General features: G+C 38.5%; 3 protein-coding genes across 13 annotated transcripts; all 3 read right to left on the bottom strand.

Annotated features, from left to right (window-relative positions):
* Positions 1 to 390: 390 nt before the first annotated feature.
* LOC109414162 (voltage-dependent T-type calcium channel subunit alpha-1G) lies at positions 391 to 75,561 on the bottom strand. 11 transcript variants are annotated; one of them, XM_062858409.1, is made up of 26 exons: positions 75,356 to 75,561; positions 75,057 to 75,288; positions 68,202 to 68,373; positions 67,441 to 67,500; positions 57,731 to 57,852; positions 57,509 to 57,663; positions 57,351 to 57,443; positions 57,024 to 57,265; positions 56,234 to 56,591; positions 41,685 to 41,724; positions 41,548 to 41,618; positions 40,777 to 41,480; positions 40,516 to 40,719; positions 34,215 to 34,380; positions 19,801 to 19,956; positions 19,548 to 19,733; positions 19,352 to 19,486; positions 18,842 to 19,295; positions 18,235 to 18,784; positions 17,980 to 18,172; positions 7,001 to 7,150; positions 6,776 to 6,937; positions 6,498 to 6,716; positions 6,243 to 6,435; positions 5,654 to 6,117; positions 391 to 5,493 (listed from the first exon to the last, which is right to left on the bottom strand). In XM_062858409.1, the coding sequence occupies exons 1-26, from the start codon at positions 75,446 to 75,448 to the stop codon at positions 4,141 to 4,143; spliced, it is 6,927 nt and encodes a 2,308-aa protein (XP_062714393.1). In that variant the 5' UTR covers positions 75,449 to 75,561; the 3' UTR covers positions 391 to 4,140. The 11 variants fall into 11 exon arrangements, with proteins under 11 accessions (XP_062714393.1, XP_029707886.2, XP_062714385.1 ...); XM_029852026.2 differs by having other exon boundaries at positions 18,842 to 19,292; XM_062858401.1 differs by having other exon boundaries at positions 41,548 to 41,724.
* On the bottom strand, positions 75,418 to 91,572 carry LOC134291103 (uncharacterized). Its single transcript, XM_062858411.1, has 2 exons — positions 91,374 to 91,572; positions 75,418 to 76,074 (listed from the first exon to the last, which is right to left on the bottom strand). Exon 2 carries the CDS (start codon positions 76,018 to 76,020, stop codon positions 75,559 to 75,561), a length of 462 nt encoding a protein of 153 aa, XP_062714395.1. The 5' UTR covers positions 76,021 to 76,074; positions 91,374 to 91,572; the 3' UTR covers positions 75,418 to 75,558.
* Positions 91,573 to 98,279: 6,707 nt separating this feature from the next.
* On the bottom strand, positions 98,280 to 99,225 carry LOC134290117 (uncharacterized). Its single transcript, XM_062857154.1, has one exon. The coding sequence runs from the start codon at positions 99,012 to 99,014 to the stop codon at positions 98,280 to 98,282; it is 735 nt and encodes a 244-aa protein (XP_062713138.1). The 5' UTR covers positions 99,015 to 99,225.
* Positions 99,226 to 105,687: the final 6,462 nt, after the last annotated feature.

Genomic DNA, 105,687 nt, shown 5'->3' with positions numbered 1-105,687 from the left:
TGTAATGTTTTCCAATGAGTTCATCAGAAATTCCCACGGAAACTTCACATTTTTCCGTAAATTCTACTAGGGATTCCTCCAGAAGTTTCACAAAGAGTTGTGTAAGAAAGTTGTGTATGAGTTCTGCAGGATCCCTGTAAAATATCCTGCATGGATTTCCTTAGAAAAGCCTTCAGAGATTTACCCTATTTTTTCGGGAAAAAAAATCGAAAATTTTTTCCATGGATTCTTGAAAAAATTCTTTCAGCGTCTCCTTCGGAAACTCCACGTAGATGTACTTTAAAAAATCATCCAGGATTACTTTAGAATGTTCTTCCGAAATTTCTCCCAAGAACTTCTCAAGAAATTCTTGCACGGATAGCTTCCCAAAATTTTGCATGGATTTCTTAAAAAAAAAAAACAATTTAAGAATTCCATCCAAGAAATCTTGCATAAATTGTTTCAGAAATTCATCTACGACTTTTTTTCATAGAGATTTCTCCATAATTTTTTCAAAGCATTTATGTAGAAACCCTTCCATGAACTTTCTCAAACATACTTCATGGATTATTTTTAGATAATGATTCACGGATACATTGCGAACCAGAAATGCAGAAGCCCTTCAAATTTTCCTCAGAATATTTTTTAAAGAGTTTTCTCCAAAAATACTTTAGAACAGGGGTTTTCAGACCTTTTGGCTCGTGGTTCACTTTTTTGAAATTTTTCTCTACGGCGGTGCACCTGGTCATTAAGGTCAAAGAATACAATTTTAAATTTGTTAAACAAGCTGTCCTTAAAATATTCTTTCCCACACAGATGTGATCATAATCATAACATAAGTGTAACATAAAGCTTCATAGCACTGACTTGCATTTTGTTTTAATTAGTTTTCGGAGCTTCGCTCGTAAAATGTATTCTTGCTGGGGATATTTCTGGAAATTTTCGAGTATGATCTTGTGCACACCCATAGTGAATTTCTTGCAGCATTTCTGATATATTTTAAGAGGATTTCTAACGAGAACCTGGACAAACTCTTGCATCAATTTGTGTATGTTTACTTTTGTTATATTTGAAACACGTTCTACTAATACTATTTCTGGATTTCTGAAGAAATCGATGCAAAATTTAATATATTTTAATCCAGGTTTTCTGGCCAACTCATGAGATAGGAAGAAGATTTCATTGAAATCATTAACAATTTTTTAATATTTCTGAAAAAATATTCACGAAATCATTGATTGATCCCTGATGCGTAGACTCTGCAAAACCACAAGTTGGATTTCTTTCGACATTTAAGCAAAATGTTTGAAAGTACATTCCTTGTAGAATGTTTCGTTCTATGGACATCCATATAAAATTCTTGAGAAAAATCTTATGATGTTGCCATTTTCGAATGCCTGATAGGAATCTTGCCGGATTCCTTCTTAAGTCCTTTTTTTTTGTGAAGTTATCTATCGCAAGTGATGTGAAGGTAGAACTTTTAAACTGTCGCGGTGCACTTGTTAGAACTTCTCGGTGTACCAAGTGTACCGCGGTGCACGATTTGAAAACCCCTGCTATACAAGCAACTTCTCTTCCAGAAATTGCTCCAAAAGTCTTAGAAAATCCTTCAAGCATTCCTTCAGAAATTTCCTACAAATTCTTTCAGAGATTCTTGTAAGGATTCTTACGGAAAGGCTGGAAGACATTCTTGCAGAAATTCACACATAGATTTCATCAGAATGTATTTTCTTAGAAATTCCTTTAAGCGTACCTCTTAAAATTTCTCTATGGTTTCCTCCAGGAATTCATTAAAAAATGTTTAGGATTTCTATTATGGGATTTCTACAGGATATTTTTCCAAAAATATCTCAAGTGGTTTTGTTCACCGGGGGTTTCCAGGTGTTTCTTCAGGTATTTCTCCTGGAGTTTCTTCAGAATATCCATCTGTGGATTCTTAAAATCTTCCTGTTTTTTTCAGAAATTCAAGCAGGAATTTATTTAGAATTATCTTTAGATTTTTTTTCAATTCCTTCAGCTGAAATTTTTTCAGCGTTACTTTTAGGATCATCTTTAGACACTTCTTCAATATGCCTAGAATTACTTCAGAAATTTCAGCAGGGATTCAAACGTTGTTCCATGAAATACCGCAGAAGTTGTTCCAGCAGTTTCTTCAGGAATTGCTCAAGCGGCTCTTCAGAGATTCCTCCAGGAATTCATCCATGGGGATGTACCAGTGAAGGGGCGCTGCCATTGGGGGTACTTTGACTAATTAGCTCTGATTTTACCATGACAGCACTGGAAATAATCTTCTCAGTAACCTTCCGAAGCATTACAATGACCTTTTTATAGAATTTGCTACAAATTTTGGGATTCAACCAGCTAAGTGCACGCCAAGGTAGTATACCATCTACCAAAAATATCTAGAATATATTACAGTTCTTGGTGAGGAAGTTTGTTGAACGCTTTGAGGAAAAGTCTGGCGAATGGGCAGTTTGCTTGCATCCGCCAAAATGTTATAACTGCTAAGGCTGTAAAAATATCGCAAGAGAATCACCCCATTCCCATGTACTTCGCTCATCGTGATCATGGACAAAGCGAGAGATTTTTATAAAAAAACAAACGAAGTCATAAAGAGAAGTATGAGCTTAAACTAGATATATAAAACTAAGAATGTCATGAGTGAACCACAAAACAATTTATTGCTATGAAGTGCTCCGCGTGTCAAAGGGCTGAAAACCCCTGTATTATAAGTCATTATAACACAAACTGCAAATTTTAAACTGATTTGGTATTGAAAATTTGACCATTAAAAATGTAGGTACATAAAATCGAGGGTCCACTAAATCGAGGTACACCTGTACTTATTTGTAGATAACTTTACCAAATGAATACACAACGTTTCGTACTTTTCAATCTCCTTGACTTCCTTGGATTTAGAGTATCTTCGTACCTGATAGCACATGATATACTAAGACGAAAAATGTAATTGGTAATGCAAGCTCGTAGCTAATAACTGTGAAAATGCTCATAAATAGAACACTTAACTGAGAAGCAGGATCTGTGAAACGTTACGCTAAGAAGAAGAAAAAGAAGTACACTGCAGAAAAACACAGGCAATCAAATTACTTATGATTACTGTGTTCGACTGAAAACATCCATAATGAAGAAATAATAATGAAAATATCAAGCATAACTGCCCAGTGCTAATAATGCTGGTTAAGGGCCAAACGTGCACTAGATTGAAGACGTGAGTAAACAAAACAAGAAAAAAAAAAAACGATACGAGCGCCGCAAGTGATCAAATGGTTATCAACTAGGAGAAAAAAAGAGAAGCGAATACGAGCATGCAGACAGTTACAATATGGCTAAAAAAAGAAACAGTTATCTATGACAAGAACTCAGGAGATCTAAAACAAGCGGGCATTACTATGGGCCAGCAACAAGTACAATGCGTTCGGTGTACCCAAACATGCAGAGATAACAATTGGTGTATCATGTCGGATGGACTTGAGCTGATTGAATGGTGGAAGCAGTACTACCGCGAACACGAGAAACTTGAACGATTCTGCAACTTTGAAGTAAGCAAAAGCCTGTTAAAATGTTGAAATGATTCAAGATCGAAGCATGCTTCGTGAGTGATATTTACGACTCTACTCTATTTGGGATAACGCCATTTGGCATAACTCCGCCCATTTGAAAAGAGGCACAACATCAGAGTAGGCAAATGGAGTTACAGCAAATGGGGTATCTAGAGTGCTATTCACTTTTCTGACAAAGTTAGAAACCAATAGTGCAGAACGATGAATTTGATGCGGTACGTTAGAATAAAGTAGTCTCTGTCCCATTCTGTGTATACATATATGTAGTTTTTCATTGACTCGCCCTATGAATTAAAACAGTCAATCCTGAAACAAGACAGTTACCATATTCTCTCGAACTAATTTTTCGAAACCAGTAGAAGTTTGTTGGGGGAAAACTTCTGTGTTTCCTTTTCCAATGGAACACATGTCGTTTTCCATTATAATTACGCTATACTTTACACTGTAATATCACCAAAATACAACTTCTGTGGTGCTTTAATGGTGTCTATCTACCTCTCTAAACCTAGTATCCTAAACACCCTAAATGCTCTTAACTCACAACATTCCCAATCGGGTCGACCGTTTCCAACCCGTCCAATTACAACTTTCGTCTCTCGGAAATAATCCTCAGAATCTCACAGGATTCGGACTTCCGTACCGCATCGTACCCTTCGTCTTGCACCTTCAACAGATCGTACGAGTGGTCTCCACTCGTACCGGGTGCATTCGAAACCGAGGGCAGCAGTAGCGAGCTCTCGTTCGTTTCGTTATCTTCGTCCAGGGCTACCTGTTTGAACAGTTGCTTCGTACTCCCGGATCGACTTTTGGGTTGCAGTTTCGGCACGGACAGGAAGGAAGATTTGCCCCCACCTAGGTTGTTGAGGGCATTAGAGGGAGCTGTGGAGAAATTAGAAGAACTGCTGTTGGGAGCGATTGTAACATTATCGTGCTTGGCGTCCTGATCAAGACTTAATTGACGGTAGTCAGGTTTGTTGCTTTTGGCTAATGATTTGTTGGACGAAATGTTTGCCGAACAGGACTCTTTCGAGGGTTGTTCGGATTGATTGTCCTTCCATTTGTTGGCAGACTTTGTTGAACTGGTCTTATCGGGTTTTCCCGATTCTTCAACCGTTTTGTGCGGTTTGCTGAATTCGTCCAGTGAAGCTCGCTTGTCTTCGTTATTTTTACTGAAGAAGGATTTGTTGATGTGGATTTTCTTGTTGGTATTTTTTGTACTGGAGCTTTCGTTAACCGAATTGAAAGACTCGTCTTCTTCATTGGGGATGTCGTTTTCAGCAGTTTCGTCATACGAATTGCTGTTTGTATAAGAATGTGGTACATTGAGATTTTGATTAATATACTGAATGGTTTGCCGTCGATGAATATTCAATTTTTTCTCCGCTACTGGAGTGCTATAAGTAAAGTTAGATGGCAAAGAAGACACTTTAGTGAGAGGCCGTTTTTGCAATTGCTTTTGGTCGTCATTAAGTTGCATACATAATGCTTGTTCCTCCTCAAATTCTTGTTCACGTTCGAATTCCCTTTCCAGCTCTGTTTCAATATCTAACTCATCTTCCATCTGTTTGTGACTTTCTTCAAGATGCTTCATAAGAACTGCAACCACCACGTTAACCAATACAAACTGAGCCATCAGTACAAATATAACGAAAAATATCGGTGCTATGATAGTGCTAACACAACAATTCTTAACACAATCGGCCGCATCATCACAGTCGTCCCGAAGGGTGTCCTTCATGATGCCATTCCAGTTGTCACCAGTTGCCACTCGGAACAGCGTAAGAAAGGCCATACCGAAGTTGGCAAAGTGGGCATGCTCGCCCAATCCCTGGCATGGTACCTCCTCGGAGCATTCCAGCCTACCGAACAGCTCGACGCCCAAGGCCGCAAATATGAAGAACAGCAGGAAGAACAATAGTCCTAGATTACCGACCTGAAACAAGACAAAAGGATTATAAAATTCAATAAATATCTTTATTGTGGAACTAAGAACGCCACACAGTAGGCCTGATCGCTTCAATGCTTGTAGTACATCTCCAATGTACTGCAAGCATTAACAATGCTAAGAAAAAAAAACGAATACTTTGAAGTACCTGTGGTAACGCCTGCATCACCGTATCCAGCAGGGCTCTTATGCCTTTGGCCATTTTGAGCAGTTTCAGAACACGGGCTATCCGGAGCACCCGCATGACCCGTATGATGGTCGGATTGATCGGGATGATATTGGTCTCGAGCTCCTCCAGTACGATGCCCACTATCGACAGAATCACAATGGCCACATCCAGCTGGTTCCATTTGTCCTTCATGTAGATTTTCAAGCCCAGCGCAACCAGCTTCATGATGGCCTCCAGGATGAACACAGCCGTGAAGAAGTAGTTGAAGATTTTCAGCGCATACTCCAACGCCCGTGGCATCATGTAGTACTCCATGGCCATCGTCACAACGTTCAACCCTATGACGGCGGCAATGGCCAGGTCGAAGTACTTGGATGTTACCACGTTGTGGACGAACATCCGCAGCGGTGAATAGTTGGTGTAGTACGGTGGTTCGTGCATTCCTGTGGAAGAGGTTTAAAGATATTAGGCTTGAAATCGAGGCGAGACTTTCATGATGTCCAGTCAATTTGTTTGCTTTGCCTGAAGAGCGAGTAAAATAGTTATACTGGAATCATCTAATACATACGTCGCCGTTTCTTCTCCATTTGCAACGCCCGCTTAGCAGCACGCCGAATTTTCTCCTCCTTCTCTTGTTCTTCGCGGCAGCGATGGAAATTTTCGACCACAACTCCCACGAACATGTTTAGCACAAAGAATCCCACCAGAAGGATAAATGCTATGAAGTACAGCAAGCGCCACTCGTTGTAGTTTACAACCGGCTGAAAATATATTGATATTGATTGTGGTCCAAGAATGGTGAAGTCCACGGTCCCTGTATTACCTGTTGATCAACACCGACGGCATCCAGTCCGGTGTACATGATGTTCACCCACCCATCCCTCGAGGATAGCACAAACAGCGACATCAACGCTTTGCCCAGGTCGTCAAAGTTGTACTTGCGGTTGACCCAAACGTTACCCTCGATTGACAGACATTCGGTTTTGTTCTTGACGCCCTTGATGTTCTCGCCTTCGCAGTAGTAGAACGTTCCCTTAAATAGCTGGAAAATCGTGTAAGTTGGATCATCACATAGAATTTAGTAATTCAAAGATATATTACCTGAACTCCTAAGATTCCAAAGATGATGAAGAATGTGCAGCAAATGAGAACAATGTTTCCGATTGGTCTCAAGGACGACAGCAGCGTTTGAACGACCAATTTAAGTCCTGGTGCTCTGTTGATGACCCTCAAAGGTCTTAGCGATCGTAACAGCCGAAATACCTAGTTTTATTACGTGAAATATAGTGAATTTGCTTGTTTGTTAAACATATTCTACAATATTACCCTCAATATTCCGAAAATCCGCGGACTCGACTCACTGATCAAGGACATCAGCAGGTCGATGATAGATATGATTACCAACGAGCCGTCCATAATGTTCCACCCGGAAGTGAAATAAGCATCTCGACCGTAGAACATCCCGGTTGCGACAACCTGAAAATGATCAGTTATTCTATAAGTTAAGCCTTCAAAATTATCTTAAACACTCGATCGTAAGAATGCGTTGAAACAAGTCAATCACAAAATTAGTAAAACAAGGTCCGCAGATTCATTCCATTATTTTTAGCGATTTCATTGTTTTTCGTGACCGAAAAGATGTCCTGGAAAATTTCCAGGAGAAACTCCAAAAAGGTTTCAAGAGGGAACTCCTAGAAGATTCTCACAAGGAGCTCCCGGAGGATTCTCAAAAATAGCTCCTGGAAGATCCTTTCATAAGGAACTTCTGCAAAAATCTCTAAAGGAATTCCTAGAGGATTTCCAGAAAGAACTCTATGATGGTTTCGAGATGAACATTCCGAAGGATCTATTGAAGGATTTTCAGCGGCAACTCCTGGAAGCGTTTCAGAGAGAACACCAAGAAAGAACTCCTGCAGCATTCCCAGAAGGAACTGGAGATACTCCTGGACGAATTTCAGAAGGAATCCTTGTTAGATAGTCAGAAGGAACTCTTTGAAGAAAAGGATAAAGTTCAATTTGAAAGGTTTGTTCCGAGCTGTTGAGAGAACGTAATTTGACGGGTGCTTGTTAACCGTTAACCCAACCGTTGAATTGCATTTGCTTCCCAATAACTCGTAAACTAATCGTTTTAATGGAACTTGTTTCGCCTCAGTAGAAAGGTATACTTTATTTGCATATCAGAAAACACCAAAAGAATTGAAAAGGAATCATTGCGAAAGTAGAAGCAAATGTTCGACATATGTGCGAGAGATCGTGGCAGACTGTGCGCGCGAGCGGCTGCGTTTTCGAAACTGTCACGCGTTTTCTTTGCTCCGAAACGACCTTGAGAACGACTTGAGAAACGTCCTTCCGTAAATTTTCGACTCGAGAGTAGATACTGGATTTCATATTATTTGGTTACATGAACAAAGTATATTGTTTCGGTTGCAGAAAATGAAAAGGAATCAATTTTGGAAACTGGAAATTCTTAAATCAGGTTCAGATGGAGGCTAAGATGCTGAGGGTGACGGGTTCGATTCCCGGTCGGTCCAGGATCTTTTCGTAAAGGAAATTTCGTTGACTTCCTTGGGCATAGAGTATCTTCGTGCCTGCCACACGATATACGCATGCAAAATGGTCATTGGCAGGGGAAGCTCTCAGTTAATAACTGTGGAAGTGCTCATAGAACACTAAGCTGAGAAGCAGGCTTTGTCCCAATGAGGACGTTACGCCAAGAAGAGAGAGATGGAGGCTAAGAACTATTCGTACTTGTCAAAGAAGACAGGAGAACGCGAGGGATCTCCCGGATGACACAGTTGCTGTTAGAACGGAGATTAAGAAACTCAACGAGCACATGGCCAGGACCACCCACCGATTAGTAGAGAACTAACTCGACAAAGCTAAATATAAACGGACGGCTAAAGATACGTAGGACGCTTTGTAGAATGCATTCTGGAGTGTTAGTGTTAGTGATTGTTCAGTCTGTACAACCTCTGGTTGAAGACGGTGTAGTGTCTTTTAAAAAGTGGGCAGAATGCCCCGATTTTCGTTCCGCAGGAGGCAAGGAGCACGAGATCAGTTGTCCATCTACGATACTCTGAAGTCAAGGCCTGACTTTAGTCAGGTCGTCAAGGTTTCTACTACACCCGTTGACTCTACAATCATTGTTCACATTTTCAAGTGTTGGCGCCAGAAAAAAAGCGATGAATATAATAGAAAGTAGTCTGTGATGACTAATTCGATCACCAATGTTCTGTAAGAACAATCTACCAAGAATTATGAAGACTGATAAAAAAAGGCAACAGGTGAACTGATTTCCACCTGGGGATAAACGGGGTAATGGATAACGAGAGGTATTTTAACTTAAAGGTACTGGAACTCCAGAAAGTATCTCCATAAAAATACCAGAATGATTCCTAGAGAGAGCTCCTTGAAGTTTCCCAAAAGGAACTCCTGAAGAATGTAGTTAAGAAATCCTTTAAGCACAGATATATAAAAGAAACTCCATGAGGACTCCCAGTTGGTACTTCTGAAAGATTTTCAGGGAAATATTTTGAAGAATTTCTCCAGGATTTTTTAAATGTTTTTTCAGTGCTTCCTATAGAAATTTAGTCAGATTCCTCCGAAAATTCCTTCTAGAAATTTACAAAGAAACTTTTGACGGAGTCCCCCAAGAAATTCCAGGAAGGTCCCCAGAAGCAACTCAACAAGGGACTCCCGGAGAATTTCTAGAAGAAAATTCTGGATGATTTCAAGAAAAAGCTCCTGTAGGATTCCTAGAAAATAAGTCCCACCTAGAAGGAAGATTCCCATGATGAACTCCAGAAGAAACATCTGGAGAGATCCCAAAACGAAATCCTGGAGGATTACTATAAAAAACTTCTGGAGGATTTCTAGAAAGAACTCCTAGAATTTCCAAGAAGGAACCGAAAAATTCCAACAAGAAACTCCTGAACGATTTTCAGAAGGAATTCCTGAAGGATTCCCAGAAGGAACTCATAAAAGATTTCCTAGAGAAATTCCAAGAAAGCTTCTAGATGATTTTTTTTTTAAGAAATCTTAAAAGGATCTTCTGGAGGATTTTCAGTAGCAACTCCTGGAAGATTTCCAGAAGAAACTCCTGGAGGATTCGCAGAAAGATCTCTTCACGGATTTCCTGAAGGAATTCTTGGAACAATTCCAGCAGGTATATTATTCTAGTGGAAATCTACCTGTAGCCTTTGGAGGAACCCTAATTCTTAATGAATTCCTGCATGAATAAAAAAAAACTGATGGAGAAATCCCAGAAGAAGCTCGTGGCGAAATTCCTTGACGAATTTCAGAAAGACTTTATGGAATAATGCCTGAATTTTTTTTTTAAAGAATGCCGAAAGAAACTCCTATTGCAATCACAGAAAATCTATTGCAGGAATCCCAGTAAAAGCCTCTGGTGGAACTCCAAAAGAGATCTCAGAAAAAAAATCTTGAAAAAAATTCTTGGTCGCCGTCCACAAACTACGTAATGTTCTATTGAGAGGAGGGAGTACGGTCGAGCGTTACGGCTCATACAAAAAATAGGGTTTTCATGCAAAAAAGCGTTACGTAGGGGAAAGAAGGCAGGGGTCAAAAAATGCCGTTGCGTTATAAATGGATGCAGCCTTGTTGGAATTTTTGAAAAAACTCAGACAGCACTAGTGGAGAAATTTCAGAAGTTAGTTTAAGCCTTCCAAATAAACGAAGAAGTAAAAAAACAGAAGGAACACCTGGGTTAATCTCAGAAGAAACTCGTGGAAGCGTTCCAAGAGGATCTCTTGAAATTATTGAGGTACTCAATTCCTGGTGGAACTCCTGAAGGAATCTCCGTAAAAACTCTCGGAGGTAACCCAAATGAAAAATCTGGAGGATTCCTAAAAAGAACTCATAGAAGTTTTCCAAAAGAAACTTCTGAAGAATTCCAGTAGGAAATATTAAAGCATTCCCGAAAAGAACTCCGGAAGATTTCCAGCAGGAACTTCTGAAAGATTTGCACAATCCTGGTAGATTCCCAGAAAGAACTTCTGGAGGATGATCAGGGATTCCAAAAAGAAACTCTCGGAAGAATTCTGGTAGGAAATCCTGAAGTAATTTCAACTACCATTCTAACGGTAATCTAGCAAATGCTCTCGGAGGAATCAAGAACGAACCTAAAGATGAATTCCGAGGTAATTCTTGGAGGATCCACTAAAAAAAACTCCTGCTTGGAATCCCAGAGGAAACTCTTGCAGGAATTCCAGAAGAAATTCCTGGAGGTAATCTAAAAGAATCTATTGAAAAAAAAAATCTTGGACGACCTTTAGAAGAATTTTCTGTATTAATACCTCAAGGAACTCTTTGAATACTTACAAAAGGAACTTCTGATGAAATTCCAGATTTTTTTAAGAGTTCCAGGAAGAACTACTGGGGGGAATCCAAAAGGAATCCTTGAGACATCTGAGAATCTTAATCTCTTGGATAAACTCTAGAATAAATTCCTTATGAAATTTTAATTCCTGGTGGAACTCCTAAGAGAATCCCCGTATAAACTTTAAGGAGAACTTGTACCGACTTTTCAAACCCTCTAAGCAGAATACCCTCTTCGAATGAGTGTAATCAGTTTCGTACCTTTTAATTCCGCCCTAATTGCTTATCCTTTGGCAGATACGCGTATTTCGACTACCACTTGTAATCTTCCTCAGTGTCAAAGGATAAACAATTAGGGCGGAATTAAAAGGTACGAAACTGATTACACTCATTCGTTGAAGGAGAATTTCAGAAAGAACATCTGGATGTATCTCACAAAGGAAGGCTACGATGGTGTTCCCAGGGGATTTCAGCTGGATTATTTTTGTTGGATTGTACACGTTGAAATATGATTTCAATCCAAAACCATTCGTGTGATAGACCGTTGCTGTAGACACGAAAGGCCCTCAAAGAGACAAGTTTGGCCAAATTTTATAATTTTATTTTATTAAAAAGGCTTCAAACAATTTCCACCCTAGCTAGACCTAAGACAACTTCAATTTGATACGAAATCGTACATTTATGTCTAACAGTGTGTGGTGGCGAAGAATGAAGCACGAGCTTGCTGCACTCTACGGCGAACCTAGCATCCGGAAGATGACAAAAGCTTGAAAGATACGATGGGCGAGGCATGTTGTGAGGATGCCGGTCAACAACCCTGCAAAGCTGGTGTTTGCAAGGGATCCGGATGGTAAAAAAAAAAACTGCTGGCCGATTTCTAGAAGCAACTCCAAGAGGGTTCCTAGTTGGAACTTCAGAAGAATTTTTAGAAAGATCTTTGGAAGGATTTGCAAAAGTAACTCCTGGATGATCTGGAAGATTTCCAGAAGGATTCCTGTTATATTTTCAGAAACAAAGGTTCCAAAAACTCTTGGTAGAATCGTTGCTGGAAATCCTGAAATAATTCCAAAGATAATTCTGGCGATAATCTAGAATTTTCGGAAGAATCCAAGATCGAAGTCATGGATGAATTCTAGAAACAATTCTTGCAGAAATTTCCTAAAGAACTCCTGGGATCCATGGAATCCCAGAAGAAACTTCTGGAGGAATCCCAGAAGGAGATCCTGCAGACATTCTTGGGTGACTTTTAACAGAATTTCTTGAAATAATGCCTTAAGGAACTTTTTGAAGACTCTCAGAAGGAACTCCTGATGGAATTTCAGATTTTTTCTTGGAATACTCCCAGGAAGAACTTCTGAAGGGATTCCTTTTGGAGGAATCATAGAATCTGGATCTCTTGAATAAACTCTAGAAAGAATTCCTTAAGCATTTTCAATTCCTGGTGGAACTCTTAAGCGAATACCCATAGAAACTCAAATAGGAATTTCAGAAATTCCTGAAGAAATTTTAAACGGAACCCCCAAACAACCATTCCAGAAACTCCAAAAGGAAGCCGCGAAGTTTCCCTGGAGGGATGTCAGAAGAAACTCGTGACGGAATTCCTGGTGGAAAGGAACTCGTTTGGATGAACCTTAGGAGGAATCTAGAAAGAACTTTTAGTGGAAATAATTATAGATTTCATAGAATGATCCGACAAGATTACCAAGATTTTTTTGAAGGAACTCTAATGGAATCAAAAAAAAAAAATTCTGGATATGTAAATCTTGGAAGAAATTTGTGATTTAAATTCGGTGGAACTCCTGAGGGAATAACAGTAAAAACGTCTTAAGAAATCACAAAAAAAAACAACGTATTCTCAGAGATGACAATGACGTAAAAGACTATCTAGCGGTAACCTATAAACTTTCTTGGAAGAATCCGTGAAGGTACTTAAAGTATCTTTCGAGAGATTACATAGGGGTCATTCCATATGAAGTGACCGAGAAAATGTGAAAACTTGCAATCGACCATCACGGATTTGAACCAAATTTGGCTGAAACATTTGTTTAGATGGAAAAAGAAAAAATCCAAATTTTGGTGCCGATCGGATCACCCCTCGGCCCGTGGCAGCACCCCTCGTTTTGGCCGATATGAAAATTATCCTCTCCTTATATTATTTTTATCATTGAAACGATTGCATATACACATTTTCGACCTTTGGCTTTTTTAAAGGAAATCGTTCTAGGAATCCAGAAAAAATATTATTTTTTTGATACAGTGGTGCCAGATATCATAATTTTCAATTTTAAAACTAAAAATCGATTTGTCTCAAAATAAACATATTTTGATTTAAAAAAATTTGATTCCATCGTGTTTATCAGACGTTTTTCGATCGAAAAAGCTTAACTCCCCAAGGTAATTTGCGTCGTTCCTGAGATATGTATAGCGTTTTAAAGAAAAAATATTAATTTTTTTCCATATAAAGTTCATATAAAATCAGGTGCAGTTTGTAAATTTCGCAAAAAAAAAACATTGTTTGATGCCATATAAAGACGCTTTGTGTTGATTTGAACAATATCAAGTATAATAAGGATTAAAAAAATGTGACAGTGTTGCCAGTTCATCAATTATGAGTCTATCGTAATGGACTAGCATAACCTGTAGAACTAAAAAAATGTATCTATTGAGATCATGAATTCTAAACAAATTTCATATATTTTAACATTATCTGAACGAAAGTGCTGCCAAATATGTAATATTTATTGTAGAAATCTTAATTTTACTAGAACTTTAGAATGAAATCTAATTAACCAGCCAAAAGTATTTTTTTTATTCAGTTTTAGTACATTTGGCAACATCGACGTAAAATATATTCAAGAAAACATTTGATGAGTGTATTTATAAGCAGCAGTGCTGAAAATGTCATTTCGATATAACTACATTCAATGACCCACAGCTAATTTCAGAAGGTGAACCTAAAAATATGGAATATGATAAAATATGAAGTATGATATCCTATGGAATAAAATAATATTAGATACTACGTATCGTCGCGCAACTGGTAGCTCAGACTTCAGTATTTTCATTTTATATTCGAAGGTTCAACTCCTTATAAAAATCCCTGTAAAAATATCTTTGGATTGATTTTTACGGCAGTGTTGCCAAGTATGCTATGATTTCGCGGAAACGCAAACAATAGGTGCGGGGATGCTTAGCATTGCGTTTATTCTTACTGTGAATGCATCACCCCTATGAGGGGATCGCAGAATAATAGATCAAGTCCTTTATTGTCCCGGACAGAGACGAGAAGAACAGTGTTGAGTGTTGTGTTGTCTATTGATGTGATTGCATATGGTATGAGTTTTTGTTTGTTCTTCGTGGCGAAGAATGAACTAAAATTTCTAAGTGAAATGGATTAGTGGCGTTTGCTCCCTAGAGAGGTTATAACTACTTTTCTTAGGCTTATTTTGCATGGAAAAGTGATCGGTTGTACGCGCAGGTTAATTCCGATAAATCAAATCGATTGTTCGATCAATTATAGGTGACTCCCAGATCTACAATGTATCGTATCATATTAAGGATCGGTATATTCGCCTCACTCCATTCATATTCACTCCTCTTTGCTGAATCGAATCGAGAAAGATGCAGCAAACGGATTGTCGTGATCAAGCACGCAACCCCATCACCAGTGGGTAGCCATGCGCAAGTTGCTTGACATGGATATTCGTTGCCGTTCGTCGCAGTTTTGATCGCAAGCGAATGAATGAATTGCGAATGGTGAAGAATGCTGGTGAGTGATCGAAGTGGCTGCTGTCGTCGCTGACAAGCAAACACACAAACTAAAGCGACAATCGTTCGTTGCGATTAACCATGGAGTAGCAATCATGAATTGTGTTGCCATCTATGCTCATACTCATGCAGTGTTGCCAAATGTGCTCGATATGTATAAAAAAACAGAAATCATTTATTTTTATTTGATGTTATCTATTTACGAAAGCTTTCGTGTACAGGGTGTTCAATAAGTTCGGATACACCATATAACTTCAATTAATTTCATATCTGTAATTCAGATTTTCAAAGTAAATGTATTTATTGAAAGGTCATATAACACTGATCAAATATAGCATATGGTTTTGAATAAAGTTTTTTCTACTTTTTTTTTATAAGCCTTAGATGTATCTAAAGTTTGTTAGCTCCGGCACGCTGGAATAATTTTCGATAAGTTGCTTAAGCTACAGAAGTCTAAAACGTTGACTTTTGAGTTTATATCTCACTATACTATATTAAAATAACTAAATTAATAGACAAAACCTTTACACTGCTATTTCAGTGATGATATGGTGATAAATTTGCAAGTTTAGTCAAAATGTGCTTAAATCTATGAAAATGGCATAAAAACATTATATAAAGCCAATTTTGGTTCAAATTTGCCACAATAGGGATATAATCAAGTTTTGGAAAAGATAACTATGGATTAAACTAAGATATAACGCAGCCTTGCTTTTTGACAAAACAAAAATCATTAAACCAGGTACAGCGGCAATTTTAGAAATTTTAAAGATCAAAATAAAATGAGACCGTATTTCACCCAATCTGAATCTTATAGATTATTTCGTATGGCCATAGTTGCTACCACTAATGCTGAGGACAACAACCTAATTTGATTCAACTTAACGCCATTACTCAATAAAAGCTAGACGAAATACCAATGACAGACGTGCGTGCCGGCCAAAAGGAACTTGAGACACATTTGCAATTATTACAAAAGGATAAAGGACAGTTTATTTCAAAACATATACTGTATTTGATCAGTATTATGTGAGCTTTCAATTAATACATTTACTTTGCAAAACTGAATTACAGATGGGAAATAAATTCAATTTAACTGTGTATCCGAACTTATTGAACACCGTGTAAATTAGATGTTTACAATAAAAATGACATGTGTGGTAACACTTCCATCTACAACATCGTTGAAATGAATAAAATGACAATTGAAATGAATTTCACAATATTTTAACAATTTATCCTCATCTTCTCCAATAAACCATTTTTTTATTGCTAACTATCAAACTAACAATAACTGTCAATTATCATGGAATTTTGTCAGATAGGACCATAAACAAGAAAACACAGACAAACAGACGTAACATTGGCGAAATTTCCATCGACCACGGTTTTAACGATTTTTTTAAACCTTTATAGTTGTAGCTTTCACAACCAGAGGTGCGCGCATCGTTTTTCTAAGCGTTTGACGTTTCACACTAGTGCCTTCTGTTGACGATATTGCATAATGCAGTGTATCGTGAAACATTTCCACCAGGTGATGGTAGTGTGAACTAGGCGATGGATTTTCACGAAAATTATTCTAGGTGTTACGTCTGTTTGTCTAAGAAAAGGTCAACAACAGGGTCGTTAGAGAAGATGTGTATTGTTTTTATCTTGCTCACACATCTTGCAAAACACACATGGTGCGATTTTTCAGAATAACCTGTACATTGTCAAACACTTGAAGGTTAGATTTCATGGTATAATAAAAAAAGGTAAACTGGCAACACTGTCACATTTTTATAATCCATATTATTCTTGATATTGTTCTAATCAACACAAAACGTCTTTATGTGGCATCGAACAATTTTTTTTTTGCGAAATTTATAAACTGCACCTGATTTTATATGATACTTTATATGGAAAAAAATGAATATTTTTTCTTAAAAACGCTATATCTCAGGAACGACGCAAATTACCTTGGGGAGTTAAGCTTTTTCGATCGAAAAACGTCTGATAAACACGATGGAATCAAAAATTTTTTAAATCAAAATATACGTATTTTGAGAAAAATCGATTTTTAGTTTTAAAATTGAAAAATATGATATCTGGCAACACTGTATCAAAAAAATAATATTTTTTCTCGATTCCCTGAACGATTTTCTTTAAAAAAGCCAAAGGTCGAACATGTGTATATGCAATCGCTTCAATGATAAAAATAAAAGAAAGAGAGGATAATTTTCATATCGGCCTAAACGAGGGGTGCTACCACGGGCCGAGGGGTGATCCGATCGGCAACAAAATTTGGATTTTTTCTTTTTCCATCTAAACAAATGTTTCAGCCAGAGTTTAAAATTTTCATTTTCAATGAGTGAAATTCAACGTGAATTTTGAAAATTCTTAACTGAGGGATCAAAATAAAATTCATTTTGGTGAATGAATTTTTTCACCTATTCATTCATTTTACTGTCACTGACCATTTTCACTGAGAAATAAAACTGGACCGTAACTCCAGATTATACTTCCAATCACCTCAAAACTTGTGTATAGTAGTTAATTAGAATATTGATTATGTTCTCTATTGGTTCATTAAGTCGGATTTCGCGCCTGTTAACAGAAATTGGACATTCTACGACGTGCGAAAAAATATTCGTGACAGAGAATTGAATGAAAAAAGAGAGACATTCAGCTGACAATGAATGTGGCCAAACACGAATGAAAAAATGAGAATGTCAATCTTCACTTTTAATCTTCGATTTTTTTTACTCTCTGGTTTCAGCCAAATTTGGTTCAAATCTGTGATGGTCGATTGCAAGCGGTCGGTCACTTGGCGCGGAATGACCCATAGATGAATTCCATGAGATTATGACTACGTAAAGGAATCCCTAAAGAAGCTCTTTGAGGAATCCTTACAAACATGAATTCTTCGAGATAGCCAAACGGAATCCTACGCATGTTACTAGGGTAGCCAACCACTTGGGCAGCGGCCGGTATTTTGGGCACTCTTCGCTATAACTCAGTCAGTTATACACGGCTAGATACTATCTACGCTAGATACGTATCTCATCGCGTTCCAAAAATTGTGCCAATTGGTTCAGATTTGGCTGAGTTATAGCAGAAACGTGCCCAAAATAGGACCCCTGCCGAGATGGTTCCACTTCCCTATGTAGTAATAGTAGTTTTATTGTAAACAGCTTTTGTGTATATGCAATATAACTTACCTTGATAAACATTTCAACCGCAAACACCACTGTGAAAACATAGTTTGCTGTCGCCAGGAAGTACCTTTCGGTGCACGTGGGCGGGATATTGGGTCTCTCCATGGCCAGTGTTATACAATTTAGCGCTATAAACAGCAATATCACATTGTCGAACCATTTCTGATTGACGAACCAACTGCAAACGTGACGGAATCTGGAAAAATGCGTTGTCCGTTGTGAAAGCTCTGCATTTGAATGAAGTAGAATCGAAAATACCTGTTATCCTCCGGAAACACATACAACGTGTACATATCACGTTCCTCGACAAAGTTCTTGGGAGTCACATAGCGGAAGAACTGCTTCAGGCGGCCTTTGGATTTCTTCTTCATGCGCGCGTTCAGTGCATCCGGCAGAACGTCTGCATCAAGTACGGACGTCACCGAAGCGTTGTTCAGCTTGTTCTTCGTAAGCTCTTCCTGAATCTTTCGCAATTCCAAGTTGTGTACGCTCATCCTGGAATGTTTGTGGTAGGGATGCTCTATGGACGACATCCGCCGAACGTTGTTCGGAGATTTGATGTCGCTCAACCGGAGTGAACTCTTCCTATCGATGTAGTATTTGTTCTTGTCGTTGTAGATGTACTTGTACGACGGCGCACTAATGTTGCTGGCAATGCTTCCTGGGCCGCTGTCGATCTTGATGGACGACGATCGCCGCACGGAACTTCGCCTAGACGAGTTCCGTCTATCTCTTTGGGTATCGTTTTGTATTCTGTTGCTCTTCTGAGACAGTGGATCAATTTTGCGTGCATCCAATGGTGTGACTCCTGGAAAAATTGGATTATGTGTTGAACAATTTCTTCGACTATCTACTATAACCATACCTCCACTGCGTGAAACGCATTTACCGTTGTTGAGGACTTCACCTTCTCTCGGGGCATCCTTCCTGTACTTGAGACTCGGCTTTCGCGACGTTTCCGTCTTACGGGATCCCTCACTGGACTGCTGCATCCGGTCACCCGGCGGCTTACCTTCACCCTGCGGACCCGATCCCTTGTCGGATTTCTTTCGCATCTCACTACTCAGCACTGGCATCCCCTCGAAGTACGATCGATCGTCCAAGGCTTTCAGTGATCCAAGTATTGGCGGTGGCCGGAGCAGCGTCGAACTGGAGCTTTTCTCCAACTGTTCGAAGTCTAGGTTTTCCCAATCCTTGAAACTGGCGCCACCTTCCAGCGTTGCGTTCGGGGAGTCTTGGGGTGTTGCGGCGGTAGTCGTTATGATTGGAGGATCCGTAACTTGGATGTTGTACAGCTTCAAGGGCTCGCATTTCCTCTGCTTGAAAAGGAAATTCATTTGAATGGAAATAAAAGTGATCGAATATCTTGAATTACCTTTCGACTGGAATACATGTCTATGGAATTGATTGCATCTTTCTCTGAGTTGAGCTTCGGAATTGACAGGTTTATATCATCATACCCTGGTTGTAGAAGTCTTTGCTTTTGGATGTTGCATTTGATGTCTCTTATCTGAAATAATTTACACCGATTACAAAGCTATCCCAATCAAACCGACCTGATCAGAACCAACCTTCCGTAGCTCCTCAGCGCTGAACCACTTTCCCTTGGACTCATTATAGCTATCGCTGGTGGTCGACTCCGAAAAGCTCTTGGGATCATCGTATATTTCGCTACCTTGCTCTTGTGCGGCCAAGGACTCGGCATTCAGTTTGGCCTTCACCAGTTCCCGTTGCTCCCGCTCTCTTCGCTCGTTTCGCTAGGATGTTACATAAAATGTTAAAAATCAAAGCATCCTTCACCCACACGACAGTTCTATCAGTTACCTCTGAGCTAAACCCTTCAACCAAAATAGCAACCAACAAATTGAACAACACATAATTCCCGAAGGTCATCAGTGTGACAAAGTACAGGGCGGCCCAGTGGCTGGTTTTCTCCATTCCGTTGAACAGGACCACGTTCCAGTCCTCTTGGGTAAGGATCTGCATTCGATGAGATTGAGATTGAGATTTGTGCAACACAGTTATGGGACATCGTGATATGGGTTGGACACACAAGTTTGGTGTGTGTGGTCCGGAAAGGTTACAAACGTACTACTGCATGCAAATTACCGATTTGAAAATGCACATTGATCCTGAACGAAATACATCACAGTTGAAGGAAAATAATATAAATAGGTATTAAGTAGTGGTAGATAGGGTATATTTATGCATAAGACAGCAATCATTACAAGAGTCACAAGTATACAACACTGATTGTGTAATGGGTATGAAGCATTCTAAACTTGGTGTTATGATTACACGTAACCAGAAAAAAAACTATTAAGTTCAACAATTGAAATAAAACGTATTCATGGAAAGGTACAAATTACTCCCCCAAATATCTAAGGGTACCCTAACATTCAACTCTAATAAATAATTTCGATTAGGAATAAATACGAAAGATTTAAAGTAAAAACATGTCATTTGTTAACCTAACGTCGCACAAAGCTATGTTCTGAAAAATCTAGCATTTTCTATCGTATTCAGTTTGGCGAAATACAAAACATTGAACATCGAGTCTTGTACAGAAAACCCTCAAAAGTTGAGGAAGCTCCACAAAACAACACTAAGATCCATGATGGATTTGGATTGATCTTCGGTTGTCTCAAGGATTACGAGAAAAGTCTCTACCATGCATTTCGCCTAGAAGCAACCATGAATTCAAATTGTATTTGTTCAGGATCTTCTCAGTATTTCATGGAGGATAAGGGAGGGAAACAACCCAGAATCTAGCTTTTAGAAACGGTTCTGGGAATAATATATGAATATTCTTGTTAAAAATCCCCAACACAGCAAATCTAACAATAGAATCGATAATGAACCATGAGCATCTGAAACTGTCTGAATCATGAGTTCGCAAGAATTCTTTAACCCTCCTTTTGCAATATGAGATCATTTTGACACAAACCATACGCAACGACAGCGAGCTGTTCCTAACGTGATGCAATTGAAAATAATCTTGTCAGTAGTTTTTAAATAAGAATTTGTATCTTTTTACATATAAACTTTGTAGTTCAACTCTACATATACAACTCATGTATAATCATATATTCACAGCCATCGCTAGAACAGAAACGGGTTGAAACAACCATTTCCCTTTCTTCCAACTTTCACAGCACAGTGGCAATTTATCATATAATGCCTACGGGTTATGCAGCGCTGCTTCTCCTTCAGAGACACAATCTATCATCCAAATATATCCCCTATCCATGGATCGCAACACCGACCCAATACGACTCCCAGACCTCACATCCTACCCTATCAATAATAAATATCCCATCCACGCTGGTTGTGGAGACGCAGAGTGCTCTCGGTCTCTAGTAGCAACAAGCGTTACACTCTAACATACCTTTACCTTCCCAACTGACTGTAAGGACTTGGCCGGTGCTGGTATTGATCCAAATGTATGAGCTGCTTAAATTTTACTTTGAGAATAAGTGGAATTAATTCAGTTGAATCTTAGTGCAATCCATACCAATTCAGATCAATCACAGAGGTGAAGCAACCGACATGTACAACCAGTCTAAGCTAAGCTAAGTAAAAGATAATTTTCCAAATTGTTTTGAAATCGTTACCAGTAAGAAAACGATGCAGGACGAACAGCCTTTGTACTTGCAGTGAGCTCAGTATCATGACCATATCCGTTTCTGAAAATAATAATATACCTGCAAACTTTTCCTACCAACCTAATTATATCAGGTTCTTCATACAATTGATCTCCTTTATATAGATACTAGCTGTACCCGGCAAACTTTGTCTTGCCTACTGCGTTTTTTGACGTTTCAAATTTCTAGCCAAGACCCAAGTCCCCGGTCAAAATGTATGGAAATCAATTTTCAAAAACTCAAATTTCCCATGTTTTTTACCTCATAAACCTTCCTTGGGTGAAAACTGACAGAACAAAACTAAGACGATCAAAATCGGACCTTCCGTTCGCAAGTTATGCGCGGTCCAACGTATGCCACTGCATTTTTATATATATAGATATAATATAGCATATTTAGGTATAATTTGGTTATAAATACAACACAAGAATTAATCGAATAGGGCTCACAGATAGCAATCGTTGTAGCTGTGGTGCAGGCTATCAAGATTTTTTTATCTGTATTAACGAGATTTTTAGCCCTAGGCTAGTTCATCTCGGGACCCACGCTTTACTTCCCTTCCGAAGGAAGAAATCACATTTTGCGAGTTTGTCTGGAGTGGGATTCGATCCCAGGTCCTTAGCGTGATAGTCAAGTGTTCTAACCATCACACCAAGCCCGCTCCGCAGCTATCACGATATCAACCATGTTGTGTGGGAATGGCCCGAATACGGTATTGCCAGATCCGATTTATGTGCATCCCTCAGAGCCCGAGGGAAACCAGAAAAGAAAGACATTAGGGATGTATTCCAAAATCAATTCGGCTCCGTTATGCCTGATGGCGCATGCGCCTTAAATAAACGATTAAGTAAAAAAACACAAGAATTAATTCTGTATTTTGACACATGCTCTACTTCATGATTCAGACCACCAAGAATGTCCGAGTGTTCAACAAAGTTGTACAGACAGCTTCTTATTCTTTATGGTTCGACGTCTCCACTGGGACTTGGCCTGCCTCGCTTCAACTTAGTGTTCTTTGAGCACTTCCACAGTTATTAATTGAAAGGCTTTCTTGGCCTGCCATTGCATGAATTTAAATATTGTGAGGCAAGTACAATGATACATTATGCCCAGGGAGTCGAGAAAATTTTCCCAACCGGAACGGGAATCGAACCCGCCGTCTCCGGATCGGCGATCCATAGCCTTAACCACTAGGCTAACTGGAAAACTCTAATAGATAGCTAATGGCTCTCAAATAGTGAATAGTACGCATTTTCACCACTATTTGGCGCTAGCTTGTATTTACATGAGAGCATTTATCCCGAGCACCTACTTATAATGTATCAGCCATTCCATAGAAAAACAATATAGTGCATCTCCGATTGTCGTGAAACTTAGTGGGCTTGTAGTTATTCGGAAATAATCAGACCCGTATTTTTTATTTCGTCGTTAGGGTGACCACTTTTCATATAGGGTGGTCCAAAAAATCAAGGTTTTTCAAAACTAAAAATTTTCAAAAAATCGTAATTTTTTAACCATTTGACCGATTTTAAGGTTGAAGGATTCGTCATTGACATAATCGTCATCATTGAAAATTCCAAAGCAGTTTTCTCGTTCAAAACAGAAGCTTTCGAAGATAAAACGTATTCACTGTTTTGTGGGTAGAGAATGGAGTTCGATGAAAACTTTTTCACTGCAAAAATTTCAGTTTTGAAAGAGAAAACTGCTTTCGAACTTTCAATGATGACGATTATGTCAATGACGAATCCTTCAACCTTAAACTTTTTTTGTTTGTTTGAAAGCTATTGAATTGTAGTTTTCAGGAAAAATATGTTAAAGGGGCTAAAATGTAAAGAGTACTATAAAATATGCAAATATATTAGTTTTTTTCACGTTTTCATGGTCTCGGGACCAGAGAGGTACCCTGGTTTTATATTTTTATCAGAAAATTCAGGGAGTTTGGCATAACATATCAAAAATTGTATGTTGTTTTGTTTTTGAGATATGATTTTTTGAATATAGAGAGTCATATATTTTATACTAGCTACTCTAAAATTGCTTGGAATTGCAAATTCTCATAAAACTATGCATAGTATTGCTTTTTAAAGTGATTCCTGGTGGTTTTGGTATCCATAATATTATAAGGAATCAAAATATAATCAAATTTGAAAAAGTGTCTTGTATGGGAAAATTTGACCTTTTATTTTCAAAAAATCATATCTCAAAAACTAAAAAACATACATCTCTGATTTTTTGATATGTTACGCCAAATTTCCTGAATTTTCTGATAAAAATGTAAAACCAGGGTACCTATTTGGTCCCAAGACCATGAAAACTTGAAAAAACTAATATATTTGCATATTTTATAGTTCTCTTTACATTTTAGCCCCTTCAACGTATTTTTCCTGAAAACTACAATTCAATAGCTTTCAAACAAAACAAAAAAAGAAGTATAAAATCGGTCAAATGGTTCAAAAGTAACAATTTTTGAATATTTTTGTTTTGAAAAACCTTGATTTTTTGGGCCACCCTATTGAAAATTGGTCACCCTAATGACGAATTAAAAAAATACGGGTCTAATTATTTCCGAAGAACTACAAACCCACCAAGTTTCACGACAATCGGAGATGCACTATATCGTTTTTCTATGGAATGGCTTGTATAATGTTAGGTATTTTTTCACGCGGTTTCTATTTACGCGGCCGGGTATCCCCCGTGTAAAAATGGACTGACTGTAAATGTTTTCAGTAAGGTTTTTCCCCAGCCAACAAAAAGTCGTATATGATGTTGAATGACATGACAAAGTGGAATTCTAGGAGGAATTTCAAAAAAAAAATGTTTGAAGGAATGAATCTTTGGAGGAATTCTCGGACAAATTCTTAGAGGAATCTTTTAAGAAATATCGGAATATTTTTGTTTGAAAATTTTCTGAAGGAATTTTTGGAAGTTTTTTTTTGGCATTGACAGAATCCTTGGATAAATTCCTGAAGAAATCTTCGTCGAAATTGTTGGTTGAAGGAGTTCACGAAAAAATCTTGACAAGTAATTCCGGAATGAATCTTTGGAGTGATTCTCGGGCAAGTTGTTGGATGCAGTTCTGCAGGAATGCTTAACCTTTTAGAGACGGAGGGGTTATATTTTACCCCTGTGCCGAAATCGAACATACCTAACTTACGTGTTCGAGACCAACGCGGTTTCGGGAGCAGTGGTTAAACTATCCGGCTCCGGAGGGTTAACAATTTTTTGACAAAATTATGAAACAACTCCAGAAGACATCCTCGAAGACATACCCCCCTTCAGCTAGACCTGTGCGCCGCCGCGCCACGCCGCCGCCGCCGACACTTTTTGCCCCACGCCGACGCCGACCGCGGTATCGGCGGCGCGCCATACGCCGATGTTCGTCACGCCGCCGATTTTCATTTTTCACGCCGGTGATCAGTGCACGACAAAATTTTGTTTACATAAAGTTGAGATAAAATACTAATTTTCTTTCGAAGATTCCTCTAAAATTCCAATCAAAGAATTCTTCAGAAGTTCCTTTAGAGATCTCTTCAGCAGTTTCCTCAAAGATGTAGTAGTTCCTTCAGAGATTCAGGGATGCCTCTAGGAGTTTCAACATGCATTTTTTTTTCTTCAGAAGACCTCTCAGGAAGATCTCGACAGAAGTACCTTCAGATTTTTTTCAGGAGGATTCACGGATGCCTCTTAGAAATACATCCGAGATTCATCCAGAAGATTCATCAGATGTTCTCATAGGAGGTCGTTCATAGATAAGTTAGAGAGTTTCTCCAGGGATTTTTTTTTCTGAAATTCCTTCAGGAATTCATTCAGGAGTTCCTTCAGGAAATAGTCCAGAAGTTTCTTCAGAGATTCCTCTAGGAGATCTCTCAGGAATTGCTCTGGAATTCCAACAATCGGTTCCTTTTGGCGTTCTGTGTTCTGCAGAAATCACTCCAAAAGTTCCATCAAGGGTACCTTCAGGAAATCCCAGGATTTCCTTCAGATATTCCTACAGAAGTTCCTTACAAGGAATGATCCAGAAGTTCCTTCGGTAACCTCTTCAGGAGTTCCTTCAGGAGTTCATTAGGAATTCCTTCAGAGGTTCCCTGAGCTATTTCTACAGGAGTTCGCTCGGTTATTCTTTCAGAAGTCCCTTCAGAGATTCTTTCAGGAGGATTCATAGATGCCTCCTGGAGATCCATCTAGAGTTCCGTTAGAAGTTCTTTAAGGAATTATAACAAACGGTCCTAGAAATTAGTATAAGAGTTCCTGCAGGGATTCCTTCTGAAGTTCATTTGACTTTGTAATGGCTTTTCCAGTCTTGACAAATTTCAAATTCAGCTATTTAATTTTGTCCGACGTTTCGGTTACATTTGGTATCTTCCTCAGGGACTCAATTATTGCCGATTTTTCGTTCATTGTTGTTCTGTCGAACAATAGTTGTCGAACGGATTGAGTTTTCTCTCACAGCAGTTAACGATTTTTGGATTCGACTGCGATAGAATTTAACTTTGAAATGGCATTTCTAGTCTTGACAAAATTCGAATACAGCTATTTTATAACGTTCTTTTAGAAATTCATACAGGAGTTCTTACACAAATAAGTCCAAGAGTTCCTTCAAAGATTCCTCTAGGAGTTTCCGGGATTCATGCAGATGTTTCTTCAGAGGTTTCTCCTGAATTTCTTCTGGGATTCCTTCAGAAGTTCAGAAATCTCTCCAGGAGTTCCTTCCGAGAGATCCAGGAGTTACTTCTGAGGAGGATCTAAGGATTCCCCTAGAAGTTTGTTCAGGGATTCCTACAGAAATCCATTCAAAAATTGGTATAAGAGTTCCTTTTCAGAATTCTTCAGGATATCCAAAAGGGTTTTGTCAAGTTCATTTAGGAATTCATCCATGATTTCTTCAAGGTATCGCTCTTGGGGTTCTTTCTGAGATTTTTCCAGGAGGACTCACGGATGCTCCAGGACTAAAGTCAGAGATTTCGTACAGGAGTTCTTTCAGGAAATCTTGTTCGAGAATTTCCTTAGGAATATAATCAGGCTTATCTCCAGGATATTATTGTGGGATCTCTTATGGAGTTTCTACAAGAATTCCTCAAGCATTTCCTTCTGGAATTCCTCCAGGAATTCTTTTGGGGACTCCTCTTGACAATCTGTCGGGGATTCCTCCTGGAAATCCTGCAGGGATCCCTCTACCCAGGAAAGATTCCCTCGGGAGATTCCGCTGAAAATCCTTCAAGAATTCCACCTGGAAATCGTTCGGAGATTGCTACCGGAATTCTTTCGGGGACTCCCCCTGGCATTCCTGCAGCGATTTCTCCTGTAATTTCTTTGGGGATTCCTCTTGGACTTCTTTCAGAGGTTCCTCATGGGATTCCTTCGAGTATTCCTCCTAAAATTCCTCCTGGAATTTATTAGGAAATTCTTCAAAGAAATCATACGGAAATTTCTCGTGGAATTATTTCGAGGATTCCTCTTGGCATTCCTACGGGGATTCTTGCTAGATTTCCTTCAGGGTTTCCTCCCAGACTTTCTTGAAGAATTCCTCCTGATTTTTTTTCAAGGATTCCTCCTGATATTCCTTCGTGGATTTTTCCTGGACTTCCTTTGGGGATTTCTCCTGGAATTCCTTCGGGAATCCCTTCGAAGATACAACTTAAACTTCCTTCTTGGAATTCTTCCGGGGATTCCTCGTACAATTTCTTCGGGGGTCTCTGCTAGAGTTCCTTCAGGAAATCTTCCTGAAATTCCTTTGGAGATCTTTTCTGGAATTCCGTCGAGGCTTCGTCCTAGACTTACTTCATGGATTCCACCAGAAATTCTTTCAGAGATTTCATTTTAATCTCTGTCGTAAATTTCTCCTGGAATTTATTTGATGATTCCTCTTAGAACTCCTTTGGATTTACTCATGAAATTCCTTCGATAATTTCTCTTAAAATTCATTCGGGATTCCTCCTGGAATTAATTTGGAAGTAAAAAGGTAATCGTGTTAAGTACTGTTTCTTTGAATTCCACTATCGAGGATTTTGGTTTGAAATCCTTTGGAGATTCTTTCTGAAGTTCTTCGGCGATTCCTCATAGAATTCCTCCAGAGATTCCTCCTAGAGTTCCTAAGGAAATTCCTCCTGTACTTTTTTCTCCTGGAGTTCCTTCAGAGATTTCTTCTAGAGTTGTTTCTGGGATTCCTCCTGTAACTCCTTCGGCGTTTCCTCTTGGAGCTTTCCCTTCCAATTTCTCCGGAGATTCCTCATGGAATTCCTCCTAGAATTTCTTCGGGGTTTCCTTCTGGAATTCCTTCGGTGAGTCCTCCTAGCATTCCTTCGGGGATTTCTCCTGTAATACAACAGGAGGAATCCCAGAGTTGAGTTCGTTCGGGAATTCCTCTGGTAATTACTTCGGTCCTATTAGATATTCCCCCGGAATTTATGCAAAGATTCCTCCTGTCGAGCCTCCTACATATATTTCGTTGGTTCGTCCTCAAAATTCTTTGGGGATTATTTCTTGAATTCTCCTTGAAATTCTCACTGAAATTATTTTAAAGGTTTTTGCTGGAATTTCTTTGGTGTCCCGTTTGAATTCCTTTGAGATACGCGCTGGTATTATTTCGTGATTTTCTCTTGGAATTGCTGCGGGAATTCCTTACAGAGTTCTTTCGGTTATTTCTTCAGGGATTCCTCCTCTTGAAACTCGTTCGAGGATTCCGCTTGGAGTTCCTTCGGAGATTCCTCCGGGAATTCCTTAAGGGGGTTCCCCCTGGAATTTCTGCAGGGATTTCTTCTGGAGTTCCGTCGGGTATACCTCCTGGACTTCGTTCGGGGATTTCTTCTGACATTCCTTCTGGAAATCCTTCGGGGATTTCTCCTAAATTTCCTTCGAGTATTCCTCCTAAAATTCCATCGTGGATTCCTCCTGGACTTTTTTCAGGGATTCCTCCTGGACTTCAATGAGGATTCCTCCTGATTTTTCCAGAGATTTCTTCTGGAATTCTTTTGTGGTTTCCTCCTAGAATTCCTTTTGGGGTTTCACTTCAAATTTCTTCAGGGTTTCCTCCTAGAATTCCTTCTACGATTCCTCTTGGAAATCTTTCGGTAATTCCTCGTAGAAATCCCTCAGGGATTTCTCCTGGAATTCCTTCCGAGAATCCTCTTAGATATTTTTCGTTGATTCCTCCTAGAAATCCTTAGGGGATTCTTTCTCGAATTCACTTTGAAATTCCCACTGGAAGACTTTCGAGGATTCTTACTGAAATTCCTGTTGGGATTTCTTTGGAGATTACTGCTGGAATTTGCTTGGAACTCGTGCTGGAATTCTTTTGGGATTTCCTTGTGCAAATTCTGCGGGAATTTCATTTGGACTTCTTTCAGGGCTGGAATTCCTACGAGCATTCCTCCTGGAACTCATTGGGGATTCCTTCTGAAATTCCTCCGGGGATTCCTGTTGGAATTCTCTTGAGGAAACCTCTAGGAATTCCTTAGGGAATTCTTCATAAGTTTTTCCAGGGATCTCTCTAAGAGAAATTCTTGAATTACAGCAGCAGTTCTTGCAAGGATTATTCCAGAAGTTTCTTCATGAATTCATCCAGGCTCCTTCTGGAATTCTTTTGGAGATTATTCCCGGAAATCTAAGGTTCTAAGAAAACAAAACGAAAACTCTAGCAAAACTATATTTTTGCCCTTAATTTGCAATGGTGTAATGCAACATGCACTAATACGGATACGGGTATAGGTCTAATTACTGACCAAAGTGACGGATCCGAACAGGAATAAAAAGGTGTTCATTCAAACGTAAGGTTATAAGTACACAGGCTCAAATATTTGACAAATGAACTGAAGAAAAAACATCTGTTTGACACTAATGAAAATTAGATCGAGTCAAACAAGTTGTTTGAGCATTGGTTTCTTTTTTGTCAAATACTTCATTCTGTGTACTGACATAATAATAATTCATGTCATCAATGGTTATGAAAAAGCAAAGATTGGACTACAAATTCTACAGCGTAAAGACAACTTCTTCGTTTCGCCATTACGGTCAAATTTTGGTCACGCCGATTCACGCCGCCGCCGCCGCCGCCGCCGAAAGCTGCCACCGGCGTGACGCCGATGACGCCGCCGCCGCCGGCCAAAAATGGCCCTCACGCCGCCGCCGAGCTAAATAAAGTCGGCGCACAGGTCTACCTTCAGCAATCCTGATGAAAACCTTAAAAATTTTTTTTGACCATAAAGAAATTTCTGAACATATTTTTAAAGCAATTTCTGAAGAAATTCTTGGAACAATTCCCTGAAAAATATTAATGGAGGAACCTTTGGATAAATTTCTTCAGCAATTTATGAAGGCACCCTACGAGAAATACCAGAAGAAGTCCTTGTAGGAATTGCTTAAAGAATAATAGAAGGAGTTACAGAACGAGTAGAGTATTTGAAGTATCTATCGAAGGCATTTGTTTAGAAGTTCCTGAAGCAGTCCTTGGAGTAATTCTCAAAAGTAGCATTGGAGAAATTCCTGACGCCAGGGTGTCCATTCAAACTCAATGTTTCAATTCCAGGATTCTTCCCGCTTTGATTTATTTATTATTTTCAAAATATTGAACCAATTTTGATTTTTTCAAATGAATTTCTCAAGGAATTTGCGATGAAATCTCTTGTCAAATTCCTTCTTCAATCTCTGGAGGAACTCTTGAAATATTTTCTAGAAGAATATCTGAAGCAATCCAAGGAAATTTCCTGAAGAAATTAAAGAAGGATTTTCTTCAGAAATTAATGTAGAATACCTGAAGAAACCGCTTGGGAAATCCCTGATAGAATTCTTGAAAAATATCTCTTTATACCTTTATTTTAGAATATTAGAATTCTTCTATATTGGAGAAAGCCCTCAATTCATTTCCGGAATGTATTTCTGAAGAAAGGAATATCTGAAGAAACAAAAGGCTAAACAGCTTCCTCGGTCAATCTAATGAGACATTTTGAAAGGAATTTCCAAAGAAATTACTTGGAAATAATACTGGTGTAATTTCTGATTGATTTCCCAATAGAATACGAAGAAAAATACAAGAGGGCATTCTGCTTAGAAGGATCGAAAAGTTGCTACAATAAATCTGCCTCAAAATTAGTCTGTCTGGTAGGTGCTTTGTTTCGCTTGCCGTTAATGCAATCATGACAAATTAAAGATTTTTCCCGGTACTTTTCGCAATTTCCCGCGTGTTTCTCGGATTTCCCCGGTGATTTCAAATTTTCGGTATTACGTGGGTTTCGGCTTCTCAGTCATGAATTTTGCGTCGACTACTTGGTTATCTTCACCTACGTTTCGACCCGGGATGGGGCCTTCTTCAGGGCTCGATATTAAGACGACAAGTTGTCGTCAAATTCCAGTCGAACTCCCCATCGTTTCAAATTCCCGGGTTTTTCCCTTTTTCCTGGATGATGGCTGGACACTCTGTGAAGGAATTCATTAAATAGTCATTAAAGGAATTCCTGAAGGCATCTTTGAAGAGTTTTCTGTGGGAATACTTGGACAAATTCTTAAACGAGTTTTTGGAGGAATTTCGAAATGAATCCTTGGAAGAATTCTTCGATTAGATACTTAGATAAATTACTGAAGGTATCCTTGGTAGGATTCTTCAAGAAATCCTTGAAGGAATTTTCAGAAAAACTGGATATTCGTTAAGGATCCTAGAAACACATTATGACATTTCCAAGTGAATCCCCGGATTGAATATCTGGAGAAATATTTCAAAGTATTGATGGAGATATACCAATTTAGAGAGATTTCTGAAAATATTACTGAAGGAAAGGTGGCAAATTAGCCTGAAGGAGACCTTGGAAGAATTCTTCAGAGAATCAGAGAAGAAATTCCTGATGGGTTCGTAGGAGGAAATTGGTAGCTATTCCTTGGAGAAATCTCAAAAGACACCTTCGGAGGAATTCTAAAGGAATCTTGAGTGATATTTCTGTCGGATTCCTTAGAAAAATCTTAGCACGAATTCCTGAAGAAATTATTCATAGAAAAATTCTTGAAGTTTTCCATGGGAAGATCCCCAAAAAGAATCAATGGGGAACTTTATAAGGCCGCGCTTCCCAAACTCTGTTTTCGTGGCGCACCAGCCTCGTTGGGCCGTGTTGGGGCCGTGTTGGACCCAACCACCAACGTGTTGGGGCGCCGTGAAAACCGAGTTTGGGAAGCGCTGTTATAAGGAATCCTTGGAGAAGTTCTGAAGTAAACCTTGGAGGAGTTCCTAGAGGAATCCTTGGAAGTTTCTATAAGAAATACTTGGATTTTTTTAACAAATCCTTGGGGACATTCCTGAGCGAGTTATAGGAAAATCCCTTCGATTTTTTTTTGAATAAATCTTTGATAAATTTAGTAGAGGAATTCGTGAAGCAAACCAGCTAATTTCCTTCAAGAGAATAACCCGGAAGAGAACGTTGTGGAACTTCTGAAGGAATTCTGGATACAATCCTTGTAGGAATTCCTGAAGTAGTGATTGGAAAAATTTCTGAGTTAATCCTTGGAGAAACTCATGGAAAATGCTCGAAAGGATTGCAGAAGAAATGTTTGGCATTGAGACCTTTCTGAAGGAATTCTTAGATAAGTTATTTTTTGGAAAAATTGCTAAAGGAATCTTTGGAGGAGCTCTAGTGAACATTAGTATAAAGTATTGTATCATAAGTCTTACTCACTTGGAAGACACTGCACCATTTTGCATGCTGAAATATTTGCTCTAATGGGCAGAGTTCAAACAGCACTTCAGCAACGCTTCAGATAACCAGGCTGCAATTAAAGTACTTGTCTCGGCGTACTCTAAATCGCAGTTAGTTATCGCTTGTCGAACTCAAATCGAAGAGCTGAATTCAGCAAAGGCTGTTCACCTTGTATTGGTACCTAGCCATTCTTCAATCGCATCGTTGGAAATGAATGGATCACTAAAATACCTAATTCAGCCGCTATGGAATGAACAGATAGCGCCACCGTAGCTTTGTGTGTTTGACATAACTCCACTGCTGTCACAATACTGTCCAATATAGTGGCGCCTTTGTTTACATGCGGCGAACGCTAGAAAAGTTTACTTCATTGATCCATTGGCTGATGAGTTAGCTCGCACAGGAGCATCACATGACTTCATTAGGCCTGCGCCAGCTACTCCGGTATCGAAGTGTGTTGGATTAAACTTCATATTAACCGTTATGTGGCCGGCAAACTTTTTGCTTTTTTCTACACCGTGTATTTTAAATGGGTGCTGGGTACCCGGGTACCCTGCCGGCCACATAAGGGTTAAATAACACCTGGGCTTGCAACTCAGCCTAACTGCGTTTCCAAGTACTGGAGATCGTAGCAGGCTGTCCGCGCGAGCGGCTGCGTTTTCAAAACGTCAGGCGTTTTCTTTGTTCCGCGTTGTTTCAAAGATGGCTGGCCGAATTGTGTTCTTTGGGGGTATCTAGATTATTTCATAATCGGGATCTCTATCCAAAGATAAGTCGAATTCCAAATTTTCATAATTTTTGGTGACCGGGAACTATTTCTAAAATGCATTAAAAGTTTGTGTGGGGATTTTTTTTTTGATCGGGGTGAACTGTCGTGATTGGCATCTTACAGAAAATCTCACAAAAAACATCCAATCAATCATGAAGTAACAGATATGAATTATACGATGCTCGTTCATGCTGAACTTCTTTAACCCTAAAAGGGATACCTGGGGTCCATTGGACCCCAGGGTCCTTTCAGAGCTCGTCTTTGATGGAACACACTCAGCGAGGTGACGAAACTGAGGCCATGAAGGTATCCCTTTTAGGGTTAATAATATTGATAAGGGTATATGATTTGTGTTTTTTTTTCTTTTTACTAAATCAACAATAGATATTTACGAATTCTGCTAATTACAATTGAGTTTTACTGTAGTCATATAGAGTTCCATAGGACATATGAAGAATCGCTATATTTTTGATTGACTAAACGAGTTTCTTCTAATATGCTAGTATACATATTTCACGATAAGCACTGTTGATGAAAAGTTTGCAAATTAAGTGAGGTTATGACAAAACTAAATCATAAATAATATAATTATTTTGAATTATAGGAAAATGAATGGCAGACGCTTGTGTAATTTAAAATAAACCGATTGTAACAAAAACCAGTGTGACTGCTTAAATTTTCGGGAACAGTAACATGTTTTTCAACATTCGGATAACATTCTAGATCGTTTTGTATGAAAGCCAGTTTGTTCAAATTTACGTTCTATTTTTCACAAATGAAAGTATTTGTTGGGCTACTAACCCAAGAATGTTAGTTAACGTTTTTAAAATATAGTTGGCAATTGAGATTCTAAAACAAAAAATTGATTAATTTCCGTCCAGGTTGTTTGAACTGTTGGAAAAAAGGTAGATAATAACACGTAACTTCAAACGTCAATCAATTTTGACTACAATTTCAAGTTCGGAATAATGCACATAGTGAATGTTCATGCAGAAGCCAGTAGGTATTGCTCAATTTTTTAGCACTTTGAAATGACATCGAATGTATTAAGAAGAGTGGGCACAACAATGACGACTTACTACACCTAAAAAGTATTGTTGCCGCAATAGAAAAAAAAACACGTGGGACGAGAGCTTGCCATTCGATACTTACTTGAAAAACCGTCACCGTGGCCCACAGAATGTTGTTGAAATGTTTGCGATCGCATTCACACAGAGGATGCTTGGAGACTATTTCGGGACAAGTGCATTCCCTCTCTTGTCCAGTTTCATCGACAAACTTACAAAACTTACCTCCAAACAAGTACATGCCAAGTATGCTATAAATTATTTTGGAATGTAGAATGCTGAATGTATTGTGTATTCGTTTCTATGTTGTGATAAAATATTGGTTTTATGGGTGTTTTTATGGCAGTGGTATTTATTGTCAGTATATTAGCATCGACTCACTTATTTTTATCAATGAATATGAAACCATTCCGTATGCGGTTAGAAACAACTATTGATCCAATATGGGTGAATTTATTAGTTTTTGATTTCTCCTTAGATTTTTTTGTACATTGGTTTGCAGATTATCAATGAGAAATAAGTTATCGGTGATGAATCACATGCAAAACAGTGACATAGAACCCAATTGATATATAATTTTGATTTATGTATGCTCTCGTACCGCTGCAATACTTTTCAACGTCCAAATGTGTGCATTGCAATAGTAAAAAAATATAGTAAAGCGAAATATCTATTCATTTTTGTCATAGTTGTGACAGGTTCAAACGTTTATGTGTTTATACGTAATATAATATATTGTTATAACAAAAGAAGCTGTTGTCTTCATATAAACACAACTAGACGAAAAGGCATGACATAAGAATATGCGTCAAGTATACCATGGCCACGTTGGTTTTGTTAAATTTATAGGGCATACAATTCTTATTTTAGACTTTATTGTGTGTATTTCCAAATATACTATATTAACAATATAGGTCACTCTTGCGATTTTTTGGCGACACCTTTTTAGTGAATGTGGCGCCACCAAGCGTCAGAAGAGGTACTACTACACACTAAGTGCATGCGCTATCCGAATGACGTTTATTCTGTCGAACTGTCATTGCATGGTGGGGATGCCCATTTCTTCTGAAATAATCGATTAAACATTAATCGATTTTTTTTTCAACTACTCAAATAAGAACAAATTTTATTCTCTCTTCTTGAACAATTTCTGGCGTATATTATCGTCGCAGCACCAAATCGAAGTCGCGACTCGTGCGAATGCGAAGTTGCAGATGAGAAGTAAATTTGAACCAATAAACGTTCATAACAGACTAAAACACAGACGACCCAAATCGAACTTTCCGTTAGCGAGTTATGAACGGTATTTTGTCCGGAAATTACACAAGAATTTCCTTTAAGAATTGCACAAGAGATCCCTTTAAGAATTGCACCCTGGATTTTTTTTTCTCCAAGATTCCTCCTGAAGCTCTTGGGGGATTCCTCCTAGAAATTATTCTGGAGTTTGTTTAGGAACTCCTCCGGAATTGCTCAGGGAAAGCGTTCCAGCGTTCCTCCAACATTTTTTTTTTAATCTGGGATTACATATCTCCATGAATAAAACGCAATCAGTGAAGTACTTTGTAGTATAATGATTTGTATAATGAGAAAGTAAATTCTCCGTTACTGCAGTTACCGTTTAACTGCAATAATGATAACAAAAAACAAGGGTTTTATGACTGCTTGTGTGATTTGATGCTGTTTGAGCAAAACTTTGGGTAACTGTGTTGTTGTATTCTCATTTAATGCAACTCCAACAACATATTTCCCCAAAGTTTCGCTCAAGCAGCATCAAAATAGGCTAAGAATCATAATACCCATTATAGATAGTAGAGTAAACTGTTACTCTACTATCTATAGAGTACTGCAAGCACCTGATCTAACCTCACTTTGTTTGACAGTTCAGCGAGCTTGTTTACAAGGTGCTAGAATTTTTAACGTCCGGCGAAATTTAAATTTATGTTTTCCGCCCCGAAAACATTATGATACGGAAATATCGATTATATTCAACTCCACTAGTACAAAACCAATCGTCTAATTACCGTTTCACTGAAATTGTATTGAAAAACAGTTTTGCCGGAACTCCGCCAGAGACTAAGTCCATGTAAACAAGCTCGGTGAACTGTCATTGCACGGCTTCGTGACGTCATCTTGCAGTATCCTATAATACCCATGAGTTTGCACCGTTTCAATGCAGAAAAGGAGAGTTTAGCATCTCACCATACAAAAAACCAACTTATTACTACAAATCTAGTATTCACTTATTTCTTCTGGGAATCTAGGAAAAAAGTACTTCTGAAAACATTCCAAATTTATAGAAGTCTCGGAAGGAATCACGAAAATAATTCCTGGAGGATTTCTGATACTTCAAAAAGGGAACTTCTGAAGGAATCCTGGAAAGATCCCTCAAAAATATTATCGCGTATAAAATCGCGTTGGAGATTTACAAAGTCACTTCGGAAATTCTACGAAATTTCAAAAGAAATTCCTTGAAAAATCCCAGAAGACTCGGTGGAAATCCTAAAAGGACGGAGTGATTTCCACAAGGAACTTTTGGAGGAATACTCGTAGAAATCCCGGTTGAAATTCCCAGATGGAGGTTTTTTAAGGAACTCTTGGATAAATCCTTAAAACAACTTCTGGTTGTTCTTGGAAAATTTTGGAAGAATTCCAGAAGAACTCCCGGAGGTATTCGTAAAAAAACTCCTTGAAGGAGCTGAGCTTCTGCAGGAATCCAAGAAAAAACTCCAAGAAACTTCTATAAGAAAATCCTATGAGGAACTTCTTGACGGATCCTAGAAGAGAATTCTTGAGGATTCCTAGAATTAATTCTTGAAGGAACATCAGAAGAAACTGCTGGAGTAATTTCAGTAGGAACTCCTGGGAGATCCTCGAAGGAACCTCTGGAGAAATTTAAGAAAAAAAAAACTTTAAATCAATCTCTGAAGGCACTCCTGGAGGAATTTTACAAAGAGCTTCTGAATGAATCTCAGAAAAAAAACTAGAAGGAAACCAAGGGGAATAACATATCCTTTTCTAATCGGAAAATCCGTATACATCCGTGCCTAACCGTTACTAACCGCTGCTAATTGAGCCGCGGGTGCAGTTAGACGCGATTAACGACGGTTAGCAACGGATAAACAACAACGGATTTTTCCGGTTAGCTACAGAAAAGATCAAACTGAGAAGGAACTTCCGTTGGAAAATCAGAAGGAATTCAGAAGGAACATCTGAAGGAATGCCTGACTAAATTTATGGAGGATTATCACTCTGCAGCAGGTGAATTTGTTAGAATATTTTTACTAACTGAAGTTCACCCACAAACCCATGACTGTATATTTAAAAATAATGAGCTTTGAAGGATTTCGCGACGATCGTGTAAATTTTCAATCTTTGACAACACAATTATCACACATTCAACAACAAAGGAAACCGATTAGTCCGGAATTAACAACCAGTATTCGAATAAACTCACAGTTCACTTCGGAAGAACAACAAAATTAATCGAAATTAAATCTGACGGGTTCTATTCTCAGGTCCGGTCCCGGAGCTCATTTTTTATAAGCACTCAAACGTTGAAATTTCGTGCATCTGTCCATTAGCTTGTGCACCCTTGGATTCAATGTCTTGCACTCTCCCACAAGAAATTTGACGTGCATTTGGTTGGTGATCTTCCGTATTTTTGTAAGCTATCCAATCCGATGTATGTATGTCAACATGGACATTAAGAAAGATGATATTAAAAGCCTTTGTTAAAGAAAAATAGTATCCACCAGCGCAAAATATAAGTTAATTTTGAGGGTGAAAATTTTAAATTTCGAAGTGAAACGATTTCGGTGGCGTTAATGAGGAAGCATTCAAATTCTTCTACAGATGTATTCGTAGATGTCATCTTATGAAATATAGCGCATTTAGTTTACCACTGGACTATCGCACGAGTTTTCATGAATGTGAAAACGTAAATTAAAGTGCGCGATTGAAACAAATTAACTCGGTGTGTTCAGAGCACTTATTCAGCATAAATCAAAGAAATAGTGCGCTGAAGATATCAACTGGATTTGATGCATTAACGTTTTAGCACTTATAAAGACTTTTATTAACGTTTTCGCACTTAAAAAGACTGAGTGCGCCGTCCAGTGGTGAACTAAATGCGCAACATTATTTTGTTTGTGTATATTGTAAATCGATTATTTATTAATCGATTTTTTGGAACAGAAAACTTTGACACCCCTAACATCTTTTTTCAGAAATGTCACCTTACACGGTAAACAAAAAATGATCAAAATACAATTATTGACTTTTTCTGACAACAGGTGGTGCTGTAATCATTCGTAAACGGCGTCTCCATGTCGTTGTATGTGAAAACACGAAGTGACCTATATTGTTAATATAGTATATTTGGTATTTCGTTAGGTTTCACATATAGGTGCAGAATCAAAAAGTTTGCTTTGTTGAATCCGTTAAATTTTACAAACTATGACGTATAAATATAAGAAATATAAAGGAATAAATCAGCCATGGGCTAAAATTCTTCATAATAAAGTAATAATAATAGTAATCGAAATAACACTACAAAATCGAGTAAAATGTGTCGATATTAATCATACAATGAACACCAAAATTGATTTCGTGACTGAATGTCATCATTTTTGATTCACTCAAACTGCATCACTAGAACCAGTGCTAAAAATGTCATTTCGACAGGTGGTTGAATCTAGATATGTCGACATTTTCAGCACTGACTATAACGCTTCATCTAATGGCTCCAAAATTGTAAACTGTAAAACCCAAGATTTTGAGAATAATGCAGAACTATAATTGCCTCAGTTTCGTTCTACAAAATTAAACAATAGCTAAGCATGGACTGCTGTTAGCTTAAAACGATACAATCACAGTAGATCAACCAATTGTCCGTTTATGGTTTAGTTTGATCGCCTGCAACAACACAATATCAATGTCAATATAGTTAAATTGCAACATAAAAATATTCTTAAGCGTGACCTACAATATCGCAATATCGGTTGAAAGACATAATGCCTTTTGACTTTTGGTCACGCATTCATTTCATTTCTGTTTGAAATATTCTGGGTAATACTAAACTTGTTTTGTCTTACGATACATTTGGCGATTACCTACGCAGAATAAACCGTCATAGTTATTTTAGAATTTCTGAATATTTTTCTTATGATGTATACACTGTATAATTAAAATTCCTTCGAACAAGTTTCTCAATGGATTCAAAATCCAATATAGTCTCGATGTAAAAATTGAGCAGACTGTAAAAAGTATGTGGGTTGGGAATAGCTTAGATTTAAGTATGTCGATTAAAGGTACCTTCGTCGATAACTTACCTTGGGAAAGATTTTTCTTAAAAACCTTCTTTTTATAGGAATTGTATAACAAATTTGTAGAGATATTAGTAAACAGTAAAAAAAGTTTTAATTTTGAGAAGCCAATTCTGCAATCATATGTCAAACGTATGCGCTCCCATTCATTTTAGTCAGATAACAGTAAAAAACGTGACAGTAACAAAGCATTTTCCATATGATAAATATAACAAACAACCGTAAATCATCGAGAAAAAAATAATCATAAAAGAGAAAACAAGCACGTGGAACTGAAGATTAAACCATCACAAAACACAAAAAAATATATGAATATGTGGATTTGAACGTCACGCATTGTACGGAACGCAACTTTGCTATGCAGGATAATGAATTGAATTTGTTATATAATTTGGAGCTACAATTTCAATCAAGGGACAACAGAAGAACAAATGCATCGAAACTAAAGGTGGTGGCATACTGTAAATGATTGGAATTTAACAAAACTGTTCAACCACGTAATTGTTTATTCGAACTGGTGCATTTCAATAAAGGAATTGTTATTATAATACAAGAGGCATGTACAATGGAAGCGAAACATATCAGGTTAAATTTGAGGAAAAGTCATTGTTATACCTGGAAAACTGTCACCAAGGCCCATAATAAGCTGTCAAAATTTTTCCTATCACACTCGACTTCACCACCACTGGCCGCGTCGTTTTGTTCGCAGAACTTGCAGCCAAATAGGTTCATTCCAAGGATACTTGGGAAATATTGATATATAGAGATGTAATGTTTGAAAGCTTGTCGTCATTGGAAACAGACACTCGTGAAAGTTAATGTGGCTTGGACGGTGGGGATCTATGTAAGCTAATGTTCTATTGGAATGTACAGAATGTGTACCAATTTGGTTGTGTTACTTTGCACTGCAATTTCAATCTAAATGTTTGTTTTTTTCTTACTTCATATTCTCGTGTTAGTTTAGTGTTTCGAAATATTATGATCCGATTTATCTGGTTTTGTTTTAGCACGGTATTTAATATTTTTAAAGGATGTTTAGAACTGTTTGTCGATATAACTTACCTGAATATGAAAATGAATAGTATAAGTAGCGAAAAGAAGATTGCAACGTTGTCCATAGTTCTCAACATCACGAACAGTTGGCGCCGAAGGTTTGGCATGAATCTCACCAATTTCAGTATACGTAGAAGCCGAAACGTTCGTAGAACACTCAGGCCAGAGCTGCCTTGGCCTTCGCCCAGATATGCCTGTCCAAGCTCGACAACACTACACAAAAGATAAAAACTTCAGTGTCTTACTTCATACATTTTTCTCTCCACGTACCTAAGTATGACAATAACTCCATCAAACACGTTAAACCCATTAGCTACATATCCAAATGGTCCCTCCGCAATCACCTTCAAAACCATTTCGACCGCGAATATGGCCGAGAAAACGATGTTACTAGTCTCAACTATGGCCGTCAATTCCTCCGGCTGATTGTGGTACTCGATTCCCATCGAAAGGGTGTTGATCAAAATCGCCAACAATATACCTTGCTGGAAATACTTGTGCTCCACCAGCTTTTTGATATACACTCTGATACAGTGTAGCACCCTTTTGACCATCCTATACGTTGCTGCCACGCATCGATAGGGCTTCGAATGTTTCTTCGGAGGCTCCTCCAATGCTACATTCTGGTACAGATCGTAGCAACAGGCGAATTCTTCATTGTTGATATTGTTGATGTTGGCCACATTCTGCGACAAATTCTTCGTCGCATTCGGCGGCGATTTCTGCGCGACGCTCTCACCGCCGTAACCTTGCACATTTGTAATTGACGAAGTTTTATTATTGCTTTGATTGGTGCGATTTCTGGTGAGGGTCGAGTAGAACGACTCCAGCGTGGTGTGCCCGGTTGGCAGCGCCGCCGAGAAGGCCACCGAAAACGCCAGAAGCTCTTGGCAAGTCATGGCGTCGGTCATGCACAGCTCTGAGTAGTCGTTGAAAACCGTTGCCATGGTTTGGATGGATTGTGGTAGGCTGACCTGGAAGAAGGAACGCTTTGCTCAGTATGCCATGGGACTGGGTACGATTTTGGACGGTTTAAAATACCTGCCAAATTCCACTATCGCTGGTTTGGGTCATTTTTTCCAAGCAATACACATTTTTATCTGTCGTGGGTGCTGGAATGGTTGGAGGCGTATGATGTATAACATATTCATTAAACATAACAGATGATCTTCTTCTACCTGAGGACGTTGGGCTGAGAGAGTTCGAAGATGATTGATTCTGAAAATAGCGTTATTCAATTGTATGTTCAATACAAGTCTAATATGCTTTTACAGTAGGGAGTACAGATCGACATCTCAGATCATGCGCCACATGATTTACGCTTTAAAGTGCACGAATTGGTTCGATCGAATGACAATTTTTCTTAAGAAAGCAAAGCCTCAATCTAATTTCAAGCATTGCACAGTAAGCATAAATTTTATATTTCAAACGACCAAGTACCCTGAAGATAAAAGATATGATTCTAAGCAACATGCTATTGGTTCGAATCTCAATAGTGTTGATCTACAGATACAAATTATAAAGTTTACATGTAATGTAAACTTCGAATCATGTAAATTTCCATAAAATCGTTTCATACTATCTTTTTAAATCTTTTCTTTTTTGAATGTGTGTCATTTTTATGTGCGATTGTTTCAGAACAAAACCATGGATTGTTATTCTGTTTTTTTACCTAATTACCTGATTGTCTTTTTGTATTCATAATCTAGAGAAAACTTCTATGTTGCTTCCAACTTTCAACGTTACGGCCTGTAGAAAAATCAATACTTTCCCTATACATTATCCATGGATTGAGTAAAAGTACCTTCTTTTTTCCCATCCATCCACACTAGCAAACGCCTATCGCGTGATGATTGTATGCAGAAGTATTCTCGGTACTTACATAGTTGCAACAATCATCACACTCTAACATTTGTTCTTCTTCCAAACTGATTGCCCAAGTCCCTAGGTTTGGCGCGTTATTCTTCAGATAAATGCATAGGCTACTAAAATTGCACACAATAGATTATCCATCCCCTCTATGAGGATTAATCAATTTATGGGAATACATCTGACAAAATTCTTGGCAAGTTTCTGGCAGAACTGCAATTAAAATGCTGAGAAAGTACTTAGCGAGAAGCTCACATTAGTTGCAAGAGCCTATTCTGTGTATCAGAAGCATTTTTACTAGTTTTAGGGGACTTATGGGGCGTTAAGTACAAACGTCTTGAAATTACGCTACAAAAGTGCATCAGAACTTCAGACGCACAAATCTCAAGAAGAAAGCTTCAAACAACAGTGTATTTCATTATTCTATTCTTGCTCACTTGTAATAAGCTTAACATAAGAAGGCACCTGATCTTCTGGTTTTGTTCACGAAGAGATTTGTGCGCTCGAAATCGTGAGTAGGTTCCAAAGTCGACCATTTTGGGATTCTAACAAGTCTGTCCTTAAGCGACGTTGCAAAACATTCAGTAGATTTAGGAAGCTTGTACCGACTTTTCGAACCCTCTAAGCAGAATACCCTCTTCGAATGAGTGTAATCAGTTTCGTACCTTAGTAACATAGGGCGGAATTAAAAGGTACGAAACTGATTACACTCATTCGAAGATTTAGGGAGGTTTTCATTGGTCTTCGGGTAGTTTTACGAACATTTTAGGGCGATTCAGGAGTTTCAGAGGATTTCAAGGATTTTCTGGGACATTGTAGCAGCTTTTAGGTATATTTCATGGAATCTCGGAGGAGTTCAGGAGTGTTTCAAGGGTTTCAGATCCGTTCCATAGGGTGTCAGAGAATTTTAGGGGGTTTCTAGGAGCGTTTGAAGGAAATAAAGGGATCTAAGAGGTTCCAGGAGTACTTGGGAAGGGTTCAGAGGGTTTCAGAGAGAGCTTCAATGGCTTTCAGGGGAGCTTCTCAAGAGGCTTTTGAGCAAATCTAAAAATTCTACTCTGAAACCCCTAAAACGTGCTTGAAACCCACGTATCTCTTAAAACCCTTTGAATCCCTTTCAAATGCCATTAATCTTAATCTTGACCCATGAAACCTCCCTGTCATTCTTTGAAGCGTCTTTGAATCTCTCTGAAACATTCCTGGAAGACCCCTGGCACGCCCCTATAACTCTTTAGAACGATCTGAAACCTTCTTGAATTCACGTGCAGACCACTTGAAACGCTTCTGATGTTGCATTAGGCAAATCTGGGGGAGACATTGATTTGTGTGAATCGATTCGAATCGGATCAGCAGAATCGATTCACCGATTTAATCGAATGCTTTGAATCGATGTTTTCCCATCGATTAGATATTATAAAATATTACAAAACTCCAAAATAATTCGTTTGTTACATTATTTGTCTAAATAAATTCAATTTCAAAATATTAAAACACTTCAAGACTCTGATTCAAAAATGAATAAAACGTTAAAGTGCATTCTGAAAAAAAAAACAAATTTAATATTTTTGAATCGAAAGAAAAATCCCCAGAGAGGTATTGCCATATTGTACTGAAATAAATTCCCGCAGACTGCTGATAGAAATTCCCCCAGAATATTTAAAGAGACTCCTCCAGAATTATGAAAGGAGTTCCTCTAGAATTATTAGAGAGATTTCTTCAGAATGCTAAAAATGATAACACCAGAATCCTGAGCGACATTATCTAGAAAAGAAAACAAGACTCTTCCGGTATCTCGGAAGGAATTCACTCTGAATTCTATTAAGGAGTTTCCTGGAATCCTGAGAGACATTACCCCATACCTATGAGACGGATTGTCTCAGAGTCCCGAAAGGAATTCTCCCAGAATCCTGTGATAGATAGTCTCAGAATCCTTAAAAAAAAACTTTCCCTTGGGATTCTCTCAAAATGTTCCAGATGCGTAAATAGGATTATCCTAGAATCGTAAGATGAATCCTCCCAAAATCATGAGAGTAATTCCAAGAGCTTTTCTTTCACGTTCTTGAGATAAATTCATCAAGAATTGTGAGAGAGATTCCCACCAAACAAAACAGATTTTCGGAATTCTAAGATGAATTCCGCAAGAAACTTAAAAGAAGTAACCCAGAATCCTAAAAAGCGTAGCTTAAAACCCTAAGAAGCGTTCCAGAATTCTGAGAAAGGTTGGCCTCAAAATACTGGGCGAGTTTGCCAAAGAAACCTAAGACTATACTCTCACAGAATTATGGAAGATAGGATTCCCCCAGAAATTTGAGAAGAATTCCTCCTGAATCCTTTTAAGTATTCTCCCCTAAAATTCTGGGTGGAATCGTTTAAAGTTCTGGGAATAAGCCTGCCATAATCCCGAAAGGTATTCTCTAAAATTCTACGAGTGATTCTTCCAGAATCCTGAGAGGGATCATAGGGGTTTTTCCAGATTCTTGAAAGAAATATATCTAGAATCCTAAGAGGGATTTTCCCGAAAATCTGATGAGGATTCTCCCTGGGAGGGATTATGAAAACTTCTAGAATGGACTTCTCAAGCATCCTGAGAATGATTCTCTGGAATTCTGAGAGATATTTCCACATAAAACAGAAAAATTACCGCAGATTCCTGAAAGACATTGCCCAGAATCTTTGAAAGGACTCCCCTAAACTCCTGAAAGGGATTGTCCCTAAACTTTGAGAGTGATTCCTCTAGAATACTATGAATTATTACACCAGTATCTCAACAGAATCTTCCTATAACCAAATCAGGAATTTTCATTGATTACTAAGAGGGATTCTCCCAGAATCCTGAAAGGGATTTCTGGGAGCAACTGCTCCAAAATACAGAAAACAGAATTCTACTGGAATTCTCGTATAATGCTGAGAAGGATTTCTTCCGAATCTTAAGAGGAATCACAAAATCTATGCGAGGGATTCTTCACAATCACAATTTCTCTAGAGAACTCTGCCCAGAATCTCGTGAGAGATTCTTCAATAATTCATAATTCTGAAAGAAAGAGCCTTAGAATTTTGAAAAATATAGCCTCCAGAATCGGGCCCATATAGCCGAGGCGGTAAACGCACGGGTATTCAGCATGACCATGCTAAGGGTGACGGGTTCGATTCCCGGTCGGTCCAGGATCTTTTCGTAAAGGAAATTTCCTTGACTTCCTTGGGCATAGAGTATCTTCGTGCCTGCCACACGATATACACATGCAAAATGGTCATTGGCAGAGGAAGCTCTCAGTTAATAACTGTGGAAGTGCTCATAGAACACTAAGCTGAGAAGCAGGCTTTGTCCCAGTGAGGACGTTACGCCAAGAAGAAAGAAGAAGAAAGCCTCCAGAATCATGAGACAAATTCCGCAAAATCTTGAGAGAAATTTTCGCAGGATCCTGGTGGCATTACCCCCGAAAGCCAAATTTTCAGAGAATCTGAAATCTGGAAGAGTACTTAGTGATCTTCCCCCAGCATCTTAAAAGGATCTTACGCACAATCCCGAGAAGGATACCACTAGAATCCAGTGTAGGATTCCCTTAAAGGGTGATACGGTCAAAATTTGGTCACACAATTTTTTTCATAACTTTAGACTGCGTACACCAAAACAGCTGATTTTTGGACCAGTAATGCTACATTATATGTAGCTTATACCATAAAATTTTCATAAAAATCGATTAAGTATTGGTTGATATATAGATAAAACCATCGACCTACCTTTTTAAAATTTTGTACAAAGGCGCTCCATAGTAAATTTTCGGAAATTTAAGGTCAGTAAAGCACAATTTTGATTATAGAGCTACCAATACTGCTCCGATTTTTATCAAAATTTTACAGTATAATACTATTATGAAAATATGTTCTTAGTAAAATTTTGAGCCATTTTGTATGAATACTTTCAAAGTTGTAGACGTTTGAATATGAAAAAAACTGACCGGGTGCCACTTAAGCAAATATGACTTTGTAATGGCTGGATCAAATTTAATGAAATTTTTACACAACATTTTGATATGCATACTTTACATACAGAAAAATTTTGATTGAAATCGGTTAAGTATCTCTGGCTCTATAAATAAAACAGTAAAAATGTGTTCTTATTTGTGCACAAAATTTTAAAATTGCAGATCTCAGGGTTCAACAATACCTCCGTAAATACTAGACCGATTTTTATGAAAATTTTATTGTAGAAGCTACATATAATGTACCATTACTGATCCAAAAACCAGCTGTTTTGGTGTACGCAGTCTGAAGTTATGAAAAAAATTGTGTGACCAAAATTTGACTTGACTTGACAGAATTTGACAAAATTTGACCACCTAAACAAATATAACTTTGTAACGGCTGGATCAAATTGAATGAAATTTTTACACAACATTTTGATATGTATACTTTACATACAGAAATTTTTTTATTGAAATTGGTTCAGTATTTCTGGCTCTATAAATTAAAGAGTAAAAGTGTGTTCTTATTTTTTAATCCTCTTTGAACAAAATTTTAAAATTGCAGTTTTCAGGATTCACAATATCTCCGCAAATACTAAACCGATTTTGATGAAAGTTTTATGGTATAAGCTACATATAATGTACTATTACTGGTCCAAAAATCAGCTGTTTTGGTGTACGCAATCTCAAGTTATGAAACAAATTGTGTGACCAAGTTTTGACCGTATCACCCTTTACAATCCTAGGAAATATTCCCACAGAATTCAGAGAGGGATTTCGCCACAAGTTTGAGAATGATGAGTATGATTCTCCAAGAATTCTGAGAGGAGTTCTTGAGAATGCTACGAAAAATTTTCTCAGAATTCTGAGTGGGATCCTAACTGAGGATCTTCCAGAATCCTTAGAGGGGCCTATGGCTGAAAATCTCTATAATAAAGAAATAAAAAAAATCCTTAGAGGGATCAACCCAGATCATCCAGAAATTACTTGTAATCCTGAAAGGGATATCACCCTTGGTAGGGAATACCCCAAAATCCTGAAATGAATTCCCTTAGAATAGAGAGAGAGATTCCCTAGAATCACAGACAAACAGACGTTTCACTCTTCGGAAGGCCTTGGTACATGGATTTAACGATGAATTTAAATTTCGTTTAATTTCCGCGATCCTTCCACCAGAGGTGCTAGAGTTCGATCGCTTTGACGTTTGCTAGTGTACACGTTCCTGAATGATGCAAACGAAATTTACAGGAGATCTGTGTAGTAGTATGCGTGTGTCTCGCGTGGCTCTACTAACATGGATTGCCTCAGAAGTTTTTCCACAGGATTCTCCCAGAATGCTTAGACGGATAAAACTCCCTGACGGATTCTTCCAGATTCCTGAGAAAAATTCTCCTGCAGTATTGAAAGGCATCCTAGAAGGGGGCATCTCTCACATTATTAAGATAAATTCATCTAGAATCCTGAGAAGGATTCTCAAAAAAAATGTTCGGAATGCTGAGAAGGATGCGCTGGAGGAACCCTGAAAGACATTCTCTAGACCATAAGATGGATTCCTCCACAAACCTGAGAAAGATTCACTTAGACTCCTGGGAGGGATTGCCCAAGAAACCCGGGACAATATCTCCATAATATGGTTTTGTGAACCCTAACCATAATCGATTCTCTCTTAACCTGGCATCTCACGATGCTAATAGTTGAGGGATGCGGTTCATTGTTGTGCTTTTAGATGCCTATCGGATAAAATGTGCAGTGATCTTAAGTGACAAAATATGTAATGTGTTCCTTCTACAGCATAGATCCACTGAGGAGATCATGTTAAGGAGACTGAGTAGCACAATGGAGTAGTGCAGTGCTTCCCAAACTGTGCGCCGCGGCGCCCTGGTGCGCCGTGAACATCTCTCAGGGGCGCCGCAGGCTTTTGGGCCAGAACACAAAGAACAAACTCTTATTATTGATGGCAGAATATATTTTTAGCTGTTTTTGTGTTGTTTTGTAAAACTAGTGTCACCTCAAACCCTTTTTTGTATTCGATACCAATGTTTTGGCTTTTTTGTGGAAGACTTCAAAAGAAACTCATTCAAAGCGGTTTTCCCTCTTCTAAATTTCCAAAGTCTACGAATGTTTTTCGGGATTTATAAAATCTTCATAAAACATTTAGATTTTTACAAATTTTTATATTTCCGGAATTTTGAATTTTTTTTTTTTTGTGAGACTCACAAATTGCTGGAATTTTTATGATTCAGCTTAGTTTTCGATTTTATCAATAGCTTGTAATTCAAAGTAGATATTTCAAGAAACTGTTTTGAAGTTCTTTCCATAATACTGTCATCTATAATTACTGTCAATCTCCAGGTATTCGTGCTGTCACAAACGTTTCGGGACGACGTTTTTACTTACATCACTATCATAACTTGTTAGTTTGTCTCTATGATTGAGATTTCCTCCTATAGACTGGTTTAGCTCCTTATCATAAAAAAATCTGCGACAATTTATGTGTCGATTTCATGCATGAATCTGAAACTGCCTTTTTGAGTTGTTGAGTTGAGTTGAGTTTTTTGAGTTCCGAATACAAAAACATGACCCCTCACCGTCACTGTCAGCCTTTCGGACAGCTTCTTAACAATTCATTTTTATATCTATTTTCCCTTATATTTGGTAATCTACGTACTTTATATCAAAAATTTCAAAGTTTTGCAATGCAATCCTTGAGCAATCTAAAATTTGTGTTAAGTTCTGCGAATCTTTAAGCAATATTACTTTTTTTTTAATTATAAAAAGCATGACATTGAAGGCTTTTTTACGATTTATATTTGAAATTTTGAACTGAAGGAGTTAAAATTATTAAAATTCTTTGTAAAAAGTTGTTGGTGCGCCGCTAAAATTTTGAAAATTTAAAAAGGCGCCGCGGTAGCAAAAAGTTTGGGTACCTCTGAGTAGTGCGTTAGTGATTACTAGAAATCGGTAAGGGATTGAGAAGTTTGAAGCCATTCCACAGTGGCTGATTTCGTCATTTTAGCGCGCTTAATTAATAACTTTTTTACTATGAAGTTTAGCATCATGATGTCTTCGGGAAAGTTTTTCACTATAATAAGGAGCTTCTTTTGAGCTTCTGTGAAAAGTGATCAATCCCCCTAAAAGTGAGATAGAAAATTTATTTTTTGAATTTTTCAAGATACGAGGTTGGTGTCTTCACAAAAGTTGTGAAAAATGTAGTTTGGAGCAACTTTGCCGAAGACACCAAGTTTGTAACTCCGTTACTTTTCAAGATACGTTACGTTTTCTTTCATCAGCCCCTTGAAAAAGGTTTTTGCGCAATAACTTTTTAAATATTGATTCTACATTTTTCTCATGTTCTACAAAGTTATAGATAATGGTAAAACACATAACTTTGCCGAACATGACATCCCACTAATTCCAAAATTAAAATAGTTATAACGGTTTTTACAGATTTTTGGGCCATATTTCAAGCATATATAACTTAACTATAGGCAATTATATGCAAATTTCCTTTTACGCATGTGAAAGTACATGTAATTGCCTCTCTTAGAAAGCCAAAATCATCAAACTGTAAGAAACTGTAAGATGGTTTTTGTATAGAAACGCACATCCATTTATGTTACTCTTATATGGGATTTATATATATTTTCAACATATTTATTTGACAGTTCATGTCAGCTTGCATTTTTATTGTTATTGTAAGTGTGTGTTAATATAAAGAAAGGTTTGTTGTGTATTCTGGATCATTCATGAAGTACGTTACATAAAAACTCAACAACGGGCCGTCCATATACCACGTGGACAGAAAATTTATGGTTTTTGACCCCCTCCTCCCTCCCCATGGACAAGCGTGGACTTTTCATTGACCCCTACCCCCCTCCCCCAATGTCCACGTGGACAACCGAAAAAGTTTTTTTTTATATTTCTAAAATAAATGGAAAAAGTGATTTTAAAAAGTTTTTTTTAGTATTGTTTTTTTTTCTTCGTAAACAATGTCTTAAATATAATTGAAAGCTTTATAAAATACAAATTTTCTATAGCTTTTCATAGAATACAAACAAGTAGCACAAAATTGGTACCTACAAGTTTTCAACATTGTTTTTAATTCAGCTTAATGTTTGTGAGAGTGTGGGTTCGATTCTTGCTCCAGTTGGTGAAAAATTTTCGTCAAACGAAAAATTCTTCATTGGGTGTTTTTCGTGTAATGCTCATCGCCTAATGTTAGTGATTGTTCAATGTTTAGTCCGTACAGCCTCTGGTTGAGGACGGTGTTTTTTTAATGTTTGTTCAATTTATGATTGTCTGATTGTTTTGTTGAGATAAGGTAATTTTAAATCTTAGATTTTTGTTGAGATAAGATTATACTGATTAGATTCTTACAACAAAAAAAAACAAGATTTACAGCAACTAAATTGTATTGCTGAAGTGTAGACTTTAATATCCATTAGAAACATCTTAAATTTAAAAGGAACCTACAAAAAAAAGTTTTTGAGATAGGCCTCCAAATCCCTACATGTATTTTGAAACTTCAAAGTAGTTTAAGAATTTGATATGAAACTTCGAAAAATCCATACAGAAGTTCAATGAAATTTTTCTGACTGAAACACCAACATTTGCATGGTCTACACTCCATTTCAAATCTCCATAATATTCCTCGATGAAGAAAACTAAGTAGATAGAAATTCTGATAATTTAGAACAAATTAGTCTGTTAATCAATACCATGATTTCTTTTCTTGAAGAAGTAACTTACAACTAAAAGAATATGTATAATAAAATAAATGTATGAAAGAACTGTTGAAAAGAATCTCATCAATAATTTTATTCTTGTAATTTTGATTCTTGTTTCCTAATTTATATGTCAATGTTGTCCACGTGGTCATTCGACGAACCCCCACCCTCCTCTTCATGGACAAGCGTGGACTTTTCGCTTACCCCCTCCCCCCTCCAAGCTGTCCACGTGGTATATGGACGGCCCCCAACTACTTCTATTTTCTCATTAACTCACAATGCTCCACGTAGAGTAACATATATGGATGTAAGTTTCTATACAAAAACCATCTTACAGTTTCTTACAGTTTGATGATTTTGGCTTTCTAAGAGAGGCAATTACATGTACTTTCACATGCGTAAAAGGAAATTTGCATATAATTGCCTATAGCTAAGTTACAGGGGATAGACAAAATGATCGGGACAGGCAAAATTTTCACTTTCCAAAAAATCTTCAACTAGCTGTAACTTTTCGAAAAGTGCGTCAAATATTCTCAAATTTTTACTGTAAGTTCTTCAACTAGTTGTGTATCAGTGGACAAAATTTGGAAAAGATCGGACAATTCTTCACGAAGTTATAAAGATTTTTGGAAAAGATAAAATTATCCGATAGCCAACTTTGAGCTGTTATATCTCCGGATTCAATGAACCGATTGCAATGAAATTTTGACCATTTAAGACTTATATAATGAACTCTGGAAAACATTTGACTCAACTTGAAATTTTTAACAAGCGAAAAAGTTATAGCGATTTTATTTTTTTCACGATTTTTTAGTAAATTGGTCTATTCTTAATATGCATCTCATTACTTTTTCATTTTATTGGCGGCTATGTTGTTACTTTACTTCAAAACGCATTTATATATAAGTCAATTAGAGGGAAACTAAATGAACTATAATTTGCATCTTGAATTTTGTAACGATGTTGATGTTTTGCATAATTTGGTGTTTTATTAGAAAAATAATCTAATCGTTATAATTTTCTTCCGTGTTAAGAATATTAAGATAAGTCAATGTTTTTTCATAGCTCATTATATAAGTCTTAAATGGTCAAAATTTCATTGCATTCGGTCCATTGAATCCGGAGATATAACAGCTCAAAGTTGGCTATCGGATAATTTTACATTTTTCAAAAATCGTTATTACTTCGTGAAGAATTGTCCGATCTTTTCCAAATTTTGTCCACTGATACACAACTAGTTGAAGAACTTACAGTAAAAATTTGAGAATATTTGATGCACTTTTCGAAAAGTTACAGTTAATTGAATATTTTTTGAAAAGTGAAAATTTTGCCTGTCCCGATCATTTTGTCTATCCCCTGTATATATGCTTGAAATATGGACCAAAAACTATAAAAACCGTTATAACTATTTTAATTTTGGAACTAGCGGGATGTCATGTTCGGCAAAGTTGTGTGTTTTTCCATTATCTATAACTTTGTAGAACATGAGAAAAATGTAGAATCAATATTTAGAAAGTTATTGCGCAAAAACCTTTTTCAAGGGGCTGATGAAAGAAAACGTAACGTATCTTGAAAAGTAACGGAGTTACAAACTTGGTGTCTTCAGCAAAGTTGCTCCAAACTACATTTTTTTACAACTTTTGTGAAGACACCAACCTCGTATCTTGAAAAATTCAAAAAATAAATTTTCTATCTCACTTTTAGGGGGATTGATCATTTTTCACAGAAGCTCAAAAGAAGCTCCTTATTATAGTGAAAAACTTTCCCGAAGACACCATGACGCTAAACTTCATAGTAAAAAAGTTATTAATTAAGCGCGCTAAAATGACGAAATCAGCCACTGTGCATTCCTGTGCGAACGAAGTGCCTTTATCATACTAAAGTCACATAACTCTTTCTTGTCCATTTTGTGCAGGCCTTTCGTTTCAACCCAAATTCAATGGATCTGTGAGTCAACACGGTATGGTTCAATGCCTTGGTGTACCGCCAGGCCAGGAAGTGTTATCTGCTGTGGAGTTACTGGCATGGAGCCGGTCTGTTCTTCTGTCCGGACAGATTTTTGATTTCCTGTCGCCGTGGGATGCACTAGGACAGGAGTTTCAGACCTTTTGCTTCGCGGTGCACTTTTTAGAAATAAATCGTCGCGCGGTGCACTCTTTCAAAATTTCTAATAGATTTTATGCAATTCTGTATTATAATTTCTATTTTATGCAATTCTGTATCATAATTTATATTTTATTTAACTCATTTCGGTATCATAATAAGCATTTTTTCCGAACTGGTTTATTATGCAACTGGAATGAGTTGCATAATGAAAAATAGTTGTATAATGTTCATAATGCAACTCATTTGAGTTGCATTATGAACATTATGCAACTCAAATGAGTTGCATTATGAAAAAATCATTGCATAAAATTTTGTATGGAACTTGTTGCATAAATAACTAGTATGAAACTCGTTGCAAAACTCGTGCTGAAAAAAAAACAAATTTTTTCAACTCGTTACATAAATAACTATTATTTGTTTGTTACAAAACTCTAGTGTATTTTTCGATGTCTCTTCCTGGTACATACACTAGACATGCCGTTGAAAAGATTTTCTTTCACCGATCATGACTATGACATGATTGTATTTCTTTATTACTTGTCCACCTTTACTTTTCTGCTGGTGGTTTTTTTTTTTCGAAATTCCAGTCCAGGTCTTTGAGAATTCTCAGCGAAATCCTCAGCAGATCTCTGAATTCTATCCTAAAAAATAACATTTTTTGAAGGACTCCTGGTGAAAGACTCGGTAAAGTTCTGCTTCTGTACAAAACAGATTTATTTCATAGCTCCTAAGACTATTATTCATAATTACTGAAGATATTTATAAGAACCGGTGGAGTGGACCTGATGTGATGGTTAAAGCACATGATTATCACGCCAAAGACCTGGGATCGAATCTCACTCCTGACAAACTCGCAAAATGCGAGTTCTTCCATCGGAAGGGAAGTAAAACGTGGGTCCCGAGATGAACTAGCCTAGGGCTAAAAATCTAGTTAATACAGATAAAAAAAATATAAGAACTGGTAAGATTTTTGGAAGATCTCCCTTAGTATTTGTCAAACTTATAAGAATATTCGATAAAATTTCCTTTGAAAATAATGAGCATGTTCTCTGAGATCAACTTGGTAAATTCCATGTGAATTGATACAGATATCCCATCTTGCGTTTTTGAAAATATACTCCTTACTTCAACATAAAAACTTGATTTGATTTCCGACGCGACCCATTGTAGATTTTCCTCGTAGTTTTTTGAGTATCGAAAGATCTCTAGATCTCTAGAACTGTGATTTTTCTATGGTCTTATCAGAAACTTTCCTACAGTTCCACCGTAAGATCGCTTTATTCTGAATTTATTTGAAGTTTTCTAAATTGTATAAAAAAAATAGTATCTTACATTGAAGGTCCAGTGAATAAACTACAATTTCTAGTTAAAAAAAGCTTTTGTGGGATACTTAATACTGTGATATAACCCAAATCATTTTATTCTGGTTTTATGATGGTTAAATCAGGCCTCCTATATTCTATGTAACTAAAAGATATATTTTGAGTGATTTAATTACTAAACACACACACTAATCATTATTGTGAAGGCAACATATTTGGAAGACACGCGGTGCACTTTGCAAAGCTTCACGGTGCACCAAGTGCACCGCGGTGCACGATCTGAAAACCGCTGCACTAGGACACTGACGCCACACAACACTAGGTTTAAGACGTAAGTCAAAATTTTAATAAACCCATTTACTCATTTCTTGCATGTAAACTTATGTTTTTGTCTTGATACGGAATTGGGTTCTTTAGGGGTATCCGGATTATTTCAAAATCGGATTCTCCGCCCTACAATTAGTCGAAATCCAAAATTTCATAATTTTCGGAGTCTGGGAACTATTTTTAAAATGCATTTAAAGTTTGTATAGGGAAATTTTTTTGTTCGGGCCGAACTGTCACTTAATCGATTGAACTGTCATTCTATCCACAAAAATGAAAACTGTTTTGTTAATTTAACCATCACAACAAAGGTATTAGAATCCAATAAAGTCACGTTATACTCAGAAAAATGAGCTCTTTCGATTAGGCTATAGAAAATAGCAATATTTTATTCGCTAAACAACCCAATTGACTCGGATAGATTATTTCATGATGGTTCCTCAATCGAACCTTGGTCTTAGAGGGAAAGGTAATTGGGTTAAGGTCATTACTTCCTCTTCGTACCATCTTTGTCTCCGTCTCATACGACCTTTCTTTAGAGAGGTGATAAGCTATCAAGCTTTGAATTTGTAGGTATTTGGAAAGCAGTCGAAAAAGATTCACACTTGCACCAAATGTACCTAGTACAAAAACACTGATAAGGCCAGTGCAGTGGTTCTCTACGGGCACGAGACCTGGACTATGCTCGAGAAGGACAAGGAAGCACCCGCAATTTTCGAGCATTAGGTGCTTAGGATCATCTTTGGCGCAGTGCAGAAGAACGGTATGTGGCGGCGAAGAATGAATCACTAGCTTGCTGCATTCTACGGCGAACCTAGCATCCGAAAGGTGGCTAAAGCTGGAAGTATACGATGAGCTGGGTATGTTGTGAAAATGCCGAATTGCAACCCTGAAAAGGTGGGCAGACCATGTGCAGAAAGATCTGGTAAATGTGGGTCGCGGCCGAACCTGGAGGACTGCACTGCAACCATGAACCGAATGTTGTGACGAGGAATCGTTGATTCAGTTGCATTTAATTGTAATGTTAATGTAACGCTAAATAAATGAATGAATTATTGAAATATGATTGAAAAGCCAAACAATAGATTAAGTTGAACCGATCGGAATGGCGCATCAAATCCAGTTTGACTTTCTATACCAAAGAATCATAACCTTTTCTGTTGTTTAGTCAGTTAAAGCCCCGTACTAACGATACGGAGTCGTGGGTTCGCATCTCATCATAATCAAGAGGTGTGTTTCCACAAATCCAACTCCCTTACATATTTGCTTGGTTCATCATGATTTGCTCACTGTGCAATGTGAAACCGATTGGTTCATTGGTTCCGTGCTAGGGAAAGTACCAAAGGATTGCAATACCCATAAAGATGATCTCGAATAGAGAACTTCCGGCTATACCTTGAACAAACCGTTTACTTACATTCTCACTATTGGGAATCTTGAGCAAAACAATTTTCTGTTTGTCGTCCAGGTTGGAATAGTTGGTGCAATTGTTGAGTGCGTTGTTTTTGATGTTCTCCACGGAAACCATTTCGGAAACGTCCGGTGAGGACATTTGCTTCTCCGTTCCCACGGTGCTGGGTGCGTTCCTTGGTAATCGTGGGATGATGGCGCAAGGTGTGTTTGAGCCCTGATTATTACGGTGCTGCACTCCGCTGACTGCCAGAGCGTTCATTTTCGGACATTTTGGATGATGCACTTTGATCTTGTTTGGTGACAGTGTTAGAGTTTCGGGGGTGTGCGGTAGCAAACCCTCTTTACGGTTCTGGTATTGGTATCTGCAAGAGGATGATTGAGGATTCGAAGTTCTGGTCAGTAGATTGACTTGTAAGGATTTTCGGTGCGAACAAGAGGTTGAGGAATAACTTTTTAGTATATTACATTTGCGTGGCATGTTTTAAGCATGTGAAACATTTGAACAGCGTGCTTTAACTTGACAAGAAAAACGCAGAAACTTCACTAACTAGAATATTCAACGTGGTTAATGATTGTTAGGCATAAAACTGTTACAGTCACGTTTTTGTGTGTTTAAACTTTGAAGATTATGGCAGGAAGCTTAGTCTAATGCGTGGGGCATGTGCATCTGAAATGCACTGAATCGAATCAATCATGCTAAAGCAAATGGTTTCTTAGATAGGTACGAGGGGAATCGGGTGCAAGAATGGGTTATGGGAGGTGCGTCAAAGAGAATAACAACGAGACATTCATACTTATACTGTCGTAACTTCTTAATGATGCGGCGCTTGAGCCTCCGGTAGAGATGGGCAATGTATTTGACAATTTCGGCGTAGCAAGTCGTCGGCTCGGAGTTGTTTGTGCTGGATGCCAGCGTGGAGGTTGATGTAAATCTGGCCCGCTCCTGGCGCATACGCTCCATCTCTCGTTTTTTGGTTTCGGAAAATTGCGTAGCAATAACGACTAGGCAAAGGTTGATCATGAAGAATGATCCAATCTGGTGAAGAAGAAATGAGTCGAAAATTAGGACAACTAACTTCTTTTTTAAATATTGAAGGTTATTGATCATGGTAAATACTCACCACAATTAGTAGTACAAAATAGATCCAATCCCAAAAGCTGTGTGCATCTTGGACGTAGTACATTATGTCAGTCCAACCCTCGAGTGATATGACCTGTTTCAAGAATAACCCGGATCACTTATTATCATGCATCAATTTAAATATGGTCTTTTTCTCACCAAAAATATAGCAACCCAGGCCAATCCGATGTTGTCGAAGGATATTGTTCCTTGAAAAGGATTATTCCCTAGCTGTGTACAGTTCGTGTAGTACTGATTCCAGTTAACGCAAGAGCGAGATGTGGGATAATTGTTGGAAAAGGGTATGGCAGAGGCTGCAAAAGTAGAAACATGCTCATTTTGTGCAACTTAGTGACTTAGCAAAGAATCCAAACAATTTACCATTGCAAACCAGTGGCCCTATCCGGTAGGGAGGAAGATTGTTACACAGATGCATTCCCGAGTCGTCCGGCTTCGAGCAGATGTAGTCTTGTTCTTTCGAGAACTCGTAGTAAAATGATATGCTGTCGGGGCGCAACAATTGGTGAGTTTAATATTCCAAATTACTTTTTTCTACTCGTCTCAACACATAGTTAGGCGCGAAAATCGACTTGGCATGCTGACTGAGATTGGTATTATGGGTAGATGACAGTTTCAGCAAAGCGTATCGAACTTAGTTTAAAGCAGTAAATTACAGTTTACAATGATTAGGTTGTGAGACGCCGACGTATTATAAATTGTACAGAAATATAGTTTTGCTAAAGCAGATTTTAAGTTTGCAAATTAACAATAGAAGAACTAGGTAAGAGAATTTTCAGAAGTATAGGAAAGAATGGTAAGACTGAGAAACTACAAAATTACTTGATTAAACTACATAACCTGAATGTAAATATCAGGGCAATTAGGAAGCTTATATACATATTCATTCAAAATACCTGTTTGATTCTTGCAAAAGTTAAGCAATGGAAAGAAAAGTTTTCAGACGAATAACCAATTTTTGTCATGTAACCATTTTGTCATTGTCACCCAGAGATGCAGATTTTTCTGTATTATACAGATTTTTGACCTTCTTTACAGATAAGATACAGAGTACATAAAAATACAGATCATTTAAAATGTGATACAGATTTCCCCAGAAAGCATTTGGAACATAACATTTTATGTTATTTTCAATAAATTTAATGAAAACTTTATAAATTGCTGCTAAAACTCTGAAGCACTTATGCAAATTTGTACATTTTCTAACATGTTTTAGAGAAATACAGGGGATGGCCAAAATGTTTGGGATAAGGACTGTTCAATTTATAAAACGGACAACTTTCGTGTGCGATATCTTTTTTATTTTTCAATAAAATCACTATCAGTTTTTTGCATAACTTTCTATAGCTATTCCCAAATGTAGGAAAAATATAACATTAAGCAAAATATTCTTTATTGTGTAACTGAAGCGATTTTCGTAAAACATCAATAAAAACCCATTTCTCAAAATTCGACATAACTTTCCACATACTTAACATGCACATTTTCATGAAGTTTTCAATGTATTGGAATCATATACTATTCTACTAAAGGTAAAGCTCCATAGTTGGTCAGTAATAATGCACCAAGCATTCTCCAGCTTGATATAGCGAGTTGCCTTGTTTTCAAAGAAATTATTAAAAAATGTTCATTTAAGTCCTGTGTTGCAATAGCACCACGGATTCTACTAAAAACGTGTCCAGAGTAGTAGAATATTGCTCTCTGAATGATACAGAAGAGAAAGTTACTTTTAATTGCATTTTTCATCAACAATTTAATCCATTAAGATGGTCATATTAAAAAATTTCATACTTTTTGCTCCATTGATGCAGATTTTCGACTCTAGCGAGTCTTGTTATTATTCATTTTCAACAAAGTTGGTCCTATGTTATTTTACACCTTATTTTAATAATAATCAGGTGCAAAGTTTTTATTTCCAACATCATTGTTATGTAAAATTTGCATTAGGTTGCATGGCTGTTTGGAAGAACCTTCAGAGAACGAAACTGTTTTGATAACTGTGTCTGTAATGGCGCACAGTAACCAAACCAGCAATGCTATTAAGACGCAGTTTTCTGCATTTAAAACCACATTATTCCCACTTTCGACTGGATGCATAAAAAAATTGATTATTTAATATTTTCATGTCCTTTTTGCTTTACAATTGAATTTTATTCAAAAAATCGAATCTCACTTGAGACTTTAATATCTCAACACTAAATATTCCAATTGAGTTTAAATTTTGCCAGAATGATTATAACTCATGCTGCTGCAGCATGGCACATACTTTTCTGGTATTAAAAACGATATACCATATGTGAACAGTAATTTTATATATATTTTCAATTTTCAGCAATCGAAAAATTCACTTCATTTAACACCTGGCCGATTTTCTATGAAATAAAACTATTTTTATTCGATTCAAAAATGATTAATATATTGGAAGATGACGCACTGAACAACGAAACAAGGGTGGTTAAATTTGAACTACGCATCTTCTTTTTATAGCCTTGTAAAGTTGTCCGTTTTATAAATTGAACAGTCCTTAGGCAACTTCTTTTTCTCTCACGAAAAAGTTCAACATGTTATAACTTTTCATAGAGCGCATCAAAAAATCTCAAATTTTGACTGCTTGTCAACCTACTATATGTGCATCATTGGTACAAATTTGGGCTCGATTGATTAATATTTCGCAAAGTTAGAACCGTTCGGGTAAAACACTATTTTTTAGACAACTCATTTTTGAGCTGTCATATCTCGGAAACCAGTGAACCGAGTTGAATGAAATTTTGAACGTACACTAACAATATGTAAATGCTTCACAAACTATTAAAACATAGGTACTTTTTAAACGTTGAAAAAAACTTATCATGGATTGACACTTTTTGGATTTTTTTCGAAAAATATATTTTTTTTACATCAATGTCAATAAATTTTAGTGTTGATATCCAAAGCTTTTTCACTTCTGTTCTCAAATTATCTCTAATCAGATATATTAGAGCCTATTTAGATTGAAGGAAGAACACATTTAATATTTTTTGTGTGATATTGTAAATTTTACTTATTTTCCTCTATATGGGTAAAAAAGTCAACCCGGCATAACTTAATTTGCCGTGAAAAAATATTACATTTTATAACGTCGTAAAAAGTACCAATATCTTGTTGATAAACGTTAAAAAAATCATTCAATTCGGTTCACTGGTTTCCGAGATATGACAGCTCAAAAATGAGTTGTGTAAAAAATAGTGTTTTACCCGAACGGTTCTAACTTCGCGAAAAATTAATCAATCGAGCCCAAATTTGTACCAATGATGCATATGTAATTGGTTGACAAATAGTCAAAATTTGTGATTTTTTGATGCACTCTATGAAAAGTTACAGCATGTTGAATTTTTTTGTGGGAGTTTAAAAATGTTGCCTATCCCAAACATTTTGGCCATCCCCTGTATATACCAGTAAAAAATTAAAACCGGCAAAAAGAAGTACATTTTTGTTAGTTTCAATTGAAATCTAGTACTCTTGGTGTCTGCTATACTCTCAAATACGGCGATGCAGAATAATCTGTATTGATACAGATTTTTGTTAAAAAAAAAAAAACAATCTGGCATCTCTTTACCATAATCCTTTTTGGAGTTTTTAAATGAACCAACTGGAACATTATCAATGTAAACAACACAAATTCGTAGAAAAATCTAAAAATTCAAATTAAAAAATTGTGATGAGAAGTTAAATTTCTATTTTTATCGACAAACGTAGGCAAGACACAACAAAAATAGTTGAAAAAAAAAATTTGACCAGATAAACAAAGTCAAAAGTTTCGGGTTCTTTTTTTTTTGTAAATAACATAAAAGCTTTGAAGCTTTGTAAAGAATTTACTCCTTTTTAGCGAATCCTACGATTAACGCCAAATTCTCGATTTTCTCGTGAAGTTCCGGATTTGTAGAGCTCTCAAAAAATAATTTAATTTTTACATTCAAATGAACAATGTACATTTTCATTATTGTTATTTCAGATAATTTGTTGGTAGGTCAAAGTGTTTAGAAATTTGCCAATAGTTTTATTCAAACATTTCCATACCTTGCCTCTCGTTTCAAAATCCTGTTACTGCCCAAAGAAAATCCTAGATCCAACAGTTACTATTTTCTAAAAGACTTCGTCGATGACGTCATAAGTATGTATTAGAGTAGCAACCCGGAACAAATCTTTTTTAACCTATATTAGCGTCCAAAACAACTGTGCAAAATTTGGGAGCGATTGGTTGCGTCCCCGTATTCCGCAATGCGATTGAAATTTGTATGGAAAAACGTCCTTTTTTGCATTTTTCTCTTAAATTGAATTTTTTCGTCTAAAACGAACTAACCAATGACGTTAAAGTATAGCCTAGGATATGTCGAAAAACTTTGCCGAAGACCGCGAAGTGATCCGACGCTTGTGAAAATAGTTATTCGCCTGGTAACTTAGGCCAAAAATTGAGATTTTATTATTGATGTTATTCCTTTACATGTTAAATGTTAAGCACCACCGGGCAATCTGTACGTTATAACTTTTTTCAGTGTCGGATCACTTTGCGGTCTTCGGCAAAGTTTTTCGGCATATTCTAGGCTATACTTTAACGTCATTGGTTAGATCCTTCTAGACGAAAAAAAAATCAATTTATTAGGAAAATGCAAAATAGGACGTTCTCGCATACAAAATAAAATGCTTAAATCTTTCAAATTTGATTTGGTAAAACGAAATATTTTGCATGAGTCTTTAATTTAGATGTTAATTGACCAATTTACCCTTTGATTGCTTAAAAAAATATGTCCATGCTCAATAGCTTGCAATCATAAAAGCCCAAAAACGCATATGTTGCCCTATAAATTGAGGTACAGCTCAAAGCTATGACATGCTGGAACAAATCTGAGCTCGAATTCGGATTCAGTGGCCCAAAATCTGTCAGAGACACTTAAGTTTGCTATTGAGACAAAAAAAATGTTGTCCTGTGTTGCCTGTTGTTGTGATTACAAGTCTATCAATTTGCTTGTTCTTTCCGGCATCTCTGGGATTCCTCCAGATATACTTGTTGGGATTGCTCCAGGAATTTATGATGTAATTTATACTGTAGATTTCCTCCTTGGATTGATTTAGCAATTGCTGTCGGGATTCTTCCAGGGATTTATTTATCTTAGAAACCCTTTAGGTATTTGTGATGCGATTCCTCCAGAAATTCTTGCTGAGATTACTTCAGGAATTTTTGCTTCGTTGCTTCTAGGTGTTCCTCCAAGAATTCCGCGGTAATTCTTTCAGGAATTCTTTCGCGGATTTATATAACGATTCATTCAGATGTTTCCCCAAGATTTTTTTCCAGGATTCCTCCTGTGATTCCTCCAGAAGTTTTTCTTGGGAATCTTTCAGGAATTCCTGCTGAGATTCCTTCAGAAATTCTTGAAGGTATTACTGCATGACTTTCTGTTGAAAGTTGATTTCTTCATGAACCCTACAGCGATGTATCCAAGGATTTCTCTAAGGATTTCTCCAATAGTTCCTCCTAGAATTACCACGTAGATTTATTCAAGAACTTCTCTAGGCATTTTCCTATGGATCATTTGATGGATTTGATTATTCCAGGAACTTCTCCGGAAATTTTTATATGAATCCTTACAGATTTTCCCGGGGGTTCCTCCTGGGATTTTTCTTGGTATGCTTATACGAAAATCTCTTGGTATTGCTTCCGAAATTCATTCAGAAACTCTTGATGGGAATTCTCCTGAAACTCATGCTAAAATTTATCGAACCATTTCCGCTGTGATTCATCCTGGAATTACTCCAGATGCTCACCCTAGTACTTTTTTTCCTGAACTTCCTCCAGGAATTTCATTTGATCTTAACAAGGCTTTCTTCATGATGCTCTATTATGCCAGAGCACTATAAATGTTATATTAACCAGGGACAATATTTACAAGTTAAAAGAGCATATGTAACACACAAATAAAACTTGTAATAAAATCTTGGCAGAATTAATTTAGCTTTACAAACTTCATTCACGGCATTCATCAATCATTCCATGAGAATCTCGAAAAAACATACGGTTTAAATCCTGCAAGGAACTGGAACAACTCCCGATAGGAACTATTCAATGCCGGAAGGAATTTTGGTAGTAATTCCAAGAAGAAACGAAACGAATTCCCGATTAAAAATCCGGGAGGGATCCCTAGAGAAACTTTGAAAGAAACTTGGGATGAAATATCTGGGTGAAATCCAGAGAGACATTCTGAAAGAAATTTCAAAAGCATCTTCCAGAAATATCCCACAGGCAGGGATTCCAGAGTGATCTTGACAAGAGCTCCGGAAGAGATCCTACAAAAAACTCCGGGAGTAAAATATTGCGAAGAATACCCGTGAAAAACTTTCGATGAAATCCCTGGTTGAAATCCAGACAGAATCGGGCAGACTACCGCGAAGCATTTTGAAGTAAATTTTGGGAAGAACTGCCGGAGCGATCTCGCGAAATGTTCCAGGAGATATCCCACAAACAACAAACTTTTGGAAACATCTTGTGAGACATTATGCAGAAATGCAAGGAGTATCTTCTGCAGAAATTCTGAGATATCCTCTAGGAACAATCACTGACTGGCAAAACTTCTGGAGAAATCCCAAGGGATCCTCCTTCTGCAAAATAAAACCCGGAAGAAGTTTTGGAGAAATTTCACGACAATTTCTGGGAGATATGCCACAAGGAATTACTGAAGAAATCTCACGAAGAACTTTTGCCTACCGGAGAAAACTTTGTAAAAATAGCCTCAGTTAACCTTTTAAGGAAGTCCTGGTAAAAACTCCGGCAGAAATCTCGCAATGAGCTCCTGGATCAATTCCGAGAAAACCTTTAGATAAAATTACTGCAAGAACGACTGTAGAAACCCCAGATGAAAGATTCCTTCGAGTGTTGTACTGGGAGAAACCCTAGGATGAATCACTTGAGAAATTTCCACAGCAACTCCGGGATGAACTGCTGGAGCAATTCCGAGAAGCCCTTGGAAACAGCCAGACTAGATTCAAGCACAACAGGGTCTTCTTTCTCCGCTAGTGTTTCCAAGCCTGTTGCCTTGGCTTTTGTTTCGCTAGATAGTAGATAGGGATAAGGGGAATCACGTTTATTCATTCATGCATATCACTAATTAGACACCCCGGAAGAACCTACGAGTGCAGTACCGGGAAACAACCATTTGAGCAACTTCATAAGTCCCTTGAGTAACTTTGAGAGCAATTCCGGGAGAATATATGAGAAAAATAATCCCCGGAAAAACTCCTGAACATATCTAGGGAGAAATTATGAGTGAAATCCTGGGAGAACTTAAGGGAATCCAGGAGTAAACCCTTTGAGAAGTTTACAAAAAAATCTAGAATAATTTGTTCGAGGAACTCCAGAAGAACTCCCGAAAGAACAATTGAAAAAATCCCGGAAGAAACTTCGGTCAGGAACCCGGAAGGTTTTAAAAGAAGAATTTCGGGAAGAAGTCCTTGAAGGAATCGCAGATCAAATTTAGGAAAGAATCCTGCTAGGAATTCGAAAGAAGCTGCGGGACAATTCAAAGACGGATCCCACAAGCCTTTCCAAAAAGAATCTGGCGAAGACCCTGGCAGGAATTAGAGAAGGAATTCCGGAAACACTTCCTGCAGAAATCCTTGGAGAGAATTTTTCATTGAAATCAAGAAAACCAGGCAATAGAATCCATTGCCCTCGATGAAGATTTATTGTCATAATGTAGTACAGAGGTTAAGAATTGAAACGTGGAATCTCAAAAACATTGCCCATATGCACGCAGGGCCTACTGTGATCGCCTCGGAAACTTTAAGGCTTCTCCAAACAGAGCGTCGGTTTTTAAACAGTTAAGTAGGTAAACATTTGAATAAATATTTAGAGCCAAGCAGAAAATTTTCAAAAGCACAAATTGTAACTACCTAACATCATCTTGCGCTGAAATTTGCAACGATTGATCTCTCATTGAGTATTATTAATCGATAAGATTTTCAGCGTGTTTCAATGTTTTGTGTCTGCAATTTGTGCTCTTGACAATGCGCCGTTTCGTAGTACCGTCTACCCCCATTGGTTTGAACGACACCTCATGCAAACCAACGGGGTTCATTTTTAATTTGAACTTTTAGTAACCCTGTTGGCATAAAAAAAACACACTGCTGGTAACTGTATTTGCTGTTTTGTTTTGATTCTGCGTTCCGTTTCACCCCGTTCCATGGGCAGAATGACATTTGAACCATTTTTGTTTGAACGATGTGCAGATTAGAGGGGGTCCAATTAAAAAGTGTTCAGATTACATGCGGTCAAACCAACGGGGGTAGACGGTACGCTGTGGCTCTTTCCCTAAAAAAAAACGAGAAAACATTTTTCTTAGCATATCTGTATGGGAAAAATGTCAAGACATTTCTGTCCAGTAAAGACGTTGGGATGATAGTTTGAATCGCGTAAAATCTCGCGCCGAACATTTGAAATGTTGAAAATGTATGCAGGATTATGATCGAACTTTTGCTCTACCTTATAAAGAATTTAAGTTCTGAGATTTTAATCATATACCAAGGATAAACCATTTATGTTGTTCGTCCTCTATTGAATTATTTGTACGAAGTAGTTTAACATCTTTATTATTTTTTGTGAAACTTCATGTATTGTTTGTGATATATGGTGGCTTTGTATTTCAAAGGTATAAGCTTTGGATTGACAGTGTTTCTTGAAAGTGTTACCATGCGTGAGCCATCCTTGTTGTACCTTGAAACATAATGCAGTTGAATCAAATCCACATAAGAACTCGAAATAAAAAAGTAAACAGAATAGGCAAACAAGGTTGATACTATGCCTTAATGGTTGGGAAACTAAATGTAGACAACAAAATTCTGATTCACAACACGAAGACATTTACTCTTTCTACTCTAGTTGAGTGCTTTCAGCAGGTTTCAAATTGTAAAAAAGCTACTTTATAGATGGGTCTTAAGATATACAATAAGAATTATATGACAGTTGATAGAAGACATCTAAACAATGTATCTAGGAAGACACCGTTACGAGGAAAATGTCACCGACGAATGAAATATTAGATTCTTACGAATTAACACGAACTCGAACTCTGTATTCATCTGGAATAATCCTGTAATAGACGGCAATTATTGGGATTGTTTGGTGAATTTTGACAATACTGAATTTCTTTGTTCAATCCAGATAGTAACTAGGCACGGAAAAACTAATGAAACGTAAGCAGCAGTTCCATGAAAATAAAAATGATAGCTTCTGATTGATGCCATAAAAGGAATCTTCTCGAAATCAAAATTAAGGAAATCATAGAACTAAGAAATAGGTTCGTAACATTAGGCCATATCGTCGCCCGTTCGAATCTTGTCTATCCATGGATCATCGGTTAGGAAAAAAGGTTCAACAAGTTTCATTTCCGGTATGGCTTTCTGTAGTTGATAAGTATGTGCTGTACGTGGTGTTGCATGTTGGATACAATATTGCGCGCATGGATGCTGTTTTTAGTGTAGTCGCTTGCCATGTGATCACTGATGTGCATAATGTAGCGTAGTGATGGACTTTATTCAAATCAGCTTGTTAGGAATATCAACAACGAAGACCTTTCTATGCTTTTTCGTAAACACAGTACAGTACAATATACTATCACTCTATTCAAAAACAAGTATGCAAATTCGAATAATTTCAAGCTAGCTTCTTCCCTGAACTGCAATTGAAGACATTTTCCCCGTCAGCACAGATTCCCACGTTTTATTTTATTCTTTTTTTTTAAAGAAAAAGCTAGTAACAAAACTAGTCATCATCAAAAGGACAATTTTGTCATTATGGTATAAAACATGGTAATCAGATCAGGAGAAAATAGTCTCTTACCATCACAAATTAGCACATTGAAAGTATTAAAATCGAAAGAACGTAAGACTTGTTAAACGTTAAGTGGTAGCACATTTCGAATAGGAGACTGTTCTCTAACGCTAATGTTAATGTTGGTGCTTCATTCGCTGCTCGGGTTATCTATTAGTGATTAGTGAAACTAAGCTGTTATCGCCAGAGAGCAATTAGGCTAGAAACGAATCGTTACTCAGATTTCCTTTGCTTTTGGGTCACAATTCTATAGTAAAGGTTACGCTGTGTAAATGTGCTACAAAGAAATTTCAAGAATACAAACTATGTACAAAATTTAATGAAATAAAAGGAAAAGAAGTTCAGCGTTGACTATTTTAGCCGAGCGTAAATATGTTATAACTGCTTGTTTCCGATTAGGTTGTGATACAGTTTTAGCTGTTCAAATCTAATATTTTGACAACTTTCTCCACTCTAACAGTATGCAAAAGTAAAAGTTAGTAAATCTCTAACAGTTCAAAAATACAAATCAAATGGGGATTTGAGAGTGTCCCAATCTTTTTCGGAAAATGCTAAATATGAAATGAGTGGAATGAATACATTGGGATACAGAAGATATGGTATTCTACTTCGGACTGCGAAGTTTCGAAAACTACATACAGGTTATAGATTTCCTGGGTCCTATGTTGCTACCTGTTCCTAGCTTGTCCTTTAAAACTTCAACAGAGTTGAAAAATGTTACCGGACCGTAACTAATCTATTCGTTTCTACAGCACCTCGAGCGCAGATCATGATATAAACTCAAACAAGGGGAAACAAGCATAACAGTATAATTACATCTCGAGAGAGTTTAGAGTTGGTTCTGCTTTTATGCAGTACAGATTTAATTGTGGAAGCAAAAATGTACAGTACTGAACCGGAAAAAAGGGAAGAAACACATCGACTAACGTATCTATCGGGTTTCGTTCGGAAGAACACCGGAAAAGGTCCTCTACTTACTCTGGAGCCGACACGTTGTCCGGAAGCTTTATCACGCAGCGCTGGCGCAGGATGCCCTCCCAGAGCTGAACGCCCACAATTCCGAAGATGAAGAACACGAAAAAGCACAACAGCAGTACATTACCGAGCATGGGCAGGGTGTCTAGCAAAAGCATGACAAGGATCCGCATACCTGAGGGAAAACATGAGAAAGAATGAGCAATTTTTGCAAATTCGGAAACGAAATCTTTAGTAATTATATTCATTAACACTAAAAAACACAGTTTTTTTCTTTGACTTCAGGCTCTGCAAAAGCAACCACAGGAAATTACTGGATCGTTCAAAAAAAACAAGCGATAGACGATATTACTATGGAATCAGATCATTTAAGCTGTTTTCGGAAAAGTTTCTGAAATAATACCTGGAATAACGAGTAATTATGGCTTTCCTAAACATTAGGTTTTTGATAAAATTCTGAGAAAAAATTATGGTGGAACGCATGGATGTACAGGTTGTGTTGAAAAATCGTGAAAATTTCCTTACGTAATCAATGGAATTCCCCCAGGAATGCCTTTGCGATTTCTCCACAAATTTATTCCAGGACTCCTCAAACTGTTTCTTCTGGAATTCCCAGGGAGTTCTTAATGAGATGCTTCCTGGGGTTTAGTTTGAATTCCTTCAGAAGTTTCATCTGAAATTCATCCAGAAACTTCTTCATAGATTTCAAAACAGGTTCAAATTGGGATTCCACCAGGAAGTCCTGTCAAAATTGCTACAGAAGTTTCTTCCGGGATTTCTCAAGGATTATCTTCTGTAATTCCACCAGAAGTTCTTTATAGATCTTCTTCAGATGTACTTTTAAGGGTTCCTGACATAGTTCCTTATGGAGATTTCTTCCGGAATCCATTTAGCAATGTTACTCGTGACTTCTTCTAGGATTCCTCCCGAAGTTCTTACTGGAAAACAGGTAGCGTTGAACTTTGGTTGAATACTAAGGTAGCATCGACTTTCAAGTGCGAGTGTGAAGTTTCGGCAGTATTGTTGGATATATGGCAGAGATTAATAGTGTTATGAGTGAAGATTGATAAATTGTATATTAGAGTGGCTCAAAATACCACATGTTAAAAAGTTCGATGGGCACCCTTTTCATTTCGTTCTATATGATGCCATAATGGTCAAATTTTCAGCCAAATCCGTTAACATTTGGGCGGTGCTAAACTCATTTGTAGTTTGTATAGGAGTTTATACTGGATAGTTTTTTGCAGTTTTCTCGTGAGTTGCTCAATTTGTTTTCTTAAATCACATAACCGATTATATAGGGTATGTGTGCCATCAGTAACCTCATGCTCCCATTTTCATCCTATTCGAAAACAAGCGATTACGGCACCGATTGACTCCGTTCTTTTTGTTTTCATGGGTGCTCACTTCTAACAAAAAATACAAAAATAAGAAACAAAACAAACAGCGCTTCAATCCTTTCTTTTACGTGGTATGAAAATGGGAGCCACATGCTTAATAAGGGAAGCAATACCCTAAAACCACAGACAAACAGACGTAACACTTCGAACATTTTTCGATTCAAATCATAGTCACGGAAACATATTCGCCCAATGCTAAAAGGCCTATGTTTGGCCGATCACCAACTAGGTGGCGGTAGTGAGCAAACGTCAAACTCGAACAAAAACGATGCGAGCGCCACGGTTGGGCAGTTGGCCAACTATCAAATTTTAAAAAAGACCGTTAAATCGGTGTACGACGTGAATGATCAGAGTGTTACGTCTGTTTGTCTGTGCTAAAACTATTGCTTTATATTTGCCGAAAAACTTTGTCGAAGACCGCAAAATACCTTCAAACCTTTGAAAAAATATATTACCTGCAGACCATATGGTAATGCTTAACATTTAACATATAAAGGAATAACAATAACAATAATATCTCACTGATTGAGCATGTACTGTCTAGCCTACAACTGTTTTCAAAAGTGTCTGATCGATAAAGATTTCAGTGTGTCCTAGGCTATTGTTCTATATAATCGATTACGTGGTTTAAGAAAAATTAGAGCCTCTCAAGATAAAACTCCCACACAAACTTCAAACGAGTTTAACATCGCCCAAATGTAAACGGGTTGAGGTAAAAATTTTACCAGAGCATCGTGGCGTCATATAAAAAGAAATGACAAGGGTGCTTCTCGAACTTTTCGACATGTGGTTTTTCCATACAAGCTTGAGCCACCCTAGTGTATATACCCGGAACGAATAAAGAGTGGCGGTTGCTGATTGAGGTATCGGTCGGCAGCAGTCCAGTTAGATGGAAGGTAACTACTTCCTTCTTTTTATTTTTGATTTGGAAACGGTCATCTACAGAGCTCGCCATGACCGTGTTTCCATTTAGCACATAACATAAGTGGAACTCCATGGTCAGAGCGAAGGAAAAAGTTGTATCCTTTTCCAGCACGCGAAACTGTTATATCTTTCATAAAAGGCGTCGAACTGTCACTTATTTTGATAAACAAAAAAACATCTGATCCAACCAGTATTCCAGTTTTGGCAAAGAATACAGGAACGAAGATTGGCATCTGAGATATGCGCAAAACTAGCTGCTGGAAATCCACTTATTCATGTTGTCATAAATTAATTGAAATCTTTGAAATAACACATCCACGCTCAACATATCGATCTCCCTTTATATTTAAAGTCATAAAACGTACTTCCGAATTGAGTTTACAAAGTTTTATTACAATTTATGTCCTATTTTAGATCTTCACGTGCTACCAGTCTAGATCTATGAGGTCTTTGTTTAACTTCACAGCAATGAAAAATGGTATACAAGCAGAAAAATAGTATGGCAATAATGTTATAATGCATTTGACATTTCGATGCCCTGTATACCAGTGACGAACTCAGAAAGGCATCAACTTTTGGAGCCAGAGTTCCACTTATGTTATGTGCATTTAGACTAGTTCCAACAGTTCTTTCTGAGATTGCCTCAGAAATTCCTTTCGGGATTCCTTCAAGGATTCCACCAGGAATTTCATGGGAGGTTTCTTCAGGCGTTTCTTCTGAGATTTTCCCAGGAATTCTTTCTGAAATTCATCTAAGAAATCCTCCAGACCTTCTCCCGGTATTTCTCCAATAATTTCTGCCGGTTTTCCTCCAAGAAGCTTTTTTGGCATACCTGCAAGAGCTCCTTCCGGGATTCTTTTAGCAGTAACTTCCAAGATTCCTTCACTTCAAGGACTCCTTTCGGCATTCCTCCGGGAACTCCTTCCAGGATTCTTTCAAGTACCTCTTCCGGGATTCTTACAGGAACTACTTCCCGGATTACTTCGAGAACTTCCCAAGTAACCATTAGCACTATTATTCACCTTTTTGGCCTTCTAGCCCAAGGAAAATTAGCCTTGTAGAGGTTACGAGAACCGTCATAAAACCTCATACCTTTTATTTTGGTTTTATAATGGTTCTTAGAACCTCTTGTAGTCTATTTGACTACAAAATGTTACTTGGGAGGGCTATTATACGGCCAATATAGAGCAGATCAGTTCTACACTAGCACTGTACTGGCACGCAAGGCGAATAATAGTGCTATATGGATACTTGGGTTCTTCCGGCATTTCTGCAGGAACTGCTCCCTGAATGCCCTAGGAATTTCCTTAGGGATTCCAGTGGGAACTCATTCTGGGATTCCCTCGGGAACTCATTCTGGGATTCCTTTGGGAACTCCTTCTGCACAGACAAAAATTTGAAAAAAGTTTCCGTTAAATGTGCCAATGGGTTGTCCCACTTTTAACGGAAACTGAGTAAGAATACAAAGGATTTTTCAATTTCTGAGTAAGACCAACTCAGTCACTGAGTAGAAAATTTTCTCGGTGTGGAATTCTTTCGCGAACTTCTTCCGGGATTCTTCCAAGAACTTCTTCCGGAATTGCTTTAGGGATCTTTCCGAGATTCCTCCGGAAACACCTTCCGGCGTTCCTCCGGAAACTCTATCCTCGCGAATCTTTCTAAAATTCCTTCGGATGTTCATTCTAAAATGCTCCCAGATTTTACTAACTCCTCGGAGTTTATTAGAGAATTCCTCCAGGAGTATTTTATGGAATTCCTCCTGGAGGTTTTCATGGATTCCTTATGGAATTACTCTAGGAGTTCCTTATGAAGGTCGCTTACCATTTCTTGAGGAACTCCTTTAATAACTTTGCAATAAATTTCCGCCTGAGCCTTTTTTTGCTTTCCTTTCATAACTCCTTGCGGGAACCAGTTTTTTTCAGAAATTCCTTCCTAAAATCACACAAAAACTTCTGAACACATAAAAAAAACTATTAGGAGAATCCCGGAATTTCTGATGAATCATGTAAGAAACCCCTAGAAGAATTATGGAATAAATTTCTGGAGAATCTACGGAAGGAATTCCTTGAGTAATCCTAGAAATCCTGAATGATTCTGTGGAGGAATCACCAGTGCACTTCCTGGTGAAATCTTGGCAAAGCTCCTGGAGAAATCTCAGATGGAACCGCTTTATGAATCTCCGAAGAAACGTCTGCATAAATCTCAGGTGGAGCTTCCGAAGGAATCCTTAATAAACCCTCGAAAGAAGCTTATTAAGAACACCATGGGAATCCCAAAAGTAACTGCCGGGTGGACTCCTGGAAGTGTTTTGTGACGAAACCGCGAAGCAATTCCTGGTTGGATTTCCGGATAGAATTTCTGTGGAATCCTAGAAAGAGCTACCGGCCTAGATGCTACCAGCAAGTCATAAATTAGCACTTTTCCCGTGCCTGCGAACCCTGTTATGAATTCAATCAAACCACCACCCAATGAAGCGGGACGAAATTATTCTAAGCTCGAATCGTAAACAACAAGGTTATTTTATAAATAAAGCAATTCTATTAGGAATCATAAAATCCCGACATTCCACCAAGAATTTTTCAAGAAAGTATCCAATAGATTGGTCTGAAATTTGTTCATTTCATTGAAGGTTTCAAGTTATTTAACCATAAATTAGACTTGGAATTCTAAACGTAATATTTCCAGAGATAATTATTTGCTCTAGGAATTTTGCATGAGATTTTTTCATTTCTATATTTTTAGCCTATATTGTATGGTCATTTTTCACAAAATTGGCCATAACTCAGGATCGAAAAAAAGTGCATTCCGAACATTTCAGCTTATGAAAAAACCTTCTCAAAAATATTCTTTTGAAAATTTTGCGCGAGTTCAGGGCATAGTTTTCCCGGCTTTTGTTCATGAATTTTCTCAAAATTTGCTTTTATTTTCACAAAAAACTTTGTTTCTACGATGCTTTGTCCCTGAGTAATGATTTTTCAAAGAAAAGGCTTATATAGCACATTCGAACATTTTTTTTCACAAAATTGGCCATAACTAAAAACGAAAAAAAGTGCATTCCAAAAAATTCAGAAAAAAGTGCATTTCAGAAATTACCTTGTCAAACATATTTTTTTGAAAATTTTCCAAAAACTCGGGCATAGTTTTTCCGACTTTTCCTTACGAATTTTCTCAACTGTGGAAAACTTTCAACTTCATTTTTTTTTGGATTCCCAAGAAATTTTTTTTTTCATTTTCTCAAAAAAACTGCGTTTCTACGATGCTTCGTTCTTGAGTTATGATTTCTCAAAGTAAGTAGTGTTAGGGGAAAACAAAAAAAAATCTTTTCTGGGAAAATAGGGAAAAAGTTTTCTGGGAAAATAGGCGACCCTGAATTTTTCTCAGTTTTTTTTATTCATAATATCCATGAGCTCTGCCTGTGGCAAAAGTTTCATGAAAGTCTGGGATCTTTCGGCCCAATTTGTACGATAATTAAAAATCCCTATGAGCTATCCGAGTAATTCCAGGGATTGCTAAGAATACGTATAGAAGTTGTTCTCAATCCTAGTAACATGTTGGGGTCAATATGATCTAGACAGGCTCGCTGAACGTGCATTACGCCATAATGGTGCGCCTAGCGTAACATCTTAGGAGGGTTAAAATAAGTACAAATAATAAAAATTCTGAGAATTCTTTGGGATCCTGATTTGACAAATATTAATGAAATTCCTGTTCGCCTGACGTTCTCAAACGAAAACTTTGGCGATATCAGTGGGAATCCAATAAAAATCTAGTTAAAAGGTCGATTCTCAAAATAAAACTCCAAAGATATCCAAAAGTCGCCTTAACAAGGACTTCAAGTTATTCCATAACTTCATCTAATCAAGAGTAGAATTGGCAAATAAGTTAAATACGCATAAGAAAATACTTTAAAAATCATCTAATATATCGTCAGATAGAAGTGCAGTAGAAACCCTCAAAAAGCCTTATCATAAATTCATCACAGACCATTCACTAAGAATTTGCATACACTAAAATAAATTTTGTTGTGGAAACTACCGATTCCATAGTAAAATTACTAACCGTACCTATGATTCTCAACCGACAACAAAATCTGCTAAGGTAACTGAAATATGCTTGAAATTACAATGCATTGTAGTAAATTCAACTATAAACATAGTCTAGTCGTCTCAACAACAAAACATTGTTAATTTTTCCAGGACACGCATTTTACAACACAGTATGGTTAAACATACAATTCTCATTTGTTAAATTAAGATTATTTTTGGTAATGTTAACTGCACTGCTAGTTAAGTCGACAGTGTTTTAGTGGAATTAACTGGAAATTGTTGTCGGTTGAGAATCATAGGTATGATTAGTAATTTTACTATGGAATCGGTAGTTTCCACAACAAAATTTATTTCAGTGTAGACACAAACTCTGGTCTAGTAAGCATGCTTGTGGCATTAAATTCTGCATCATCATATCAAGTAACTTTGGAAGCCTTAGAATAGCTTTCTTTTATGATGTCCTGTTGAGTCAAACACTCCATACTTACTCGGTATCCGGTTGATTGCCCTCAGTGGTCTAAGCACACGAATGGTTCTGATTGCGGTAAGGTTAAGGTTTTCCACCTGAAGGCAGTACTCCAAAGCTCCGGCCAGCACGATGAAGAAATCGAGCCGGTTCCACGAATCCGCAAGATAGGTTCCCTTGCCCCAGGCGCCCATCGCCACGATTTTGATTGTCATTTCGAGCGAGAAGAACGCAAATATGATGTCGTCGAATATCTGGAAGGGGAGGAGGAGTTGGTGATTCAACAATTGGTTGGTGTAAATTTGAAAGTTGTTCACGTACCTGCAATATTTTACAACGATTCGTAACGCAGGCGTCATCAACGCATGGCTGATACATTCCCAACGTGACGCAGTTCAGCAAGATCACCAGCATGGAGACTCGCTCAAACCATGTATTTCAGATAATTAAGGAAAATTATTCATGATTGTAGAATTTGTAGACAGAATCTGAATAACAAAAAGATTCAACTGAAAATTAAAGAATTACTGCAGACTACAAACAATTATGTTTTGAAAAGGATATGGATTGGTTATCAACTGCAAGCACCAAATTCTCGGTTTCGTATCCTGGCTGAGATACTTGAGCGAATACTCTGCAAATCCTGGGTACGGAAGATTGGGTTCCCCGTAGGACGATGAAGTGTCACCATCGCTACAGCTGCTTCCAGACGATTCCATCGTAGTCCCACTGGAGGACGAAGCAGAACCAGCGGCCTTATTTGCCTTATTCTTGCGCATGCTGCACGACTCGCTGAACTGGCCCTCGTTGTACACGCTGTTGACGCTGGGTCGTCTGTGGTTCTTGGCAGACGAGACACTGCGTCTAACGAGCGAGCTGCGCTTCTCCGGACATCGGTTGCCCACTGGGCGTGGTTTCTGTTTGGTTCCAATAACGTTTTGTTCATTTTCGACGTCAGATTGTGACTCCGAATAGGCGTTCAACATTCTGATTAGCTTTCCCTACTCTATAAGAAGATCACATAGTCGAGAAAAATTCGGCTGGGAAAAGATAGAAAACGATATAGATTAGTGACAATAAAATTCAATATACTAGGTACTAGTCAGTTGAGAAACACTGATATTATTTTGGTCATCGAGAGTAGATAGGCATTGTTTTAGAACATGTCGAGACTCCTACTACACGAATTCATTCTACACAACACGCTTGAGCAACTGAATTCGGTAGACGATATTGAATGATTCATCATTGATTATAGGAGACGATAGGAAGACAATCCTCATGTTAAACCTAGAATTTTTATATTTCATGGTCAAACGCAGATAAAAATACGGATTCTTCTTGTCGAAGGTTTTTTTTAAGTTCCAGTCTAGCGATACACCAGTTAGTTGACGATTTCGCCGAAAGTTGGCGATTTGTATCGTGTTCAAATTAAATTTCTGTTTCTCCTTGTATTGGTGCTGTGACTTATGTCGTGTTAATCACTAATTCATCAGTAGCTAGTAATCTTCTGGCACCATAAAAACGCCCTTGCCAAAACCGCCACATTTTTAGTTGCTCTTGATCCTTCATCATAGAAGTTAAGCTTTAAAACTCGATTGCTGACGCTGCCTAGCAGCAAAATCACCACTATTTGGCAAATGCACTGATCACCATCTTGTCTATACATTTTGGATTCTGAGATATTGTAGTTCACAGGTTTATCTGATAGCTAGCGCTAACTGGCGGCAAAATCACCAAATATGTTGATTATTATCAAACTAGTTATCATCATTAACTTTTTTCGAAAATATCAGATTCCGAGACCGCAAAGTGATACAACGCCTGTGAAAAAAGTTATACCCTTGGTAAAGTGAGGATGAACTTTATTGTTGTTTCGAATAACAATATTTTTCCTCACTTTGCCTAGAGTATAACTTTTTTCACAGCCGTCGGATCAGTTCGCGGTCTTCGACAAAGTTCTTTGGCATTTAGTCACCTACAATAATACCAAAGGGTTTGATTATTGAATGCTTACAGCGCCACCTTGCGGCAAAATTCGAAAACTTGACATACATTTGACCAAGTTTTCCCATACAAACTTCAAGCGTTTTGAGCGCCACTTTAGGCTCAACCGATTTTGCTGAAATTTTGAACGTAGCTTCTGGGAGTCCAAAACAACTGATTTAGGAGGTAAGACTCGGCATTTTTCGAAATTTTTGTTTTTCATATAAGTGTGGGCCACCCTAGTTTAGATGCTAGTTTCGCATGTAGATCCTTTACCTACATTTCATTTCTGGAGCCGGCCTTCTGATACCTGAGGAAGCAGCCCCATAGTACCGTGGTTGCGTTCAGGCAAAGACCACTTTATCAAGAAGACTGACAACACTGATGAAAATCGAGAAACACTTTAAGCAGCGCACTCCACGGCACTATGGGGCGGCTCCATACAAACAAGTGGCGAAAAATATTTTCGCGTTAATTTTATAATGCCTTGCTCCTATTAGTAGGGTTTATGCCTGAAAAATATAAAAAAAAACACGTTGAACGGGTTGTTTCATCACGTCAGTTTCAAACAGCATAAAATTACAAGGGCATTGCATACTTTTAGGCGTTTAAGGATTTCTGTTCCTATTTACGAAATGGGTTCAAATTCGTAAAAGCACGCTTCGCTAAGAGATCGAAGATCAGATTTAGACTGCACTATGATTGATCTACCAAGTAAAGCGGCCATGACGACCAAATGTTTCCAGCAAGCTTTTAGAAACTACTTTAAAAGTTTGACATAGGGGAACTTACGTATTCTCGGCAGTTTTGTTCTCTTCGTCATGAGGGGTTTTTTGAAACCTGTAGGTCTCAGAGTTGGCCTCAATTTCTTCCCAACCAAGCTGAGTTATATGCCCAAATTTCAGACAATTCGGCCCACAAAAACCCCCCATGACGAAGAGAACAAACCTGCCGATAATACCCATCGTCACCCTATTTCATTTAAGCCGAAGATATGCGAAGTTGAACATTTCATTAATTATACCTAAAATTGGCAACGGTCTCATTCTGCTGCCAATATCTTGATAAGCATAGGGTTTATCAAACTAATATTCTAGGGTTTACTGGTCCAAGTGGTCTACTTTCAACTACGGAACCTGAATCTCAAATTGAATAAAGTCAATTTTCGATTTTTGGCCACCTGAATGCCCTTAGTGCACGGATGAGGGTGAAACTATTTACGATAGTGAGAGTGATCTACATACTACTATGTTGCGGGTTTGTTCGTCGGCTTTTTTCGGTAAAAATGGTTAAAAATCCAACATTTACCGAACGTTTCGTTTTCGGTCATCGTCAGTGGTTCCTTAAATGTTTATTATATTAGTAATTTATATAAAATAATATTAAAACCTAACACGTTATGGGGCAGAAGTACAGGGGATGGCCAAAATGTTTGGGATAGGCAACTTTTTTTCTCTCACAAAAATGTTCAACATGCTATAACTTTTCATAGACTGCTTTAAAAAATCTCAAATTTTGACTGTTTGTCAACCTGTTATATGTGCATCATTGGTACAAATTTGGGCTCGATTGATTAATCTTTCGCAAAGTTAGAACCGTTCGGGTAAAACACAATTTTTTAAACAACTCATTTTTGAGCTGCCATATCTCGGAAACCAGTGAACCGAATTGAATGAAATTTTGAACGTACACTAACAATATGCAAAGGCTTCAAAAACTATTAAAACATTAATACTTTTTTAACGTTGAAAAAAGTTATCATGGATTGACAATTTTTGGATTTTTCTCGAAAAAGAGTGATTTTTTTAAGTCAATGTCAATAAATTTTAGTGTTGATGTCCAAAGATTTTCCACTTCTGTTCTCAAGTTATCTCTAATTAGATATATTGGAGCCTATTTAGATTAAAGGAAGAACACATTTAGTAATTTTTGTGTGGTATTGTAAATTTGACTTATTTTCCTCTATATGGGTAAAAATTTCAACCCGGTGTAACGTAATTACCCGTGAGAAACTATTACATTCAGTTCGACAGTTGGTCTCGTGACGAACAGTCGTGTTTCTTTATTTCTCGCAGAACGATAGTCTGCACACTGCATTCAAAGTGATAAACAACTCAGTGAACCTATTGTTATAGTGCCCGCATCAATAAAATCTACCTCTGCTTAACAAAGAAGCGCTGTTATATAGATAGATACAGCCCGGTAGCGCCAACACGGACGGTGGAGTTTTCGATAGTAGAGGGGAATTAACGCGAATAAATTTGGCACGCGACGAAAGGAAGTCGAAAAGACATGGGAAGTAATCCCGGCCCCTGCGGGGGCCCGGGACCGTTAAACATGCTGGGAGGTCAATTCACGGGCCGCACTTTCCCTGAGTGGGGCGACCCTGAAGGGAATAGTGGTAACCTGGTCGTACTAAGGATGGAGGCTGCAACAGGTTCGCTACCGAAGGCGCCGTTCCTACTTAGGAAATCGGTAGAAGCCTACCTGGGCGTTCCCATCGACGGGGCTTTCCCCGAAGCAAAGGGAACTACCTACGTGCTGAAATTGCGTAACAATCGCTTGGTGGAACGATTGAAGCAAATGAATCAGCTAGCGGATGGAACTGCAATCAAAATTGCTGAGCACCCCACGCTCAATAAAACCAAGGTCGTTATAAGCTGCCAAGAAACAGTCGGCTACACGGATGATGAGCTCAAAGACGAGCTCCTGGACCAAGGAGTCGTCGACCTTCGCCGAATCACTCGCTTGGACGGCAGAGAAAGAGTGAACACTGCAACGGTCATCTTGACCATCAGCGGCACGGTGGCACCGAATCACATTGAGGTGGGTTGGTTGAGATGTCGTACACGGCCCTATTATCCCTCCCCAATGTTGTGCTTCGGATGCTACAAATTCGGGCACACAAAGGCACGCTGTCAGCAACAAACACCTGTTTGTGGTAACTGTTCTGGAAATCACCACAGTGATCGTGAGACCCCATGCAATGAAGCTGTATTTTGTAGTCGCTGCCAATCCTCTCAACACTCTCTGAGCTCAAGAAAATGCCCAGAATACAAAGTCGAAGAAGACATTCAACGACTACGCGTTGATTTGGGAATTTCCTATCCAGCGGCCAAGCGGACATTCGAACAGAGAAAAGGGAACACGTACGCCTCCGTCGCAAAAGGAGATCAGGAGAAAAAAATCGAAGATCTGGCCACAAAGCTAGACAGACTCCAGCAGGATATGACCAGCAAAGACAGCAAGATTGACGCTCTAATCCAGCAAATTGAAGCCAGGGACCTAGAAATAAAAAAACGCGACGCCAGGATCGAACAACTTGAATCACTCCTACGTCTAGAACCACAAGAAAGGTTATCTACAGTGAAGGAATATGGAACAATCCAAGACCTTCTCCGTAAGGTCAAAGATCTGGAGCAGGACTTAACAAAGAAAAATAAAGAAATCGCTACACTCCGCAAGGTCTACACCCCAGGAATAGTCAACACAGCTTCCCCTACCACAACACCCAAAACGAAGGCAGAAATCGTACCAAAATTCGATAAGAAAGAGACGCGTACGTCGAATGGCGGTTGTAAGAAGAAACCAGCCAACTCGAATCCAGATACTGCAGAACTCAATACCCCAACAAACTCCGGAATCAAGAAGAAGATACCCACACAGGACAGCCCGAAAACCAAACGTCAAAAGAATGATGAAACCTCGCGTAACTCGGAAACCGACAGTGACGATAACATGCAAATATTCCAAGAAGTAATTGAAGTCGACTATGATATTTCGTCGAATGACGAAATAATAATCGACGGAATTCCAAAAGCATAAGTAACAGTCCAGTTTTCCCAGCCTGTAAACTGCCCACAGAAATTCTAGATCTAATTAATCTGTGTTCGATCCACCTTATTCGAAGGAGAATGCTTTAGAATACAATACGGCTGGGAAGAAAACAACTAACAGCACTACTTGCTCCCACACTCAACCTCAACAACACGAACAAGACAGAACCTCGAGTCAGCACAGTCGATTAGCGCACATACAACTAGAACGTGCTTCCGATACCAGCTCTGATGAACTTCCTACAACTGTGATTTGTACCCATCGAAAGACTTCTTCAATTCCAGTAGAAACAAGGCATAACGCATCCTTGTATGACGAATTTCAAGCTCGCAATAGAGGGATTCCCGTCCCACAAGCAAGCTCTTCTTGGCCAACTTGGTGCTACGAATTCAGGGGAAATCGGAGTACTTACTCATCGTTCACTGATAGAGGGTTGATGCGAGGAAAACCGAGTTCTCCTCCTCAGGACTACGCTGGATACAAGGCCAGGGCAGGTGGAAATGCTGATCTGCCGTCTTCGGATAGAGGGTCGATGCGAGGGAAGCCGAGCTCTCCCCCTCAGGACTACGCGGGATACAAGGACAGGGCAGGACGAAATGGTGATCTGTCATCTTTGGATAGAGGGTCGATGCGAGGGAAACCGAGCTCTCCCCCTCAGGACTACGCGGGATACAAGGCCAGGGCAGGTGGAAATGCTGATCTGCCGTCTTCGGATAGAGGGTCGATGCGAGGGAAACCGAGCTCTCCCCCTCAGGACTACGCGGGATACAAGGCCAGGGCAGGTGGAAATGCTGATCTGCCGTCTTCGGATAGAGGGTCGATGCGAGGGAAGCCGAGCTCTCCCCCTCAGGACTACGCGGGATACAAGGACAGGGCAGGACGAAATGGTGATCTGTCATCTTTGGATAGAGGGTCGATGCGAGGGAAACCGAGCTCTCCCCCTCAGGACTACGCGGGATACAAGGCCAGGGCAGGTGGAAATGCTGATCTGCCGTCTTCGGATAGAGGGTCGATGCGAGGGAAACCGAGCTCTCCCCCTCAGGACTACGCGGGATACAAGGCCAGGGCAGGTGGAAATGCTGATCTGCCGTCTTCGGATAGAGGGTCGATGCGAGGGAAGCCGAGCTCTCCCCCTCAGGACCACGCGGGATACAAGGCCAGGGCAGGACGAAATGCCGATCTGCCGTCATCGGTTGGAGGGTCGATGCGTGACTCTTCCCCACAAGACGGTAAGACAGGAACCGCTTTTGCTCTTCAATGGAACATAAACGGGTTCTACAACAACTTGGAGGACCTGGGGATGTTAGTGAGAGACATAAGACCTACGGTGATAGCTTTACAGGAAGTTCACCGAGCAAATTCAACGGGAATGGGTAAGTCGTTGTCTGGTGCGTATAAATGGACGCTGAAAACCAATCAGAACATTTACCACTCGGTGGCCATCGGGATATTAGCCGACATTCCATTCCAGCAAATACAACTGAATACCTCCCTTCCAGTAATTGCAATTCGCATAGATTATCCATTCCCTATTTCCATTATTTCCTTTTACCTTCCCTGCGGAAATATTGTTAATCTGACCGAGCAGCTTGAAGAAATTTGGAAACAAATCCCTGAACCAAGGATCTTCCTCGGAGACTGTAACGGCCACCACCCAGCCTGGGGTAGTCCTTCCGCAAATTTACGCGGAACAATCTTGGTAGAAGCAGCCGAAGCAACAGATTCTGTTATTCTCAACGACGGATCCATAACATACATTAGTGGCAGAAGAGAATCTGCTGTCGATATTTCCATGATTAGCTCTTCCATCGCAAACCGATTCTTCTGGGCTTCAGGCAACGATCCCTTGGGTAGCGACCACATCCCTATAACCATCCTTACTAACGACCAGCCACCGAAAACATCCCGTCGACCCCGCTGGGTCTACCAGCTAGCAGACTGGGAGACTTACCAAAACCGTATAGATGACATTCTAGACAAATCCGAACCATCCAACATCTCTTCCCTAATGGATTCAATACATAAAGTTGCCACAGAGACCATCCCAAAAACCAGCTCTAGCCCCGGTCGTAAGGCTCTTCCGTGGTGGTCGCCAGAAATTAAAAAAATTGTTAAAGCTAGAAGGAAAGCTCTACGACGGTACAAGCGGCTACCTCACGACCATCCGAAAAAGGAGGATGCTCTAACCATGTACCGACAAGCGAGGAACACTTGTCGGCAAGCTATCAGGGATGCCAAATATCAGAGTTGGTCTGACTTTTTGGACAGCATCAATGAGCAACAAACGCCAGCCGAATTATGGAAAAAAGTGAACGCCCTGAACGGCAAAAGAAGGTTTACGGGTCAGGTCATCAAGCATCAAGGAACCTACACGCGTGACCCCGAAACAGTAGCGAATGTCCTCGCCGACTATTTTGCAAATCTCTCCGCTATTGATAAATACGACCGTACTTTCATCAGAGCCAATAATGTGCTACCCACTTCGATCAACAACATTCAAATCCCACCAGACAATAATCACGTAATCAACATTCCTTTCTCCCTCTCAGAACTGAACTTTGCACTTCAGCAAGGAAAGGGTAAATCCTCGGGCCCAGATGATATTGGCTACGCAATGTTGCAAAATCTTCCGGAGATGGGTAAACGTTATCTTCTCAAACTTTTGAACAAGGAGTGGATAAATAATACTCTTCCTTCTGAATGGAGACATAGTCTGGTTATTCCCATACCAAAATCTAAAGGGCCTGCCAATGAACCAGACAGCTTCCGGCCAATATCGCTAACATGCTGTATTTCGAAGGTCCTAGAAAGAATGGTGAATCGCCGCTTGATACAGTATCTCAACGAAGGAAACTTTTTAGACCACCGACAGCACGCCTTCAGGCCCGGCCATGGAACGGGTACATATTTCGCCACTCTAGGCCAAGTGCTGGATGATGCCTTGAGAAATAACAGTCACGTAGAACTTGCTACACTAGACCTCGCAAAGGCATACAATCGGGCCTGGACACCTGCTATCATCCAAAAACTGGCGGAATGGGGTCTTTGTGGCAGTGTACTCCACTTCATTAAAAATTTTGTCTCCAATCGTTCATTTGAAGTACTTATCGGGAACCATCGTTCAGCAATAACCAAAGAAGAGACCGGAGTCCCACAAGGATCAGTAATTGCTGTCACGTTATTTTTGGTAGCAATGAATGGTATTTTCGAATCGTTGCCAAAAGACATTTACATCTTTGTGTATGCAGATGACGTAGTCCTTGTAGCCGTTGGGAAACATCCTGTTGCTCTAAGGAGGAAGCTTCAAGCAGCGGTAACCGCAGTTTCCAAATGGGCTGACTTGGCTGGCTTCCATTTGTCAGCTGAAAAAAGCGCCCGAACACACATCTGTCTAACAAATCACCGCCCACCGCGCAAAGCGGTCACCATCCACGGTATTGAAATTCCATTTAGAAAAACTGTGCGCATTCTTGGAGTTCGTATCGACCGCCGACTAACATTCATTGATCACTGTAAGGAAGTCAAAAAGGATTGCAGAACCAGGTTGAACCTGCTTAAGACTCTCTCAAAACAGCATGCGAGCAACAATCGCAACATTCGGCTCAGAATCTCTAGCGCAATTGTAGAGAGCAAACTTTTTTATGGGACAGAACTGACATGTAGATCTTCCGAAACGTTAACTAACACGCTAGCTCCTGTCTACAATAACGCCATCAGGATAGTGTCTGGCCTACTACCCTCCACTCCAGCGGATGCAGCCTGCATAGAAGTCGGTTCTCTTCCCTTCTTTTACAAGTTAGCTGCTGCTGTTAGTAGAAAAGCTGTTGGTTTTCTGGAAAACACTCGCAATTGCCGCACAAGGGTCTTCATCCTCGAAGAGGCTAACAGACTCTTAAGATCGGTAGCCAACCAGAGTCTCCCACCAGTTGCTGAGGTCCACTGGACTGGAGCGAGAAGTTGGCGATCTTCTCCCCCAAATTTGGACTTTTCCATAAAAAGACAGTTCAAGGCCGGTGACAACTCTGCAGCACTACGAACACACGTCGCTCAGCTTCTAGCTACCAAGTACCGATATCACACACAGCGATATTCTGACGGATCTAAAACTCACGAGTCTGTCGGAATCGGAATTGCCGGACAAGATGTCCAAATTCATCATAGCCTTCCACAAATCTACTCTATTTTTTCCGCAGAGGCTGTAGCTCTATTTGTTGCCACCTCACATCCCTCCGAAACTCCTATCGTAATCCTTACAGACTCCGCGAGTGCTATACTTGCCCTAAGTTCACCTTCTTCCCGACACCCTTGGATTCAAGCCATTCAAGCTATCTTGGACCACAGCAACAGCACCACCTTCGTTTGGGTCCCTGCCCATTGCGGCATTCCCGGAAACGAGGCGGCAGACAAATTTGCCTCACTGGGTAGGTCCAAAAGACGACACTTCACCAAGGAAATCCCGGGAGCAGATGTGAAAAAATGGATAAATAATACGGTTCGCTACGCCTGGTCACAAGAGTGGCATAGCAGAAGAGACGTCTTCATACGTAAAATTAAAGCAGACGTCGATAAATGGATCGATACAAAGAACATGAAGGACCAACGGGTGCTTTCACGCCTTCGAACTGGGCATACGAGAATTTCTCACAATATGACCAGTGGTTCAAATTTCCATAAGCACTGTGATTTCTGCGGACTAAGGAACTCTGTTGAACATGTTATTTGTGTCTGTCCAAAATTTGAAGACCTTCGCAATCATTACGACATCGGATCCATCCACGATGCCCTGAGAAATGATCCGGATAGGGAAGTATCACTGATTCGCTTCCTCAAGGACGCAGCATTGTACAGCGATATTTGACAACATCTCACGACCAGGGCCTCACGAATCCTAATGGAAATCAGCATCGAGTATTTTCGGACTTCTTCTTCAAATAGCTCAACTATGTAAATTAGGTTTAAATTCATATAGTATACATTGTTAGTTTTATTATTATAATGAGATGAACCAGCCAACGGCTGAAAATCTCATAAATAAAGTGAATTGAATTGAATTGAACTATTACATTTTATAACGTTGTATTAAGTATCAATATATTGTTGATAAACGTTAAAAAATCATTCAATTCGGTTCACTGGGGTCCGAGATATGAAAGCTCAAAAATGAGTTATCTAAAAAATAGTGTTTTACCCGAACGGTTCTAACTTCGCGAAAAATTATTCAATCGAGCCCAAATTTGTACCAATGATGCACATATAATAGGTTGACAAACAGTCAAAATTTGAGATTTTTTGATGCACTCTATGAAAAGTTACAGCATGTTGAACATTTTTGTGGGAGAAAAAAAGTTGCCTATCCCAAACATTTTGGCCACCCCCTGTATATCTATTGCCCATTTGTTCACTTCTGTTTCTGTTTTCTGTTCATTCGTTCGGTGTCATATTGGTGCTAGTGCTTTGTGTTTTAGTTTTTCAATCAGGCCGTTGTATGCGGACCTGAACCTCATAGAGTCTCTTCGCAAATTTACAGTGATGTCGTCCCCTTTGATTTAGATAAAAATAAAGTAGTCTTCGGTATGGGGCACCCACTTTATATCGCTTAAAACGTATGACTTGTCAGCACGAGCCGTGTATGGATGATTCAGAATGGTACTTGGTTGGATCGCTCATGAATTGTGCTCTCGGATTCTGTCACACAACGACTTTTCGGCTTAAAAACGTTAACTGTGACTGATACTCCGCAGCACTGGTTTCAAGACATTTTATTTGGTTTCAGGAGGTTTTGGAGTGCATTTGAATCTCCTGGAATCCCCAGAAACCCCATGAATCCCTTGAAACTGCCTGGAAGACCTCTGAAACGCCCTGGAAATCACCTGGAATCCCTCTGAAATCCCTGAAACGTCCCTGACACACTATGAATTCCCATGTATCGCCCTTGGTAACCCTTGAAACAACCCGGAACTGAAACTCTCTGAAATCCTCAAGTACACCCGTGAAACGCCATAAGAAACCTTTTGAATGCCAAAGTAATACCCACGCAGTGCCTTTAAATTGCCCTTGAAATCCCATGAAATTTCATAGAAGTCCTCTGAAATTTCAAATAACGTCGCTGGAACCACCTGTCTTCTAGAATACCCCTAGAACCTCTCTGAAATCCCCAGAAAACCCATGTAACTCAATCAATCCTCTGAAAGCCCTTGAAATCCCCTGGAACGCCTCTGAAGCGTCCTGGAAACCACCTGGAACGCTCTCGAAAACTTTTGAAACCCTCTAAAAACTCCGGCATTTCTTGGAAAGTCCCTGAAACCCAATGGAATGCCTTGGAAATCCCATGAAACGATCTGGAACCCCTCTGCTACTACCTGAAATCGCTTTGGAACGGCCCTGATACCTAGGGAACGCCCTTGAAATCTGTTTAAACCCATTGGAAACCCCCGGGAACGCCTCTGAAACTCTTCTGATCTGCTAGAACGCCTCTGGAGCCTCCTGAAGCCCCTGGAACTCCCCTGAAATCCCCAGAAATCCCCGCCTCTGAAACTCCTGAAATCCGGTGGAGCGCCGGAAAGCCCTTGGATTACCCCTAAAAACTTCTGAGACCCCATGTGATGCCCCTGAAACCCCTGTTACTTAAATAAAGATTGTGGAGTGAACCTGGTGTGATGGTTAAAGCTCGTGACTATCACGCCGAGGACCTGGGATGGAATCCCACTTTCGACAAAGTCACAAAATATGAGTTCCTCCTTCGGAAGGGAAGTACAGCGTGGGTCCCGACATAAACTAGCCCCGGGCGAAAAATCTCTGTAATAAAGAAAAATAATAAAGTTTACCACTCTAGCTACCTACAACTATCTGATCTTATTCCTAAAAATTGAATTGATTGCACTTAGTCGAGTAATTAGCTGTGAATTCAAGTCTTTGAAGTCTGTATTCTAGTGCATAGTTAAAATAAGATGTGCTGAATGAGATTAGGTAAACTTAATGCTAGATTACTTGATGCGTTTAGATCAGTGGTGCTCAGGCTGAAGGATACTGCGGGCCAAATTTACAATTCGGGATCGACCGGCGGGCTGCAAGGAATATCGATGAACAAAAACAACAAAAAGAACCATTTTACAACACATTTACTGAAAATCTAAACCGTTCAGAACTTGTGTAAGGGTCAAACATGCTTCATGTAGTTTTCATTCTTCGATTCGAAGTGACAAAAATTGACTAATAACTGTGGTTCTACAATATATTTAGCAGAACTTTAAGTTCTTTTGTATTTTAAGGAAAACAAAATATAATTTAGATTCATAAGCTTGCTTTATAAAAATGTTTGAGTTTCAAATTGAAATTTAAACAAACAATTTAGGAGTCGCCCCTAGATTACCTTGAAGCCACTTCAGAAATTTCTCATGCAACTTTTATATGATTTTTTCTGAATCGCTCCAAAAATGCTGGATCTTCTTTTGAACATCTGGAGTTGGTCCAGAAGATTTTCAAGCAATTTCTTTAACCGCCTTTTTTTAAATTTCAGATAATTTTCTGGAGTTTCTTTTAGTATTTCTAGAATTCCCTTGGAACGCCTCCAAGAACTTTTCTTGGATTTACCTTTGGAATTGCTCAGAAGTTACTTCACAAATTTTTCATGAATCTTTTCCAAGTATTTGTTCTAGAATAGCTTCCGGATTTTTCCTGAAGCTTCTCTTGAAATTTTCCTGGAGTTTCTCGAAAATTTCAGTGAAGTATTTCCATAAGTCTCTTCTGGACTTGCAGTCAAAGATTTTTATTAAAGTCTTTTAAAAATATCTTGAAGTTTTCTATGAACTTCAACATAAACCAGAATGTTTCATAAATATTTCCCAAAGTGCCTCCAGGAATGCTCCTATGCTGCTATCGAAATTCATCCTAAAGATGCTCCGGTTTTTTTCTGCTTGAGATTCTTTACAATTATTTCTGACAGTTTCTTAAAAATTATCTTTTAAAGTTGCTTCAAGATTAATGTTCAGATTTTTCTCAGGCGTTGCTGCAATTGATCCTGGAATCTTGTTTGTAGTTTTCAGAATATATTTTGTTGCTCCAGGAATTTCTTCTCAAGTTGTTTGAGTTATTTCAGCTACAGTGGCACCGTGGCACCAGAACTATTTTTTCGTGGCTGGTTTTGTGGCTTAGCTATACGACGCCGGAATATTTCGGAATCGTGAGTTCGAATCTTACCGGAACGGATTGTTCTTTTTGTATTTTTAACATTTTATTTGTGTTTAACACTGTGAAAATTGATCAGCAAAACTTTTTTTTTCGATTTCTTAAGAAACTAAACGAGTTATTCCAAAAAATCGTTCAAAAATTTCTGAGCGTCGAAAAGTACTCCGCGGGCCGCATATCAAGGCTTGAAGGGCCGCATGCGGCCCGCGGGCCGCAGGATGAGATCAACTGGTTTAGATCTAGGCAAAAAGAAGGAAAATTTCTCGCGTTTAGATCATACAGGCTACAATGATCGATTTCTCTTCATCGATTTTCTCTTCGGATTAATCCGGGGAATACGACCAATATTCTGATGATCTCTCGGTGCGTTTCAGTGAAGGACGACTAGGACTAGCATCTAAAACAACAAAAACAACCGAAAATGATTTGTCGCCCAAATTATTAATCAAAGAGAAAATCGATTTAGAGAAATCGATCATTGTCCCGTATGATACTAAGCGCGAGAGTTATATTGAGAAACTGGGAAACAACGAAAGCTAACCAGCATTGGCCAAATCCGAGGTAAAAGCTCAGCTTTAAAATAAATGTAATTTGCATACATATAATCACCTCAATATCAACATAGGTTCAGGGGTTCTCACATTAATCTAGACGGAGCATATTTGTGTGGTAGAAGATTGCAGTTAGCTAATTCAAAGTTAGATATTTATACTTTGAATAGTCAGAAATCAACAAACGAATCAATTCATCGTCTAGTTCCACCACCGATTCCTTCACTACAATATTCTAATGAACTTTTACAAACACGTCACATATATAACAGTTCAAGATTCAGTAGTTCAAATTTTACTAGATAACTAGCACACCACCTAACAGCAAGGTCACCAACTTATTTATTGATTGTACAAGTGCTCCTGAAGTACTTTGGCAAGGACACGACATGTCAATCTGCTTTTAACCATGAGATGACATGCAGCAGTTCGTATTTTTACCCTATGCCTAGCAGTAAAACAACCATCTTATTGGTGCATGGCTACATTGCTCTTGACCATTTTGCGAAAGATGCCACCATTCCAAATGAATCAGATGTAGATGTTTTTTTTTTTGTCAGGAAGCACCTCTTTAAGCAAAATGAGTAGTTCTCTTCAAACATTATAAGCATAAAGTATCTTTGAATTTGCTAAGGATTTTCATCCAAACCCCAAATTATGCAAATCCCAATATGCTTTGCAATCCCTACAACACGGATTCCTATTGTACTCGCGAGTCACAAACCAACCATGTACAATTGTAGGACTTTTTGGTCACTTCATGAGAATATTACTGACAAAAAAAAACAAGAAATTGATGCTTGAAGAAATGAATGTATAGAATAAATAGAGCAATTAATATGAAATAAGCTCACCAATTTTTATATGAACATGTACATGTTATTCAATGCTACACTAAAATACGTGAAATAAAAACGATTCACTCCAGGGGCCTACCAGTATTCTACACTAGAAAACACAAAACAGAAACAAAAGAAACGAGGGCTGAACGACAACCCTAAACCAATAGCAATAACATACCTTTTCGATTTGATATAACCATGTTACGGACTGGCATCGCAATGAACTATTATCTATCCTACACAAGTTTTCAGAACAAATTATTGGCTATCCAATCTGTAAACGCATAGTGAAAAAAAAATGCTCGAGATGATAAAAAAAGTGCGCGTGTCATTCGAGGACGATAACAGAACCTAAAACTGCAGCTGCATGCGAGCTTGCTAATTCAATTCCGAGGCACTTCGTTCGTACACCAACTAACAGTCAATCTCTTACACTTCCTAATCAATTTTCAAGTTCACTCCCTGTGCCTGGCCATGCTTGCAATTTCCAAAACATCAATTTCCATCACTCTCATCGTTTTTCCAGATGGCAGCACAACACACATTCAAGGCTACATGTATGCATGCAGTCAGTGTGTAAAATCAATTCAAACCCCCCTCCCAATTGTTGATCCTTGGCATGATTTGATTGATTGCCCTTCTCGGAAAAGTCAAATCTGGAGGGTCTCAGCCCTTTTCATTTGAAAAATTAAACTAACAATCTTTTTATTCTACAGATAACCAGATTCAAATTCAATTCCTACAGCGAAGAAAAGTTTTGCACCCAGATTTTCACCTGGGAAAGATAATCTGCACTCTGTACCCTTGGAGATAATTGGGAAAAATTGAACTTGATTGGAAAAACCAAGATGGCTCACAATGGGCGTTCAGGTTCAATTTTCATTTTCGGATTTTAAGCGCCAATTGCGATCCTCGCCGTTTCACTTCACCATTTCTCACCTTTTTAGAGAATAAAGTTTACTTAGAACACTATAAAATGTGCTTCCAGCACAAAAAACTGATTAATTTTGAGGTTCAAAATTTGGATTTAGTTTCTGATGCTGCATAAAACTTGAACACTGAAAGTAGACTGGAAAATATGCAAAACACGAATCCGTGGCGAATTATTCCGATTGATCCGGAACGCATGCGTAATAAATTGTAAACAAACGTGTTTTTGCCGAACGAGAAGCAACAGCTGAATGCCGAAGCGGGTGGTTCGCAAGATTCGAAGGATTTGTTTACATGTACCCCGGTCGTTACTGCTCCATGCAACTGCCCCATCGGTGGGTGGGGGAGGCTGGTCTATGTAGGTATCGTCTGGACTGGAGCATACCTCCCTGTAAGCACGTGGTCGTCGTTGGTGATGATGGTTATTTACTGCACGGAGAAATCTCCTTTGAATATATTCTTGTTTGCAAAACTGTGTTTTGCATTATTACGTGTACGTTTATTTAAAAAAAATGAAACGCTTTGACCTGCAATACAATGCTTACAAACAGTTTTCTTATATATTTCTTATTTGGTTCCAGAAATGTTCTTGAAACAGTTTTTTGGCATAACGATTTTTCGTGAACTCTATCCTACTTATTTCTTATTTTTGTGTTATTGTTTTATTTCTTATCATTTTCTTTTCTTTGATTCAATTTCTTCCTGACCTACTCTTTTTATTATGTTTGATTCTATTTTCTGTTATCATATATTCCTTTGTTCATAGTACTTTAGAAAATTAAAACGTGATAATTTATACTGTAATATGTGTATTGATGTTGGATTGGAGCGACTGCACGGCAGAAAAAAAAATAACTAAAGAAGAACAAATTTAGTCATTTAAAATAACTACAGGGTGGAGCGGACCTGGTGTGATGGTTAGAACACTTGACTATCACGCCGAGGACCTGGGATCGAATCCCACTCCCGACAAACTCACAAAATGTGAGTTCTTCCATCGGAAGGGAAGTAAAGCGTGGGTCCCGAGATGAACTAGCCTAGGGCTAAAAATCTCGTTAAGGTTCAACTCACAATTTATAAGTATTGGTGAAAGCGCCTACTGACTTTACAGAGAGTAAACAAACACTCCTGCACGCGGATGTGCAGATGAGGCAGGTTCGTTAGTGCATTTCATTTGTCTCTTTCCCATCTTCAACTAGTTTATCACCGCTGTGCATATGACGCAAGAAATATGCACGCATAGGCAATGGGAGAATAAAAGAAACAGCAAATCAAGGAAGCCACACCATGTATGTGCACTACATGGAAGTAAATACCGCGCCGGTTGGAAAGTGAAAAACGATTTTGTGCAGTTTTCGCGATTGTGTGGCTATCGCCGCGGACTTTTTCGTGATGTAGTGAATATTATTCCATTTCTGAAGCCGGTGAAACATTTTACGCTTCGATTATGGAAGCAATAACGTTTCGAGAGGCAATTAAAAAGTGAGACTGTTCCCGGTAAGATAGTGCTAGTGAAATGGTGCGAGCTGGTGTGCGTTGGGGGGGAATTTGGAAAAGATAGCGCACAATTTATAAAATAGCAGTTTTGCAGTGAAATATTGTGAAAATGTTGTGTTTCTTGGTCTCAATGAAAAGGTAAGTGTCCTGAGCAAGCGTTGAAGCAAATTTTAAAATAACTCGATATCAGATAGTGGTGAAAATTCGAGTATTTCTACATATTCAATTGAAAACTCACACATGTGAGAAAATTTTGCAAGCATGTGTTAGAAAATCCAAACTCAATTCCCCCTTAATACAGATAAAAAAAAACTACAGGGTGGCCACCCAGTCGAAAAGTTTGGGGAAACCGATAAAGGCTCGGAATATGAGATCATCAAGAATCATGTTGAAGGAAATACAACAGCGTGATCGCTCGAGGGTTAGAGCCAAAAAAAGTTATTCTGGCATACGCTTTGGTTCGGCAAACACGCATCCGGGAAGGATACTATACGAACAGTATTGGTACATATACAGTTTTTTTTTTTTATTCTTAATCACTTAACCTAATTTACAGCTCTATTGTCCACTGGGGCACTACGTGAGCAATTTCAATTGACAGCTGCACTTACATTTTGTACAGCGCCTAGATTCTATTCTACTTTATCGAACTGGTTGCCTTTCTGCTGCTTTCACTTTTTCTACTTTATACCTAGTAGAATGATGAGCACAAGGATGATGATGGATGGCCGTTGTTCCTTTCCAGTCCGATTGGGGGTCCATTATGAGTAGCAGTTCGCCGATGTCAAGGTATCCGGGTTCGTTTGAGCCATGAGGCTCAGAAGAGGGTCAGTGTCAGTTGCTCTCGGGGGAAAAGCAACTGACGAAAAATTGCAAGTGCCGGGGCTGGGAATCAAACCCATGACCATCCGCATATGAAGCGAACGTGTGACCAACTACGCCACGGGCCCCGGCAATACATATACAGTTGACTCTCTACATCTCGATATTCAAGGGACCATCGAGATAGGGAGAGATCGAACTGAAGAACCTATTTGTAATGCACACTAGATTGGAAAATCGTCCGTAACTAGGAAAAACCGTCAACAAACAGATGTCACTTCGCCTTCCTAGAATGTTTTGCATCTAAGAAACTAGATCTAGCAACCTGTAAAAACGGGCATATCTACATATGGAGAGAAAATCTAGAACAAAAACGAACGAGATCGCATCGAGATAGAGAGATATCGAGATAAGGAGATATCGACATGTAGAAAGGTAAAATGTATGCAGAATGAAGGGACCGACCAAACCATCGAGATAGGGAGAGATATCGAGATGTAGAACATCGACATGTGGAGAGTCGACTGTACAACAATCCAATGTTTTGAGTCACAACAATATGAATAATCGTGACTCGAAAACTTTAAGGACATTTGCTGACGAAATTCATAGGATTTGTTTTATTGGCGTGAAATATCTAAAGGAATCTTGTGTTAAAACTGAATCTCCTCAGAAGTTTTCCATTCATAGTATTACTTCTATAGTTTCAAAATGTACATGATTTTCAGTGTTTTATCCATTATAACTGTCTAACTTAAGGTTTATAATGAGGAGTTCGCCTTATGACTGCTACTTTCCGACTGTTGCGCGGGATCACAGCTATTTATTCCAAATATAATCCAGGTTTGGATATGAACAGTGAAGAGAATTGTCAGACAAAAGAGGCACAAAACAAGCAACAAAGAAGGCGCGACGATTATTCTTTCCCTTCTGGTAACAGATTATGACATGATCTCGATTTTTTTTTGTTGCAGACAAAACGAAAGCTGAATTTGTTGCGTACTTTTCAACTCGTGAATAATCAATTATTACAGGGTGCGGCAGGAAAAAATGCGAAAAGTTCTAGGCATTATCACACGTTAAATATGGAATATATATGACTATTTTTTTTATGACAGTGTATCAGTCAATGTCTATATTCTAGCACTGCAAAATAAAAATGATCATATTTAATGTTTAATATGTGATAATGTAAACCTAATAAGCGGGTATCAACTGCGCGCCCAATGGTCATTAAACAAAATGACTATAACAGTAAAAAAAATTAGCTTAAATTCGATGAACATCCAGACCACACTGATCCAGAGCCATATAGTTTCACATACTGGATGAAATAAATACATATATTTGATGATATTGTAGAGGAAATTAAAAAATTTGTTTTATCAGATATGAAATTCAGCGACCTGTGTACTTTTTTGCGGTATGAAAATTCTGATTGTCTTCAGCTTCAGACGCCGCACTGTAAAGATTAGTGACCAAAATGGGAAAATTTTTAATTAACTTTTCAGAAAACTATCCTATTAGAGATCGTGGAACGTTGAAACATAGACTGGTTGACGTCAAATGGACGAAAACGATGTTTGAAGTTGAAAAACACTTTCGCATTTTTTCCTGCCGCATACTGTACTAACCCAAAGTCGGAAACTGTTTGATGATATATCTTCAACAGAGTTGCAGTGTTTACCGACTCGAAGTTACTGTTCAAAAAATCGCAATGCAAGGCTTGAAAATCTCTAAACTCGTAGTGTACGTTGTTTATCCTATTATTTTAAAGTTGGGACAAACTAATGTCGCATTGGGTGGATCGTCGCAACAAATACAGGTTGCGACATTGTCATTATTGTTGCGCGATGGTTGAATTTTGATTCACTGGGTATGAATTATGTTGGACCGCTTCAATTATGGAATTGTAGGTCCAACAAATGATCCCAGGCAATATTTTTTCATTAAAAGAACTTGGAATAAAATTATGCTTTGAATATAGCGTGAATGGGCAATTAAAATGGTTTGAATTACAAAGTCACATTGAAATTTCATCTTACAGAAATAAAAACACCAAATTGCATATTTTCCCTACAAAAAAGAAAAAAATGTTGGACGAAGCAAATGATACTTGCTTATTGTACAAGCTGCATTTGCTTCTTCCAACATTTTTTTTCTAGGTCAAACCATTATTGATCTGCATTCGGTTGATAGTGTACCGACCAGAGTTTAAAATTTTCATTTTCAATGATTGAAATCATCGTGAATTTTTAAAATTCTCAACTGAGGCATGAAAACAAAATTCGTTTTAATTTTTTCACTCATTGATTCGTTTTTCTGTCACTAACAATTTTCACTGAGAAACAAAACTATACCATAACTCCCGATTAAACTTCCAATCAACACAAAACTTGTGTATAGTAATCAATTGGAGTACAAATTGTTTCATTTGTTCATTAAGTCGAATTTTGTGTTTGTTATCAGGAAATGCTGATCCTTTGAACACTAAGAATTTGCATACTTTGACAGATACGTATTTCGACCTCAACTGTAAGGTCGTCTTCAGTGTCTTGTACTTGACTCGACTCTATCTTGAATACGTATCTGTCAAAGGATGCAAATTCTTAGTGGAATTCAAAGGAACAGTACCCGATTTTCTTTTTACTTACAGATATTCCCCTAACAAGCCCAGGTTAATCATCATCATCAGGAAATGTTTTTTTTACGATGTGCAAGAGAATACTTATGACAAGGAATTGCCCAGACAACCAGAATTCGTATAAGATGTTGCATAAGATGATAAAGTGGAGGCCATATGAGTACATGCCTCAATTTAGGCGCATGTAAAATGTACGTATATCGCCTCCACTTTAACATCTTATGCGATCACTGGTTGACTGGGTGAGTTCGGTAGTTGAAAGTAGATCAAGTGAGTCAATTAACCAGTAAACACTAGAATATTTGTTTGCTAATCGCTATGCTTATCGAGATATTGGCAGCAGAATGAGACCATGAATGAGACCATTGGCAATTTTTGGTAAAATGAATGAACTGTTCAACTTAGCATATCTTCGGCTTAAATGAAAAATGTTAAACTTTTAAAGTAGTATTTAAAAGCTTGCTTATAAACATTTCGAATGATGTATCAGACGTAGAAATGCTGATTGTAAAACTATTAAATGTTGCCACATTAAAAAAAATCAAATTTTCGACATACAAACCGTTCCATACAAAAAAGGTTCGCAAAGGTTCGCTTCGGGACTACTTCTATGTCTTTCTTAAGGATCGCTGGGAGACATTGAAAACAAAAATGGCTGCTAATAGCTGCTATTCTGCAATTCCAATCAAGTTGTCGGCGATGATTGAGTTATTCCAAAATAAAATCACCCTATTGCCCTATGGCATTACATTCGATCGTTATAATCGCTTTTCTGGGTAAATTATTCATAGTAGAATATAAATCTGGTCTTGGATCCCTTAGCGACCTAATTTTTACCGAATTGGAATCTACTTTGTAAATTGGATCAGAAATACATACTTATACGCAGATAAGCGCTGTTACATAGAAAAAAATGTTTATTTAAATTTCTTAAACTCCTCAAAAAATGAGATCAGTTTTTTGACAGCTCGAAATGACATTGAGGATATTTCAACATCAGTTGAAATGGAAAGATCCAAAGAGCAGAATTGTCATGCTCTCAGTACGGACAAGCCTGCTTGTAGATACAAAGGCTTATATTCTATGGAGCTCTTGGAAGATCTGTACTATCTATACAGTTCAATACAATACTCCATTCACATGTTAAATTGGTCATTGGTCTGTGGCGTATAGAGTAATCATTCGTAGAACACTAGTTTCTCTTGTAAAGTCTGTATGTACATTTCATGAAGTTTTGGGACAACCTAGAACATCCGTGGAACTCAAAATAGTAAAACTGTTGTGGGAAGCTTCAAAACATATACCTAAACAAAAATAGCATCTATAGATCACAATTACTGTACGTGTATATTGATACAACTTTTATAGATATAGTTGGACTTGTTGGAAATATCGCACAATGGACAACTTCAACAGCGGACGGAAAATCAACGGCGGACGGAATTCACGGACCGGGACGAAAGCAAAACACCGGTGTACTTTCTAACAGTACTCGAACGACTAATTCATTCACAATATTTACAATAACAATAACAACATTCGAAAACACACACTCACGGTGTGTCTACATTACATAGTGGTCGTCTCGATATGAGGGTTGTCTGATTGCAACATTTCATACACTCTCAACACGCCCCCTCAAGTCGACAACCCGAGTACTTATCACAGCAAGTCACAGTCTCTGTATCACAGATCTGTCAATGACAGTCAAACACAAACAAAAAAAAATCGAAAACTTGGTCTCTCACAAGCTCGTTGCATCATCTGAACTTCAGTCTTGTCAACGTCTACAAAATATACCACAGCTTCCAATACACATTTACGGCATCAAACGTCTAAAAACAATTCTTCTTCACTCGACCGTTTCTGCTCGCTAGAGGTAACAAAGCTTTCTTATCGCTACGTCATGCTGCCAGCCATCTTCTTTCTTCTTTATAACTCTCGCTCTCCATTTACGATGCACTCGTACTGGCCAGCATGGCTGCAACCTCCTTATCTTTCTCGCACTTGCACAAAACATCCAACACATACTGTTTTCCATTGTGCTGTCCAACGGCCATCGTCGTCCCGTTTCTCACTATGTGTGTCCTGTCGCCGACGAACGTAACCTCCAATCCCGCTCTTGTCACTCGGTTCACTGACAGTATGTTACAGTTCAATCCGGGGAGGTACAACACATTCCGAACTTCACATTTCTTCTTCTTATTTCCTACTGTCGCGTACAGGACCACATCACCACAATAATCTGCTTTCATCTTTTCGCCGTTCGCTACTAGCACATCCACGGGTCGTTCCAGCCTTCGCATCACACTGAATACACTGGAATCCTTCGCCATGTGGTTCGTCGCTACGGAATCCAGGATCCACTCCGCATTCCCCAGCTCTTCTTCTTCCTTCGTCGCGAAAAACACAACATCCGCACGATCCGAGCAACGGTCTTCTTCATCTGCTACATTCGCTTCACTGTTTCTAAATCTTCTCTGCCTATGCTCACTCGGATCGGGATCCGCTAACAGCCGCACACGACAATCGGCACGCTTGTGCCCGAATTTGCCACACCGAAAACACGTAATCTTCCTCCTGGTGTGCCTGCTCACCATGGCAACGCCGTCACCATCGCCATCATTCTCCACAAGATTTCTTCTTTTTAAGTCTACATCGAGTAACCGCTTCTTTACGAAAGCCATCGTAACACCACCAGGAAGCGTCTCAATCGCGGTCACCACCGAATCGAACGACGACGGGAGGGTCAACAACAAGTGACAAATCGCATCCGAGTCTTCTACTGCTGCACCACTTTCTTTCAACTCGCGAATCAGCCTATCGAATTGCAACAAGTGTTCCGGCAAACTAACACCCGCCCCCTCAACGTAACGCAAGGTAAGGAGCTGTTTTCTCACAAAAAGTGCCCTCAGCGTATCCCATATTCGCTTCGGGGTCACGCAATCCTTCACCAACTCGAGCTGATTATCAGCGATGGCCGAAATTATTAGCGCCTTGCACTTTTTCACAGCACCAGTTCGCACAACCATTTGCTTTTTCTTCAATGCTTTCACATCAGCCGTATCGTCAGCCATCATTCGCAAATCATCGATTTCATCAATTTCCCGGTGCACACAATCCAGCAAATCATACGTGTCGAGTACGGTCTCCATCCGGAACTTCCAATTGTGGAAGCCGGTACCGTCGAACGCGGCGATTTTAATTTTCTCGTCCATGCCTGGGACCCACAACCTGTTGGAAATATCGCACAATGGACAACTTCAACAGCGGACGGAAAATCAACGGCGGACGGAATTCACGGACCGGGACGAAAGCAAAACACCGGTGTACTTTCTAACAGTACTCGAACGACTAATTTATTCACAATATTTACAATAACATTAAGGGCGGACGGGACGATCGGGGAAATATCCGCCATTGCTCTGTTGCTACTAAGATGGTAATCTCAGATTCTACTTCATATTTTGCAACAAAAACCTATCACTGTGTATGCTCACTTGGAGTGCATATGCTGATTGTTTTTCAGCATCTTCAGTGCGATAGAACTCGAGATTACCATCTTCAAAATCGCGAGTCAAATTGTTAGAAAGAGAGGCAAGATAGGAAAAATAACACGGCGTCCCGTTTCACCTTAACAACATTCGAAAACACACACTCACGGTGTGTCTACATTACATAGTGGTCGTCTCGATATGAGGGTTGTCTGATTGCAACATTTCATACACTCTCAACAGGACTGAATTCCAAGGAGTTTGGAGACTTTAGAAGTATTCATGATGTGTTTTACAGTAGACGTTCGATAACTGCAACATGTTTACGTTTCACTTAGCGAACAAAATTCGATAACTGCAACGTCAAATTGGCGTCAACAACCCATCAATTGACGTAAAATGAACGTAAAATTCATTCGACTGTTCATTCGGGCTAACCTGGCGCACCGTTTTGACGGAAAGCGGTGCGATAACTGCAAATTTGTTGCACTTACCGGACTTGCAGTTAGAAAGCATTGCAGTTAAACCGTTTGCACCGACCGAACGTCTACTGTACATATATTTAAGGTATAAACCGTACGAATAGGGACATGACGTTAAAAAATTAACGCAAAAAAAATTGATCACCTGTTTGGATGTAGCTGCCCCATAAGGCTATCTGACGTTTGATCATCTTTCTCTGTTTCGCTGCCGAGGAGGATAGGTTTGTTTTCATACGGAAACGTTTCCCTATGAAAATATTAAACACAAAATTGCTATCTTCTGTGGCTGCTTGAGAGAGAAGGGTGATGAACGCTAGATTGCCTTATGGGGCAATCGCTATACCAGAAGGATACACAAGATGATCACTCGCGCCTATTTAGGGATCCATATCAACTCAAATATTGTATTAAGCGGAATATCACCTTTAAAAATATGCTAACACTATAATATTTACAAAATGCTATTTGTAATACTTTTAGTACTAGGTATGTTTATAATTTTATTTTTTTTCTATCTTAAGTTTCTTTACAATCAATGTAACTACAGCTTGAAGAAAGGGAGAGATGTAGGGTAAACAGGTATAATATGCCCCCCTTAAGCAGAAATGGCAATATATCTACAACTGCTGCCTTATTCCATCTATTGTTCACTGCAAATCGTTGTCCCTACAGTCAGTGAAGTGTTGCATGAGAACTTTACCTTTGGTGAGGCGGCTATGGAAGCTTTGAAACGTTTTTCGAAAACGTTCCAAAATTTGCCTTATCAAAACAAACAGGGCAATACGCCCCACCAAAACAAAAACGTCCAGCCCTGTGATAAAACTGTCCCAGAGGATAATTCCACCACATGCTTATCTTAGGAGGGTCTTTTAACTAGTGTTTAACTGCATAAAAGTTGCGAAATACCACAAGCGAACATAACTAGCTTTGTTTGCAATGAAGTTAGCTTACAAGAGATAAAATATTACGCCAAAAGCCTCGATTTCAAACTTTTTGATAATATTATTTTTTTTCTGTACCAATCAACTAACGGACCAGCTTGATGGCAATTATTCTTCAATATTAAAGTTTTCTAATTGATCACGCATGCAAAAAGCACTTGAATCTCTAGAAAATGAAGGGGGGCGTTTTGCCCCGGTGGGTATTATACCCTTTTACCCTAGTAGGCTGATACTTGAATAGATGAGCGCTTGCACGTTGACGTCATCATTAACTCCTTCTCTTTCTGTCCTTTGGCGTCGGTCCATAAAGCCGTCCTTGCCTAAAAAAAAAATGAGGGCAATGTTTACAAATCATATGAAAATTCGATGAGATTAGGTTTTTGCTGCAAGCCTCTATTGTTGTAGTAGGCTGATGAAATTGAACTGGATAATTGGGGACTACGAAGCAAATTACCACAGTTGATCATGTGCGTGAAGCGCCGATTTTTTAACATGGGGAAGCATAGGAAGTCAATTTTAAAATGCTTCTAAAAAATTCAAAACATTATTTAATTAAAAACGGATTGATGTACGGGTTAAGAATCTTCGTTTACACAATCAGTGCCTAATCTGGGAAAAAACTTTTTATTCAAAATTATATGCTAAAAAGTTTGCTAATTGAATTTCTCACCACGTACACCCACTCGCTTTTAATTAAATATTGTTTTGATTTTTTTAGAAGCATTTGAAAACTGACTTCCTATGCTTCCCCATGCTAAAAAATCGGTCCTTCACGCATACAGTAAACTTTTTCCAGGTGGCAGCAGCGTACCTTCGAACTCTCGAATAAATGTCATTCTTGTTAAGTACCACATCCAAACAAAAAGTATTTTCACTATACTACAGACGTGTCCCTGGGGTCACCAGTTAGCCTAGTGGTTAAGGCTATAGATCGCCAATCCGGAGACGGCGGGTTCGATTCCCGTTCCGGTCGGGCAACTTTTCTCGACTCCCTGGGCATAGTGTATCATTGTGCTTGCCTCACAATATACAAATTCATGCAATGGCAGGCAAAGAAAGCCCTTCAATTAATAACAGTGAAAGTGTTCAAAGAACACTAAGTTGAAACGAAGTAGGCCAAGTCCCAGTGCGGATGTAGAGCCATGAAGAAGAATAAGAAGAAGAAAAATAAGAAGACAGTCGGGTCCTGTCGGGTGCTGTACACCTTCGCACAGACAACTCCCGGTGCAACTGCCACACACGGAACTGCCAAACTACCCAAAATTGAGTTCTTTTGACGCAATTCCATAGTTAGCTAAAAATATACTCAAGAGTGGGTAAATTCAACCTAAGACCCCCTCATTCAACTCAATTTTGAGTAAACCGACATTTACCCAAAATTGGCTTATTAGGATCAAGGATCCCCTTTGGGTAGATGCATCTTTGTTTGTTTTTGACAACATCGGTGAGCCAGAGAGGGAAAACAACCTAATTTTGGGTGACGAGTTTATTCGATATACTCAATTTTGAGTAAAATCGACCCAAATATTAGGAAGTTTGGATTTTCCGTGCAGACACCACTGTCGATGCTTCTCGGGAGCCACCAAGCCCTCTCCAAACATGAACCACTCCTCAATGGTGCATAGCGACTTTCGTCTTCCATGAAGCTGGCGTATCTCCGTTTGCACGTATTCGATGGTGAAATCGTGGTCGATCTGCAGACGAAACTTCATGCCAAACTATACAAAAGAACGGACTCGCTGAACATTCGTCTTACGGACCACCACAATCGGAGCCGCCTGCTCTAAAAAATCTACCGTGCCAAGGCTTTTAGCGAATACCTGCGGAAAGTCGTCCTGCTGCTTGCTCACGTTGTCTGAAGTTCTGCTGACACGGTTATAGATGGAGTCGAACGGAACTGACCATACAATCCGCAAATTTCGATCATGTCGGAACCCAGTAGGTAGCGATGCTCCGTTAACACCTGTTGAGGCTCATTCAAATATTACGTAACGCAATGGGGAGAGGGTCTAGCGCTGTGTTACGCTTCATACAAAATTTTAAATCTTCGATACAAAAGTTGTTACGGGAGGGGGTCTAAAATTGTCTGATTTTGCGTTATGTAATATTTGAATGATCCCTTAACACAGGTTGAAAGAAACATTCTCTGTCGATCTGCTCAATCGCATCAAGATACGTTTTATGCAGATCATATAGATACTGATTCCATTGGCGTAACTAGGATTTTTTCCTGGAGGGGGCCCAGGGGGGGCCTGACCTGAGATGAATTTTAAGCGGGATGGGCGCCCGATATGTGAATATGCAAATCAGTATTGTACACAGAAAAAAATATTCATGTAAAATTCAGCGAGAAGTCATGCACATAAAGGGAATGCTAGAGATAATGCATATTTACATGAGATATAATGTAAAATTACGTTACAATCGTGTAAATTTCCGCTAATAGTCACGTAACCAGTTGGAGTCCATGATGATTTTCGCGATGGTTGGTGGAAATTTACACGATGGTAATGTAATTTTACATTATATCTCATGTAAAAATGCACTAACTCTAGCATTCCCTTTATGTGCATGATTTCTCGCTGAATTTTAATTACATATTTTATTCTGTGTAGTTTTGAGTAATCAAAATGACTGTTTCAGATTTGTTCATAGTTTTGTAAACTATATGAGTACGAACAATTCTCGAAGATTTTTTTCCATAGCTTAATTCAGTGATTCCATCTTGGCTTCTTCCAGAAATTTAATCAAGAATTCATCTAGGGATTCCACTAGACATTTTTTCGGGGATTTGTCCTGGGATATCTTTAGAGGTTCCTCCAGTAATTGTTCCAGTGCTTTTTTCGAAGTTTCCTTCAGGAATTTCTCCAGAGATCCGTTATAGTAGTTTACGCAACAAGGTGCAGAATGCAAGCCTCGTTGGATAAGTGTACAACTCGTGCTGTAAAAATCGAGTTCTGCACCGAAATGCGTGCAACGTTTTTTGCAATTTCATAAATTACCACTTGAGGATAGTTTTTAACAAAACTTTTTCATCAAACTGCACACTGGTGTTCCAAACCATGTTTAAGAAAGTCTGATCATAGCAGGTTATACTGTGCAGTTGTCACAATTTTCCAAACCTGCGTCCAGAAAGCATCAAGAAGTTGATCAAAACTGAAAACAGTGCTGTAATGGTTCATTACGCAACGCAAATCAGTGCTGTAATGAACCATTACAGCACTGATAATTTGGTGTGGGAAAGTAGGCCTTTTCCTGCCAGATTTGCGTGAGGTAAAACAGCCTATTACGATGAGAAATTGCAAAAAAGTATTTCTGCAGGTATTCAGAGATTTTTACAGGAATTTCTCCATATATGCCTTCCAAAATTCCACTAGAGATTGCTCCAATAATTACATCTGAAATGATTCGAAGTATTTCTGCAGGAATGTATTCCAGAAATTCTTTTAGAAAATTTTACTTAAAGATTCTTAAAAACACTCCAAAAATTGTTTGAAAAATTTGTACAAAAAACCTTTAGGGATCCTAGTTTTTTATCTGTATTAACGAGATTTTTAGCCCTAGGCTAGTTCATCTCGGGACCCACGCTTTACTTCCCTTCCGAAGGAAGAACTCACATTTTGCGAGTTTGTCGGGAGTAGGATTCGATCCCATGTCCTCGGCGTGACAGTCAAGTGTTCTAACCATCCCACTAGGTCCGCTCCACTAGGAATCCTAGTATTCCTTCAACAATTACTGCAGACATTGATTTCTTCATTTTTTTTATCCAGGAATATTCCTACAAAATGATGAACCTGCCTACGGCAAAAAATCCCTAAATAAAAAAGAAAAAAAAAATTCTTCCAGGTATTCGCTAAGAAAGCTCTCCTGAGATTCTCCTGAGTTCCTAATGGGGCTTGCTTCCGGGATTCCTCATCGGGTTTCTTCAGAAATTACTTCAAGAGTTCCTCCAGGGATTCACCGGAAATTTCTTCTGCTATTCTTACAAAAACGAATTCCGAGATTATTTTAAACATTTCTAGAAGAACTCTTATTGGGATTCCTTCAGAAACTCCCGCAGGAATTGATCCAGCATTTCAGGATTTCTTCAGGAATTTCAGCGGTTTCTTCGGTACTTCTCATGAGAATTCTTCAGAAAATCCTCCTGGAATTCCCTCAGAAATCGAATTTTGTATTTCATCAGGAATGAATCTTGAGATTCCTCCAGGAACTCCTTCGGAAATTCCTCCCGGATTTTTTTTTCGAGAATTATTCCAGGTATTCCTCCTGGCATGTCTCTAGGATTTCATTCAGGCATTTCTCCAGAGACTTCTGCAAGAGTTCTACCAAGAATTTCTCCAGGTATTACCCCAGGTATTTCCTCAGGAATTACTCCAGGAATTTATTAAAGTTTGGATCCAGGAATTCTTCCATGAATTCCTCCGAAAATTCTTCCAGGAATTT

Source organism: Aedes albopictus, chromosome 3 (assembly GCF_035046485.1).
Source record: "Aedes albopictus strain Foshan chromosome 3, AalbF5, whole genome shotgun sequence".
NCBI lineage: Eukaryota > Metazoa > Arthropoda > Insecta > Diptera > Culicidae > Aedes > Aedes albopictus.
This window is presented reverse-complemented; position numbering and strand designations above follow the sequence as displayed.

Bases quoted from the DNA above. Each gene is read 5' to 3' on its own strand.
- LOC134291103 (XM_062858411.1), bottom strand. From the start codon at position 76,020: ATGTTGAACGCCTATTCGGAGTCACAATCTGACGTCGAAAATGAACAA.
- LOC109414162 (XM_062858401.1), bottom strand. From the start codon at position 75,448: ATGCTGGTGATCTTGCTGAACTGCGTCACGTTGGGAATGTATCAGCCA. The intron at 68,374-75,056 runs GTAAGTATGGAG...GTTTTCCCTCAG, and splicing joins GGCAATCAACCGGATACCGA to GTATGCGGATCCTTGTCATG. The intron at 6,118-6,242 runs GTATGTATTAGA...CCTCTTCCACAG, and splicing joins AATGGAGAAGAAACGGCGAC to GAATGCACGAACCACCGTAC.
- LOC134290117 (XM_062857154.1), bottom strand. From the start codon at position 99,014: ATGGCTTTCGTAAAGAAGCGGTTACTCGATGTAGACTTAAAAAGAAGA.